Source organism: Sander vitreus, chromosome 2 (assembly GCF_031162955.1).
Source record: "Sander vitreus isolate 19-12246 chromosome 2, sanVit1, whole genome shotgun sequence".
Lineage (NCBI taxonomy): Eukaryota > Metazoa > Chordata > Actinopteri > Perciformes > Percidae > Sander > Sander vitreus.
This window is the reverse complement of record NC_135856.1, coordinates 21,965,058-22,096,645: the sequence shown is the minus strand read 5'-3', so window position 1 is coordinate 22,096,645 and position 131,588 is coordinate 21,965,058. Positions and strand designations below refer to the sequence as shown.

General features: G+C 39.9%; 11 protein-coding genes and 1 non-coding gene across 14 annotated transcripts; 5 read left to right on the top strand and 7 right to left on the bottom strand.

Annotated features, from left to right (window-relative positions):
• The first annotated feature begins 4,002 nt into the window (after positions 1-4,002).
• Positions 4,003-8,337, top strand: LOC144530127 (uncharacterized protein C4orf54 homolog). Its single transcript, XM_078269569.1, has one exon. The coding sequence runs from the start codon at positions 4,003-4,005 to the stop codon at positions 8,335-8,337; it is 4,335 nt and encodes a 1,444-aa protein (XP_078125695.1).
• A 13,991-nt stretch (positions 8,338-22,328) lies between these two features.
• On the bottom strand, positions 22,329-35,586 carry mttp (microsomal triglyceride transfer protein). The gene is made up of 18 exons (XM_078269557.1): positions 35,236-35,586; positions 33,312-33,499; positions 32,973-33,116; positions 30,857-30,964; positions 30,645-30,761; positions 30,416-30,555; positions 30,183-30,333; positions 29,183-29,340; positions 28,894-29,062; positions 28,077-28,184; positions 27,681-27,893; positions 27,349-27,560; positions 27,115-27,212; positions 26,783-26,904; positions 26,305-26,532; positions 25,517-25,641; positions 23,380-23,550; positions 22,329-23,270 (listed from the first exon to the last, which is right to left on the bottom strand). Exons 1-18 carry the CDS (start codon positions 35,435-35,437, stop codon positions 23,123-23,125), a joined length of 2,802 nt encoding a protein of 933 aa, XP_078125683.1. The 5' UTR covers positions 35,438-35,586; the 3' UTR covers positions 22,329-23,122.
• Positions 35,587-39,089: 3,503 nt separating this feature from the next.
• On the bottom strand, positions 39,090-50,727 carry LOC144524656 (tetraspanin-5). The gene is made up of 10 exons (XM_078261066.1): positions 50,294-50,727; positions 48,006-48,056; positions 46,193-46,339; positions 45,935-46,105; positions 45,703-45,828; positions 43,583-43,630; positions 42,766-42,882; positions 42,615-42,676; positions 41,141-41,193; positions 39,090-41,009 (listed from the first exon to the last, which is right to left on the bottom strand). The coding sequence occupies exons 1-9, from the start codon at positions 50,375-50,377 to the stop codon at positions 41,181-41,183; spliced, it is 819 nt and encodes a 272-aa protein (XP_078117192.1). The 5' UTR covers positions 50,378-50,727; the 3' UTR covers positions 39,090-41,009; positions 41,141-41,180.
• Positions 50,728-52,194: 1,467 nt separating this feature from the next.
• Positions 52,195-65,320, bottom strand: acer2 (alkaline ceramidase 2). The gene is made up of 6 exons (XM_078261055.1): positions 64,936-65,320; positions 64,417-64,531; positions 61,618-61,759; positions 60,909-61,046; positions 55,343-55,480; positions 52,195-54,603 (listed from the first exon to the last, which is right to left on the bottom strand). The coding sequence occupies exons 1-6, from the start codon at positions 65,047-65,049 to the stop codon at positions 54,417-54,419; spliced, it is 834 nt and encodes a 277-aa protein (XP_078117181.1). The 5' UTR covers positions 65,050-65,320; the 3' UTR covers positions 52,195-54,416.
• Positions 65,321-67,408: 2,088 nt separating this feature from the next.
• On the top strand, positions 67,409-73,434 carry rps6 (ribosomal protein S6). Its single transcript, XM_078261041.1, has 6 exons — positions 67,409-67,507; positions 68,148-68,279; positions 69,067-69,277; positions 70,725-70,871; positions 72,484-72,641; positions 73,299-73,434. The coding sequence occupies exons 1-6, from the start codon at positions 67,502-67,504 to the stop codon at positions 73,392-73,394; spliced, it is 750 nt and encodes a 249-aa protein (XP_078117167.1). The 5' UTR covers positions 67,409-67,501; the 3' UTR covers positions 73,395-73,434.
• Positions 73,435-74,509: 1,075 nt separating this feature from the next.
• LOC144530104 (perilipin-2-like) lies at positions 74,510-78,882 on the bottom strand. Of its 2 annotated transcripts, none has more exons than XM_078269537.1 (6): positions 78,821-78,882; positions 78,368-78,551; positions 77,473-77,555; positions 76,409-76,658; positions 75,728-75,864; positions 74,510-74,938 (listed from the first exon to the last, which is right to left on the bottom strand). In XM_078269537.1, the coding sequence occupies exons 1-6, from the start codon at positions 78,842-78,844 to the stop codon at positions 74,594-74,596; spliced, it is 1,023 nt and encodes a 340-aa protein (XP_078125663.1). In that variant the 5' UTR covers positions 78,845-78,882; the 3' UTR covers positions 74,510-74,593. The 2 variants fall into 2 exon arrangements, with proteins under 2 accessions (XP_078125663.1, XP_078125671.1); XM_078269545.1 differs by having other exon boundaries at positions 74,689-74,938; positions 75,721-75,864.
• Positions 78,883-81,880: 2,998 nt separating this feature from the next.
• Positions 81,881-89,903, top strand: LOC144530099 (WD40 repeat-containing protein SMU1-like). Its single transcript, XM_078269523.1, has 12 exons — positions 81,881-81,906; positions 83,441-83,651; positions 83,738-83,890; positions 83,979-84,089; positions 85,577-85,699; positions 86,026-86,145; positions 86,516-86,632; positions 86,901-87,028; positions 88,295-88,421; positions 88,528-88,689; positions 89,422-89,574; positions 89,805-89,903. The coding sequence occupies exons 1-12, from the start codon at positions 81,881-81,883 to the stop codon at positions 89,901-89,903; spliced, it is 1,530 nt and encodes a 509-aa protein (XP_078125649.1).
• Positions 89,904-92,331: 2,428 nt separating this feature from the next.
• Positions 92,332-99,595, bottom strand: dnaja1 (DnaJ heat shock protein family (Hsp40) member A1). The gene is made up of 9 exons (XM_078261028.1): positions 99,456-99,595; positions 97,556-97,707; positions 97,008-97,200; positions 96,358-96,462; positions 95,852-96,079; positions 95,632-95,746; positions 95,145-95,260; positions 94,367-94,467; positions 92,332-93,945 (listed from the first exon to the last, which is right to left on the bottom strand). The coding sequence occupies exons 2-9, from the start codon at positions 97,685-97,687 to the stop codon at positions 93,712-93,714; spliced, it is 1,224 nt and encodes a 407-aa protein (XP_078117154.1). The 5' UTR covers positions 97,688-97,707; positions 99,456-99,595; the 3' UTR covers positions 92,332-93,711.
• Positions 99,596-102,299: 2,704 nt separating this feature from the next.
• Positions 102,300-105,537, top strand: aptx (aprataxin). Of its 2 annotated transcripts, XM_078261010.1 has the most exons (7): positions 102,300-103,130; positions 103,635-103,681; positions 103,824-104,102; positions 104,213-104,272; positions 104,383-104,609; positions 104,816-104,919; positions 105,080-105,537. In XM_078261010.1, exons 1-7 carry the CDS (start codon positions 103,001-103,003, stop codon positions 105,232-105,234), a joined length of 1,002 nt encoding a protein of 333 aa, XP_078117136.1. In that variant the 5' UTR covers positions 102,300-103,000; the 3' UTR covers positions 105,235-105,537. The 2 variants fall into 2 exon arrangements, with proteins under 2 accessions (XP_078117136.1, XP_078117144.1); XM_078261018.1 differs by lacking the exon at positions 103,635-103,681 and having other exon boundaries at positions 103,941-104,102.
• A 1,834-nt stretch (positions 105,538-107,371) lies between these two features.
• Positions 107,372-107,445, bottom strand: trnai-aau (transfer RNA isoleucine (anticodon AAU)). Its single transcript has one exon. It is a non-coding gene; the product is annotated as a tRNA-Ile (tRNA).
• An 8,143-nt stretch (positions 107,446-115,588) lies between these two features.
• On the bottom strand, positions 115,589-118,559 carry scpp1 (secretory calcium-binding phosphoprotein 1). Its single transcript, XM_078269509.1, has 9 exons — positions 118,437-118,559; positions 118,029-118,083; positions 117,552-117,599; positions 117,172-117,225; positions 117,032-117,058; positions 116,886-116,939; positions 116,557-116,598; positions 116,382-116,441; positions 115,589-116,297 (listed from the first exon to the last, which is right to left on the bottom strand). The coding sequence occupies exons 2-9, from the start codon at positions 118,080-118,082 to the stop codon at positions 115,815-115,817; spliced, it is 822 nt and encodes a 273-aa protein (XP_078125635.1). The 5' UTR covers position 118,083; positions 118,437-118,559; the 3' UTR covers positions 115,589-115,814.
• Positions 118,560-122,199: 3,640 nt separating this feature from the next.
• sparcl1 (SPARC-like 1) lies at positions 122,200-127,339 on the top strand. The gene is made up of 10 exons (XM_078269497.1): positions 122,200-122,253; positions 122,392-122,457; positions 122,555-123,634; positions 124,845-124,953; positions 125,314-125,435; positions 125,533-125,653; positions 125,759-125,895; positions 126,205-126,353; positions 126,705-126,853; positions 127,311-127,339. The coding sequence occupies exons 1-10, from the start codon at positions 122,200-122,202 to the stop codon at positions 127,337-127,339; spliced, it is 2,016 nt and encodes a 671-aa protein (XP_078125623.1).
• The last annotated feature ends 4,249 nt before the right edge of the window (positions 127,340-131,588 follow it).

Sequence of the window (131,588 nt, the reverse complement as noted above, 5' to 3'; positions counted from 1 at the left end):
TCTACAACTACTTCAGTGGCAGATTCCAGGCTCCTTAAGTACACACCTATCAGTTTTTCAAACGCTTACAAGCAGCCCATAGACCCACGTCTGCTCTGTGAGTGGATAAACAACTGTCTGACCAATGCTTGTCAACTCTCAAAATCTGTCACTGTAAAATCAACACTTGTTAATGCTAGAAGATTTGCTGTGTTACTGTTCAACTTATCCTTCAGACTGAAATGGTTATTTTTAGAGGAGGTATATATTGTGTATTCTGTACCAACATCTGATGGGAGCAAGGGTTCAAAAGGTCTTCACGCGGACAGATCATGGCGTTGATTAATGGTGCTCATGATTTAACACCTGCTGTTTTAATGTAGCCACTGTAAGAAACTGATCTCAACATGCTTGCGTGAGCGGTGTCCCTATTTTAAATAGCTGCCTAAATTTAACAGCTTTGTGGAGGTCAGTTAAACCTGTGTGTTAATATTTTGGCACAGAAAGAGAAAATCAAATTTTTAATAGCTCTGACTTTTATTAAGTATAAGAGAGGTGGTTGTACAATAATTGAATGGATATTTATAGAATTATCGTCAATTTGCATTTCTTTTATCATTATCAAAATTCAAACATTCGACAGAGAAGACTAACTGCAAACTGAATACATGATTTAACAGTATTCAAGCACTGTTATTTCATTTAATAGCTGTCATTGCAAGGCAAAAGATAACAGGCTTAAAGGAGACATATTATGCTCATTTTCAGGTTCATTCTTGTATTTTGGGTTTCTACTAGAACATGTTTACATGTTTAAAAAAAATTTTACTCATACTGTCTGTCTGAATATACATTTTAGCTCTATGTTAGGGCCTGTCTCTTTAAGCCCCCCTCCAGAAAAAGCCCAGTCTGCTCTGATTGGCTTGCAAGAAAAACATGGTGGACCTTTGCAATAGAGCTCAACAGTCCCTCCCACAGCGGAAGTAAAAATACAATGCAATTTCTCCATTGACAAATTGGAGTATAAGCCATAAAATCGTAACCGTCGATGATAGACTTAAAACCAGCATGCCGACATGACTCAGCGATTGTATATGCTCACCACACACCACAAATCATGGGGCACTACCATTGTTTTGAGTTAAATGTCTTTTATTCGCGATGTCTTGGATAAGTACTTCATTACCCACAATCCCACAGTGATGCCGCTGATTGGTGGAACTCATGATGGTGAGGAGGGGGGGGGGTGTCAGTACCCGATCTGTGCTGCCTGCACGATCCGTCACGAGGATTTACGACACTGCACGAATCACGATCGGTTCCACGCTTCTGACGTTAGCCTCTGCCGGGAAGCTAATGCTAACAGCTAATTTGGCTAACCGCTAGCTGACAGCTTGATTCAGTCTAAAATAACGTTAACTCAAACTTAACACTGGGTAAAGCCGTCTACAGCTGACGTAACAGCCGTTATATATGTTAACGGTTATTTTCAGGTTTTATTTTGAGGGTCTGTTAAAGTTATTACATGCTGTCTCAGCTAGCGGTTAGCCGAATTAGCTGTTAGCTAAACTAACGTAGCTTCCTTTATTCAGTGGTGCGCGTGGTTTATGGGATGATTAGTTCCTTTGCTCTGAGATGACGATATGTACACAGTCTTGTACCTTTTACTTTTTTGGTATTTTCTGTTCATTTTTTTTACTCGAAATGATACGTTGTATGCTTATGAGTCACGTACCATCTGGTTAGCCTAAGGCATGGTCTAAAACTCTTTATATACGGATTTTTCCAGACGTCAATGGGAGAAATGAATGGGAAATTTACTTCCGGAACCCAAGGTCTCTCAGAGGAGGGGCGGGACTGCTGAGCTCTATAGTAGTTCTCAAGCCATGGGTGGAAATACTGGCGGTGGTACATTCTAAAAAAGTGAAAAGTGTTTTTTTATATGTCCCCTTTAAGAAGAAGTACCATTACACTAATGGAAGAATACTCCATTACAAGAAAAAAGCCTGGATTAAATTTACACTTAAGTAAAGTATTATCCTTAAAATGTGGTTTCAAAATGAAAGTACCTGTTCTGCAGAAAAATGGCCCTAGAGAGTGATATATTATTCAGTAGATACAGATACAGAAAACTGTATTAATCCCCAAGGGGCAATTCATTTTTCATTTTACATCTATGTCATAAATAAGTACAAGAACATCATATTGCAGATACTAATGCATCAACATGTATGCAGCATTTTACTGTTGTAGCTGGTGGAGGTGGAGCTAGTTGTAACTACTTCATAATGGATACAGTTGAGTATTTTAGTCCTGCGTTTCCCAACCTAGGGGCCAGGCCCCTCCAAAGGCTCACAAGATCATATTGAGAAAAACAAAGTTCTACTACATACATGTACTGTATATTCATTTTTACAAGTACCATACAATTGTACTTAAGCACAGTACTTGAGTAAATGTTCTGGTAAAACAGATTGCTTCTAAGAGGCTGCACCACATTAATGACGCTGAGGGTAAACGTGGGATTTGAGGGTGACAAAGGCTTTATACTGGTGGCCTCTGTCCTTGATATTACTGTCAGTGTGCCCTCCACATGGAGCAACTGTTTGCCCAACCCCTCCCTGCTGCATACCACCGAACTAGGTCCCCATCCAGAAACAACACTTGTGTCTTCAACACTTAGAGCTCTAATAAATAGATCATTACTGTGCAAGATAAAATTATTCAGCATTGTCCCTGATAGCGATCTGACCTAAAATTATTTTTCGCCCAGTCCTTCATTTACATTTGTCTAATCTCCCATGAGTCCCAGTGGTGGGAGTGGATTAGAGTCGACTGACACAAATCTCAAACTAGATCTACAGACGACAGCATGAACTTGTAGTAAATTCTTTTAGCTGACTGGCACCAGCTGGTGGGGAACATTTTTCTCCATCAAGGAAAGGCAGCTGTTTCAGTGAGAGGGGCAGAGCACTAACGGCATTCTCTGGTCCACATATATTATTAGTACTCTTTATGTTTACCTTCATTTTTAATGTATTTAAAAAAAAAAAAAAGCAACAACAATAGGAGCAATCACCACACCATTTTATATACTGTGCAGTACAACACTATGTCCTGCAAAAGGCCGTGACTCACTCAAGAAGTTTAAATTCTGCAGTCAGTGCATCAATGCCACCTCAATCCTATTTCTCTTTATTACTGCTTTTTGGACAATGCGGCCATGTCTAACGAACTGTGACAAAATGACAGTAGTTATGTCAATAGGCTATACTAAACCCAGCTAAATAAACTCATGTCTGTCGCTGTCAATGTCCATTCACAACAAGCACTTTATGTAAATTTATATATACGGGGACAACTGAAATACTATAAACCCATGTGGTGATTTCTTCCTGCAATGTTTAGAGAAATGCTAATCTCTCAGAGAATGTGCTTAAGAAATTCTGAAAGAGAGGGGAGCTGTTCCTCCAGGAAAGGTGCTGAATCTTGGCATTTTTCTTCTTCTTCACAAGGCCTCATGCTTCATGTTCAGGTTTGAAAATGGTACACAACCTCCAACAGGCGTAATTTACAGGGGGGGTGGTGGGTTACAACCTCCCCAATAATCCAAACTGGCCAGTGCAACCCACCCCAAAAACCTATTATAAATTCTTGTACATAAACAAAGACATGTGCGCCATAACTTGATGCAGAAAAGGCACAAATAGTTGCAGAAAAATTGTCCAGAATGCTGAAAATGAAATGTTTGAAGTGGAGATCGCCCCCCGATGTTGAACCCAAAGTTACGCCCTTGCAGCCTCCCCACACTGAGATTCACACCAGAAATCATCGTGGGATTTTCCTTGGGACTCCCCCCATCTCTCTCTCTCTCTCTCTCTCTCTCTCTCTCTCTCTCTCTCTCTCTCTCTCTCTCACCGTCTTCGCTGTCCACCCTCCTCGTCCCTCCAGCATGCAGAGTTTTCCGTCCTGTGTCGGGATAACATCGTAAACGAGGACCACCTGACGGTAAGACCGGTCCAAATGGAAGCAGCGGAGGAAACTCTCACTTACCGAGATGACACCCTACTTCACAGGAAGCTGCTCCCAGAGGACAAGCATAAGGACAACACGCGCAGTAAGGGCCACGCCAAAGAGACAAAAAGCGACGAGTCCAACTATGTGGACCTGGACATGAAACCGGACGGCGCAAAAACAGTGAAAGTTTCTTTCACTGGCGAGGGAAACCAGCTGTCTGTTATCAAATGCGATAGTTCAAAGCAGGGGGAGCATGACGAGGAGGGAAAAATGATTTCAAAGTACTTTGTTGAAGAGCAGTTAGAGGACAAGCAGGCCACCTTCCCCGGGCCTGTTTCGGGTGAGCCTCCTTTGGAAACTCTGACCAGAGGTCCCAACACCGATCAGGACTTGGAGAATGAGAAGCAGCGCCAGGCCGAGCTCGACCCGAGTGACTGCAGTGAACATGTATGCAGTGAGAGTGATGAGCTCCAATACACGGACATGTATCTGAACAGCAAGACGGAGTCTGATGATGGTGCCAGTGCGGTGCTGTCCGACCACTGCGGCTCCGACACCGTGGAGGACGAGTCTCACTATATCACCACGCACGAAATCCAGCTGACCGAGCTCGATCACGACGTAGATTACGACCTGGGGAGAGGAACCTGTTGGGATCTTGAAGACGACAACCTGGTGTATTCCTTTGTGGATTACGCGTCTTTTGAAAGCGATGAAACGCAGGGGGGGACGTTGATACTTGAGGGCAGCAGCCAGGCGAAAGTGCAGGCTAATCTTGGTGGAGCAGTTGTCAGTACCGAGCAGGAGGACAGTGATCTTTGTGACTCGGACAAATGTGCCAGCTCAGATGAAAGCGTGTGCAAAAGCTACAGCGGAGAAGCTAATGCGGGGAAAATTCATTTATCAATAAAAGCATCCTCCAGGGCGGTAAATGAACCTGTCAATTTCTTTGATAACAGCACCTGTGGGTACACAAAACACTTTGGAGACGGGAGCCACGTCTCTTTTGTGAGCTCTGGCTCCAGAGTGGGGCCCTTGTGCGACAGAGCCCAATACTTCATCCCTGCTCCGGGCCGTCAGCACCTTGCATCCAAACTAAGACGGAAAGATATTAATGAGTATTCCAGCGGAGCGTCCAGCTCCATCAGTGAGCTGGACGACGCTGACAAAGAGGTGCGTAATTTAACCGCCAAATCTTTCCGGAGCTTGGCATGTCCATACTTCGATGCCATTAATCTTAGTACCTCTAGTGAGTCCTCTATGTCTGAGTATGGGCTAAATAAGTGGTCAGCTTATGTGGACTGGAATTATGGAAACATATCGCGGGGAAGAGAGCGGAGTGTAATTGCGCACAAGACTTCTAGCGCAACTTGGGAAATGAATAAGACTGTGGAGAGTAAGAGGCATGGTAAGTCAATTACCGGCATGAAAGCTCCACAAACCAAAATGTACGCACTGCACAAGAGAACATCTTCTCAACAATCATCCTCTTCTAGCAAAAAGATCGAACTGAAAGATCCTGTTCAGTCAAAGCAGCATGGAGTCACGCTGAATTTCCGCTATAATGTTGAAGCGCCTGAAGGCGCCAGACGTCCAAAATGCTCCAAGAAAGCACAATCCAATAAGGTTACTGGGGCTGTGTTGGCCAGGTCAGGGTGTGAGATGCAATGTGATCACACAGATAGCATGGAGGATACACACAAAAGAGCAGTTTTTGCATCAAGTCTACTGAAAAATGTGATTTCCAAAAAGATGCAGTTTGAACAGGAGCGCAAAATGGAGAGGGGTGAAATTTGTGACACATACCCAGCTCTCTCCCCGACTTTTCACCTCAAAGATCAAGATGGGATGAAAGAAAGTAGTCAAGGAAGAGGCTTACGAAGACAGACATCAGAATCAGGTTCAGGTTATATTTCTGCTGATGATCAATGCCTAGTGGGCAGCAGATCCAGTTACTGTGAGGCTGCAGAGGAGCAGAAAAGCAACAAAGATGATTCAGAAAAGGGACAACAGGAGCCTCCAAAAGCATCCCTCAGCCACAGTCAAAGTAGTGCATTTAATTTACTAAAACAAGATGAGCCAGAACCTGTAAATGAACCCACATCTGTAACTGACACGCAGACCACAGCAAAAGGATTAGACACCAGCAGCATGCTGACAAGACTGCTTTTTGTTCCAAGCTGCCAGCTCCTATCAAAAGAGAAGGATTTTACCAAAGACTTGCAAAGCTGTGCACCTGTCACAGGCGGACCTGTTGGCCCACAGAAATGCGTAAAAGAGTTTCAGACGGGCAATAATGGAAACATAGTAGGCAAAGAAGAAAACGAGAAGGGGGGAAAAACCCCTGAGATAAAAATATGCCTGAGGAGTGTGAAGGAAGATAAAGGCTGTACACTGAATATTGCCAACCTGTTAACCCCTAAACTAAGTTTCAACACTGTGAACACATTCAGAGCAGCAGGTGAAGCCAAATGCCACGTTTTGTCTGCTTCAGATAAAATCCCAAACTTCACAGTTAGAGACATAAGAGACACCAAATGCAAGTTTCAAACACCAATATATCAGGTCAGAGATGTCCGTAAATTGGTAAAAAGTTCATATCGCTTTGTTTCATTGGAAAGTAGTGAGAGTAAATGTTCCACAGCAGCTGATAAACTTGAGGCCACAAAGGAGCCAGTTAAGCATGTATCACCATCTCCTATTGTGATTAAATGTCACTCTGTAAAAACAAATGTTAAACAACAGACAGCTGAGGTGTTACAGACGCAAGCAGAGGCAGGCATCTCATCTAAAACATCTCAAAGTGAAAATACACCATCACATTGCACAGCCAGTAGGGTGCCAATTGTTGTATCAAAGCAGCTTCCCCCTGACCAGTCAGAAATTCAGCCAAATAGTGAAACCAAACTGACAAAACAGAGGCAGGAAAAGTTTGCATGTGAGACGGCTGAAAAGAGAAATGAGCCCAAAATACCAAAACAGGCCGCGTTAGAGAAGCTTAAAGCTGCAGTCAAAACAATGGAGCAGCTTTATGTTTTTGATAGAAATGAATGGAAGCGTAAAACTCATGCTCCACAACCAATCACAGATAGCCATGTGTTGTCGCTTATTGCCAGTGAGGAGCAGGGGGCAGAGGAGCTTGAGACAGCAAACACTGACAGGATTCCTCAGTCACAGGAAGATAAAGGAGCTCTGAATATCATACATGTTCCATATAACCATGACACGTTTCAAACACAATCACAGCAAAGTAAAACATTTAGTAACAAACATGTCCTTCATTTCGGCAATAAGGCACGTGTCAGCATTCGTTCAGATAGTAACCCTATTCCACAAAGCTCTGTGCTGCAAACATCATTGACTATGAAAAGCTCCAAGACACCAGTGGCTCCACTGTCGGTGAAAATAGAGCCCCCAAAACACGGCCAGGTGGAGCCGGGAAAGGTCAAAATCATTCCCACTAATCCCACTGTCACACAGGCCTGCTCAGACTCTGAGAACTATTTAACCATACCGGGGCTGGGGTACACAAATGAAATCAAACTGCTGAATCAAGAGCCTGTTTTGAGGGAGGTGAGTTCAAACAATAGCCAAATCAAAACAGGTGACAGGAAGACACCTGAGCAAAAAAGATCTCCGTTAATCATTGAGTACCCAGCTTCAAGCATCTACCACTCGGGGCCAACAACAGGGCCTCAAGCACAGCAGCAGGTGCTGTGTTTCTCTCCATCTGTCCCGAGTGTGTCACCTACACCTTCTACTGGAGAGGCAGTCCCACAAACCCAGCGCAAGATGCTTTTGGACCCCACAACAGGCCATTATTACCTGGTTGACACACCCATACAGGCCGCCACAAAGAGACTATTCGACCCTGAGACAGGCCAGTATGTGGATGTACCCATGCCCCATTCTCCTGTGGCACCTGTCACCCCTGTGCCTGTCTCTTTGTCCCCCCTGGCCCTGAGCCCAGGAGCGTACGCCCCCACCTACATGATCTACCCAGGCTTCATCCCCTCTCCCACTCTATTAGCCCAGGCGGTGTTGCCACAGTCACCGTGTCACTCTGAGGATGCAGGTGGAGAAAAGGTAAAAAACGCCAGAAGCCCTAAGCCGGAAACGAATGCAGCAGGCGCAGAGAATGTGTATTACAGTGCAAAAGGTGAGGCTCCACAAGGACCACTGCAGCTTCCTGTAAGTTTGGGACATGTGAGCGCCAGCGGAGGTGCAACGACCTCTGACAGGAAGCCAGTTATCAGCATCACAACGCAACAAGGTCCAAGAATCATCGCACCGCCCTCCTTTGATGGAACAACAATGAGCTTTGTAGTGGAGCATCGGTGACCAAGGCAACATCCCATCATACATGTAAGTTAGCACATATTCACATATGTCCCCTTGACTCCTACTACCATTCTTCTTTGTGTCTGTAAGTGAATGTAAATGTGATTTTATTTATTTAACATTTTAATACATCTGATTGAAACCAGATAAAATATGTATTTTTTTTAAATGTTGCACACACGCTTACTGTCAACTTTACGGAACCCATTAAATCCATATGGTTAAATGCGCAAAAACAGTTGTGTGTGCAATATGGTAATGCAGGTGTGCAATTCAGTCACATTCATCATATAGCACAGAGGGGAGGAGAATGTACTAAGTAAATGCATTATCGCTCAAAGTTGTAATGTTACTCAGTTTAAATATTTCTTATTATTTGTCTCATATTGCTGAAGTAGAAGTATGTTTACTTGTATGCAAAGCTAACAATAACTTAAAAAGTAGTCTCATTTGAAGACATCTCTGACTTAGTTGGTTGCATATAACCATAAAAGACCATAGCCTAGCTTTGGTCTTTTTCCAGAGCTTTCATCTGTGTCTCACTGATCTTCATCAGCGGATAGCGTCTGCTAGCATGTGGAAAGGGAACCTTGAGCTAAGATTATTTTGTCAAATTAAAATAAGATAAAATGCTATTTACAGGGATTGAGGAAATTGGCCATTGTAATAATGAAAAATAAAAAAATAATAATAATAATAATAATGTCATAAAGGTAAAACATTTATCAAAAATGGACATTTTTGAGATCCATAGTTTTTAGGGCTGTGCTCATAAGGTCAAAAAGTGACTCAATTACAGCAATGAGCCTATTCTTGTAATTGGTCACGTTCCGCTCATCTTAATAAGTTATCCATTCACTAATTTGACAGTGAGATTTATATGGTTTGGTGTTTTGAGGTTGAAGCTGAACCAAGGGCTCTCATTGTACACTCACACTACACACTATTGTAACACTCACACAGTCATTACGTGTACTACATGAGTTTTTTCCATTTTTTGGTTGTAAATGTTGCTAAAGCAGTAGTCCAGCTCGGCTGCTTCAGCAGTGGCATGTCTGTGTTAATAGACATGCAGTAGCTTCATGACAGGTAACCTGACTCCACTGGGCATGCTGGGATTTTCAGCCTCAGCCCGGAGCAAGTCGGTTGAGTTCCCTTTTCTCTGCATTACACATCGTCGGGCTATTTGAATAGTGCGAGACAAGTTTGTTTACATGCTTTATTCTCAGGGTTGGAAAGTGTCACAGTAAAGTGTTCAAGTCAGTGACACCTCAGGCTTTTCTTAATCAGTGTTGGAAATGCTTTAATTACTTGGATAATGTTACAGTTCATAAATGTGTTCGTTCCTTTTTTGCATTTTATACTTAGTCCAAAAAGAATAAGCTAAACATGTAGCTTAAAAGTTCAGTTCACACAAATAAGGAACAACTAAAAGGTCCACTTACCTTTATGTAGCAGACAGTTTTAGTTTTTTTGTAAAGGTTTATAGATTGGTATATTCCACAAACTTCAATAGATTTATTTTAGAACTTTGTCTGACTGACTTACATACTTAGCATAGTATAGCGAGGTCTCTCGATTATCTTGAGTGGCCAGGAAATTGTTTCTCGTACCACAATTTGAATACAATTCAACTTTACTTGCACTGACTTAGTAGCATAAGTATTAGTATTAGAAATCTCAAAACCTCAGTAAATAAAACCAAAACTTTCTGCATGTAGAAGAAGTGGTCACTTTGGTACATGTCAGACATGTCAAGCTCATCTATAAGCTTTACCTTTTCAGGGTTAGCTGAATATCCATCAGCTACAGCTTTACCTTTAGCTGCAATGTGTACCTCTGTGTGTGTGTGTGTGCTGCTAATGCAATGCTTACTATTAACAAAACATTTACATATATCACATTTACTAAGCTTGCTTGGAAACAAAAAATCTGTTTTTAAAATCCTTTAGCTGTCTCAAGTAGAGCTAAGTTAAATGCTAACATCCTGTTTAAAAATGTATTACACACACAACACACTTACCACATTTAGTATGTACATAATGTATATAATGTATAGCGAGCCAGTTATTATTCCTTTCTCACAGCAGACATTTCGACTCGTCATAGCAGAAAAGGCACAGGTGTGACAAATAAAAGTTATTGAGTGTGCCAGTAAGCTGTGAACTGCATGCATAGTGCAAGTAACTGAAACACCAATGTGAAATACAACCATTATTATTTTATTACAGAATTACACCTGTGCTTTTCTCACTATGACATGCGTTATTATTAAAATGTGTTCCATAATCAAAACTTTATAAACAATCAAAAAACATGAACACATTTTAAAGACGAGAAGGATAATAGACTTGATTAAAATAGAAGTGGGGTTAAGAAAATAAATTAGTCAAATGGAAATAAGGTATTTAGAGGTTGGCCCTGTTGGTGTGAAGTATTAATAATGTTGCTTTGCCATTGTTTGGTCCTGACTCTAGGCAGTTAAAGACAAGGGAGCATACTTTGCAGCAGTGCAAAGCAGTGTAAAGATTTGAAAATAGTAATAATGTCCTCAATTCTCCTGTTTCCTACTTGCTATCCAGTAGACATTTTAAGGTAAGGTCTGACAGGAGACAACTTCAATAATCCATCCAGCTGGTGATGAAGTTTTTCTAAATGGACAAGCAGGCAGAAATGCAGAAATATAGAAGGATATACAAAAAGACGGACACAAAGAGTAATTCCCTCTCTCTTTACACCGTTAAATGCTGTAGCCCAAAAACATTCATTCTCAGTTTCTCATACACAGTATATATACACACTTACAACAAGTCACAGTCCATTCTCAGCTAATGTGTCAGAGCAACAATACAACTGCAAGAGCATGAAGGATACATGTCAGCTGGATGCGTGGCAGGCAGGGGCCTAGCATGGGGTTGAATAGTGGTGCGAAGAGGAACAGAAGGTGTGTGTGTGTGCGTGCGTGTGTGCGTGCATGCGTGTGTGCGTGCGTGCATGCGTGTGTGCGTGCGTGTGTGCGTGCGGGTGTGGGGGTGTTAGTCGGTGGAGGGACAAGGGGGCATGGCTGGGATAGTGATGCAGGAGGAAAAGGTCAGGCAATGTAAAGTATTTGTTGTGCTGATACAGGAAGAGGACAGCTGCTTGGAGAGATCAGATGCTGCTGCAACTCCAGCTTGGAAGTGAGTCTGCGGGGCTGAGATGGGGTCAACTTTTAATAGCCCCCTCCCCTTCTGCTTTTTCCTAAATGGGGAGAAGGAGGTGGAGAGCACTGTCGACCTCCAGCACTCCTACGTAAACAAATCAAGCAGCGTGCCGCTGGCAGTGATTTGACTGAATCTGGTCAGCTGATTCAGAACCAGGAACTACAGGCTAAAAAGTCACATTACAATGCCTTAGGACAATGACTTCTATCATAAACTGGACAAAAACTAAATCATTTTTTCTCCTCTAAAATCCCAGTTTTTTTCATTGCATCCATCAGAGTTTACCACCCATTTTATGTCTTCTTTTATGTCACCTCCAGACATCTCTACCGAAGAATCGGCCATCATTCACCGTAAGTGCAGTTTTCACCCCACCCACCTGTGATCTACTCCAGAGGACAACTTTCACCAACAACAATATTTGTATCCCCACTCTGTTGTGTTGTTTATACTTGCAGACATTACTGTAATCCCTATGCATTGCAGCACTTTGTAGGGTAAACGCATTAAGCCACGTCCTCTGGCTGATGCTCTGCCATGTTGCTATATGAAGCTGCTTTGTAATACTTTCCATTCAGCTGCTGTCTAGAACTTTTGAAATGCTGTTTGGGCCCTGCGACATGTCTATTCAAAAGGAAACAAAGCAGGCATTTTATTACAGTTCAGTGTTAGTCATTATTTGCTAAGCCACTATTTTATTATTATGAATTTAATGTTACCATGTCTTTAAAGCGAGTCTATGTAACTTTTGAAAGGAAAAACATCTTTATTTTACAAATGAAAAGTTGAATTTATAAGCAATAAAAAATAACCTTGCTGAACTCAATAGACTCAGGGGATTTGATGCCACAACCTCTCTTGTTTTGGTTTGACCATGTTACAGTAGCTAATGTCGGCAAACTTGATAGATATTACTGTGTAACTGACATTACTGAGTCAGTTTACTGACATTATGTCTCCAGTTGTGCTACTGTTACACTCTATTTTAGGATGTCATGGATTAACGTTTCATTGGTTTTACCACAAAGCCTTGCTGCCAGTTTATTCCAGCGGCCCAACAAGGTACTGCAACTAAAATAAAGAAAAAATATTTTCCATATAAACTGCCATTATTAAAGAGACATCGGTAAAACTCCCACTTCCCGAATAATCTTTCCTGCATTCCAGGAAAAGCTTTGGAAATTGAATCAAGAGTGGGCTACTGTATGTTCAAAGCCTCCATTGCAGAAGGGACTGCATGGAGTTGTGGCCAAAAGGTTGCCTGTGCTTGTTGTGCTGGCAACCAAAGAACCTGCCAGTGGCGAAGGAGGCCGTTAAACTCAGAAAAGGGTCTTTTCAGGCTTGTTTGGCAGAAGGGATTCCTGAGGCAGCATACAGGTATCAGGAGGACAGGAGGACTGGAGCTTCTGTGGTCATAGATGCAAAAACTGAGATCACTGAGGTAGTAAAAAAGCTCCACAATGCTCCAGATGCTGAAAGCTCTGGACATTGTGGGGCTGTCTTGATGCCACCAACATGCCTCCTCAATGTCGTTTAACGGTCAGGGTTAGTGGTTGTGGACTGGCAGAAGTGGGGGAGGTTCCCATTTTTTAAAAAGGGGACCAGAGGATGTGCTCCAACTTTTAGGGTATCACAATACTTAACCTTCCTCGGAAAAATTATACCATGGCACCAAAGAGGTTACCTTGCACAGCAGCTGAATTCTTGCGATATCACGAGATATCAAAACAACATTGGCATGCGTTCATCCAATCAACTGCCAGGTATTTTTTGAAAGGGCCTGCCCTTTTCCAAACAGTTTCCATGACGGCTTCTCAGACAGTTCTGTGTAACAAACTATCTGGCTCGTCAGGTTACTGGAAAGGAGGCTCCGACCAAACTTAAGTTTCAAGAAGGAGCAATGCCAATTCCGTCCTGGTTGTAGAACAGTGGATTGACTCTTTAACCTTGCAAAGACACAAGAGAGGTGATGGGAGTTTGCCCATCAAGTCAACTTTCGTCTATTTGGAGAAGGCTTGTTTCCCTTGAGGTACTGTATCTTGTGTTGGGTACTGCGGGAGTATGGGGTACTGGGCCATTGTTACGAGACATTTTTTTTTTTAATTCTAGGAACAATTTCCAAGATGTGGAGTGTTTGTGGATAATGTGGTTCTGCCAGCTTAATCAGACTGTGACTTCCAGCATGCACTGAGATAGTTTGTGGCCAGGTGTACAGTAGCAGACACAAGGGTCAGTACTTCCAAGTCTGATGCCATGTTACTCTGCCAGGAAATGGTGAATTGCTCCTTTGAGTTTTGTGTGCCGCACTGCCCGAAGTAAAGGACTTCAATATATTGGGGTCTTTAACACAAGTAAGGGTAAGATGGAGTCAGAGACTGACAGATTGGTGCCACGCCAGCAGTAATGCAGACGCTGTAACCAACTGTTGTTGGGAAGAGATAGCTGACCCTGATGGCGTTGCTCTCCATCTCATCAGTTGATCTATGTTCCAACCCTCACTTGTAATCATTAGTGTTGGGTAATTACTGAAAGAATGAAATGGCAGCATGAAGCCACCAAAATTAGTTCCCTTTGCAGGTTGGTTGGGCGCACCCTCAGAGAGGGTGACAAGCTTAGACATCTGGAAGACCTTGGAGTAGGACCACTGCTCTTTCATGTTGAAAAGAGTAAGCTAAGGTTCTTCGGGCATCTTATTTAGATTCTTCCTGGATGCCTATAGATGGAAAACAATTTACAGAACACTATCACATCTTGGGAAATGATGGGGAATTAAATATTCCATTATCCTGCTTGCTGTTGTGGCCACAGTGGCCATTGGTATTTAAAAGTTACATAGTCTTGCTTTATTTCACACAATAAGATAATTACTTATGGTGAATACAACCTATAATAACAGTTTTCTGAGGACAGGGACCATTTGTCTGCACTGAATTTAAAAGAAAATGCAGATTAAGGGGTTATGTTGAATCACCCCAAGTTCAATTATTTTATTTCAAAATAATATATTTTTTAAGATATACCAAGTAAATGGTAAATATCTGACATTGTTATGTATCATTGTATTACTCTCCAACACAAATTTTCCACATTCACAATAACATTTCCATGTTTTTAGGAGTCCGTGGCTCATATTCTACTTAATGTATGTGTAACCTCTGTCTCATGACTTACAAAATGCTGCTAATACCTTTACAACTGACATGCTGTATGAAGTGGTGTATGTTTATATTTTAAAAGCACGCTCCTTGTATGTTAGATAGAGAAAAAAAGTGGAACACACCAAGTGTGTTGCTCAGATGAAGCGGAGCTGAGACTCTGGTTTAACAATGTACTTAGGTCAGTATTTCCTAAGTAGTGTTGTGCCTAATGAGTCAGAGCCAGCTGAGACATTTAGGGGTTAACATCCTCTATTGGTGTTGGTATATTTTACACTTTTGTGTAATGTGGTGGGAGTTGGTGTGTGTATATCTGAATGTGTCCGTGTTCGTGGCTGGCAGTTATGTACGACATTTCAGTATTCTGTGAGCATACAACAAGGAGTCATGTTACTTCACTGTAGACAGGAGCGTACAGACTGCACATGTGTTGGGTGTGTCTTTACACTCTACACACAGCAATGTCAGTTTTTCTTTTTTAACCCCCTTGACCTTTTTAGTTTAAATGTGTATGAATTGAGGTTTTCATTAAAAAGACACACCAACTGATGACGTCCTTATTACCGCTTTCTGTATAGTAAAGTTCTTAGGTCATGTTTCCGTGTGTTCTGTTTCCTTTTGAATATGCAGTGGGGCATCATAGATTATTGTGCATCATTTATACCAGCATCCCATGTAGGATTAATGCAAACTGTTGATTGCTATTTTTAATGTTTCAAATCTAAACACACATTGAAGGTATTTGGAGCTGCTGGTCAGTCTATGTACCGTAATTCTGTAAAATACATGTTAAAATTACCATATGAGTTGATTTCATTTTAAGTGATATGAATTCATGCCGTGATTTGAAAGACTTGCTGACTGTGCAGTAGATTGGACATGGTCTACTCTTTGAAACAACTTGATGTAACAACATTTAATGCATTTTGAGGTGAAATGTGACTTAACATTTGTATATTTAATTCATAACCCATTGTACTAAACTTAATATTTGAATTATACTTTTAAATGAATCTGCCTCTAAGGCAGTTGTGAGCAGTGCAAACAGTTATTTATTGAGAAATTATGAATCTTTTGTAAAGAAATTACTTTAAAAAAAAGGTTCAGCCAGAAATTTTGCCAGATATCCAAATATGAGTGAAGTGAAAATTGTGAGATATGATATACTACCTCGTGCCAGTTAAATTATGTTTCATCAGCAAGTTATCCAAAACACACATTTCTCTCATTTCAGATGATTAATTAAAGCACATTTACATATCTTTTTGAAACCCTGTGAAGATTAACATAAATAAAAACTAAATTATAATGTATAAGCTCCAGTAAACAAGCTATTTTAATGGTGTCATAAACATAAAACTGGTCAAAAAAAAACCTTACTCCCATATGCAATTTATTAGTTTCTTTTAAGACCTTTATCTGTGAGTAATAATGTACTTAATGCACTTATCACTCTTTTGTCACCAACACTGACAGCAACAAATGGCTGTGAACATTGGTGATAGCAGGAGTACTATATGGACTTGTTAATTGTAAAATGAAACATTGTTAATTGTTTCTGATGAATTTTGCCCAAAGATGCACTGTAACATAGATAATATAATTTGTTTTAAAACATTCTTCCAGATGTCCCTCAGCAAACTGCTGATTTTGAGGTAACATATATGAAACTGACTGTATCAAAGTTTGCTTTTGTATGAAGAAAGAGAGTTAACCAAAGGTGAGATGGTCTGAGATAAGTGTATTTATGAATGTTCATAGAAAAAGGGCACATATTTGAATGACATGCCTTAATGGCTGTTCTGTTATGTGGCATTGCATATATTATATGCCTGATGTCAACTGTGACTGCCCCAGAAGATGATAGGTCAGGATGACAGCGGGGAGATGCCTTGAAAGGAGAAGTGAGTGCTGCTGTGTTTGCACTTACATCTTGAAAAGTAATAAATATGATGAATGAGTGTAATGTAGACTGACAAGCCTTCATATGTTTGCAATAAATTCAAAATCAAGCTACTCAACATGTTTGTGTCCATGAATTTAGGTCAAGTTTTTGCTGCTGTCTGAACCTAACATGACCACTAAAGAAAATCCCACATGAAGTATTTGCTAGAGAAATTAAAAGTAAACAACATCACTCTTGTTGTCATCACTCATGTTTGTGTTACAGCTCAGAGTGATGTTAAGAATAGTAAAAAAAAAAAAGAGTTATACTTTCTAATGAGACACTCTATTTAAGGGTTTAGGAGTTGTAACTAATGGCTTTAGTAATGATTAGAAAACATGCATTAATGTATTATAAGCCACTGATATGAATATATGATTTATTAATCATTAATAATGCAATTGTAGTTGCAAATTATAAACCCTTTATGAATGGTGATTTATAAGAAAGTAGTACCAAAATAGTATATAAATTTATGGAATTTACCACAAGAAAATAAATTAAAAATCACACCATGTTGTCTCTCAGTAAAGCTAAAAGTTTGGCTGCAATATGCTTACATTTTTAAAATGAACAATCTTCTTCCTTAAACATGTTGTATACTTTGACTTTTTGATAGATTGTTTCTGAGCATGCACACATTTTATTCTGTTTTATTTTGTTGACCATATTTACATTTTATTTCCTTCTATCTCCCTGACCTGATTATCATGGACCTCTGCAGTTTGATACACGGCTGATCAAGTTTCACCAATAAAAACCTACAAAAAGAAAATAAATGACAAGGGTCAAAGGGAATCAAACAGATTTATGCCAACACTTTTGGCATTTGCGGGCGTGCAAGGTTAGCTTTCTGGTAACACTGAAACATCACCCGGGCCGAGGCTTAAGTTTAACCTGACAGTTTGCTGCTGTGTTTACTCGGTTGCCGTGGATGCAGCGAGACTGGCAGACACTGGTTTGCCCCCAGCTGCTCCCTGTGGTTTCTAAAGAATCTACATTAAGGCCCAGTTGTTGTATTTGAATGCCAAGAGGGGCTCTGATGTCACAGCTGTGACACAAGAAAAGTCAAGATTTATTGCCTCACCTGGAAGTGTGTTACATTTAGGTACATTTTGTCTCCTTGGACATAACTATCAACACAAATGAGGGCTATTGGTTTACGTAAAAGAGTACAGCAAACAAAAACACATGCTAATGTGGAAAACCTTACAAAATCCGCTGTAATCTATATAGGTTCAAATTTATGAGTTTGCCATCTTAAAATTCTCTAATCGCCAGATACGTAAATTCTCACTTGAAACCAACAGGCAATGCTAGAACTTCTACACTGGGATCACTGGTTTCTAAGAGGGCTACGCTAGTGGCTCTGTAAGGGCCTTACTCAGGCAAAGCAGTGCCTTTTGCTAAATGTGATGTCAGCATGCTTACAGTGTTATGTTTACCATGTTATTCATCTTAGTTTAGCGTGTTAGCATGCTAACATTTGCTAATTAGCTCAAAGTGTGGGAAAACTGCCTGACTTTTAGAGCCCCCAAAAAACCCCGGTTTTGTGGCAATCTGGCAAGTGCTTTGTGGTGATTTAGCCTACTTAATTACCTCCACCAAGGACATGATGTTTCCGGTTTGGTTTCTTGGTCTGTCTGTCGGTCTGTCGGTCTGTCTGTCAGCAGGATTACGGGAAAACTACTGGCCTGATTTTCATGAAACTTGGTGGAAGGGTGTAGCATGGGCCAAGGAAGAACCCATTACATTTTGGAGCAGATGCAAATCACGGAGCGGATAAACACATTATTTTTACCTTTCATTAACATTCCGAGATAGGGCATGGCCTTGGCAGATGTCTGCAGTCTCGAGAGCATTTCTAGTTTCTAATGCATTAGCAAATATGCGCTACTAAAGTACTCAAATTGAGGCTTTAAGGTAGGTCCTTTATTTCAACCTAATGTTAAGGCCCTGTGTTGTGGTATTATGCTTAATTACATGGTGCAAATACCTAAATACATTTGTGTTTAATCAAATATCCCAAACTTGACACACAGTGAACCAAGGGCCAGATAGAATAAATCCCAGGAGCACCAGTTGGTCTTTGAGGCTTTAGGCAAAATATTATCCAGTTGCCATGAGCACTGTAACTGATGAATACTCTTGCAATTTTGTTAAGTAGGCCTGTGACCAAGTAGGTGATGCACTCACCACTTGTCCCTTGTGCTTATGTACATTTGTCCATATTTATTTTACACATTGCTCTAGTTATTTTAAATGGTATTTATTTCACACACAACTACTGTTTAGTTTCAGTTAGATTTATTAAGTTGCAGGTTTGAACAGTTAATTGTTTCTTCTTCATACTTTACTTTTCTTTGTTCTTTTGTTTGGTCCACTGTGCAGAAATGTTTGGGGAGGAGCCGCCCAGCAGAATGGTGTTGTGCTGCGTTCATAGACATCGGAAAAACATTTTTCCCAGTGAAAACGTCACCATTCACGTCACTTCCTGTGGGAATCAGAGGTGGGAAACTCGGGCTAGATTTTGCTAACCGAGTTTCCCAGTTGGTGACGCGTTGTTGACAACTGACGTTTGATGTAGGCGACTTTGGTTCACTGAACATATTTCAATGACAATAAACTGTTTATTGTGGACAAACGCCTCTGCCAAGAAACATAACATGTTTCAAATTATTCATAAATAGGCCCATGTATAAAAAAACAACACCTTATCCGTGTCCTTTCGTGTCCATGAACGCAGCATATTTATGGTAATGATGATGTCATCAGTGACATCATTAGACAAAACCAATCCAAGGGGGTTTTCTCTGTGTAATTAATTTTGGTGTTTGGTTAAGACATTTAAGGGGTAATTGATATGAATTACAACCCTCGTAGAGTTTTCTACAGTGGGGCAAAAAAGTATTTAGTCAGCCACCAACTGTGCAAGTTCTACAACTTACAAAGATGAGAGAGGCCTGTAATTTTCATCATAGGTATACTTCAACTATGAGAGACAAAATGAGAAAAAAAATCCAGAAAATCACATTGTAGGATTTTTAATGAATTTATTTGCAAATTATGGTGGAAAATAAGTATTTGGTCAATAACAAAAGTTCATCTCAATACTTTGTTATATACCCTTTGTTGGCAATGACAGAGGTCAAACGTTTTCTGTAAGTCTTCACAAGGTTTTCACACACTGTTGCTGGTATTTTGGCCCATTCCTTCATTGCAGATCTACTCTAGAGCAGTGATGTTCTGGGGCTGTCGCTGGGCAACACGGACTTTCAATTCCCTCCAAAGATTTTCTATGGGGTTGAGATCTGGAGACTGGCTAGACCACTCCAGGACCTTGAAATGCTTCTTACAAAGCCACTCCGTTGTCCAGGCGGTGTGTTTGGGATCATTGTCATGCTGAAAGACCCAGCCACGTTTCATCTTCAATGCCCTTGCTGATGGAAGGAGGTTTTCACTCAAAATCTCACGATACATGGCCCCATTCATTCTTTCCTTCACATGGATCAGTCATCCTGGTCCCTTTGCAGAAAAACAGCCCCAAAGCATGATGTTTCCACCCCCACACTTCACAGTAGGTATGGTGTTCTTTGGATGCAACTCAGCATTCTTTCCCCTACAAACACGACGAGTTGAGTTTTTACCAAAAAGTTCTATTTTGGTTTCATCTGACCATATGACATTCTCCCAATCCTGTTCTGGATCATCCAAATGCTCTCTATCAAACTCCAGACGGGCATGGACATGTACTGGCTTAAGCAGGGGGACACGTCTGGCACTGCAGGATTTGAGTCCCTGGCAGCGTAGTGTGTTACTGATGGTAGCCTTTGTTACTTTGGTCCCAGCTCTCTGCAGGTCATTCACTAGGTCCCCCCGTGTGGTTCTGGGATTTTTGCTCACCGTTCTTGTGATCATTTTGACCCCACGGGGTGAGATCTTGCGTGGAGCCCCAGATCGAGGGAGATTATTAGTGGTCTTGTATGTCATCCATTTTCTTATAATTTTTCCCACAGTTGATTTCTTCACACTAAGCTGCTTACCTATTGCAGATTCAGTCTTCCCAGCCTGGTGTAGGTCTACAATTTTGTTTCTGGTGTCCTTTGACAGCTCTTTGGTCTTGGCCATAGTGGAGTTAGGAGTGTGACTGTTTGAGGTTGTGGACAGGTGTCTTTTATACTGGTAACAAGTTCAAACAGGTGCCATTAATACAGGTAACGAGTGGAGGACAGAGGAGCCTCTTAAAGAAGAAGTTACAGGTATGTGAGAGCCAGAAATCTTGCTTGTTTGTAGGTGACCAAATACTTATTTTCCTGAGGAATTTGCAAATAAATTCATTAAAAATCCTAAATGTGATTTTCTGGATTTTTTTTCCTCATTTTGTCTCTCATAGTTGAAGTGTACCTATGATGACAATTACAGGCCTCTCTCATCTTTTTAAGTGGGAGAACTTGCACAACTGGTGGCTGACTAAATACTTTTTTGCCCCACTGTATATTGTGTAAATGAGTGCAAACTGTGTCTAGCTTTGTCCAGATTTTGGTGAAGTTAGAAATGCTTGGTAGACTCACCACTGAAAGATAGTGGTGCAGTCCAGGGATGATTGAGAGACCTATAAAGGCAGTGGCATTTTGCTGCTTAAGGCTGTTTTATGCTTATGCGTCAAATTGACGGTGTACCCCCGCAGACCCCTCTGCGTTGACGTGAACCCCTCTCCGAGCCCTCCACCGTAGCTCGACGCGCACCTCCAAAAATGTGTAATTTCACGTCGAGGCGACGCCGACCACAAGGACTGTGATTGGTCAACTTGTCCTGTGTGCTGATAGTCGGTGTTTCAAGCAGCCTACTGTGGGGAGTAGCAACATGCTAGTTCACTGACATAAGCTTTGCAAATAAACTCAGACATATTTTGTTACAATGACGGGGTTATCCGTTTGTAAAGTGTCTATATGTCAGTAACGTTTTGAAATTAGCACTTCGCCAGCAAGCAGTACTTTGTGGGCAGTTGTGCTAAAGTTTGCTTGCTAACATAACCTGGCTCTCTCTCTTTTGTCGGAAATGGCAGAGTTTCGCGATTGACCCTCTGGACGCAGAACTCCAAAAAGGGTCACAACGCCGTAGGAGCGACGCCGTAGCTACGGCGTGGAGTTGCCGCAGAAGCATAAAACAGCCTTTAGGGAGAGGGAAGCTGTGCTGATACAAACATGTGCTTCAGTGACTTTTTGGTACAGCCTATAGATGAGAAGTTGTTCTGCTAGAATTGCATGCTTGTCTCATTTTGTCAAGTAGATTGTGTTGTTTTGCTCCAGTTTTCTTTTGTTAGTTTCAACTTTTGTATTTTCCATGATCTATACGTGCTGGCACCTGGCACCCTGTAAATAAATAAATCTGCACTGTTTGGAATTCAAGAAATCTCCCTGCCTATCTTTGACGCTATGGCTACGCTACACAACAAGGCCTACTACCATAAATTTGGGGGACTTAGGCCTACATGGGTCAATATCACAGCAGCAGAGACCGAGCTATCCTGACGGTGTCTTTCAAACTTTACAATCCCATTTTTGGAACAGCAGGTTAATCTAGCCCTACATATAATCTAGCCCTACATATTGTACAATTCATACATATTTAGCTGTATCTAAATCCATAAGCCAAGTCAAAAGGTATGTGTGTGTGTGTGTGTGTGTTTCCACTGTACATTTATTGTTAGCCAACAAACAGACTGATCCCGGAATATGGAAACACAAATTCAGAGTAGCTCAAAAGTTAAAACTACCCAAATGTTTTCAGACAAACAGAGCAATTACAGCCAAGTACAAACACATATATTCAAGTGTTGATGGATTCACTTTCGGAGATTCCAGTTTCACCTCAAATCTTCAAAGTACAAAGTAAAGACAACGCACACACATCATCTCTGTAGGAACAATTAAATAAATCACCAACATGATCATAAAAAATGGAATTAATGGATATTATTTAGCTAAATAAGTTATTTCAAGTGTGTGAACAGTGACATAAAACAATAAATTACTCCAAACATTTAATCAAAAAACAAAGGAATGTTAACAGAAAGGAGCGTTTCTATTCATGGGGGACAGTTAATCCACTGTCTCCAGTGTGATATTTACATGTAAATTTTTCCTAAACTGTGTTGGGATAATTACAGTGGTACTATTCATGCTGAGTATTACCCAAATAAGACATACATCCTATGTGTGCCCATCATAAATACATTTTCGTGGAAATCCATAAAAAGACAATGCAAGAATTCCTGATTTTAAACAAAATGTTAAATTAAAATGACTTAAATATTCACAGGAATGTAAACGTTGCATGTGCTGTTAAAAAACAAATACACTCACCATTTTCTCTCTTGGGTACCTTAACTGCATGAGGCTGAGGTGTGATAGCTGTCCCTGAATGTATTAAACCCTCTTTGAGTAATAATATTTGCTCCTGGATAGTTCATGATATCTCTTCTACCAGCTGGAGTCGAAAACCTTCTTGCACATGTTTGAGTTCTCCTGGTGAAGAGGGAATTCAGAGCCGGGGACGAGCTGCTTCCTGCGCTTATGCGACACAGCGCTCTTTCCTGATGGCACGCTCTCATACTTGGTCAGGTATTCACTGAAAGCAGAACATCAAAAATAGAAAATATGTTTTTGTATAAGATGATTCAACAATAAAACCCCAAAGAGTACTGCATTATTTTTTATGTACAGGGGTGTCACAATACCTGAAGGGGAAGGTAGTTTTGTCCATCTGCATGCACACCAGGAAGGGATAATTGGAAAACTGGACAGTGGTGATAAAGTCCAGCGATGCCTCCATTTCGAAGCTGACCTCAACGCCCGCTCTCATAAAGTCCATGTCCACTGTAACATTGCCAGTAAGCACTAACGCTCCCCTGAAACCATAAAGGGAAAACCAAGTGAAAATGTGTTTTTAAACCTTTTTTTTAAACCAGCAGTTACCACTCAACTAGTAAGCATAATGTGAAACAAACCAACTGTTGCAACTGTAGTTTAACATACTAGCTGTGTTCGAAACCCTTCCTTTTCACGGAACTAGTTTGCCGTTTTGTAGTGGTGTTCTGAAATATTCTAACAGACAGCTTCCAGTCAATCAGAAACGATTCTTTTCTTTAGCCTTGTCCCAAATCTTGGTCCTCGTTTGTGAATATGTATTTGTATCATACAGTTTGTATTAGTGGTTTAAAAGTCAGGTAACACTTTACTTGAAGGTATCTACATAAGAGTGACATCACATGGTCATGAACACATGACACTGTCATGACACAGTCATGACACATGAACCCTAACCCTAACTTGTCATGACAAAAACCAAATGACAAAAGAAGCGTTATGTCATTAATGTTTATGCCTTGTTTATGTTATAATGACACGTTCATGACAGTGTCATGTCACTCTTATGTAGATACCTTCAAGTAAAGTGTAACCAAAAGTCCACTATATCTCAGACACTAACACAAGTAGAGTTTAACTACCATGTAAAGCAACAACCTCCCCCCCTCCCCTTATTTTTCATATCAAAGAGTGTCAGTGCCAGTGCCAGTTGAACGTCCAACGTCTGTAACTTTGCCCGTGGAGTGGAGACGTGCAAAGATGCCAGTGTGGTTTGTTCTGTTTCTATAGATAGCCTGCCAGTCTATTATCAGAGTGGAAGAGGTACAACTATGTTGATCCATTCACCTGCCTCTGCCCTTCCGCTGCACACACGGGTCAAATCATCCTGAAGTTCAAATTCAAGATGTGACCTTTAACAGTGGTCGAAAAGTGGGAAGAAATCCCAAAACAGAAATATATTTCTTTTTTCTGTCTTAAACCATATTTTCATTTCTCAGAATGCTGTTCCAAAAGTATCAATCTCACAGCATCAAAATCACCTCATTTTGTAAGTTATTCCGATGGAAACTTATTATCACGAATGCAGGCATAACTATGAAGGCACTAGGGCACAGTGTTGCTTAACATTTGATGCAGTGCCAGTACAAAACCCAAGTTTCATTCTGGATTTGTTTTAAATGTTGCAATATATTTTTTTCTGCAAAGAACTTTGTCCATTTAGCAAAATAATCTTAAAATACATTAAATCAGAGAATATCTGACCATAATACAAGTGAACAGGATGAAGAATCTGACCAAACACTCAAGTTTTGGTTCTTGAGTTTTAGTTTTGAAGACAGTTATGGACAAAATGTGGTCAGTACTTAAAAGTGCTGAGGTGCATATGCAGCTCTGACTCGCACAGGAAAATCACACTGTATTTTAATGTTAAAAATTAGTGGCATTGCATCACCAGATGCCGCAAGCTAACTGACCAGCATGATGATGTGCTTCATTTTCTGCAGCTACTGTTGTGCGTTGACTGTAATGTTTAAAAATAGAGAACCAGACAGAACTGACGTTATATCCACACAAACCTACAGTTGAGACAGACATGAGGCACAATACTGGAGCGTGTCCAACGTGCCAGTGGAACAAATGAATCAGACAACACTTATAGACCATGTAAAGATCACATGAATCCAACATCAACAGAAAACTATTTGCAGTGTGGTGACATTGGCTTGAACCTCTTAAACAACTCTCCTTTCAGCCACAAAGGTTGTTTCTAAGAATTGTCTTGTCTATCACAAAGGCCTTAGCCCTGCAAGTGTATTACATCATACTGTACACACAACACTTCAAACATACTCAGTGAGATAATTTATCAATCTAAGTCTGTACTTGAGGTTGTGACATATAAACACGGTACACAACATCATGAAAAAGCTAAGCTGATGTCCCAATTCGGCTGCAGAACAAAAACATCTACCACAGTTGTTTTATTGGGTTGACTCTGGACTGTACCGGTTGTTGACGCTGGTCTTGGACTCCCTGTACCACAGACTGATCTCCATGCCTCCAGAGATGTCAATAGCTAACCCTGCTTGGAACTCTGCACTCGCCTTCAGACCGGACTGCAGCTGGATCACCTGGAGGGCCGAACATGAGCGGGAAAGAAAAACAACAAAATGGAAGACTCAGTTATGTCTGACTCCCCTGATAATTGAGGTTCTTTTAATCATAGATCATATGTTTAAAAGACTGTAAAAGCACTTTTAAAGTAGCCACAGCATGAGGCATAAGAAATGCCACATACTTGTGTCAGCTGTACACATTTAGACCCTGTTTACACTCACATCACCACGCTTGACAACTGAAGTTATTAACTTGAGCCTGTGTACACATACTGTACACATCTGACCAAGTAAACAAGTCCTGATACCTACATGACAAAATAGGTTGTGGGCCAGTGCCTTCCAAAATGACCCATAAAGACCGTCTTGCTACTTAATGTACATTAATAACTTTAGGAAACTAAAAAGACTTGGTTACAGTTACACCTAAACCTCTGCTGTCATTTTCTCCGAGAGACCGTTTTGAAAGAGAATAAAGATTTCTGAGCATCGTGTAGCTCATCACTGGGCATCAAATACCAGTTGTTAGGTCCTGTTTTCTTTGATAAACTTCATATTTGAATTTACCAAGGACTATTTGTTGCATGCATGACTCATTACTACCAGTTGTCGCTCTGGTTCATAACCATACTGCATGTAAACAAGCACTGATGGGAGGACACGGTAGTAGCTGCTTACCTCAGAATGATCCGTCAGCAGGATGAGACCCTTCACTACATTAATAGGATCCCCGGTCATGGAGAACATTTTGGACATGAGGTCACTGTAACCCTTGAAGAAGGTGACGGGCCGCAGCTGGACGTCGAACAGCAGAGCCGACATCCCAGCAAACGACTCCAGGTCCCCCTCTCCCTCATCAGGTGTGGCAGCAATCAGTGACTCCAGACCCTGGGCCTCAATTGCCACCTGGAAGAGAGGAAGAATATCCACATTATTTTAAATCAGCAATTTGATAATTATCCATACAGATCTTTCATACACACACACACACACACACACACACACACACAATATATTTCATTAAAAGGCAAGGCAAGTTTATTTGTTTTGGTAAAAAAAAAAGTATATATATATATAAAAATAGATCCCTGTTCCTGCTAAGCTTGTTTCGTATATTACTGCAATTCATTTTAGTTTCATTATGTGGTGTTCTTACCTGTAGTCCATGTAGCATTGCTCCTTTACTTGCACCATAAATATTCATGTTGCTTCTCCTCATGATCCCAGAGCCTGAATACAGGATGTCCAAACTGTACGTGGAGGTCACATCAGCAGATTCTGTTGGAGGGGGGGTTTAAAATGCAAATAACTGCCAGACTCAAAATGATGAGTTTTGAGGAGCCAAATAAGCATAAATGTGCAACTACCCTAAAGGTCAATATTTTACTTGGTTGACTAATTTTTTTGTCACTCTTGAATTCTATTAACATTTTTCTTCATTTCATTTCAGATTCTAAATCATCTTAGAGATGAGGATGGATTACTTACGTGCCATGAATCCTGAGAAAGCAGACGATGACCCAACTTTTGCAAAACGGTCGTAGTTACAGGAAACCGTGTCCTTCATAGCCTGTCGTAAAACTTTACTGAAAAGAATGCATATATAATATACAATAAATGGCTGCAATATGTATCGGTAAAATCTTGCTATGTTATGTTTTCACACAAAAAAAAGAAGTTGTATTTTCTTGTTTTTGGTCCATTGGATGTCCCATAACACACCTGGCAGGCATCTGGAAGTGGAGGATGTCCTGGATCTTGGACAGCATGTACTTGTTCATTTCATGAGGCAGGTTTCCAATAGAGAGAAGCAGATTCTTGACCTCCATGTATGAGGGGTTGCTACTGAGGATGACGTCAGCAGCGGCAGCTCTCACGTTTTTCTCATAGACTCGTCGATTTTGGTGGTAAATCCTGTTCACGGTCTGCTTCACCTAAAAATGAGATATATATTTGGTTTTAGTATCTGTTATATGCTGATTAGCTCAACATACTGTAGCAGTAACACACATAAACATCAGTTCAAATGAAGTATTATGTACATTATGGCTTACCGCATCGGTCATGAGATTGACATTATATCTCTGTAGGGCAGTGAGGGCGATGGTGCTGTAAGCTCCCACCTCTGACTCTGCATATTTGGTAAAGATGGGAATGGCCTCGGGAAGCAGAGAGTTCTTTAGAGCCAGAAGATACATCTGGACCTCGGACTCTACCTGCGTGCTGCCAGGACCGTCTAAAATCAGCTTCTTCACCTGTACCACTGCCTGAGAGGTAAAAACACAGCAGATACACTCAGCTCTTAGATTCATTCACATTGGTTTAGATTCCAGAGTATTACACAAAGGACATTTCAGGACTGTAAACAGACAATGTGACACCAGTTTTACTTTAAAATAGGCACTACATTTCTGTTTAACATGTCATTTGTTATCTTCTTGGAAGCTCACCGGTAAGTTGCATCCTCCTTTCTGACACAGCTTATGGACCAGGGCTCCCATAATGATCACCACTGACTCTTTAATGTCTGTGCTGCCAATCTTTCCCTTTGAAATATCCTGAAAAGGAAACAATTCTCATTAAAATAACCGAAAACATTAAATTGGCATTGAATTGTATAAAGACTTATTGATAAAGGAGTAGTGAGGAGAATTAAGTGGCATCTAGCGGTGAGGTTGCAAATTGCAACCAACTGAATACCCCTCCCTTTCCAAGCGTGTAGTAGAACCTACGGCGGTCTTCAGGTAATGTTAAAACGCAAAAGCAAAAGGCCCTCTCTAGAGCCAGTGTTTGGTTTGTCTGTTCTAGGCTACTGTAGAAACATGGCACTGCAATACGGCAAACTCCGCCTATGTAAATGTAAAGAGATCATTCTAAGCTAACGGAAGCACAACAATTCTTTAGTTTTAGGTAATGAAAACATAATTATGAATATTATATTTCATTTCTGCCGATAGATCCCCCTAAATCCTACACACTGGTTCTTTTAAAAATGTGAAGACATATCATTTAATATAGTAGCAGTAAGCAATATATTATATATAAAGCAATTTTTGAAGATAAAATTGCTAGGTAATGTGTTTGTTTCCATTCAGAAAAAAGTCTGTGCTCCACTGGTAAATAAAAAAAAGCAGACGAAATTCCGTGCAGGTGAAGCACACCTTTTCTTCTTCACTAATATGTACTAGATGACAGCAGCAGGTCTTATTCTTTCCTTTCATAAGCAAGAAAAGATTCCATTTCCGTTATTGACAACATGACGCTCACCAGCAGAACCTGGAGCATTCTCTCGTTGGGATGTGAAGCAAAGCCACATGCGTAGAGAAACCTCTCCTGCAGAACCAACCCTTTGGCATCGGTGAAGTTAAGGAATTCGAGTATGGCATCCAGAGATGCATCTGTCTGAGAGGAGGTCACAGCATCCACCACCTGAGGTCTGAGCAGAAAGAAGGCAAAACACAATGATGGTGAATTTATAAAGTTAGACTAACTGAAAGAAACGACAGAGTGATGGAGTCAGTAAGCAAATTAAGATGTAAGAGTAGAGTCTGTTTACAGAGATGTCTTGCTGGCACTCTTCAGCACTGTGAGGATCTCGCCCTTGGATGCCTTCCTAATGCTCTGGAGGAGGGCCAGGAAGCTGCGAGGAGCCGTGGCTTTCGACAGGCTCGCTGGCTCCAGCTGCTTCTGTTGAGTCTGCCAATGTTCAAAAAGCTAAGAGGGAAAACACAGGGCACAGGGGATTAGAAGAGAGACCGTCCTCAGTCTATTTATTACACTACAATAATATACAGTATCTATTTACTATTACTATGTTATTCAGGTCATTTTGTAATAATGGTCATATATGAATCGTACCAGTTACTGATCTTTACAGTAACACATGGTCCATAATAATGGGAACTCCAATAAAGAAGAAAACAACAATTTCAGTTTGTAACAACTTCAGTTTTATCTTGTAGTTTGGGTCATTGTTCCTGTCATTAGTCTCTAATTCCTGATATGTGGAAATGCAGCGACAGCGTCAAAAGAGGTCAAACGGCAGGAAACACAAGCAGTCAGATGATCATACAGATTTTAACAAAACTTATTTGGAAGCAATGCTAGCAGCTCTGTAAGTTTGCAGTACATGCTAAATTCTAATACTAGCATGACAACATGCTTACAATAAGAGTGCTAATATGCTAATGTTTAGCAGGTATAATCATTACCATGTTCACCATCCTAGTGTTTTGCTAAGTTAATTAGGATTCATCATGTGGGTCATGAATGTCGGCACCAAATTTAATGGTAATCCATCCAATAGTTGTTGAGACATTTGACTCAAAACCATACATTTCAACCTCATGGTGGAGCTAGAGGAAAACTTGGGATCAACAAAGTCATTAGGATACACCCTCTGGGGATCATGAATGTCTGTACAAAATTGCAATCTATTAAATACTAATATTTCAGTCTGAATCAAAGTGGGGGACCAACTTTGCCATCCATAGAGGGTGGCTAAAATGTGTTTGTAAAAGTAAAACTGTGTTGCGTGAAAGTCAACAGGTACTCACTGATGGACAGCCCTTGCAATGGGATTTGACCTTCTCCGCAACGATACCAACAGCTGCCAGTTTGGCATCGATTGACTTGACAACCCCAGCCACATCTTTCCCAGCAGCCTCCAGCGGTCCAGCCTCTGTCCCTACAAATGTGAAGGTTTGCCTGGGAAGCAAGAAATTGAAAATTGAATACGTGCCCATATTAGAAATGGCAGCACATGTTAATTCTTTGTTAAGGCATTTACCTGGACACAACAGTAGCTGCAGCAGATCTGCGGGCGTTAACAGCCAGTGAGTGTGTTTCTTCAGCCACGGCCGAGTGGATGAAACCATCTTCAAGTGTGAACGTTGTTACAGAACTGGACTTCCTGCTCACACCCAACACCTGAAGGTTGACACATCGAGGTGTGATTCATTAGTGATTCAGTAATGTTCATATTTTAGTACGGTGAGCTTGTCTGGATACTGACATACCTGACTGTGTGTGGTAAATCCAGTCTCCGCCGTCTTACACGTCTCCAGGATCTTGGTTCTCGTCACTTGACCTTTTACTGCCTTGTACTCGACTGTGCACCTTCCAGACACGTCATTCTGTGCCCAGACATTAGGTTTGTTCACATTAACTACATTTAATTAAATATGAAAAGCATTAATAAATGTAATGGGAGCATTAGCATGCCATTTACCTCTATAACTTTCCCAGTGTTGAGCTGTACTTGCAGTAGGCTGGCCAGCCCTCTTTTTAGGTTCTTGATGGTTGCAGGTTCGGCCCAGTAGGAATAAAATGCTTTTGCCTAGAAAGAAAGCAACATGTCAAACCAAATTTTATGCTTTTGAACAAGGGATACCAAGGCATTTTTTCCAGCACATAAAGAGGGAGGCGACCCACAGTGCTGTACGTGCTGCATCTCACAAGGGCTTTCAAGGTGTCAGTTTGTCTTTGAGTACAGAAATGCATGGTCACGACATCAGATGCTATTTACACTGCATGCAGAAAGAAGATATTCTTTGAAGTGCAGATCAAAAACAAAACCAGAATACACTGGTATTATCACTTTAAATTTAAAAAAAGAGTCTACCTTAACCTCTAATTATAGCTTCAATACACGTAAGTACACATCACTGACCAGTATGAAAGATCAGTCAGTCTTATGTTTACTTATGTTAATGTTTATGTATGTTAAAATAATGGAACCAAAGCTCAGTCAAATGAACTTGGGAAATGTGAATGGGAAAGATCTTATCACACCACACGGTTTGGTTTTCCCAAGAGGTTTCAGTCGGTGCTCAATATTGGACTCTGTGTCCTGCTCATGAGTGGAGAAAGCAGCCTATTACATCATCCAACAGTGTCTCCTATACAGTATGTCATTTATTTGTGGCACTCAACCATGATATCAGCTAGGGCCACCATAAATAGATTGTCCACAGCTACTCTGTAGCTTTCCTGCCGCAGCCTGCCATCAGCATAAAGAACATAAGACCAGGGGAGACACTGATCTATCCTGTTCCACACTGTCCAACCTTCTTCTTCTTCTTCAACCTTCTTTACTCCACACTGAAACATTATTCATCCTAAAACATATACTTTTTTTTTAGCTGCTGTACAACACTTACACAACTGTGTCAGAGTAGGATATAATACACATAGTATATTGTACCGCTATACACCACTGAAGGCCTTGTGTGAAACCAATATGAACAACAAACATTTCTATGTTGACTGTACTTCATACTAGAAATATTGGTACCACTTCTTAATAAATTGTTGATAAGTTGTTACCAACTGTTATTAATGGCAATTAAGCATCTACTAAAGCCTTATAGATTAGTTATAAGCATGAATAAAAATACACTTGATCGCCAGGTTGTACCAAAGTACTTTCTTTTTTGTAATAATGCAATTATAAATGTTCAAATCCATTTGTTAATACATTGATTTTGAGGACAATTAGTCGAAGGGATCTTTTTAGTCATGATCTATAAAGCTTGTAAATGATTAATGAACCATTAATAGAGCCCTTAGTTACTTAACTTATAAACTCTTTATAAAGTAGTACCAAAGCCTTTACTGTATGGACCAACAGGTAATCCAAAGAAACATTAAACATTGTGTCAAGGGATCTGAGATTTTAAAGATAACTATCAATCGGCTTGCTGTTATTCTTCCGATAGCAATTACCAGTATGCTTTATTGAATAGCATACAGTGATTATGACGTGATAACAGCAAATTACTTTGGTTTGAACTCAAACATCTCACAGACAGTAAGACGACAGCATGAACCTTATCCACCGACCCGGAGCCACTCTTTAAGTCAGGCTTATTAAATCATTCATTCATTGACCATCTAAACTGCTGACCTTTGCACACACCACACCACACCACACACACACGCACACGCACATCTGGTATTTCCCCTGCCAGCATCATCACTCCAGCACAATGAAAGTAAACTCACAAATTCTCTGAAGTTAACAATAGTGGAGCGCTGGAAGTACACTTCTGACTTTCTAACATTACCTATGCAAGCATTTCTTACATATAAGATCATAAATCAGCCGAAAACTGAAATTCTTGAATATTATAAGATTTACTGTTTTTGGACAATTTCCGGCTGTTATTATTTAAAGTAATAATAAACTATGTTAATTTTTACCAAACCTCTTACAGTAATAGACTATGAGGTTGTACAGATAATACCAGCAATAAGTGGTGTAGCACATAATGTTTAACCTCAAAGGATCTAAACTTTTGCATGCAAACTGCTAATAAATCACAGACTAAAAAGAATGACCTTACCTTTCCATTTTTCAGATGCAACAAAAAAGGTTTAGTCAGAGCTGCTAGTTTTGTTTTCCCCAAAACACTTTCTGCAGTGGATCCATGGAGGACATTCTTCTTTTCTGATCGGTGGGTCGCATGGTCAATCCTCACATTCGAGATCTATGAATGAGAGATGAATTAATCTGAGCAAAAGGCTGCATTTTTTATGTATTGTCAACACACCACCAGCTACACTGAAGAAAAAGGAAGCATGCAGACTTTACTACCAATTTTATCAGAAGTGTATTTGTAGTAAGAAAAGAAGAAAAGTCTTGAAATGACATCATGTCTCAACATGTGACTGGACAGACATACCGCCAGTTGAATCAGTTGGTTGTCTTTGCTGCTGGGATCTCTCCACACTAGGTTGACGTTCACATCGCTTGAGATCCTGTAGCCAGCACTGCCCTCTTTGGACCCCTTGGCCCGGTCCACCAGCACCTCAGTGGTGTAGCTGAATTTGTACAGCTGGTTGTTGTTCAGCCGGGGTCCAGCAGCACCACCTGAAGAAACACAGGAAACACAGCTGCTGAGCACGAGTGCAGAAAGTGAGAATGATCTGCAATAAGACTGTTATCATATTGCAGTGTGAAGACAGGTCTGCTAGTGTACTGTAGACTTAAAAGAACATGCCACTGGTGTTTTTACATGAAATATGCTTTAAATTTTCCAAAGCTACTATAGTATTTTAGACAGTTTTCATACCTGACCACTGATTTCATTTTAATGTCTGTACCTTATAAATATCAGCTAGTAGAAACCTGAAACTTGACATAGCAATCCATCACCATGGACATTCAGCCATCTTCATTTGTTTGTCACTGTATCCTCATGTAATAACACAAGGTGTGAGCGGTGAGTGACTGTGGCTGTGTGGTCAGAAATTAAAAGTGGGAAACAAACAATGAGCAAACATGGATAAGGTGGGAAGGAAAATGTCATTTTCGTAATTTCTTACATTTTAAAAAATTGCTGTTTTGGGAGCAAACTCTCAAATCTCAGATTTCAGAGCTTCTCACTATCAAACTACCAAATAGGTGCAATACATAGGCTATCAATTTAATATAGAAATCCACACTTTTAATTGCTTTTCCATCAACGGTAATACAAATAAAGATTACTTTTATGAATGAAACTAGAATACTTGAAAGCTCTATGTCTTTAATTAATAATTCAGGTCCTTTTTAATAATAAAGCCTACTAAAACCCTCTCTTAAAAAAGGTATTGTTATATTTAATATCAAACATGCTGTTGCATTGTCTTATCCAGTTAATTCCAGCTATCTTTCACTTGTGGCCGCATAACCTCTGAAGTGCTCTGGTTATAGATTCCCAAATACACTTGTGTTTATAGGAAAGTATTTTTCAAAGAACTTCTCTCTCTTTCATTTTTGGTTTCCATAACAGAAATAATATCTGTGCATAGCGTTGAGGTAATTCAACCAGCGGCCATTTAACAAGGTGTGCTTAACCTGAGAGATATGACATAGATAGGACATTTGGCCTCGAGGGAAGGCAGACTGACGTGTCAGTACTTGATTTCATCACCGGCCACTGAGAAACGTGGAGCTGAAATTCAACAAATAAAACTCTGGGTCTTTTGTCAACAGCTGACGGAGATTCTTAGGGAACTTCAGAAGCAAAACACCAACAGAAATAATGTGTTTTTTGTTCCGTAGTGTTGTGTTTTTATCTTTCTTGACTATACTCTTTCACCTCTTATCAGTCAGTGATGTCACAAAGCAGTAGGCCTACTATGTGAAGAGAGCCTACTCCATTTATAATGAATGGGAGACTGAGCCCATTGTAAGATCACCCAGTGTGATATTTTGCCAGAGTTCATTTTAAATCTCTGTGGCCCAATATAATTAAGCTTTACACCTTTGATCCAAGCCCGCTATTAGGAATTATGGATAGGGGTACAACATTTTCCAAATAGGGCCTCTCACCCAGCACCATAGATCTTTGCATGGGCCTATCTGTGCCCTTTGACCCACCCCTGACAGCGGGCCTGCTTAGATCATGCATAATTTCCAACTTTTCCTCTAAGAAGAAGCCTCCAAAGCACAAAGACTTTTGACACATTTCTACTTAGTGAGCATGAAGTAGGTATTTTCTGGCCCCAAATAAGTTAATTCAACCTTTATTAAATAATCGTCTAAAATGGTCTGTTGGCCCCAAACATCACACTACCACTAACTATCACTACTCACAGAAGAAGAAGAAAACGTCAACTCACCTTTGGCAGAAGTTGAAACAGAGGAGGCTGCACAAAGCAAGAGCACAGCTAGAGTTAACATTGTGTGTCCTCTCTCTGTAGCCGGGAGAATCAAGACCGACACAAAAACCGAGTCAGCGGCTGAAGCTGCACTAGAGGGCCAAAAAGAAAGGCAAAGCAAGTCCGGGCTTCTCCTAATAAGTTTTATCGGAGGGGAGGGCATACTCCAAACTCCACGCGCAAGTACTAAGTACGCGATAACCAGCAAATCATTAACCTGAGGAGCACAGATTTGACAGGAACCCCTTTTAAAACAGCGGGGCAGTATCTGCGGCTGCGCGCGGCCATGCGATTGATTAATCAAATGAAATGGGATTAACTGATTGATTGAATTGATCAAGGGACAAGTAAGAGTCGCCGTATGGATTTGAGGTTTCCGGTAATGTGCATACCCTGACTAGTCAACAATCAATAAAGTTATTTTGATAGGGAAAAAAATAGTACAATTAGCGCAAAAATATCTTAATAAGAGCATTTATATTTACCAAGAGTTAGCAGAGAGACGTCCTCATGTCGGATACCTTTCACCTAATTTCTTCTTGGGATGAACAGCCAGTACTTTGTGTGTCTTGGTTGGGGGAAATGGGCAGTCTGTCAGTGAAACCAGCCCTCTGCTCAAATTACAGCATCTCAGTGGACCCAAAAGTGTGGCAAATTTCAGCAGAGATATCAGTCTGTGTGAAATACTGAATATGTGATATTTTTAGAAATCTGTTTAGATCAGTGAGTTCATTGTTTGAGTAAGGATAGGCCTACTGCTGATTTCTCCAATTAATGCATCCCATACTTCATCAATCTATACTGGGTTACAGCTAAGTATAGCCTAAAAGTTGCAACCTCAGTCTGTAAAGTTAAAATATTAGAAATAGGTGTTTAATGTTTAATCTACATACAGAGAGAGAGAGAGAGAGAGAGAGAGAGAGAGAGTGAGTGTGTGTGTGTGTGTGTGTGTGTGTGTGTGTGTGTGTGTGTGTGTGTGTGTGTGAGTGAGTGAGTGGTTGGATGGAGCATTTCAGGGGCAATTCCACTTGATGGCATCATTCATCACTTTCACCAGCAGCAATATACTTTCTCATGATTTAATTTAGATTAAATGGAATCCCACTCTATTATTACATTGTTTTTGAATTTTACAGTACACCAGCCCCCCCCTTCATTTTAGTTAAAGGTAAAACTTTCTGTCCAAAGTCTCCTCACATTAAAACCTTCATTTATATCCTACACTAAAGTTGAGTAATAACGCTCAAAATCTGAATCTGAATCAACTTTTTTGGGCCAAATAAGTCATTTGGTTCTGGTTCTCAACAGCTCTCAGTATACAGGCATACACATATTATACAGTGAGAAGATCAAATGTTCTTACACCTACAGCCATATTTAGTCAATGATGCAGCACAGGACAGTAAACAAGCAGTTTTACTTCTACTTATGTAATAAATAAGTAAATAAGATACAACACACACAGTTAACACAGCGCTGCATGCGTTTGTAAACTTGTTTAAAATGTCAGATAACTGTAGTGGAGTAAGAAGTGCAATAATGTATTGTGAAATGTACAATGTGCAATAAACTATAAAGTAGCATAAAATGGAAGTTAGTTATCTCAAATGTGTACTTAAGTACAGTACTTGAGTAAATGTACTTAGTAAGTTCCCATCACTGAACTCTGTAACATAAAAAACCTTCAGATTAAAGCACAGCAGCACTGACTACAATAAATGTGAGTTTGACCGAGCAGCCAGTGGGTGTCAGTGTTTGTCGGCTGTTGTTGGATGGTTACCAGTTCAGAGTTTCTGTAGGTGGATCTGAATCCAGATTAAATAATAATAATACATTAGAATATGGATACAGAGTACAAAACTATAACATACAGTACAATACAATAAATTCAAAACGTGTTTTCTTTTCCTTCAGCGACTGTGAAAATAGTGCAAACAGATAAAGCATGAAATACAAAGTACATATAAAGTAGACCATTTAACGACAAGAATGGTTAATTGAAGAGGCATACATTAATTATACAAAAATGAGGTGAAATGATAAAGCACAAAGAATGATTACCTTGTAGAAATCCTTTTTCAATTAAAGTAGGTGTTCCTGACTGCAAAGATCCAGAAAAGGTGCTATTAAAAACTCCAGGTGACAAACAAGAACATATTGGATCAAGATGTCACTGATGCAAGACTATGAATGGATGAGACTTGCTGGAATGGATTGATAAGTTAACAATAACATTTTAAATCAGCTCTTTGAGTAAGTGAGGGGCCAATAATAGGGAGCTAAAATAGAAGTAATGTGTACAAAGTAAACGCTTTCACCGTCTCATAATTTTTGCAATTTTTGGGTTGTAAATCCACATGATTGAATGCCCGTATTGTAAGTCGCTTTGGATAAAAGTGTCAGCTAAATCAATGTACTGTAATGTAAAAATAAAATAAAAGAGACCCTGAATGTCTTAGAGGGGCCAGAGCTCAATAGATAACCTATTTATTATGTGAAAGCTATTATCCCTGTGTCCCTGGCTGTGTGTTAATCAGTGAAATCAACTTTTGTAGTGTTTAGTCAGAAACACACAACAAAGTGTCACTGTCCCATCAAATATCTGGATAATAAAAGGATCCGAAGAAAGGTACTGAGTTGACAGTTAACTTATTGCAGGTGTTATATTAAAATGTTACATATATATATATATATATATATATATATATATATATATATACATATATTTAGCACTGATAAAGCATTTTGGTAGAGTGAGTTGTGAATGTGTTTAAGAGGAAGGTTGATTACGTCAGAAGGAACGAGTCTGCTGCTGTTCTCTGTTGAGTCAGCAAACACTTACGTTATGTAAACTGGGTATCTAAATAGCAAATGATAAGTGTTGTGTTGAAAGAAAGGTGTGTGTGTGTGTGTGTGTGCGTGCGTGCATGCGTGTGTGACCTACTAATCTTTGTCTCTGTGAATGTTTAATTAAAGAGAAAACAGCAATAGGGCCTGATGACTCCACCTCAGTCTAATCCACAGATGACAATTAATGAGCTGAAAACAGTCTGAGAGAACACATGAACTGCAGAGAGACAAAGCCCCGCTCTGACTTGATGGCTGAATTCCATTTCGCTGCTTTGGTTTCCAGGTCCTGGTATTGTGCATGCAGGCTCACTGTCACACTTTCATGACTTACTGGAATACTTGAACCCAACAAAGCCATCGTTATTGTTATTAATGACACCTCTGCTTTACCTTCTATGACAAGTTGAAATGTCCACTGTGAAAAAGGCTTATGCAGCAGAGATGTCATGACTTATTGTCGTGTCATGTTTATGACAAGTTCTTTTTTTTTCACCATGTCAGTGTCCATCTCTTCAGTTAGGATCACTTCTTGATGCAATTTGATTTGCTGTCAAGTGTGCCAGGCAGAAAAACTAAAGAAGAATTAATTTGAAATAATGATCCTTTGCAGAAATCCTTAGTAAATGTAAGTCAAATGTCAAACACACAACATGACAAAAGTGAATTGCTCTCATGTTGAATTATTTTGTTGCCAGTGACGGGGCAATGGATTTTATTTTTCCCTTTGACTTGCAGCGGCTGAAAACTGAGACTGGTCATATTCATTTCAAACACTAGATGGTGGTATGGAGTTTTCTTTTAACCAATAACTGATATTTTCTCATAAATAAGGTAGTCCAATAACTGTAATAATCACTTACTCTGAGAGTAAGCTGTATTTTTTTAAGTTTATAAAGATTTATTAAAAACTGTGGCCAAACTCAATCAAAGATCTATACTATACAGTATGTATACCCAGACAAAAGTTTACAAAGGCCCACATTTATTCAGATATATATTTACAACTTGTCACGATCCAGTTATTTACAAGAATCAGGAGTACACAGGAAACAAAAGTTATAATCAGGAGTATGTATAATTCACAAATATGGCACTGAGTGGTAAGAAAAAGTGTGATTAGTCAACAATCATATGAAGCTTTTAGTGGAAAAAGGGATATTTGACCCCATTATTGTATTACTATAAGATTTAAATATATGTGTGTTTACACTAATATATTTAGTGTATATTTTTATATATATATATATATATATATATATATATATATATATATATATATATATATATATATATATATATATAGTGAAAAGATGTTCAGTTTATTAACCAAGGCTGCAGAATATTTGACTGCAAAGGAAAAGCTGTGTAACATACTGCAGGTTCACACCGCCTTTACATAAATTGGCTGCTTTTACTTTCATGCTGTACAGCTCTATGGGTTGATACAAAATGATACGCTTTCAGATGTCTACAAAGAAAAACATAAGTTGTATCTCAGTTCCAAAGTTTGCATTTAAAATAATGCTGGTGAGAGAGCATGTGTGCTCTACTTTCAAGTAATGTATGTATGTAGGCTATAAATCATTTCTACGTTCAGTTGAGGTCAGTTCCACCAAGCAGCACCAGCATGGGTTCATGTTGTGCTTTGGAAATAGCTTGTATCCTAATTTTCCAGTGAAAACTTACGGATCAAAAATATCTAACACAACAAACAAAATGTATCTAATTAGGCAGCTTCCATTAATGAAACACATCGGCAACAACGAAGACAAAAAAAGAAAATCACTGAAAAACACAGAGTAAGGTAATGTGCAAGGAATGGCACAACACGCATAGTGTGCTAAAATAAATAAAAAATTCTGTCAAACTGCTTCTGGAAAAAGGATCTGACATTATGGAGCCCCATGAAGTTACAGACGCATGCTTTTAAGTGCACCCTCCAGTGGCTGCTGCTTGACTTAAATAATCCACATGACACAAGTCACTCTTATATGAATAATAAAGTGCTTAAGGCTGAGTTTAGATTTGGATGCCACATGTTCTGGTCTCTTTCAGGATATTTAGACATTTTTGTTTAAATGGCACTGCCAAAACTTTTGGCAAACAAACTGAAACTTTGAAAAGCCTACAGCATCAATCATATCCTGTTGTGATACTACATATTACTATATCCACCTTAGCCTCACAAAACTCTGCTTCCAAACTGTATGTACCTGTAGAATATGAGCATCATGTCCCACATGGAAATTAATCTAAAGTAAAATTCTCCGTCGCTTTATGTAGGTTCCATTAAACATTCAACAAAGTGCTAACCAGCCGATTCACGCTAAACTATAGTAAATATTTTACAAATACTTTTAAAATACTTAACATTGTTGAAATACATTTAGGGGAGCCAATGTCCTACCAGTAGACAGTAGGCATGCAGTGCATTTCCAGAATCACTTTTATATCTTTGTACACAACCCTTACATGCAGTGTTAAAAACTGCAGCTGTGAGACATAGAAAACCAATTCTTTTCTGAATGAAGCACTACCTCTGATAAAACATCCAATCTACCATCATCTGTCCCGTTTAAAAGTTATGACCCTATCTCCTCCTCATTTACAGGCTTACAAACTAAAGAAATCTGAACTGGGACTTTGAGCCACTTCACCATCAAAGCTGCTTATACTCTAAAGCATTTACATTGCACTTGTTTATTTTGTACTGTATGAGAGCTACAATACATTTTAGAGGTTGTGCTTCATTCAGAAACAGGGCCACAAATAAGTCTAAAAATAACTCTACATTTGCTATTTACATGTGAAGGAGACTCTTTGTTCTGGATGCATTAGCAGATTAATTTATTTCTCTTAGTTGCTGGGGTCCAAACAGCAGAGTCCTGTAGAAAAAAGAAAAAAAAAACATTTCAGTGCAAAGGCAATCTACGAGGGGGAAATCAATAGAATCAATAAATATAAATACAAATATTTACATGCCGCAACATTAATTATGAAATCCAATAGTGCTTACCTGGTACATCCTTCTTGCCTTTGGAGATTCTGTGGAGGTCTTAGGTAAACAAACTGCACAAAACAAGAGGAAGATTTAGGAACAGATGCAATAAAATGAAGATATAAAACTGACAATTGCATGACAAGGCAGGTCTGTGAGGCTGTGTTTAGGTAGAGAACGTTATCTGGCACAACTACCACCTGCATGCAAGGTGCATGGACCCTGATGAAGGCCACAAGAAATGCATCTGTCTCACAATTAGGAGTTATGAATCCTACAAGTGTCGCTGGAGCTTTGACCCTTAAGGCTGTACTTAAGCCACAATGACTTTGGGCTAAATGCTATAGTCTGCATACTGACATGCTCACATTTTCTTTTTTAATGTTAGCTATGTTCAACCTTTTAGGTTTAGCATGTTAGCATGCTAACATTTGCTAATTAGCAGTAAACACAAAGTGCAGCTGGGGACGGTGGCAGGTATGGCAGGTATTTGGTGATAAACTAAAGGTATTGGACATTGCACTCAAAACCACAAATGCCAACCTCAATGTGGCGCTGTAAGAAAAGTCAGTAGGGCTCATCCTCTAAGAACCATGAATGTATGTAGCAAAATGTGCTAATCCATCCAATAGATGTTACGATATTTCACAACATAAATTAAAACTTTGATATCTGGAGATGATGTACATAAAAAAATAAAAAAAAGTTATCAAAATTCAGAGGTGTCAAGTAAAGTACAAATACTTTGTTACCTTAAGTAGAAATTTTGGGTATCTATACTTCACTGGAGTAATTATTTTACAGCAGACTTTTTACTTCTACTCCTTACATTTTCACACAATTATCTGTACTTTCTACTCCTTACGTTTTAAAAATAGCCTTGTTACTCCTATTTCAGTTCGGCTAGTTTTCATTCCGGCTTGTCATCATTAAAAAACCTATCCAGATAAATCGCACCATGTGATTAGCGATATTACGAATCCCACTATGGCAACGCCAAGACCCACCCCGCCCTTCAATAGCATTTATTGGCCAGGCGTTATGGCCTTTAGAAAAATGTTTTTTTGTGGAGGTGGGGTAGTGCACTATAAGCCCCTGTGGTGCTGCCTAAGCTTTTGTCCTTAATGGCATTTTTTTCCCCTTACATTACTTTTATTTTTATACTTTAAGTAGTTCTGAAACCAGTATTTTTACACTTTTACTTGAGTAAAAAGCTTGAGTTGATACTTCAACTTCTACAGAAGTCTTTTTAAACCATAGTATCTATACTTATACCTGAGTAATGAATGTGAATACTTTTGACACCATCCTGAGGGAAATATTAATGTTGGTACCACATTTATGTACCATCAAGCTATTTTAAGGCTCCTGCACTTCTGCAGCTAAAGTAAAAGTTATTTGATTTACCAATTTCACTCCATTAATTATTGTTACATCATTGTTCCCAGTCCGGGTGAAATTGTGCTTGAATGAACACAAAGGTGCCACCTACCAGCTCTCTCTCACGGCGTCAATGTCGCTCACAAGATTTTGTGCTAAACAGATGCCAAAAATCTAAAACAAAGAACAAATATTTCACATTAGGTATATTAAAAGTTGACAGAGATGAGATAATAAACCAAACCGTTCGCATTGTTTCTCACCTGTAGTAATGCAATCCCTATAAAGATGCCTGCCACCACTGTCAGGTTTTCTTGAAGCCACTTCTCAAACTGAGGAACACATCCTTTGATATAGATGAAGGTCCGCTGCTCAGAGTCCTGACAGAACATATAAAAAAGCAGGTTTATAGCCTAACAATCAAGTGCAGATGAAATGTTTCGGCTTTTACTTTGTTTATCCTCTTACAAGTTTTAAATCTTAGAGTTACTGTCGGCAATGATGTTGGGATTTGCTTTGCAGCACTTGACAACATCGTCATTTTTAATGGAAGCACATAATTCTCCTTTTCATTCTGTGGTCTCCTCAAAAGCCCTTCACAATAAAATCTCTCAGAACTAATTTTGCCTGGTTGTTAACACACGCACACACACACACACACACACACACACACACAGTTTTTCGACTTGTTAAAAACAAAAAAACAATTAGCACACTCTGGCTTTTTCCTCAAATTTAAAGTCAAGAAAACAAACAGCTACGTAGTACGACCACAGCTAAGGATGAGGGAGGGGGTTCAATTCCCAGTGCATTTCTTTAGCATGAGTAATACCACACGGCCCAAAGTGGTGATGGGGAGCCAACTGCTGTATTTGGAAGACTATGGAGTTACATACTGAAAGAGGAATATTGTGCCCAGGGTGGAGTACCTGATGACCTCATGTAGCCAAATAAACCTGCCTGAGGCAAAATAAGCCAGAGCCATTTCTACTCTTCGTACGGATTTATAGCACTGGCTTATACTTTTAGATCAGGGTCTCAATCTCTGTTATAAATGTAAGGTTCTGTTAACCCACTCACCGTTTTTGCTCGGATGTCGTAGCCACACTGAGTGTTGATGACATCCTCCTGGGAAGAGAAGATGGTTCATGATCATATATTTTTTCAAAAAGGTAAAGTCAAGAAATTTAGATCATATGCTGGCAAGATGTCAAAACGGTAACGCTGCTTGATTTCAACCACCTCATTTTTGTCACTGTCGAGGTTAACGTACCATTATATCCCAAGGAACACTGCTGTCCAGCGTAATACAGGAGTGTGTTAGGCAACTAGATGTGTATTGGACAGCAGTGCTCCCATTGAACTAAACCTGCAAAAATCTGCACAGATCAGCACTATAGACTTGAGATTTAAGACTAGGATTAGAGTTGGATTTAGGTCACAGAAATTGGGAATTTGGACTTGAGTGCTGTGAGACAAAACTAATGTTTTGAACCAGTAAAACCCAATGAAACAGGCAAGCAGAAACTTAACTTGCAGAATGGAAAATTGTGACTTGCCTCAAAGCCCTAAAAAGACCTCTGCATAGAACTCTTGCGTTTTCATTTTGAAATGTGTTAAACTCCCATTTAACACGAGGCAACATTCATCTGTTAAATCTTGTCTGTCAGAAATAAAGTGCTGGATGTCCCAAAACCTTTTCAAGCTAAATAAAAACAAATCAGAAAGAATTTATCAGTCAAGCCCTAATTTACAAAAACATCTTGGCTCCCTGTCAACAAATGTTAAACCCGCAGCCAGATACCTGGGTGATGACCTTTCATTTGAAAAAAAAAAAAAGTAGTAATAATTCAATCATGTTTATTTAAGCTGAGAAGCATTCCAAAATCAGGTCTTTTCTTTGTCCGCCTGATCTCGAGAAGGTTCCAGATGCTTTTATTTCATCTCGGTTAGATTATTGCAATGCACTGAATATTCAGAGTTAAGCCAAAAAAAAACATCTCACGCTTTCAGCTGGAACAAAACACAGCTGCTCTGCGTTTAACAAACACTGGAAGACAAGATCATATCAGATCATGAAAGATTTCACTGATTACTTTTAAAGCTGGGTTCGGCTCCCAGTTACATTGCTGAACTGCTGCTCCCCTAGGAGCCAGAGCGCAGCCTCAGATACTCAGGCAGGGCTCTGCTGCCTGTTCCTAAGTCCCGTTTAAAAAACTAAAGGGGACCGGGCCTTTTCAGTCAGGGCCCCGAAGATCTGGAACGAGACATCATATTATTTCCAACATGTGTTATTGCTTTCCATTTGTTACATTACCTTTTAGTATTTTATTTCCATTTTAAATATTTTTAGGCCTTTTTATTAGGACAGCTTAGACTTGAAAGGGGAGAGAGAGAGGGGGAATGACATGCAGCATAGGGTCGCAGGTCGGAGTCAAACCCGTGGCCGCTGCGTCGAGGAGTGAACCTCTATATATGGGCGCATGCATCAGGTGAGCTACCCAGGCGCCTGATTTTATTTCCATTTTAAATTTGTATTGTTGTGATTGTCTGATTTCATGATTTTTGTTCCTGTTTTAACCACCTTTGGAATTTTGTTTTGAAAAGTGCTATATAAATAAAGCTTATTATTATTATTATTATTATTATTATAATAATAATATTATTATTATTATTATATTTTATAGTCATGCCTATTGTTATGAAGTGTTGCTCTCAAAGAGGATGACCTGGGTGGAACAGCATGTCCTGGGTCCTTAATAAAAGAGACTCTTGTGCAACTTTCATTACAGTGAAGCATGCCAGCTTTACACAGAGAGCAGCAGTTTGAGCATTTTTCTGCCAAAAAAAAAAAAAAAAAAGCCTTGGTCAAGATAACCCCTACCAGTCACTTTCAGACTTTGCTGTGCTGGCAGAGTCTGACAGGACTAAACACTGAGGCCTCCATTTAATTTTGGAGACCAGCCATGATAGTTGACAGCGGCTGCCAGCCTTTTGGAGGATGCAGATAACACAGCAATGAGTCACAGGGAGGACCCTCACAAATTTCCCTCAAACTAAAGGTTTCAACATGTTAGAAAGTGACCTACTCAATTTGCTTTCCAACTTTAAGACACATAAACACCAAAGTACACCCATAGGCTTGTTGTGAATTGAATTGGCTGTGGATTAGAAAGTGTTGAGTTTTTGTGGCGACATACCGCTGGATCTTTGGTGCAGCAGGAAAAGGGAACTCCACATTTCTCACGGCTTGGGTTGGAATCAGTACAGTTGAAGTAGATGTTCAAATTCCAGTCGTCAGCTCCAAACGCTCCACAACACTCCCACTACAAGGTTAAAAGAGACACAAAAGAACTCACATATATGTCAACAATGTCCAACAGAAATGGTAAAAACAACACTGGAGTGAAATCAGAACTGTGGAGTGCTCACATATTCCTGGGTAAAGTCTATCAGGTTCTGCAGATCGATGTCATCTCTGTAGGCCCGGATGTTGTTGTTAATGAAAAAATTGAGCTGGTCCTTGATCCAATCTTTGAAGACAAAGGCCAGTACTCCTGCAGTCAGCTCCAGGAAGAAGATGATACCCAGGAACACAGAGAACTGAAATACATTTAGCAAATATTATTATGAGACCAAGAAGAAGATTAAAAAAAGAAAAAGCACAATGTGTTTGATAAGGGAACGTACAAATTTGAGCAAGAAAGAGTTTTCTCGCAGCGCTCCGATGCAACCAGCGAATCCGAGGATGAACATCACACCACCCACCACCAAGAAGAGCCAGACTGGGTCAAAGCCCCCCAGGTCTGTGATGGACGAGATGTTGGAGAGAACACCCTGGAATAACATAGTGAAGGGTTAGAGGCTTGAAGTCATTACAAGTGAAATCACATGAAATCTGTCTCCATGAGCCTGTGGTGTAGTCCTACACCCTCCCAAAGTCCCAACTTCAATGATGTGATGAGCTGAAACAGTTAGTCGATTGACAGAGATCTCATTGCCAACTACTTTGATAATCACTAAAAGGAATAGTCTGACATTTTTAGGAAATGTACGTATTCACATTCTTGCCGAGAGTCAGATGAGAAGACCGAAACCACTCTCACATCTGTACGTAAATATGAATATATGAATATGAAGCTGGAGCCAACAGACGGTTATCTTAGCTTAGCATGAAGACTGAAATCAGAGGGAAAAAGGCTAGCCAGCCTCTATCCAAAAGTCACAAAATCCACCTACCAGCACTTCTAACTCACTAATCAACATGCTATTGTATATTTGTTTGATTCGTACAAATAACAAAGTGTCAAAACAACAAGTTGTGGTTTTATGGGGGTTATGAGCTGGATTATTTCTTGGTGGGAGTAGTGACTTACTTAGTTACCTATAAAACAGCAAATTGTTGTTTTTACCCTTTAGTTTGTCTACAGATTAAACAAATCAAGTATAATGTGTCAATTAGGGAGCTTTATAGGTGATGGTAGGTGGAATTTGTTACCTTTGGACAGAGCCTAGTCTCGCTTTGCCAGACCCTCCTCCACACGCTGCAGAGCTGCAGAGGAGGGTCTGGTGACTCCACACAGCATTCCGGGATGGGAGAAAAATGTGCTCTGGTTTATTGGCATTTCTTTAAACCAATCACAATCGTCATGGGCGGTGCTAAGCTCCACACGGAGCCACTGCAAAATTGCCTCGGGAAGGAACTTGTTTTGGTGGAACATGTGGACGTTCAAAAGTCGTGCAACAGAAAACTCAGATTGGACAGATAGTCTAGCTAGCTGTCTGGATTTACCCTGCTCTGAGGAGCAGTTAACCATAGTCCTCAGAAATCCGCCAGAGTTTAAAATTCCAACACAGAGAAAGCGGAAGGAAGCGAACACCGGCGACAAGACATGCATCCGGCGGAATTTCCTGCGGTATCGGAGCAATCCCGGAAGGGGAAGGTCGAGGATATAGACTAGACAGAGCCAGGCTATCTGTTTCTCCTAGGCTGCAGTGTTTGTGCTAAGCTAATCTAACCGACTGCTGGTTCCAGCACTGCACATGTGGCGATTAGCACATTTCTCTGTTTTATATCATTGTAAATTGAATCCTTGACTAAAAAACAAGACATCACCTTGAGCTTTAGGAAATTGTGAAGGACATTTGCAATCAATGCGATAATCCTCTGATTAATAAATTCTGAATAAAAACTCACTAGACTGTCCGTCCCCTTTTACACCCCCAGTGCTGAGACTACACAATGAATGAATCTGTGAAATGCATCAGATCCCTTCTTCTGTTCATTGTTCAGAGGGGCGTCCCACCGGAAATCATGACATTCCTTCCTGATTCAGTAAAGCCTGCTATTATATCTTGCAGTCAGATGGATGTAAACGACAGGAGATTAATGTAAATGATCAGTTTAGTTCATAGATTATATGCTGATGTCCATAAGTGAAAAGATTTACACAATAAACTGATTCAACTTATTGTTACACGGAGAGATAAGCAGTAAAATCACCTTTTCGCTCCATGCCCACAACCCAATGCCGAGGAACGCCACTCCAAGGAACTAACAGACAGACAAAAAAGAAAGAGACAAGAGAGCATGATCATTTCTGCTGTGACTGCAACATGGAGTCAGAAGTCACACAGAAGTACACAAGAGAAACCACAGAGAGATTTTCCTGGCAGTGATCCATTAACTACATTTTTCTTGTGTTGGTCTGCAGTATCAGCAGGAGACTCCCACATTAGAAAGCATCTTCTATCAGCCTGAACGCATTATGACTATACAAGTCTCCACTTACAAAACCACATTTCAGGATTTTAAAAGTTAGGAATCAAGGCATCGATGGCATTGGAATTATAATAGCCATGAAATTATAATTATTTTAACACAATCTCCATTACTTACTCGTTTTAGTATTCTATTACAACACTAATTTGATGGTTATATTTTCACAAGTGCTAAGACTTGCTTTTGTTTCATATCATTATATAAATATTTTGATCTTATTTTCTGGATACTGGTCAAACTGAGGCAGGCAGCAATGTCAAGACATCACTGTCAAACATTTGTTTATACTGGGATGATTCTCCTTTAAGTTGAGTCAGCAGACCTTTTTCCACAGAAGACATGTTGACAATATTTCAAATCAATGAGCAGGACTGCTGGTTGGCGATATTGGATTTTTATATGATTTTTGCAAAATGTAAAGTGTTGGATATTTAATTTACTGGATTTGCCAAGGAAAAAAATGACAGTTCCATTTGATTATTTCATCCATTCACAATTTCTCATTTTTTTTATATCACAATACATATTGATATCATGATTAGAGCTGCAGCAATTAGGCTAGCTGATTCAATTAATCAATCTCCAGAAAATGAACAGGCAACAATTCTGATAATGTATTAATCATTGCAGTCAATGAAGCAAAAATGCTTTTCTGGTTCCAGCTTTTCAGATGTGAGGATATACTGCTTTTCTTTTGTTTATATTGTAAATTGAACACCTTTGGGTTGTTGGTCAGACAAAATCAATTTGAAGGCATCACCTTGGACTACTTTCTGACGTTTAGACATAATTTATTGAGAAATAATTGATAGATTTATCAATAATTATTTTTAGCTGACACCTAATCAGTTTAAGAGATAAAAAGGTGCTGTAGGTAGGATTGCAAAGATCCAGGACTTAGCCAAAAGACAAAACATCGACAACTTCTCAGTCCCTCCCCCCCTTTCTGCTAAAGCCCAAAACGGTCTCCTAAGCCCCTCCCCCCACAAGGGAGAATGAATGGTGTGCATGAGCAGTGATTGACAAGCAGTTAGACACCCCCCCTGGCCCTGATTGGTGCATCTGAACAGGGAGCGGTGGATTTTTGCAAATCACACTACAGGCTGTAGGTGGGGCCAGAGGAGCTGGATTTTTTTTTTAAATGACCTCGAACATAGAGTCAGTTTCAGCAAATATGACAGAAAGTTAGTTTTATAAGGCTTACCTACTGCACCTTTAACGTTTAGTCTATATAGATCAGAATTTCTCCAAAGCTCAAATTATTATAGGCCTATTTACTATAATGTAAGACCTGGAAAGGTTAATTCTTATTAAATGTTTGGAATTTTTAAACAATTAATCATGTTACTTTTCTGCATATCGACTAAACAATTAGTTAATTAGCCTAATCATGGCAGCTCTAATCAATACCGCCCACCATTTCTTTCAGATTTTTCCATTTGTTATCACCAATAACTCCTTTACAAAGGCATTCCTTACCCTACTTCTCTACAGTAACAGCGTCAGAAAAAGCACCCAACCAACCAGGTTCTGTCTAAAATTGGTAACTGGCCCACAGTGGCACATCCAGAAGTCCTTAATGGGGTTACTGTTGGGTTTCAAAGAACAAGAGGAGATGTTTGCCTGTGATTTCACTCAGGATAATCAGGAATGAAGATACAGTTTGCTCTGCCCAAACATCACTGACACTACAATAAAATGTCCTAAAATGTGAATATATAACAGTCAGGAAAGCCCTTCTTCAGAGCTCACCTCACACTGATGCTGTCTACACAACAACAAAAGCCTAAAGGTGACAGTGCGAGCAAGTGCACAGTCGGTGAGCCTATTGCAGGGGATGAAATCATTATCTCCTATTATAACCAACGGGAAGAAAGAAAACGGCTTCCATACTCACGAAACCAAAGCTTTATTTGATGGAGAAAAAAAAAGCCATGTCATGTCAGTGTGTATTTACTTAGCTGAGGTTACCAGGCCTTAAGTCCGAACACGGCAAACAGGGGACTTACCCAAAATATTATGTTGAATCCGAAGATGAAATACTTGATGCAGCAGCTCACTTCATGAGCCTTGAAATGCTTTCCTGACATCATTTGGATAGATTTTTGTCTTAAACGCCGCCTGCAGTGGGAAATGAATCACATTTATGCTCCTCTCTTCTAGTGTTTGACAGCCTTGTTGTGGAAAAACCTTATTTTAGAAGGCTCGTCAAACGCGCCGTCAATTGTTTCAGCGTCTAATAACAAACATCGTCCTGTATTTCCGCTGACAAAAGGCGCAGGTGAAGCTGCAGAGGAGCGTTCAATCTGTCGGGATCAGTAAAGGTATCAGCTTATTCCTGATATGGAGCTCCAAAGGTATAACGGTGAAATAAATCCACTAAAATCAACCAGATTAAAACCGTTGATCTGACCCATAATCCAAATATGGCTGTTATTTGAGTGACATGTGTGGGAGCCAATGAGAGACTTTAGTGGTCACAGGAGGCGGGACTTCCTTCAGAAGAGGGCGCCACTCTATGGCGCCACTGCTCTGTCCACTAATTTACAGCCTATGGTATGACCGTAGAATACAGTATGCCATGATATAACATAAGTTATAATGTATTCATCCTTGACTAATTCATTTGGCTTACAATCGAAAATACGACTATAAAATTAAACCTTATTAGAACTATTGGGCAATGGGGACCCAACGTGTTCAGTAATAAATACATCAGTAAACATTATGGAAATATAGATACAGACAACACATAATACCTACAATAAAAGCGTTTATTGTAGGTCATTTTATTTTAATTCCAGCTGTTTTTGTTTTTTACAAAGTCTGTTTTTATTTCACAGTGCTATTTCTCAGTGCCACTTTTCATTACAAAGTCTTCTTTATCAAGACTGAAAAAGAGACATTTTGAAATAAAAAAAAAGATCTGCATTCAAGAATTGTGAAAATAAGCAGGATGAAATGACATGTCATAATACTGTCTGCATTAATTCATATAATTTCATAATGTTGGAGTTCTTTGTTTATTATTGAACACTTTTGATCTCAATTGAAAAAAAAGTGAAATTGCTACTATTTAACTTAAGTGGTGCTCAGCAGTGACCTCATTATACTTTTGTTTTACATCCTTACATGTTGTGTAACACATCGGAAGCTGTTTTTATTCATATTTTTTAGGATTTAGATATCTTTCACAACTACGGTTATGTCATGTTTAAGTTCATATTTACACAACTGCAAAGATCTAGTTTAGATCTAGCTTTATTAAAGGTGGTCTTTTGGTTATTTGGTAGTGCCTGTGATGTATCACCGGTGCCCATGTTTAAATTAAATTTCAATATAATTACTAACAGTGTAGTTTATATTTGTGGGGTGTACATTTCTTTTGGAGGGTATTTTTTTCTTGTATTTGTCTTTTATTTTATTCTATTAATTTGTACATGTTTCTTGTTGCTATATGTATTTTACTGGAAAGCACATTGAGTTCACCTGTACTTCAGTGTGCCACACAGTTATACATAAAATGCCTTTGTCCAGCCTTTATGGCGCATACAGGAATCAAGAAGCGTCTTCAAAGGGGCATGTACATAAGCCCACTGTGTATAGTCTAATGTGTCTGCTGTATGCCCACAAATCTGCAGTGGTGGAATGTATCTGAACACATTTACTCAGACTTATACCCCTCCATACTCAGACAGCTTAGTGAAATAAAATAAAGTAGATGTGGAAAAATGTTGCCCCCTGGTGGCAAAACAAATATTTTGCTTCTTCACAAGTCTCAGTCCTCAGCTCAGTTAATGTAATGACATAAAGCTACAAAATATATAATTAATCGTGAATAATATTGTTGATGCATGCGTTACTCCAACATGATATTGTATGTGATCTGTTAAATGAACACCAGCAAACATTTTGAGTATTGGCTTGGTTTATTGCATAAAATAAAACAATTACTGCTTGTTTACAAAACAGGATAAATTATGAAAATAAATATTTCTGTGCAGTTTGTCTGTATTGTCAATGCAGGCAGAGAAGAACTGAGATTTATATACAAATGTAAGTCCATAAAAAAGACTAAACTCATTGTTATGAGATCATATTGACACCACGTGCCAAGACAAATATCACGATCCAGAGGGCAGCATTTAACAGGATCGCCTATTCACACAAACTCCTTTTTCTGAGGGTGATTCATACAAACAATCCACCACTGTGGATCAGATGTGTAGTTCAATATCATTTTGCAGCACAATGAAAGTATTCGTGGGCACTACGACAGCTTTGTTCACATTCTCAATACTGTCTCAATAAAGTTTCTCCTAAAGATAAAATAAAAAATAAAAAAAAAATACAGTTTGGCAATACAAAGGTAATCATGCAATATCAAAAATCATTCACCCTTCAATTTTGACTGCACTTAGAAAAATATATATCGTTTTGGATTTAACAAAATACTTCAGAATCTCACAAAAATAGTTGTTTATTTTCTTTCTATATCATGATCCTTCAAAGTTATTTTAGCGCTTTGAGTTCCCAGAAGCCTCTGCAGGAGGACGGGAGTGAAATCATATTAGTTAGCACAGTCTGAGGCAGTTTTCAAGAACAACATTTAAAACAATGGTTTGTGGTGAAAAAGCTTTGGCGATCCTTGTTTTTTCACCCAACATACTTCCCTTGTATATTCTACATACATACTTTCTATTAATTTCTGTCAAATGAACACATTAGAACAAGTTAGACTAGGTTTTAGTAATACTAACCTCATCTGTCCCACAACTTATACCTACTATAACCTAAAGCTCATTTCTATTTGCTATTTAACACAATCTTTACACTGCATTTCCCTTTTTAGAGCAAACAGATTGGCTACATCACACAAGTACACAATGTACCTTCATTTGCTTTTGTAGTCCATTTTCCTGTTTGATTAAGGCTTTTTGCACACTTTTCATATTATTCAATCATATTTAGCACAACGTCTAAAATACTGAGCATGGCATAAATAACCCTGAAGAGAAGTTTAAGAGTTGAGACTTGATTGATTGAGTTGAAGATGCAAAAAGATCAGCTGTGAAAACTTCAGCATTAAGAGCTGTATATTGGCTAAGTTTTAAATACATAACTATAAGTATCACTGCAGTGTGTGCATTTAGCCAAAAGGCTTTGAGAACCATTCTTTATTTTGTGCAAAATACATAATCATTTCCTTGATCAATCATATTTCAATACATTTTGATTTCACATTCAGTTGTTTTGTTTTTTACTTTGGGTTTTGGCCAATCTCAAAGGGTACCTATTCATTCAGTAATCTGATGAATGATATGATTTTCCTCAGAAAATACCTGCATATTACATTGTTAGTTTACAAAATATACAGGATAACTTGGAACACATTTCTAATATACTATCTTAGATAATCACAATGGCATGTTGGAAGCAAAACATAGTACACACATAACAGAAAAAAGCCTATTGTGTTTCTGGTGCTTTAAATAAAAATGTATGTTCACAAAGAGCGTTGTGTGATAATACTTAAAACACTGCTGTAACATCTTATGAATCAGCTTGTTGATTCATTGGGCATAGTAAGATTGGCCAAGCAATGAATGCATTATGCATTAATCACAGTTACTGAATCCAGTGATTTATTGTTTCTAAATGCTTTCATAATGGCCAGACTGCACCTATGAGATGCTATACTTGTGTTTATAAAGACAATAAAATGCTTTATAATGAGGTTTTCTGAGTTAAAATGTACACAATCTTCTTTTTAAAGAAGGCTGAAATGCATATTCCTAACTTACATGATCTCATATGAAGCCTGAGAATATATTTGGAACACTGTAAATGTTTCTTGGCTTGGATGCTGTGTCTTTTAAAAAGTCACCCTTTCATTGCCATGTTAGACTCATTTGTGACACTTTTTGTTATTTGACAGAGTTGCATAAACACTGCAGTGTAATGAAACCAGACTGGGATAGAAAAAGGAAAAGATAAATCCTCACGGTTAGACACAATGTGCATCACCTCCATCACCCGGTCACAAGAGGCCACAAAGTTGCCATGTTGTGTGGATGCATCCTGGTGAGACGCGTTAAAGCACGGCCAGAACAGCAGCAGGCTCGGGTCACCTTAAGTCACCTTGATAGCAGACTTCTTGTGGACCCAGAGGAAGGAAACGTAGGGCACGCCGATGAAGGCCCATTTCTCGTTGGGCCAGAACATGATGACAGGTCCTCGCTCCGGGGCCTCAGTCGCGACGTCAAAGTAGGCGAAGCAAACGCAACCCAAGTAGGAAGCCAGACAAATGAGGATGTGCCTGTAAGAGCAAGAGAAGTTTGAATGAACCAAACTGCCAGAGAAATGGCTCTCTACATATATCCAGGTGTTTAGAAGATAGCTTCTAGAGGATAGAAGCAATGCAGTCACTAGCAGTGAAAGATTAACAATGTATACAGTAGAGAGGTTATGACGGACTGTCGGACTGGATAATAAAAGAAAGTTCTATGGCATTCATCGTTTGTGTTTGTTCATGTTTCCCAAAAAAGTGCAACCTGAGCCAGGCCTTACAATGATAGTAATTATCCATACAGGGATAGTTGTACACAGCTGTTAAAACATAATAAAATATAAGACACACTGGTATCGGATCGGTACTTGGTAACGGCCGATACGCAAGTTTAGGTATCGGAATTGGTAAGCAAAAAATTGGTATCAGACCATCTCTAGTATACAGTCTATAAGGCCAGTAAAAAAAAATTCTACTTGTTTTCAATGCAAATCATCTTGTCTGATAGTTTGCAATTTTTATTTTTATTCATTCTAAAGCAGCACTCCCTTTTCTTTCATGTTTTAAGATCCAAACCCTCACTTCTGGAAAATTCTTCTTTTTTCACTAGTTTTAGAAAGAAAAAAAGATTTTTAGGGACTTAATTAAAGACAGAAAGGACTTGAAAAGATGGAGTTTTTTGTAGTGTAACAGTATACGTTTTACTAACAATAACTTTTTGTGTCACAAGAGTACATGACTGACTCTTTTGTGTTGTCTTTGAGCTTACCAAGCACAGTGTAAGTAGGGAAAGTTGACAGATGACCACATCTCACAGAATATCCTGTCACTGATCCAGCAAAGCAGAGCCAATGCCCACCAGATCCCTGAGACCAGACCCAACTTGAACACACGTGGGTTTTCACACCTGCAACGACCAAACAGAGCATAACAGTACATACAGTACACTGATTTTCCCATTTGATTTCATTCAGAGCAACAAGAGAGAAGCAGTTCATGCAGAAAAAATTGCATTTAACGTGAAATGAAAAATACATCTAAATTATCTAATATGCATAACACATTGCTATTTAAACCTGCTATAACAGATTTGTTTTGTTTTCTGGGCACTCTTTGGCAGTGGAAACGCACTGTAAACACAACACTGACAATATTATCACCCTATAAAGCTGATATGGTGAACGTATTAGCAAAGAGTTGCCTCTTTACACATTCAGCAGACACTGAGCAACATAGCCTCCACTTAGAGTCATGTTTGTCTGTACCTGATGAATGTAAATCCATTATTCACTCAGCTTTAACATCTGTTTTTGGTCTCCAATGACTCCATTAACTAATATCCTTTAGCTGCTAAATGCTAAAATCCACTATATTCAGCAGCTAGTTGCTAACTTTGTCTGCCATTTGGTGCTGGGCAGGTAGCGTACAGAATGCTGAAAGACGCAGAAACACTTTGTGAGCTGAGGGGAACTGAAAAAATACAGAAACATAAAACATGGAATGTCCTCCACCAGTAGTGCCATCTTATACAAATGAAAATAAACTACAATTTCAGATTAAAAATTTTAGTTGGAGTGGGAATTAAATACTTTTTGAAGATATTCTTTATAGCCTGAGTCACCTTAAGCCACCCAGAGTGCAGGAATTCATAGGTGGAGGGTCTCTTTCAGAGTACACTGGGCTTTGTGTTCAGTTCTGGTGGTGTACAGATTTCTAATGATTTTACTGGCTGTGTCAGTATGTCCAAACCAGGATGTTAAATTGTAGGTTGGCACATGTATCTTCAGATAAGGGGATTATCTTCTCTTTCTTTTTGGGAGCTGACAGAACAATGATCCAAGTACCAAGTATTAGGCTATATTAGCCTGGTCTCTGCACAAATATCGCCAAGTGGACACACAACTGACCTACAGAGACATGTGTTAATCCAGAAGGCCACTGATAAAACTATTCTTAGTCTTGTCCTCCTTAGACATACCAGTTACAGCCCTGCTGCTGCTGCTGGCTGAGGAAAACACTGCCAAAACAGAGACAGGGGCAAGGAAGCCTGACTAAACTGTGTTGATGATGCAACTGTTTAGTCTTAGTTTGTCACCTTCCCTTAAGACAGAGGATTTGATGAAGTCATGCCATTTTACAAGCCTTAAATTTGAGCAAATGAGAGAACATATTAATAGCAATGACAGACTGGCCTATTTGTGAAAAAACTAAACATTTAATTTAGACACTGAAGATAAGCTATACTATTACTACTATATGTAAGGTAGCCATACAGTTAAGCTTAAGGAGTCACTGTATGGTTAACATTAAAACATGATGTATAAATAATATATTAATATCTATTAATTGATAGCCATCTGACCCACTTTAATATGCAACTCAATTGAATACAATACTATAATAATACTGCAGGCTCCCTACTCTGGTTCTCTTTAAGCTAAGGCGTCTTTGGCGTAAAAAACGTTGACCCCTGGTCTAAAGTAAAGGAGCAGCCATGACGTCTCTGTGACAATGGAAAGCTAAATAAAGAGACATTTTGCCAGTCATCTCATATATATATATATATATATATATATATATATGAGATATATATATATATATGAGATATATATATATATATATATATATATATATATATATATATATATATATATATATATATATATATATATATATATATATATATGAGATATATATAAAGTTGTTATTGCGAATGTATTAGCAAACTGTTGCTTAGCATTCATTTCTGGCCACCTGATGAATGAGTCTTACATTCACTCACCTTTAAGCTCTTTGGTTTTGGTCTCCACCAAGCCCTGAGGGAAATATTTGTCTTTTTAGCTCACTAGCCGCTCCGCTATGTTCACTAGCTAGTAGCTAACTTTATCTGTCTGCTGTTTGACACTGGACAGGTAGCATGCAGTGGGTTTATCATAGCCTTTGAGCTAAAAACAGCCGGTTGTTACTGCAGATGGAAACAAGGTCGATGAGACTGGAGTTGAAGAGGCTAAAATGCTCCATAGAGCCCATAATGCTCAGTGACTTGATGAGTGATCTCTTTCACGTTTCATGTTGTCAACTGATCCATTGTTAATGTAGAATATATTGATTAGTATAGCTTTGTTGCTAAGCTGTAGTGCAACAGTAGTACAAATAGAGAAGACGAAAAGTCAGTGAAGCGTCTCAGAAACGTTAGCAACCGTTAGGTAGGTATTTTTGTGTAAATAACATTAACCAACAGCTTCAACCTGAAGCAGCACAACCTTGGAGTATATTGAATTGAGTGCATTTGAATGTTTATGGATTCAACTTCTAAGAGAAAGAGTGTGTTATTTCTACTACATGGTCTTGCTTTAAGGGAATTAAGTCAATTAATGAACCAAACAGGAAAACTGTCTCCATGTTGCATAATTTGACCAGAGAGAGAGCAGAAAAAATGGTGTCACGAGTACTCATCAGCAACAGGAAGTACAAAAATAGAAGCCAACGAAACTTCCCAGAGGGAAACAGGCCATTAAATTGTCATCAATATTCTATTACACTGTTAAGTGTTTAGATTGATGATATTCACATGGGAACAAATCAGACAGTCAGAGACAGTACTAAGCCAGCTATAGGCTCAGTAACTGCCTTTACATACACACAGTACAACTGCCATAAGTAAGCAAACAGCCCTTCCTGCTAACAAACAGACACTGACAGAACCATCACTGCACAGCTGGATATCTTAAATACTGTGCCTATCAGCTTAAACAGAAACTGTAAGATAAGAAACAAGACATGAAACCAGGACTTCTCCTTGGAGACGTGAGCGTTAGTGTTGGAGGCAAAGATAAGTGAAGGAAAGGCCAGTCCGTCTCATGTATCTGGGGTGGAGCACTGCTGATGGGCTTCTCTCACTCAAGGGAAGGAAGAGGCTCCATAGGATCAGTGAAACAAAGCCTGATATTTCCCAAAGATGCTGGAGGTCTTCATGCATTGGTTTTAATGATATAAAGGCATAGTTTGCATATTAGATGTCAATACTCTATTAAACAATATCAAAGTGTGATTAATGTATTTTTGCACATTTGTATGGTAGATGAAGCTGACCCAGGGAGTCTGTCTGTAAACTATGACAGATGTTTACAACAGACAGTTTGGGTAATAATCATATTTCAATCGGACAGTTTGGATAATAATAAGTCATCTTTGTTTTCTTTTCAAGATTTATTTTGGCATTTTGTCTTTGATTGGATAGGGCACAGTAGAGATACAGCCAGAGAAAGAGAGAGAGAGAGAGAGAGAGAGAGAGAGAGAGAGAGAGAGAGAGAGAATAACATGTAACAAAGGTCCCTGGCCGCCAGTATCGAGCCAGGGACGTTGCAATCACAGTATATTTCTGTTTAGCCAACACCCCTATTTTCACTTTCCAAGTCAAATTATGTTATCTTTACTAAATAAAATGTATATTTGCTGATGTGCATATATGACTATATATATATATATGTATGTATTTCTTTGTACTTTGAGGCCATTTCTTTTTAAACTTTAGTTTTTTTAAGACAGCAGAGTTAAATAATGAGTGGGACATGAGTCGAGGTAGGACTATATCTCTTGTTTCAGTTGGAGTTTTAAATAATAAATAGCTGGTATAGTACAGTTTATGGATGGTATCCACCCATTATTTTTGCAACGTGATAATTTACTTTGCTCTCATGTGCACACTCATTTTTCAGACATAATGACTTTTGTTTATGAATAACTCAGCTATTATAGCACAACTATGACTTGTATTGTTGCTTCAACAGGAAGATTGTAACGGTTTTCCTATACACCGGACAAGTTGTTCTTGTACACCAGGAAGTGACTTGAATAGGGGCCAACAGCCGTACTTTAAAGAAAAAAGAGCAAACAACAACAACGTAGTCTGTCTTTTCTGAGGGCAAAAGTCCATCAGCCAGGGCCACAGGAATTCTCTGCCACTTAGCAGAACAAAAACAAGAGGCCTCCATAGATGACTGGCACTTGCACTAATGTCAGGAATAACAGGTTGAACAATGAATGACTTAAGGTTAAAAGACTGACGGTGGTGAGTAAGGGATGTGGGAAACGGAAACAACAGCTCCACATTGCTGTGACGGAGGAAAGCAATACACACACACACACACACACACACACACACACACACACAGGCACAAGTGGCTTGTGTGTTTTCAGGAACATTCTTTCACATCACAATGTCCTATAGTTAACTCGGAACAGACAACATATCATTAGACAACGTAAGTACAAAAGGCCAAAAGTTAACATGTTAATGTACTGTAGACTGCAGAAGCTACATCTTGACATCGATTCCATTTTGTCCAGTTAACTACTTAACATTACAGCAGCTGATTTCACTGACTGGACAACTTTGAACCACTGACATAGGCATTGACATTTACTGCTATATAACTAAGAATTAAAATTAGCCTAGTATTTTTTTAAAGATGATTTATTATATATTTAGATTATTTGGGCTTTAATGCTTTTAATTGATAGGCCAGCTGTAGACAGGAAAGGGGGGAGAGAAAGGGTGGACAACATGCAGCAAAGGGCCACGGGTTGGAATTGAACTTGGCCCACTGCGGTAAGGACTGAGTCTTGGTACATGGGGCGCACGCTCAACCAGGTGAGCTACCAGGGCGCCCCAAAAATTAGCCTAGTTAAAGCATAAGAGGAGATTTGCGCACCGCCTAATTAAAATGGGTTGTATTCTTCTATTCACGTACATTTAGTTAAGAAATATTTACACCTACTAACTGTCAGGTGTAACTGCTGTCTAACACAGCTTGCTATGATAGGACCGGCTTAAAGTACAAGCGGTAATGGAATAAAGTTGACACATCTGAACTGTGTAATAAGTGTAAATTAGGAAGCTTTGAACTCAATCAAATCAAACATCCCCTTACCCTGATCCAGGACTGTCATACTACAAATCACAGTAGATTAAAACATTAGGTGGGTACTAACATGATCACATGAAAACAAAACACATAAAACATTCAAATGACTCTGACTAAGAATAGGCTTTTTCATCAAAGTCAATACAAACAATTCCAAACTAGTGGATTTGTTCAATGCTTTGTACTTCGGTGAGTAAACCTTCCGGACATTTTTTTTTCTTGTCCCCTTTTTAAATCCCTAAGAACATTGCCTACCATCAACTGGGTCTGTATCTTCAACATTCTTCCCATAACAAATACTCTGAGCTACTTATTATCCGAAACGCCCAGATACATAGTATGATGGTCCTGGGCCAGGACTGCACGTTCACCTGCCCACACTCACCTCTGCTGTTTAAGTTCACCAACCTTTTAAGCTCAGTAATGAGCAGCGCGGTGCAGGGGATGCCCAGAGTCATAAGTGACAATGAGTTGACGACAGGTTTAACGAAGGCCAGCCCAGTGGTGATCCCTGACAAGATGCCGATGACCACTTTGAACCTTGACCTAAATTAAAAAGCAAAACAAGTCAGAACAAAAATTGCAGCAATATTGTACTTATGAACAGCATTGTGAAACTCAGACAGACAGTTCTTTCCAGAAAGCACTATAACACACTAACATTCAGACAGTAAACAAGAATCACTCAGCTACAAGAGGGACATTTCTAGGTGACAGCCTGAAATGAAAGAGCAGCCATGACGGCTCTGTGTCAATGGAAAGAGAAGTAAAGAAGCATGGGATGCAGTTTTTACTGGTGTCAGCTACCTTGGATAGGCCTATTATTAAACAGGGTGTCATAGCAGCGGGGACACATCATATGACAAAAAGGCGGCCAACATTGAGCTCCACTAATACTGCAATGACTACCTGACATACGAGCAAAAGTAAAAGTGACATTTTCCTTGTTGTGAAATTGATTTAATGTGAAAATGTGAAACAGTCAGTGTGTTTGTAAAAAAGATATACTATATAATATAGCTCATAATAGCACATGGTTGGAGCAATGCATTTATACACCCACACACCAGTTTTAGGCTACTAAAAGTATATTATTCTGATGCAGTGGCCAACATACCGATCCCTCCTGAACATCCTGGGTAGGTATCTCTTGGGAAACCACATGGCAATGGCACACATAAGCACCCATAAGATGGCCAACTCGTCCAGCATCTGGCCGAGGAAGCTGAGGGTGGCGTGAAAATATGTCGATCCAATACCTGAAAGAAAGAGACACGGAAACAGATAAATGTTTGTCAGAAGAGAGAAGTCATCTGAAGCTGTTCAGTGTGTTAACGAGGCTGGATTAATGAGAGCTGTCTCCTAAAGATAGAGAGATATATCAGCTGAGACTAGTAGAGAGTTGGTTTCAGGAGCTAAAAGGTGTGCATTATATTGTCCACTGTACAGCTTCATTTCCCATTTTCATTTATCAAATAAGAAAAGTAGCAAAAGTGATGAAAAACTGATAGAAATTTGCAAATGGCACCTCTAAATGAGACCACTTCAAACTGATTACATTTGTAAAAAATAAAAATCCTTAGTGACATTAAATGTTTTAGGCTGACTTCAGGGATGTCAGGGACAGAACTGAACACTAGAATAAACAAGCTAATTACAAATAGTTACTTGGGAACCAGTGTTACAATTCTGTGGAAAGATTGATCAGTCAGTGCCCCTTTGTTATCACGATCCAACAGACCTTCTATTATCAGAATAATCTCCAACGAAGTTCTTATCCAAAAAGGGAGTACTACTCTGAGTCAGCGGTTACTAATCATGACAACCTGTCAGTGTACTCGTACATCACTGACAGTCAAAACAAAATACAGACACCGCCTTTACTTTCTCATGGAAATGGAGTTGAAACAATTATTTGATTAATCGATCAATAGAAAATTTATCAGCAGCTATTTCAATAATCAAATGGCATGGTTTAAGCAATTTCTTGTTAAAAAATGCCAAACTTAATTGGTCTCAACTTTTTGTAAATATGTAAATATTAGCTGTCTTCTATGATGATTAACTAAATATTTGGGGGTTTTGGACAGTAAATTAGACAAAACGAGACGTCACATTGGATTGGATGGATTGGAAAAATTGTGACTGGCATTTTTCACTTTTTTTCTGACATTTTATAGACCAAACGATTAATCAAGAAAATAATCAGCAGATTAACTAATAATGAAAATAATCCAATACTGTATATGTATTATCCTAAACTATATGTATGACTTAGTCCAAACACAGCTGAGGCCAAAACCAAAAAAAGGCAGCTGAATTCTGTTTTGGAAGTAGATCCTATAGCGTTGTTGTTCTGCTCGACTCAAAGGTCGTCCCTACTACAGAGACAGAGGTAGAGAGGTGAAACCATGTAACCTCCTTGTCAGCTGTGTATGTTTTAACAGCCTCCAGATTCCAAACAATGGATGCAGTCAGAGCTCCTCCTGGGCCACATATATACAGGAAGCATTTGTGGTATGGAACAAGAAATGTGTGAACGAAACAAGGAGGCTGCTATTATTTTGACCACTGGTTTGGAAGGCAGGTGTGGAACAGGGTTTGGTAGCAGACATGGTACTGCTATGACATGAAAATAAAAAATTAATACAAAGTCTAAATGAGAATAAATGACTTAAGGGTTAAGTTCAGTTATGCAAATCCTTTTCAACAGCTACTCAGTTATCATCCAGTAAGGTCACTTCTCGGGAACATTGGGAGGTCTGTCAGGTTATCTTTGCTGACAGTGCAAACAGCGCGTTTTCATAACAGTTGTAAGGGAACAAGGCACTGTAATCTCTTTTAGGACTGGGCTGTTATTTACATACAGTACCACCATTTACGGCTGAAATACTGTGTCAAATCAAATCAAATCAAATCTAGGCAATAGGCGTATTCACCCCACCAATGAATAAGCCTACTGTAGTTATAATAAAGTGCAAGTCTATGAGGGTAAAATGATTTAGGACAACCTAAAGCTATAACTGAGAACAGTGACAAAGCCACAGCTGAGAAAACCTCCATCCTAACAGTGTTTAAAATGAATGCACAGACTCATTCATAAACTGTATGTTGTACAATGTATACTCATGCACTTAGTATATGTACTCACAATCAAGGGTGTAACTTTGGGTTCAACATTGGGGGGAAATTTTGTGTGTCAAACACTTCATTTTCTGCATTCTGGTGAATTTTTCTGCCACAATTTATGGTGCAAATGTCTATTTATGTAAAGGAAGTTAAAATAGTTTTTTGGGGTGGGCTGCACTAGCCATTTTTGATTATGTAAATTACACCTATGCTTACAATGTTTGTGTATTCTTAGTTAGTTACTGATTCTTTTCATTATCGATTAATGTGCAGATAATTTTCTCAATAAATTGATCCATTTTTATTTTAACAGCTTATGTTGTCAAACTAACTGTCCAAATTTACTCCAGCCCAGTTTACTATCATAGAAGACGAGGAAACCCAGCAAATGTTCCCATTTGAGAATCTGTAACCAGTGACTTTTTGCATTTAAAAAAAATGACAAAGACTTGATTGCCAAAATGTTCTTTCTAACTGATTAATGGGCTAATTGTTTCAGCAGCAGTGTATTTTCTCTTATAAGATTATTACAGGCCACACTCGAATTATCTTTGTCCAATTATGCATTACATATGGCAGATAAAAGCATGCTTTAGTTTTATACCACATGAACTGGCATATAAAGAACACATGAAGTTTTAGCCTGACACTTTACAAAATGTATAAAGTATTAGTTGTGTTAGCTGAGGGAAGTGGAAGTGAAGATGTCCCACAGCGCTGAACAGAAATATGAAAGGTATAAAGGTCATCACACAGTTTAGACACTAATGTCAACCAGCCAACTTACCAACCACAACTAGTAGACTCCATATGAGGTAAATCCCACTGTTGAAATGTGTTGCATATTGGCGGAACAAGCACATTAATATGGGCGGCAGAACAAAAAACAAAATGTTGCTGATCTGAAATAATAAGGAAAGGAAAAGCTATGAGCAAAAATGCATCACAGTTGAACTGATCCTGTAGCTCAATGACAACATGCTTGTCAAAAGTTGATCAGTGCGCGAGCCTTGCTGGCCTAACAAACTTGTCAGCCAGTGGAAATGATGAAGAAAATGAACATTTGTACTCTGATGCTAACAGTACACATCATGATGCTGAAGCTGAAAGGCAGCCAAACTGTTGAAAGTCAGTATAACTTGCAACTAGCTATCTATAGCTAACCTAATATTAAAAGCTATAAGAAAACAATGCAATGCAAAGGGAAACAAAGCCAGAAAAGCTGTTGTCTATACACAAAACTGCGTTATGCAAAAAATAAAAAATAAAAAGCACACATCGTTAGCTAACATTCAAAGCGACCGACCGTGTTGTAAAATTCAGCGATGCCGGGGTATATTAGGTAATTGCCTTCACACCAATCCACATCGGAGCTGCCAGCCAGCAACTGGTCCCAAAAAATCAGATTAACGTTACTCATGTCTGGACTAGTTCTGTCGGATGGACAGGACACAGCAGACAACACTCCGCCGTCAGCTTTGGAGATAAATAAATAAAAGCTCGCGAGGAAAGTCACTCTCTGTCAGATCGTTGTCATACGCTAGATTTGAACGTTTTGAGAGCTGACACGACAATATGATAAACTACAGAAATCGTCGCTGAGCTGCATTTGAAAGTCTCTGTCGTCCCACAAAGCCTCCTGCTTGTCGTAAGCTCAGCGTCGTGCATTGACAGTTGCTCTGTCTGTAGCCAAAGAGTGTTCAAGCGCTGCGAGGGAACGCCCTTCTGTCTGCTTCCTTCTTCGGTGAAATGTGACCACAGCGGCCTTGGGTCTGGTTAACCCCGTTTATTTTCTCATATCAACCGTAATACATCCATGATATCAACCCCTAGACAACCAGTTAAGGGGACGATGAACATGAAACGACTATTAAAAAATAACGTTAAAAAAAAGCATAACCATACTGCATTACAAATATTAGTGTAGGCCTACGTTTTTTATCATCACATCTTTAACCAACGGTTGTTGTTTTTTTCACTTCAGTAGTGCATTTCTCGTTGTGTGATTTGTTAGCAGTGGTATAAAGCAGGCTACACGTACATTTAGGTAGGCCTTCTTTGCTTTTCAATTTTATTAAATGTTACACTTCTACTTAATTAGATTTTTTGCATGTAATTATTAAATTTATTTAGCAGCTACTAGTTAGGCCTACTTTACAGATTAATATCATAAGACCCTACAAACAGGATTGTATAAAATATGATGCTTTTACAGGAAATTAAGCCATCCAACAGTATATAAGGTAGTTACAATAAGCCTCATTTCAACCAGCATCAACATTAAAATGCTCCATACAATGCATCAATAATGATAATCAGGCTACTGTGATACATAGGCCTAATAATGTAGCACATGGGGCACTCTACATAATTTGTACTTCAAAGTACATTTAACTGATAATACATCTGTACTTTTACTTACTTTACTAATTTACTTACTAGGAACAATGTTTTACATAGTGGTTATGGCCTACTTCTTTAAGTTGGAAGTACTTTTTCATGATGTGTGAGTTATAATGTTGATAATATGCCTTTCACAGCAGACATTTAGACTTGTCATAGCAGGAAAAGCAGAGGTAATTTCTCCATTCTATTCAAGTTGCTAAGTGACAGTGTGACAGTGAGCCAGCATGAAAAATGCCAGGACCTGGAGAAGCTAAATGGAATTCAGGCATCATAATTGTATTATCTTCAGATGTGCTTTTCCTACTTTGACATTGACATTTGACACATTCACTGTCTGTTATTGTGTGCACTGGCATGACTTACTGATACATGTGAAACAGAGCCATCGTCATGTTTTTGAAGTGCAAAACAAGTTCTGTTGTTTAGTGCTGATAATCAAGGAAAGAAAAGGCTATAGACTGCATTAGTTCTAAAGTCTAAGGACATTTGGGATATATCACTCAAGAACTTGTAGACAGTGATTTAGGCTAAGTGGAACTGCTGCATTTTCTGTGATGAAAACATCGACAGAACAGATCACTTATTTTACAACTGTAATTATAGTAAAAACCTTTTGGGGTGATGTTCATTATCGGACTGTTATTTTAGAAGTGTGTTGGTGAAACTGAATTTACAGTAGTAAGTCATTTTTGTATCATCATGACAAAGGACATAATTTGATCCGGAAAACTGTTGCCATATTTGGTCAATTATATTTACATGTAAGACAAGATTATCGAAAACTAAACCACCTTTTCTTACCTTTATTTATGTATCATCCAAAGCCTAGAAACTCTGTATTTGTAAGCCCCAGTGTTTACAACTATGTTCATTGGGTTTTTAGTTGGTTTAGTAAGTTTTGTATTTGATTTGAAATATGTATTTATCTATTATATCACAACTGTTGCTCTTACAAAGGAATTTTCTCTGAGTGGGATGGTAACTATCTTTCTATCTTTGCTGTATACTCTCTGGCCGACGCATGCTCAGTGACTCAATAATGCCCTCTTTATGTTGACGTTACTTACATGGTCTTCATAACCAATTCATTATTTAAGTATTTGTTTATCTTGCTTTGAGTTTTAAAAATGACCTTGTACACGCATTCAGCTTACCATCTCTTTTATGTAGTATTTTATAGGCCTATATGCAAGCGAAAAAAACGACAAATACATAAAGAAATAAATAATAATAAAGATAAATAAATCACCAAATAAGGACATTATGTTGTATTAATCAGTTTACTGCAGTTGGGTCAGCATCAGCTTTTTGGTGTGGAATTTGTTTAATAACCTTCAACTTGAGCCAGATAAAAAAAGAATTCAGCGAGCCAGTTATCGCGAGAATATTTCAGGCCTATGTGAGACCACCAAGCGGATATCCTGTCTCTTTTCCGTGGCGGACCGTCGTTGGGCCGGTTTAGCAAAATGAAGGTACATTGTTTCCCAAACTCTAAATCTGTGTGGAAAGCTAGTTTCTTTGAAATACTCCTGTATGGTTGATGCTATGATTCTGAACTTTAAAGCGGACTAGTCAGACGGAGCAGTCGCGACTTTGACACCTAGGATGAGTTTTGATCATGATGAGAGCCAGCGTTGACGATCCGGTTGGCAAGTGAGCTGTAGAAACATGGCGGCACACTGAGCGTAATGTGCACCGAGTTCAAGTCTCAGCTGACTGCAATAAAGAGTTTTCAAACTCTTGTAGCTCACGTTTCTCGAACCTGTCTTGTTTTCCGCGTTGTCAGTTTACAATGTTAGCTCTTAAACCGGTTGCATTAATACTAGCAGTGTCCAGAGCTAATGTTAGCTAGCTAACCTTAGCCGTCAGAGCAGCTAACAGGCCTTCGAGCCATTGATTAGTACTGTAGCTCAGATGCGCTCACGATCATTGTAAGTTATTGTGAAGGTATTTTTAAATGTATGTCCCCACCAGTAACCCCAGTTATGCTAACATTTCATCTTTCCAAGCTTCACATTCATACACCGCTAACGGTACCTAATGAGGACTTTGGTTACCTTCCATGTGGAACCAAGTACATTTACTCACGATTACATTGCAACTCCTTTTCAGCTGAACATCTCATTCCCCGCTACTGGCTGCCAGAAGCTGATTGAAGTCGATGATGAGCGTAAGCTGAGGACTTTCTATGAGAAGCGTATGGCCACCGAGGTGCCTGCTGACCCTCTGGGAGATGAGTGGAAGGTAAATTAATGTTGTGAAATTTGATCTCTTTGGAACTGATGATTGCTTTGTCAGTACATCGTGTTGCGGAGTTCATGTTCCAGTTTGACTTGGTGAAATTGTTGTATAGTTATACATAATGTGGCACACCAGTAGACCCTTTCTGACTGATCCATAGTCATTAAGGGGGGACAGTGTGTTGCCAGAGTAACTGTGGAGCTGCTTACCAGATGCGACCAGGTCCAGGATCAGTGGATGGTTGAACTGAATTGCTCTCTCATTGGGTCTCAAGTACAGTAGTATCGGATTGACACTTAAGCTGCTGCTCCTTTTTATAACTGTGGCTGATTTAATTGGCATCATTCTCTCAATACCCTTGTATCATCAAATAAATTACTAGCTAACTCAGTAAGTTTAGGTCTTAATGCAGGCTAAAAAGTAATGTAAGAGCCACATTAGGAATGATAAATGGGACTGCAGTTATAGTCCTACAAGGTGCTGGCCATTGGATCACCTGATATTCAGTGTCTTGCTCAAGGACACTTTAATATGTGGACCGGAGGCATTTGAAATTAAACGACCAAGCTTGCAATAAATGGACAGCATGTTCTACGTCTAAGCCACTGCTGCCCAGACATTGCTTATTTTGGACACTTTGCAGTCTGACCTCTGGCCAAACATTGGGCAGAATTATAAATGTAAGTGGACAGGTCTCATCTGACTGTTCTGCGAACAATCTTTATTCTTTGAGACATTGCGTATCAGTTGCGCTAAATTGAAAAGTAACTTGGTTTCTCTACTTCTGCAGGGTTATGTGGTGCGCATCAGCGGAGGCAACGACAAACAGGGCTTCCCCATGAAGCAGGGGGTGCTGACCCACGGCCGTGTGCGCCTGCTGCTCAGCAAGGGCCACTCCTGCTACCGTCCCCGCAGGACTGGTGAACGCAAACGCAAGTCTGTCCGTGGTTGCATCGTTGACGCCAATCTCAGCGTGCTCAACTTGGTCATCATCAAGAAAGGTAATGTGTTCTTTCTGGCTTGTCGACAATTACACATCACAGGCTTATTTAAAAATGTCTTAATATCACCTGCAAATTATGTTTATGGCACACCAGTAGACCCTTTCTGACTGATCCATAGTCATTAAGGGGGGACAGTGTGTTGCCAGAGTAACTGTGGAGCTGCTTACCAGATGCGACCAGGTCCAGGATCAGTGGATGGTTGAACTGCATTGCTCTCTCATTGGGTCTCGAGTACACCAGTATCAGAATAACTCTTCTTATAATATGACTTAATGCAGCAGTATGTTTCTTTGCCATTGGTGCAGTTTCCTGTTGATGGGACGGTGAGCATGACACTTGGAGTGATTTCCACTAGAGCTGTCAGTCTTCCTCTATTAAATGCTCAAATGCATTCTGTTATAAAAATGTACTACACTACTCAAGCTTATGCATTGTCAATGCCGCTATAAGCATGTGGTTGTTACACGTTCTGTCCACAAGATGGACTTCCAACATCAGCCTGGCCTTGAAGGGGATCTACATCTGCGCATTGCATTTCTGGCACGCCGCTCTGTTTACATTATTTTCCACCACGCACACAGCGAGAAACCCAAATCAGCAGAGAACTCTGTAATGAAACATTATCTAATAAGTATAGTGAAGCGGCTCTGTTGTAAAGGCTAACGGTGCTCGGTAAGCACAATGACATCATGTTAGAAAGCACAGCCAAAATGATTTGTAATAATCTAAGTAACAATAGTGTTAGCCACGATAACAGCATTGATAACTAAGCCAAACGGTGCTGTCACTATTTCAGTGATTTTATAAGCAACCTGTTTCTTTCAGATACTGAGAATACAGCTGTTTAGAAAGTAATATATGAAGTCGAAGCTAACTCTGACAGCTGTAGGGCAGCTAACATAATCTTTAGCTGTCTCATGAAGCTCCCAGCTAAGCTTCTATAACTCGCGACGCAGTTAGGACACCAGAACGAGCTAACTATTGTTAACCTAAGCATTTTGGCTTGGTGGATGTTTTAAACTCATGCTAAAACCATTTCCCATCCTCCTTCCGATTTCCAGCCGCAGCCTGTCACTCCCCCTGTAAGTTATTCGGTACGTAACGTTAGCTCACAATGCCTTGTGTTTCTCACTCCCGTAACTTATTGTTCCTCAGACGTGAGACCTGGGAGATTAGCCAACTTTTTTTTTTAACTACTACTCAAATTAATTTGGAATTCGTTCCAACACCCCTAATTTCCACAAAGTGTAGATAGTCATGCTGGTTGTTTAGCTGCTTTGGGCTGCAGGCAGCTGCCTCTTTTCACTGGGAAACTAAATGCTATGTACTTTTTATTTTTTACAAATCATGCAAGTACTTCAGCTATAGTAGTGAAACTTGTAAGTGCGATTGGTTTTTAATGATTAACGCTTGGCTCATCTCCTCATGATCTGGTTTTTCTCAGGTGAGAAGGACATTCCCGGCCTGACCGACAGCACCGTCCCTCGCCGTCTTGGTCCCAAGAGGGCCAGCAAGATCCGCAAGCTCTTCAACCTGGCTAAGGAGGATGACGTGAGACAGTATGTTGTGAGGAGACCCCTGACTAAAGAAGGTGAGACTAGAGATGTATTCTGTTATCTTTACTTAAGCCTACAAATGTAAAGATCACTGACTAACGGTTTTTACTGGGTATGGATGTGTCTTTCATTGAAGCCTGAGATCATACGCTACGTGATGTCGGAGTTTTTTTTAAATTGACGCAGCGGGCCGAGTTCGACTCTGACGTGTGGCCCTTTGGTCTCTCTCGCTCTCTCTCTCTCACACACGTACACACTACATTGCAAGTCTTGGTATTTAAGATCGTTGTCTGGACATTTCAAATAGTTGACTGAAACCCTTTTTTTTATATATTTATTGATAAATATAAAGCCTGAAGTGTTTTGAATTTATTGTAAAACAACATGCTGCAATATTAAGGACCACTGGCAATTTTCAGCTTTATTCTTTTTTTATAGTGTAATATTTATACTGGGGCTGTCAAAATAATGTTAATTTCGATTAATTAATCTAAAAAAATAACGCGTTAAAAAAATTAACGCAGATTAATCCATTCCATATTGACGTTTGCATACAGACGAAAATCTGGTACCACTGATATGTCTGCGCTTCTCTCTGCTGCTCTGAAACAGACGTTACAGGAAACACAAACCCCGCTGCATGTGACGCTAGATAACACTATACTCAACAGCAGCTAACGTTAGCCTACCGCTAGCTAGTAGCTGGATTAAACACGGTTACAATGCTGACAGCTAACGCTAAACGGTGTAAAGTTTGACTGTTTTACTGTAGATGATTCAACACCGGGATGTAACAATCTGTAGCTGCCATCGGAGAAACACAGACGGTGCGTTCAATGAAACTGGTAAACTACAGCGTTGTGGTGCATTTGAAGTTATTGTAAATGTCCTTTTCCTATCTGGTTGTTGTTTTTGTCGTTCAACAGCAATTTACTAGTGAAATAAGTTGTTATACATTTATTATTATTAAATCATTTAATTTTGACCATATGGCCTTAGCAATAAACGTCACCGACTGTTTAGTACCCTTTTTTTCTTTTCTTTTTTTACTTAAAGTATCGGTTCAGGCACCGTTATGTATGCGATTAATTAATCAGATTATGTAATTAGATTACATTTTTTAATCGATTGACAGCCCTAATTTATACACGTCAATATTACACTTCCACTATTCAGTATTCTCATCTTGTAATCCTCCATATGGCTGAGGAGCAGCAAGAAAACATTTTCTAGTCCTATGATTTAAGTTTCTTTGCTAGATTAAACTTCCAAAAATCCAGTTCATTAATCTTTATTGCTGCTCTCTGCCTACAAGTGTCTTGGTGGGATTATTTATACAAATTGCATTATGCTATGGGACAAAAAACGGTATTGTAGATGGGCTGATGCCATGTTTGTTGGCCAGTTTACATCATCAAAGTAAGAGCCTTTTCATATTAGGGTTGGGCAATATATTGTGATATGAGGCTAGATATCGTCTTAGATTATGGATATCTTAATATGCGTGCAAGCTGCGTTATTGAATGGTGTTGAGTCAAAGCCTGGCAACAGCTATACTTGACAGTTGGTACTTCGCATTGGCACTGTCTTTACCACACCTGTCAATTATTCGCCGTGTCAATATTAACTGCATCCCCTCTCTGGTAGGCAAGAAGCCCAGAACTAAGGCTCCCAGGATCCAGAGACTGGTGACGCCTCGTGTGCTGCAGCACAAGCGCCGCCGCATCTCCCTCAAGAGACAGCGCACCCTGAAGAACAAGGAGGAGGCCTCTGAGTATGCCAAGCTGCTGGCAAAGAGGATGAAGGTAATATTTTATTTTTATTGTTCCTTATTACAGTCCTTAGGCACTGAAGGGGCTAGTTATTTTCTCTTCAAACAATATTCAACTGAGCTGACCACGAAACATTACTAAGTGGTTTCAGATTAATTAATAAATAGCTCAAATGTGAATTTTTAGATCACTTTGAAATTCAACACTATTTGCTGTGGTATATTCTCCCTAAAAGGTCTAACGAGCAATATTGTGGCTCTTTGTCAGTTGACCTAACTAATTCTGTAAATCTTAATTGTGGGGATCTATTGTACTGAAGTTTAGATATTACTGTACAGGAGTGCTGCCTAACAGTGGTTGTCATATTCTTGTTTGTGTGCTGTCTTGTCTTAAAATTGTTTTGCTTGTCTTACTAATATGGTGGGATCATATTCATCAGATAATCAAATCACATTTGTTGCAATGATTTTTAGTATAGGGACATGTTTTTCATTAAGTTGTCAAATTATTGAACAATTACCCTTAGCAGTTAACAGTTGCTGGCATCAGATTAAGAATAAAGAGTGGGGATTAATTATGAAATTGTGAAACGTGCAAGTTTAAGGAATCCTGTGTGTTATGGGGGTACTAATTTGTATGAAAATTGATGCTTTTTGGATGTGTTAACACTGACACGTTTCCTGCCAACAGGAGGCCAAAGAGAAGCGCCAGGAACAGATCGCCAAGAGGCGCCGCCTTTCTTCTCTGAGAGCATCCACATCCAAGTCAGAGTCCAGCCAAAAGTGAAATCACAAAGTCAAATAAAGTCATGTTTTGCTGAAAAAAAGCGAGTTTTTTTTCAGTACTTTGAGACCATAGACTGAATATGCATTTGTGTAATAGTCGACTGATGCCAACTTTGTGTCCCTAAAGGGTGATTGGGTGTGCAGCAGGTATAAACACATAAGACACGTGCGTATTAGAGATATACATAGTCACGAGTGGGATTGGGGGGGGGGAATAGAGTAGCTTGAACAGTAAAAACTGGAACGCAACTATTAAACTATAAGAACAAATGAATACAAGAGCAAGGTGCATGGGTAGCAGCCATAGACTGTAAAGGTAGCAGTGTCAAAGCAGCCTACACAGGGTAGGTAAGTGCATATCAGCCTTACAAAGTTGACACTAACCATCAGCATCCATAATGTGAACACAATCTTTGAAATTGAGCCAGTCTTAAAGATGAACACAGTAACCAGCTGCCAGTGCCAACCGGCTGCAGTGTAACTCAATGGTAATTGTGCAGCCTCGATTTGTCAATCGAGTGCTTTTTGTTGGCAGTGAGGGTTAGATTGTTTTGTCTCAAAACATTGATTTGTGAGGTGACTTCCTGTCCGAAAACAGTGTGGAACGCGAGTCGGCTGGATGGCGTTAGATACAGAAATCATAGGTTTTTTAATCAATTTTCAGTGCCGTAAACTGGCATTTAAATAAAGGATATCACTAGACTGTTGGGTGCCAAACCCCTAGCTATGGCAGATTAATCGCTGTAGGAAAACCTAAACATGCACACCCTTTACTCATATACCATAAGGAAATGGAAGTGTTCTAAAACCGTGAATTAGTTTTATATCACTGGAATATCAGGCTAAACATATTTAGAAGGTGCCAAAACAGATTTGACAGTCTGCAATTGGTAAGAACTGATGTTTCGTGCTACAAAATACTTCATCTAATGGCTCAACCGTAGGCAGCATCTGTTAAGTTTTTTTTTTTTATAGTTACATGATTAACTGCCAACACCACAAGTTCTGCATTTCTCCAGTATTGACTTAGTGTCCTTAAAGAGATATTACAGGCTGCTGTTGTCTGCCTGAACAGCAACAAGGACAAGTGGAAACAATTCATGAATGCTCAACTTATTTTAATCAGTTGAAGCTCTCTGCAAACAAATTCGGCACACAAACGCATCAACATAGTTACAGGAGTATAAATCAACGAACACATCATTTAACATTACATCCAGTGTCAAAGTCAGGCATCTTGGTTGGCCACCTCGTTCTGCAAGTAGGTTTAGCTTGTGGGTGAACCGGGACCACGCCGTTGTGAGCTGAAGGGGTCTCAGCATCACTGAGACTTCTATCCTGATTAGACGGTTGGGGTTGGGGTGGTGGGCAGCTTAAATCATACATCTGGGAGATAAAGAAGAACATAGACACAAGCTGATGCTGCAAGTACTGAGGCAGCACCTGGATGTGATGCGGCAGCACCTGGAGGCTCCAGGCCAAGGTCAACCAGCTGGTCTGAAGCTCTTGAACCAGACTTGTAGACCTGGACAAACTCTCCATGACCTGTTGAGAAGGACAACACTTGATTTATAGATCTCTTGAGCTCAATTGACTGGAGAGACATTTTGACATGTTGCAGTAAGAAAAGGACAGTATAAATAACGAAATTCATGATGACTAACTTACTGATACTGATTATTACCTGTGCTTCTGCTCTGACATGACAAAATGTCTGCTGTGAAAAAAGCCTGTTATGTTGCCAGCCAATTACAGTATGTGACTTGAAACAATAGCTAACAACCATGCTATTTCATAGATACAACTCCATTATGATGTCAGTATCATTTGGAATAATTTGATGTTCTGCTTGCTGTAACCATGCATGCTCATGTACTACCACCGTTCCACCTCGTTAAAGGAAGACTGACATTTTGGAAACTATGCTTTCTTGCCGAGTTAGATGAGAAGATCGATACCACTGAAGGCAACCGGTGGAAACTCCAAGAGGAAGGAGGAGGAGAAGAAAAAAAACATTACAAAGGTTTACTTCCAATAAACTCACTCAAAAGTCTTAAGTATCTACTCCTTGAGTAGTAGTAGTCCTTTCGTTTGTATGGATGAAACAAATGAAGTATAACATGTTAATTTGTGAGCCTTGTAGGCAGATGTTATCTTTTCACAGAGGCAGGCTAGCTGTCTCTCCCCGTTTCCAGTCTTTATGTTCAACTAAGCTAACGGACTGTTGCTTAATATTTAATGGACAGGCAAAGCCTCTCATCTAACTTTTGGCCAGACAGTGAGAGCATTTCCAAAATGTCAAACAATTCCTTTTAAACTGTACTCACAGCACACCTGAACAGATTGCATCTTGGACCCAAACATGTTGTAGGTCCTCCTACACAGCTTGACAGCCAGTGAAACCAGTCGCACAGGGTATCTTCTGCTGAGAGTGGCCGCCTCAAAACCCTCCACCAAGTGAGCTTCTTCCTCTACAAAGTCAGCAAGGAGATAAAGTCAAGTTAAGTTTTGAATGGGACTTCTAGCCGTTTCACGAGTAGTCTCGCCTTGCCAGACTTTCCTCCACAGAGCTGCGGAGGAGGGTCTGGCTAGTCCACACAACATTCCGGGATGCGGAATCAAAGCATGGGAAAAACATGCTGTGGTTTATTGGCATGTCTTTAAACCAATCACAATCGTCATGGGCGGCGCTAAGCACCACACGGAGCCGCTGCAAAATAGCCTCAGGAAGGAACTCGTTTTGGTGGAACGTGTACGTTCAAAAGAAACAGAAAACTCAGATTGGACAGATAGTCTAGCTAGCTGTCTGGATTTATCCTGCAGAGATCTGAGGAGCAGTTAACCATAGTCCTCAGAAATCCACTGGAGTTTAAAATTCCAACACAAAGAAAGCGGAAGGTGACAGACATCCGGCCGAAAAGAGTGAAATCCGGCGGAATTTCTGGCGGCGATGGAGCAATCCCGGGAAGTGGAACGTCGTGGATATAGACTACACATGAGTAACTCCACCTGTACCTTTATCTTCTTCAGTGGAAGGAAGCACTCGGTCCACCAGAGCCTCTGACGTGATCAGAGCAGAGTCCAGACCCACACTGGCAACACTGATGGCTCTCACCACAAGTGACTGGTCAGCCGGGTCGTCAACCTGCTGTATCCTGCCCATCAGCCATGCGACTGTGAGCGCCACACAGTCCACAGTTCCATTAGCCGCAATGCTCACCACATCCTGGATCTCATACATCTTGTTCTTGGCAGTAGCAACGATCTGGGCGAAACAAACAAAACCAGGAGAGAACGTTACACGTCATACTGTATATGCAGGCAGGAAAAACTCTACGTCACGCACAGAGATGGGGCTCACGTAGTAGAAGCTGAAAAATAGATACAAAGATGAGTGCCGTAATGTAATTTATTTTTGTTAAAATTAATTTGAGGTTATTGGTATCGAAATAAGCATAGTTCAGGAACCGGTATCAAAGTCGCGGTATTGGTACCAAAAATATTTGAACGATACCCAGCCCTACTTTAATTTAAAAAACTGCAAGTTTCTAGCCAAATCAACACCCAATCAGAGTTGAGTCTCTAATGCAGTGTCAATGCCTGCTCGTGAACTGCGCAAACTATAGAACTGGGCAGCACTGATCAAATATAAATGTTTTCAGAAACATTTTGGTGTACCGTTTAGCTCTTACATTCTCATTTCACTGCTAAACATTACGCTAAAAGAATGTGTTTCTGAAAACATTCGAGGTGAGAAATAGGCAATGCGGTAACGGAATCTTGATTCATATTTGATCGGCGCTGCCTAGTTTGACAGTGTGATCTCAGTTCACGAGCAGCGATTGACACTGCGGTAGAGACTCCTCGGCTCCGATTGGTCGTTTTCCTTATGCCATTCGGAGCACCAGGAGGCGGCAAAGGAATTTGATTTTTTTCATAGACAATCCAATTCATGTAGTACTGTCAGGATATAGTGACAGTTTGAGCAAATATGACAAAAACTTTTTTTTTTTTTTTAATGAACGTTACCTAGGGAGAATTGGTGGTGGTCATTAAGATTAGGAAGAGAAAAAGGATACCTGCTCTGTGGGTGTGTGAAGCACAGGGAAGGCAGTCTCCAGCCAGTCGAGACTTCTACAGGCAACATCATTTGCAACAGAAACTGGAAATATTCCAGACAGTGAAGTCATTACTGAAAAGTTCTCTCATTCCCACAATAAAACCTGCAGCCCGCTTCATTCAGAGGAGAGGTTAACCCTATAACTCAAGTATGGTCTGCATCATCTTTTTGTCCAAACAGCAACCTATAGAGGCATTAGCCTACCTATTAACACCTGGTTTTAAATAACTATAAATTAATTATTCTATTGGGTCATGCTGTTAATAAATGAAACATATGTAGCTGTGTGGCTTCCAGTCAATAGGTTATTTATAATTTATAATTATAAAACATTTGTTTATTATTCTGCTATGGCTCTCACATTTTGGAAAGCTTGCCCTACCATAGAGCCCCAATGAACCTTTTATGTACATTAGAACTTAAACAGTAAATCAATTAACTGACTAGGCTATCGTCAATCGACAAAATAATCAATTAAACAATTTTGACGAGTAAATGGCCAAATATTTGCAGGTTCAAACATCTCGAATATGATCATTTGCTACCGTTTTCTCTTTTATAATGATTGTAAATTAAATCTTTGGATTTTGGTGGACAAAACAAGAACTTTAATGACATCGCCTTAGTCTCTCTCTGGGAACTTGTGTTCTTTCACTAGTTTCTGACATTGTAGGTTTATTTTAATTGACTGATTATTCGATAATGGAAAAAAAAAAATCGTCAGTCAGTTGCAACCCAATATAAAAATCACTGGCAGTTTCAGTTAATCCATGGCCCACAACCCCATCCAGAGTATATGATAAATATAAGCCGCAGGGAGTCTACAGCGTTAGCCCTGGCAGTAGGCTACTCACTATGGGGCTCCATTCGAACAAGGACAGGTGAAATTACAGCGGTTACGCTGCTCTCCAGCACCTCACACACAGACCTCAGGTTGGGGTGGCTGCATTTGGTGTCAATGTACAACACCGACAGCTTGGAACAAGCTAAGTGAACCACGGGCAGCTTGCAAAGTCGGGCAGCTGCACTTTGCGTCTTCTGCAAGAAAACAGGACAGAGACATTTTTTGGTATTTTCTAATCTTCCAAGTTTCCGAATCAAATCATCAAAGTGGAAACCCTTCAGTTCCGATTCAATTACCATATTTGGGGGTCTTGTAAATTACGCCATTGTGAACCTAACAAACAATTTACTACAGAAGACACTTTAGGAACTACAAAAATTAGAGCGACTGCATTTATGTATCTGGTGATGCCGTGTAAGTAGGCTTGCAGCAGGTAAGTGGTAAATCTACCGCGATTGCTCACCTGCTGGTTGTTGTTCGTCGGCATATTTCGTCTACTTTGATAGAGAGGTAGAAAGAGGTGAGTTAATGTTGCAAATTTAAACTTCTTTGTAGACTTTATCGGTTGAAGAAAATGCAAAGCTCACCCTGCTGAGTGAAGTGCTACTTCGTAGAAGAAAACTGTCGCTGACATCGCGTGGTCGCGTCGTCAATTAGCGCTCACCTGTGCTGAGCTCGCTGGCTGTTCTCGCGATATGCCAACGGAGCTGTGACGAGATTATAAACCGAAAAATTCCAGTTCAGAGTGCTTTTAAAAAAAAATCAAAACCAGTACAGTGCCCGTTCAAAATGTGCCTGTTTGGAACTATTGGTATTTGGTATTGCTGCTTGAAGCTTTCTCCAGAACCATTGTAGCCTACCCCAAAATGACTTAAAGAAGGACATACAGGACAACAGTGTAGGCTACTACCACATTTACCTGACAGACGTGGCAGATTTAGAATTTACTCACAAAATATCACAATGAAAATGTGGAGTAGGCTAATCACAGACATTTGCCTCATGGACAGATGGCAGTGCGCCATGCGCCACCCAATCCGGCCCATAATAAGAGCAATCAGCAAATACCTGCGTTAATCAACCACCAGAACTGGACCGAGTACAGAGACATTCAGCCGGCTCCGGAAAATGTGTGTATGTGTGTGTGTATGTGTGTGTGTGTGTGTGTGTGTGTGTGTGTGTGTGTGTGTGTGTGTGTGTGTGCGCGCGCGCGCGCATTTTAGGATGGACCTTGGCGCATTGTTCCTCAATCTTTTTTCCGCGATCTTTTAGTTTTATTCACAGTTGTCTCTGTCCAAACTGCTCCTCCTATACTGATATATATATATTTATTTATGTATATTTTATATTATGTATATTTTATTTATGTTTATATTTCACATTTAACATTTACGTTTAGATGTGATATATATATATACACACACACACACACAAAACACACATTTTTGAGCGAGAAGTGATGAGACACAACATAACATTATTAATCCAGCTGATAGCACTACATATTTTCTCAATATTCTGACATTGTTGTGTCATCATTTCCATACAGTGATAACAAGACATAGGCCTATCATTAAATGAGGCTTGTCACAATGATTGGTTGCTTATGTTGGCAAATATGCAGAAATATATAAACTGACAGTATTGTAAGATCCAAACCTTTATTTTGCCATTCTGAGCTCCAGTTGCCAGTAGATCTGTGTCCTGACTGAAGCACATACACAACACAGCATCATCCATCATCATGAAGCTCTCTTGGGCCTGGTACTCAACTTTTTATTTTATTTTTAATTCTAATCTAATCATCATCATCATCATCATCATCATCATCATCATCATCATCAATAGTTAGGCTATGTCAGGAATATTCAAGAGTTTTGGTTCTCTAAATGTATTCTGCAAATTTTCTGATATTATCTATAGACAAATTTCCCATTAATGAACATTTAGCTGCACAGGTTGTACATTGACTTAAACACTAGACCATGCTTAATTGGACTTAATTAATTGAAAATTTCAACAATTAAACACTATTTTCCCTATTTAGTAGGTCACGAAGTTACACAGTTCTTTCCAGGAAACAGCCTAACTCATTACAAAATGCTTCTAAAAAGACAGGTGGTAAATAAACCCCATTGGATTTTGAGTCCAACGCCTTAACCACTCGGCCATCACAGCTACATATTAATTCATAGTAGGGCATTCAATTAACAAAAACATCTAGACCTATGAGTCAGAATTTTGTATATCTGTTTGGATTTAAACAACAAGTCAGTCTGAACTGTGTTCATGGGGTAATTGCTTAAGCGAATGACGATGTCAAGTCCCACAAACTGAGGTCAGCTGCTTGGGAGTCTTTTGGATAATCGTCATGGATTTCAGCAACAAATCAAACATTTTTGTTTTGTTTTTCCACATCAAACAACAGCTGATTTCTGCAGCCCACCACAGAGGTGGACATGCTGTTTTGTTCAAGACCAAATACAAGAATGCTGATTCTGAGATAAAAAGAAATAGAATAAAATGCTAGAGGCCTCAGTGGAACACAAGGGGTCAAATACATCTTCTTTTAGGGCCATTGCTGCTGCTGCTGCTGCTGCCATCAACACTGGTCTGTAAACAGCTGTGAACATCTGCAGGTGGTGTAGCCTATCCACGAAAGAATAACTCACAGTACCTACATGACTCCTGGGAGTCCTGTATAGTTTCAGTGACCAGAAGGCTTTTGAATATAAAGCTGCAGGTCACTAATACCAAATGATCTAGCCTACAGCAGGACGCAAGGCACAACCTGACCTTCTCCCAAGTCAAAGCAAGACATAGGCGGCCTATTACAGTCTTAGGTGTTACTTGTCGTTATTTGTAGCATATTTATTCAGTTGAAATGTACAAGACTGTTGCCTAGATACTATTGTATTACAGTGTAGGCACTAGGCTATATCTTTGGCCTCAATAGACCTATATTAATCTATTTTTATAGGTGTGATTTGGTATCCACCCGCAAGGAAGACATTGTCACAGTGCATGGCTGGTAATGTATGCAGTGATTGAGTCAAGGCGGCACAGACGCACCAAGCTCTGTATTTGCATACTGATGAGCACTGAGGTGATTTTCCCTTTAGAGGACGTTAGGAGCTTTGCTTTTGGCTCCTGTACAATTGTTCCTGAAGGCGAGCGCGCTCTGAGCTCCGAGGTTCTGTCCGTGGTGCTGATCTGCTGCTGACTGCCGCCGCAGCATCTCGAAGCGCAGCCGCGTCTCCTGCACACTACGTGCCCACATAATGTTTCTTCTGTAGGCTACATCGGCATGCGTCAGGGAGGGTGGGGCGGGTGTAGTTCCACGACTTTGTGTGGCAGCGGCAGTCACAAGGTTTCGGGACTGCTGCGCCCGCCGCAAAAAAAATGCGAGACACTTCGAGAAGCACGTGTAGTGGGTGGTCCTCAGCACACTGCTTTCACGTGGCTCTAGCGAGCTCCGAGCCCGGCCGTCAGTCCAGTGGCAACAGCAGGAGACAACATCAGCATGGCTGTGGAGATGGAGCCTGCGGAGTAAGTGCGCTTTCCTTTTGGGGGTTTTGGTAAATAACGAGTTTTCAGTGATAGTTTGGTGCTGACAATAGAAAAGTAATAATGGTAAGACCACCTGTGTGACTATACAAAAAGAAAACATCAGTGTTTCTTAAGGTGCGTGGCTCTTTTATGGATACATAACATAGCATCACTGATATTCATTTGGGGAATTATAATTTTGCTGCGATGTTTACGTCTTTCTAAAAGTTCGGTCTTACAATAAAATGTGACATCATTTCTAAGGATGTGAAACGTGTGCCTAAATGTTTAATTTAAAGACATCAACAACATGAAATAATCATGTTGTGGCCTTTATATCTGTCTTTTTTACGACGCTGATGTTATTGATTGTCTGCGTACGGTTTGTGCACCCATGTGGGTTTGTTCAGTCGGTTGTGGAACCTCCCATACAATCATTGCTACGTGTTCTTTATTAATACTGTTTAGGCTATTGTGTGGTCACTATGTTGCACATGTCGCCTGTGAGGCTGCTCATATGGTCGCTTTAAGCCATTTAATCTGATGGTCTGATGTTCTTGCTGATTATGCTCAGAGGCGGCTCCGGGATGTTTTGCAGTCACTATACAGACGTCCGTTACATCAACGTGCCTGTTGATCTAATATGCTCTCCCCCCCTGGCAAGGATGTGGATGCTTTTTTTGTTGGCTAGATATTTAGTCTTTCTTTGGGAAAACGTGGGATGGAGTACATTATTAAGTGAAACTCTTGTGGGGTGATGTTAATTGGAAGTCCGTTTTGCATAATAACTGGTATGATGTGAATACAGTCACCTGCCACTAATCCATGTCTCCTTGGACTATCAAAGTTAAAGTCCTGCAGCTGGTGCTAATGGGGTGACAACAGAGGGGACATGGGATGCAGCAGAGTTGTGAAAATGCTTAGCGGGTCGCTCTGATGTGGGACAAAAGTCCACAAGCAGCAGGATCCCTGTCTTGTTTTGCCTGGAATGGCTCACTCATGATCTGTTCTTTTGACCGTTGTGTCAGGCAATCTATGGCCACACGTATGACAGCATCTGAGAAAAACAAAAGGATTGCAGTGTCCAGTTGATCACTCAGGATCATTGGAGTGTATGATCCTGAGTGATAACATCAGTGATAAACACTGAGATCCAAACATGGCAAAAAAAAAAAAAAAAAAAACACATCACATACACAGAATTTCTTTCACAGAATTTTTTTTATTGGTGTTCAGGGGCGTAGCACAAATTCTGGACGCTGTACATAGGCATTCTCCATGGGCCCCTCCCCGCATCCACGGCTATTCATTCTAGTATCTTTGTGTATCTTAGTATCTAAATACTCAGTATCTCAGTCCCCCCCCCCAGTCCAACGCCCCTGTTGGTGTTGCTTGTACACAAACTGCTCTCATAGAAACAATTCCAATCCTTGTATGATGACTTCACCAACACTTAAAAGTGTACTCTATAGGCCTACATGCTTTGTAGGTATAGGGTCAGCATGCAGTTGTAACATAAACCCTTCTTGTCTAGTGTGATCCGCCTGATAATGCAGTACCTCAAGGAGAACAACCTCTACAGAACACTGACCACCTTACAGGAGGAAACCACCGTCTCGCTCAACACAGTGGAAAGCATCGACAGCTTCATTGCAGATATAAAGAGCGGCCACTGGGACTCGGTCCTGCTGGCCATCAAGTCCCTCAAGTTGCCCGACAACACACTTATTGACCTTTATGAGCAGGTGAGCTTTTGCATGGATCAGCTAATACCTTTCTTGGCTTGATTTGTTAATCAGCAACATCTGATGAACACTGATCTCTTAACCAGGTTGTAATGGAGCTCATTGAAATGAGGGAGGTGGGAGCAGCACGCTCACTCCTCAGACAAACTGACCCGATGATCATGTTGAAGCAGACGCAGCCAGAGAGGTACATCCATTTGGAAAACCTGCTAACATGCTCCTACTTTGACCCTCGTGAGGTAAGGACAATTGAGTTTTAATTTTTCATTTTAAACAACTGTATCACTAATTGCTTTATAAAGTAACGTCCTCTCCGTCTCACTACAGGCGTACCTGAAAGGTAGCAGCAAGGAGAAGCGCCGCAGGGCCATAGCCGAGGCACTGGTGAGGGAGGTCAGCGTGGTGCCCCCTTCTCGCCTCATGGGGCTCCTGGGACAAGTTGGCGTGAGTATACTGATCAATATCACTCTCAATTCTCACTCTAATAATATATCAAGGGGAGCCACTTTATCAATATCCATATCCATAGCACTCGTTGATTGTGTATCAAAGATCCAACTATCTCCCTTATTTCTCCTCTTGTTCATTTCTTTCTTCAAACTTCTTACTATTAGTGATGGTGTCCTACATGAACACACATTATCCTGCCACAGTTTGAACAACAGTTTGAAGTGAGCAGGGCTCGGTTAGAAAAAGGTGATGTCACTTACTTCTGAAATGCCAGCAATTTGAAAAAAGTCACAATATTGCAAAAAAAAAAAATGCTCAGCTGAGATGGAAAAATTGGTTTATCAATAAAAGCCAAATGCGAAAAAGTGCAATTGAAACAGATTAGTGCATATTTTAATAATGGTCGTTGATGATCACGCACTTTCTATTTTCTATTGGGGATTTTCTAGAAATTTCGTTTAAATTTGCATGGAAACTGGACTAACATCAATCAAATCTGATCAAACCACACCTACACAGTCCTGATGAAGCAGATTAAGGAGTGCTGGAGTGTTAAACGTTTTATAAATAAGTTTTTTGAACAGTAACTTTGAATTTTGCTCATTTAGTCATGAACATTTCATTTTACAGAGAAATGCTTTAGAGTTATAGTGACTATAGCTTCATTGGAAGAAGCAGCACATTCGAAAAAATGCAATAATGAAACAATTCTCAAACCATCAATTTATCTGTTTTTATTTGCAATTCATTGTTATATAGGTCCTTTGGGTATGAAAGCATGGGAGCTCAATTTCTTGTGTAGCAGATGGCCCACCATGCATTTCATATCCTCAGTATTACAGTAACCTGCACTGAAACCGCTTTAACATAAGCTTGTGACTGTCAGTACTTGCAGTGATTCCAAGAACGTCTTAGAAAATACATCCCACTGATTCTTTGCTATTTTTAGTATTTAAACAGAGACAGTGGTACATTTTTTCCAGTGAAAGGTTCCCACGTTCATTATTATTCTGGTGCAGACAGGATTGGCCTGTTTGTCAGAATCTATAATGCAGTATATGAATACTAAAAAGTATAAATTATCTACTATGATTGATATTGTTCTGGCTGTAGTATACAATACATAATTGTACTTAATTATAAAGCTGACATTCAAACTGCAACAGGACTGTTAATTTAAAAACATATACAGAAATGAGTAAAAGTAAATTCCCCAATAAATTATGACTTTATCTCTTTGTTTTGGGAGCTGTTGCATCCACCTTCGCAATTAGTTTTTTTTTTTTAAGTTTTCAAGCTTCAAGTAGTTCCTTTACTTCCATCAGACAGAAACACTACATTTAAAAAAAAAAAGAAACAATCAATTTGAATATTCAAGTTGACATTTCTCAGTATTCTTGATTTTGTCAAGATCTTGACATTGACGGAGTGAAATAATCACAAATACTTGATGTTTTCTGTTGACTGTTCCACAGTCTATGAGAATACAGCAGTATGCAGGTCATGTCTTCCCTGACACGACCATCGAAACATCTGGCAACAAGGACAAACATGTGGAGAAGGAGAGCTTTCCAACACAGCTGTACCGCCACATCAAGGTAGACCAGCAACGGTTCTGATTAACACAGAATTACAAATTCTTCTTCATTCTTTATACTACAGTCTAACTCATTGCTTTACTCATCTGAAGGCACATGACTTAGTCTCTGGCTGTGCTCTCATCAATTGCATCCTGATGGAGCTGTCTGAGTTGTGTGGTTGAATTAAATGATCAGCCTACACAACTACAGACTGCAGCATGGTGGAAAACGTAATGTTTCCCTGAGGTTGCTTGATATAAGTTTGTATTTTATATCTTTTGGGTTTGGATCACACTCAGCAAACCAAATGGTGATCATATTTTCTGTGTCGTTTTAACCTACAGTTCGGGCGGCGGTCTCATGTGGAGTGTGCCCGTTTCTCTCCTGATGGCAAGTACTTAATCACTGGATCGGTGGACGGGTTCATCGAGGTCTGGAACTTTAACACTGGAAAAATTAGTAAGGTTGGTTATGTTTCATGTCATTCAGACATGACACTGAATAATGCTGATAATAGTTATATTACTTATATTTCTAATGTATTGTTTTTTCTTTATCTTAGATAAAGTTTTGGAAACTAATACCTGTTACTGTAACCGGTGTCTGTTTATGTTGTTTGTATTTATTATTTTAACAATCTTTTAATGCTGTTCTCTTAGTCAAAATACATTTTAATCCAAAAAAATGTTTTACCTGGTTAAATAATAGAAGAAAATATATATCACAGCAAGTATATATATATATATGACAAAATATGATGGAAATATGTTATTCCTCCATTTGTTTTTGTTAAATAATTGTTTGTGTGTGTGTGTGTGTGCATGGATGGATTAGGATTTAAAGTACCAGGCCCAAGAGAGCTTCATGATGATGGATGATGCTGTGTTGTGTATGTGCTTCAGTCAGGACACAGATCTACTGGCAACTGGAGCTCAGAATGGCAAAATAAAGGTTTGGATCTTACAATACTGTCAGTTTATATATTTCTGCATATTTGCCAACATAAGCAACCAATCATTGTGACAAGCCTCATTTAATGATACGTCTTGTTGTCACTGTATGGAAATGATGACACTGTCAACAATGTCAAAATATTGAGAAAATAGTGCTATCAGCTGGATTAACAATGTTATGTTAAGTGTCTCATCACTTCTTCTCTCTCAAAAATGTGTGTGTGTGTGTGTGTGTGTGCGTGTGCGTGCGTGTGTTGTTGGCAAAGGTGTGGAATATCCAGAGTGGCTTGTGCCTGTGGAGGTTCGATCATGCCCACAACAAAGGTGTGACTTGTCTAAGCTTCTCCAAGGACAACAACCAGATCCTCAGTGCCTCCTTTAACAAGACCATCAGGTCAGTTTTAACACAATTCATATTGGCAAAGCTGAAACACTGAAAGTGACTGATATGCACAGTGATAACATCTCTCATATAAGTTAAACTTGACATGTAGACTAACTGGAGACACATTGTGGACACATACTGTACATTCAAAAGGGAAATAAATACCTGAATTCACAAATGATAGAATGATGCATATGAACAGTTCTAAAAGAGAAACAAAACAAAAAACATGGTGGGAACCTTTTTAAATGTCTGAAGCCTTGTTGTTGCTAAACCTTGCTCGTCTACTGTTGGAGGAAGTGAGCGCTCTCACTGACCTCAGATATGATTCACAAGATTTCTAAAGGCGTACACATGAAAATTGCTTTAGCTAGAAGGCAGTGAGCTCTTTTTACAGCCCATGGTGGATTAGCAAAATGTTGCCACAAAAAGCCATATAAATGATAACGTACCTGGCAAACAGAAAAGGAGTTGGCAAAAAAACTATGAATTTATATCTCTTTTTAAGCCTTGAATAGTTTTCTCAACAGTTTGCTATAGCGCATTTTGAGTTGTGGTTATTTTGTTGCAAAATTAGTTGAATGTAAATTTATTGAGCATCTCTAGCACTCCCAGGGTGCACTGCCGTGTTCAGATCCAGACTTTTCAGGTGATTTCCTTTCAGGAAGTTATCAACAGAGAGATTGCAGCCCCTTTAAAAAATGAAAATCCTGTGATCAATTTGGGGTGATTCTTTTTTATCAACCATTTGGTAGAGGCTCATAATAAAAAAAATAAAAAAAAACACATTTTGGTCAGTTAAAATAGAATAGATTTTAGATAGAACACACACACACACACACACACACACACTCTGAATCCCCTTGTTGAGTATCTATTTCTGACTCCTGGGGTGTGGGGGCTGAGCCTCGCTGCTGTGTTAGAAGCACATGTTCTGTGTGGGTATAGCTGACAGAGACCATGTGCTCAGGCACAAAGCTGCAACGTGTATTGCAAACTCCACGAGCTGGGAGTTTGAATTGTTTACATACTCAAAATCAGAGTCCCAGGGACGGAGTGAATCAGTGATCATTAGGCGTCTTGCCATGGTTTAGCTGATCTGCACCCAGTCACTCCAGCTAAAAATATCAGACTCAGCAACACATTTTGTCTGCAAGGAAAATCCCTCTTGAGTTGAATAAACATGGATTTTTAATGAGTCAGAGCTGCTGTTTTATTTGAATTCATGTTTTTTTTTAACAGCTTTTATTACAACATAGTCCATGTCCTTTTCAGAATCCATGAATTGAGGTCAGGCAAGTTGCTAAAGGAGTTAAACGGCCATTCATCGTTTGTAAATGATGCATCTTTCACTCAAGATGGATTTCACATCATCAGTGCCTCCTCTGATGGCACAGTTAAGGTACAATGAGCAAACTATAGGACTATAATTCATGTCTGTGCTGCATCTGTATTACTGAGAGAGTGTCACTCAATACATTCTTTTCATATTTATGTGCATATTTTAGATCTGGAATACAAAATCCTGCGAGTGCATCCACACTTTCAAATCTCTGTCCCGGACACCAGAAGTCCCTGTCAACAACGTGATTCCTCTACCCCAAAATCCAGAGCACTTTGTGATTTGCAACCACTCCAACACAGTGGTCATCATGAGTATGCACGGTCAGGTGAGAGCTCTCTCACAGGTGCCTTCACGACCTGTATCTACCAGACCGAATAGCAACGCGGATTTCGGCGCCTCATTTCGGTGCCACTGATATGTCTGCGCTTCTTTCTGCTGCTCTGAAACAGACGTTGCAGGCAACAGAAACCCCGCTGCACGTGATGCTAGTTAATACTCGACAGCAGCTAACGTTAGCCTACCGCTAGCTAGTAGCTGGATTAAACACGGTTAAAATGCTGACAGCTAACGCTAAACGGTGTAAAGTTTGACTGTGTGTTACTGTAGAGGATTCAATGTGCAGCTGCCGTTGTTGGAAAAACACAGACGGTGCGTTCAATGAAACTGGTAACCTACAGCCTCGTGGTGCATTCAAAGTTGTTGTTAAAGGCCCTTTTCCCATCTGGTGGTTGTTTTTCTCATTCAACAGCAATTTACTAGTGAAATAAGTTATTGTTATAGTTAATTTTGACCATATGACCTAGCAATAAACAAGCCGTTCTTTAATGTCGCTGACTGTTGTTTAGTAGCCTACCCTTCTTTTTCTTTCTTAAAAAGTATCGGTTAAGGCACCGGGCAAAAATTATATAAATGCGATTAATTTAGATTAATTAATCACAGAGTATGTAATTAATTAGATACATTTTTTTAATCGATTGACAGCCCTAGTTATTAGTTATGCTAATACCAACACCTGAACATCTTTGTAGAAGCCAAATATCTTGTCCTCTCCCCTCAGACTGTGAAGACCTTCAGCTCAGACAGAAAGGAAAGGGCCGACTTTGTGTGCTGCACCCTGTCGCCCCACGGGGAGTGGATTTACTGTGTAGGAGAGGACTTGGTGCTGTACTGCTTCAACTATACGACAGGAAGGCTGCAGAAAACGCTGACCGTAAGCTCTGCTGATAATATTCACTCATTCTCAAAGTCTGTGAGAAGAGGCAGTTCATCCACACTGGGCTCCCAATGTATTTTTTTTTATCTTGTTATTTTCTGTCCCACTTGATGCTCTGACTGTGTCACTGCTGCTGTGTAGCAGCCCTACAGGGCGCTAGCGAGGTAAAAGTGAGGCTGATCGGAAACGGAGAATGTGTGGTGATCTGTGTTGCTCTGCACCAACAGGTACACGAGAAAGATGTAATTGGCATTGCTCACCACCCACATGAGAATCTGATTGCCACATACAGCGAGGATGGCCTCCTAAGGTTATGGAAACCTTGAACTGTCCCCTGCATCGTGAAATGGAGGACCCAGAGAACCTTACAAGTGGTTAGAAAGCAATTTATTCATTTCTATGTAATGAAAAAAGATGGATCATCATCAGTAATTATTCACTATAAGGTCCATTTAGTATCTGGTCTGGAGCTTTAGGTCATGATCTTGATGATTTTTCCCAGTTGTCATGGGAAGTTCAGGTTACAGCCAATGAGAGTGTTTGTTACGTCTGATGGTAGATTAGAAAGATTTTGCTAAATAGTAGGGAAGTGGAAAATTAATAAAGTTGGCAAATGAAAAACAGGAGACAAGTTGGTAAAGCAAAATGGAAATTGAGAAAATAATCTTTTCAACCTCTCTTTTAAAGATAAAAGGATAAGGAAGTCAATGTTCTGTAATTTCAAATAATAATAAGAATATTATATAATGATATTGTTAGTGGTTTCCATGAAAAGACCACAACCAACTTTCCAACTTCCACTTAGCCCAAAGTAGTTTCAGCTGCAGACGAATGCACATTTGGTGTTCTAGTGAGTGTATGTGATGTTGACTAAATAAAGTACAGTACATGTCGCCCAGTTCAACACTGTGGCTCATTGATGTGTTTTATATCTGGCTTTGGACCCACAGTACTTGTTAGTGGGATCAATTCAGTGTTGGTTTTGGGTCTTTGCATTTGACAATAAGAAAAAATATCAAATCCAATACCAAAAGAATATCAAAAAGTATCCTTTAAGCATATTGTTAAACTCATTTATAAACTCTAAGTGGGTCTTAATGAACACATTTCTTTTTATTTGTAACACATCGTCATTTTTTTAATACATTTTTTTATCGATTTAATAAATTTGTAAGGTTTTTACTTTATAAACGTTTGCAGTACTGTCTACGCCCTCCATGCTGTGTACACACACACAGACACACACACACACACACACACACACACACACCCCCCCTCATGGATCTAACATCACCAGTGCAGTTTGAATCCCCATCTCTTCTGTCTTTATTAGACATGAAAATGCATGATGTTTAACTGTCGTGGAAATATTTATATTTATATTTTAAAAAGCGCTTCTTGTTTGGGCATAAACAAACGATATCAGGTATATTATTTGACAGCTTTGGTTTATAATGATACTTTTGTAACTTTGATTCAATGATTCAGGTGTAATGATTTGTTTTGTCTTCCGTGTTCCCCGCATGCTACCTCAGTACACTGTCTAAATGTGGCTCTACAATAATTTTAGTACTCCTTAAAAATATGCATGACTAATGATAAACCTCAATGGAGCTCTGGTGACACATTCTGTAACCTGTGTGTATATAATAAATGTATTTAACGTGGTCACATCATTGTCAGTTTGTTAAACCAACTGTAATCTGTGTTCCTGTGCATCAGTATGCCTGCAAGAAACAGAGCTACTGCCTTGACCAGTATTTATTTGTACTATAGTATTTGGTACTTTCTATCATCTGTCTCTGCACTATTATCCATATATCATTGTTGCAAATTGTTTAGTCATTACTCTATTTTATATTTATTGTTGTATATAATACTGCAAGCCAAAAATGATTATAAATAAAATTTAAAAACCCTTCACAGTTGCCAGTGTGCCATTTCTTTTTTTTTCTTTTTACAAACTCCCACTGAAGTATCAGATTTGTTTCCTAAATGACAAAATACATTTTTCAGTTGTTGTCAAAAAATTATTCATTAGAATTATTTTTAATCGAAAGATATTTGGTTTGCTGACCCTAAGAAAACCAGTAAATATTCACATTTAGAAGCTGGAACCGGGGATACATTTGGTAGTTTTGCTTAGAAAATGACTTGAAGTGATTAACAAATCAAAAAAATGATTATCAAAATAGTCTGCAATTCATTTTCTACTAATAGATTAATGGTTTCAGCCCTAGTCGAGATTGTTTGTCTAATGTCTTGTGGCATGGCCGACAGCTAACTTACTCCACACTGATGTGAAGACAGGTCTGGCAATGCGAAAACCATTTTTGGTCCAATATTTCAGAATTGTAGCAATAATTCTTTAAGAAAATCAATAGTATCTTTGTACAAAATAAAATGCAGTTTAACTATAAAATGCAGACAAATGATTTTTGGAGCAACTCTACAAATGTTTTAAGTATCCGTGAATCTTTCTCCTAGCAACAAAAGTGAAATATCACTCACAGTAATACCACAATTTAGAGAGACCATCAAACTGCATTTAATTAGAAAACATGAGCATAAACAAGTAGATCATTGGTCCTAACACACATTATCAGTCAAATTACAAACTTGATACTTGAGTTGAGTTCCCCTGACATTATGAGTCCTCATTAATTTTGCTTCAACAAAGAATTTAAGGGATCTCACTTCTGGCGAGCAAAGTCGTGTTTTAAAACATCCAGGGCAAAGTCAGCACTGAAAAAAAAAAAGTCAAGTAGCTTTAAATTAAGTTATGATAAGGCTTTAAAACAGGCAGACACTACAACAAGGTACCAGGTGTCCCTCTATAACCTCCCACCGACCCATTCGGCATTTACAATTAGGACTATGAATATGAAGAAGACTTATAGGCCTACACCAGCAAAGACCCATCAATAGGTTTCTTTGAATAAAAGTTGTAATTTAAAGTCCAGATTTAGGTTTAATAAACCGATTTTAAAAATACACAATCTTTTAAACAACAACCTAGACATGAATCACTTTTGTGCAACTTGGCACACTTTTTAAGAGAGGGAATACATTTGCTACCAAGGCATTATGGGCCCGTTATAAGAAGCAAGCTATCTGGATAACTTTCTGCTAAGTAAAACCCCCAAACCACATAAAATCCATTGAAATATGTTAAAATACCCTTTCTGAATTTGAGTTGTGTAATCCAGACAACCTGCTTCTTGGAAAACTCCCTGATCGGTTTATTGTTTTGTAATTAAGTGACTTTTACTAATGTTTAACCTTTTTGTTTCTGAACACCATTAGTATGCAGTCATATTTGGCTCATATCAAACTGTGTTGTTCAAACACATGAGATGTTCTACTTTCCAAAACAAAAGCAATTGTGCTGCTTCACCACAGATAACGGATTGCAGCTCTATAATATTAAACTAAACTTAGTTTGAATAAATCTACATTAGTGGCATTAATCTAAATACTGCCGGGACTGAATCATTATCACCATTACTCCCAACGTCTTCTTGCCACATTGTCAAGGTTGTTATGAAATGTCTAGAAAATAGCCCTTGAAAGGGTCAAACAGCATGAATGTTTCAACACAAGTGTCAATGCACATCCCCTCTCCACCACAAGAGAGGGTCTTTACACACACAATGGACTGAACAAGTCATCAACAAGTGGTTCACAACAACTGATTCAGTAACACTATATAAAAAAAAAAAAAAAAGGGTATTTTCATATTAATATTGGCATCCGTTTTAGTGTAAATGCATAAAAAGCAGGCAGTCTTTGTTCAGTGAAAAGTTTTTCTGAAGGCTCTGCGATACCCTCGTCTCTAATCACAGTGTGATTGGGAGAAAAAAAAAAGTCTAAATAATGACAGAGAAATCCCATTCACCCACAGTTTATTCCTGGAACTATGGGATACTCATATCCATCAAAAAAGTCATAATAATAAATGAAGATGGCGTTGTGGAAACACCATCTTCTGATTCAGTTGGAAGAAAACTGCAAAAAACTGTTACGACTTTGAGAGAAGTATTTAAATAAAAAGTGCACAAAATTCCCAAAAAAGGTGCTTTGCTTTAGAAATGAAGGTATGAGCTTCTGGAATATGAACAGGCCAGTTGTTATTTAAGACGTCTGGCACTGAACCCCACCAGTGCTGGCATAGTCGTCTTCATCCATGTAGTAGTACTGATGGCTGTGTCTTTTTCTGTTCTCGAGGTCACAGTCCTCCAGGTCGGCGTAGATGTACAGGTCATCGTCCATACGCTCCGGCTGCTCTGCATCCAGCTTTTCAGGGAGGTAACGCTCCAGCACCTTTAGCTTGTCCTCGGAAAGGAAGTTGGCTTGTGGGAACACCACCTAAAAAGCAAACAGGCAATTTGATTACGACAACCACATAATTGTTCAGCCTCGTCAGCTTAATAATGTTCGTGCGTTTTGATATTTTATTGGTGAAGCAAGCCAAAGCATAACAGATACAGATGTGATAGAACATACATGAACCGAGACAAGCTTTACACTGCAGAGACTCAGACAGAATACAAGCATAAATGCAAGGTGGGGGATGCTATGATGCCAATGTTAATGTATGGGTGTGGCACGTGTGTGGTTTGTTACTGTAGGAGACGAGATGGGCATTTTGTGCATGTTGGTGTGTCTGTGTAGGAGGCTGATGTATATGCATTTTATTTTACAGCAAGGAAAGCATGGTTTAAATAATAATACAACATAAGTAAAAGAGAAAACAAGAAAACGCATAACAGATGGAAAAACTACTTACCGAGAAGTGAATAATAAGGCGTCCCTTCTCAAACGGTCTGCGATACATGGGCATCCCTTCATTCAAGATGCATTTCGTGTCTCCAGGCTTGATCAATTCCCCTGTGATTAAGAAAACATAGGACACATTAGTCGTAAAAACTGAAAACAGAACATTTTGCATTCTCTCGTCATTTGAAACAATCTTGCCAAAACCTGCTGGCAAACGCACAGTTTTAATTATATATATTTTTCTTCTACACATTTTCGAAAAATCAAATTCATATAAATAATACTTTTGGGGAAAAAAAAGGGAGAGCGAGAGGCATTGTTGGGTGTATTCGGTCACCATAACACACCAGACCTCCACTCTAAAAAATTGTTTAGGTTTTCCAGCACATCAGTTTGACTGATTTAAAAAGACCATAAACATAAAAGGGGTGTAATTCATACATTCAATCAACATCTCAGTGGATCAACAATACAGTGAGTGTCTTGGGAAGTGCCGTGTGGAGTGCACAGTAATGAGTACTTTTGAAACCAAACAACTCTCAAACACAAGTGCACTCAGGGCTCAGCAGTTTTCATTCAGCTGCATTTTTGTGTGTGAAAGGTAATGGGTAAATGACTGCAACTGAATTATAAAACAAGTCTCGTCCAATCTGTGTCGCATTTTTTTTTTTTTTTTTTTTAACATGTTAAACGAATGCTTTCTCCCTTTAAAAACTGGTATATTCCAATTCTACTTAACTGAGTGGCATTCAGTAAGGGGTAGCTGTGCATTTCATTATTTGGTTCACCTGGATGTGAGGTGATGAGGAGAGTCCTGTTGTCCAGTGTCTGAACAGGCTTCTTGAAACCACACAAAGCCTCAACCAGCTGTAACTCCATTGACATCATCAGGTCCTCTCCTTTCCTGTTGACAGCAGCAAGTTGTGAAAAAAAAGCAGAGTTGATTTACTGGGTAAAGTCAAGTGTGCTGCTATGCGGCAACAGGGTAGCATGCAAACTCACAATACGTGTAGATTTAATAAAAAGTTTATGGAATTTAATAATCTACTACTTTAAACAGGGTGCAAAGTCAAACAGGACTTTGAGTAATAATATAGATTAGATTAGAATTGGTGCTTCTACTTTGGCCCATGTACCACTTTAGTATTTTGATAACAGGCTGTAGATCCCCCATACATACCGTATATATCATCTATACAAGATTCATATAATCACTACATCTGTCGGAACGGATTACATCAGAAAACAAAGACATCTGATAACAATAAATATTACCTGGTGAAACATGAATGTTCTCGCTGGTCCAAGACAATGATGATATCACCTGGCTCGATTCCTGGCTCCTGGTCTCCCTCTCCATGGAAAACGATCTTCTGGCCATCTCTCATTCCTGTGGCAGTTAAGTGACCAGGTGATGCATGTACAATATTTGTTTTTCTAGTTTGCTCTTCAGACAATCACACATGCATTTAGAGAACTCTACTTTCACACTCACCTTTATCAATGTGGACCGCCAAAATCTTCTTCTGGCGCAAGATTTTTCGACCCCCGCATGCTTTGCAGCGGTCCTTGTGGCTGATTCTCTGTCCTTGGCCCTGACAGCTGTGGCACACCGTGGACACTTGCTGGACCATACCTGGTACTAGTTGGTGCATGCGGACCTGCATGCCTGTGCCATGGCAAGACATGCACATCTGTGCAGCTCCTTTCCGACTCCCACGACCTGCCAAGAAAAACAAACTGTAAGCACACAGGATAACAAAGATGAAGGCTATTTTTGTTTTAGGTTTGGCATATTATATAAACTGTGGTGAACTGGTGAGCGAGGACTGGATTACATTTACATGACTGATGCATTTTGTTATTGGGCAAGAGCTTTTTCATGGCCTCCAGCTGCTTGGGTCTGCTTGTGCTGAAAAGCCTGCTTGAATTACTATAAGTGACAGGCACTTAAAAAGAGCACGTAAAAAATAATTTGCAATCGCACAGCAAAAGACGTACCTTCACATCTCTCACAAATAGTATTTTTTTGGAGAGCCAGTTTTCTTGTAGCTCCATTATAAAGATCTTCCAGCGTCACTGTAATCTGATGAACAATGTTCTTCCCTGGGGAGAGACATATTACAGATGTTAGCAAAACTGTTTCTTGGAATAATGATTTTAATCAACATTCCTTGTATCAGTTTCCTTTCATTTTACATGATATATATGTTTATATAAACAAGCCTATTTCTGCTACCAACCTAAATTATAAGCAGTCTTTTGAATGGGAACAGGGGGAAACTGTGATGGAAGACGACACTGGGCTATAGATGGAGAGCAGCTACGTTTTTACTTCTCTATTTGAGGCTCTGAATAGTTTTCAGCCAAACTGCATAGTCACAAAGATAATAAGATCAAGAGAAAAAGGCACACAAGACTGATTAACCTAATAATGAATAATAATGAAATAAGCATTAGTTTCAGCCAACAACTAACTAAGTGTTCAATACTGAAACTTTCTCCTTCTCAATACAACTGACTGAGAAGATGTATGGTATTGCTTTATAGAAGTCAATCAGACATCAAAACGTTCAAACCAGAAAGACAGACACTTTACAAACTCCACACACAATCTCAGTTTAGTGATTATTTCTGGAATATTTCCGTACCTTTTCGCTCTCTGTGCATCCGACTACCCCCACCAAAAAACAAGTCAAAGATGTCCATGGGCGATGCAAAGCTCCCACCACCACCACCACAACCAGTCCCTCCTTCCTTTATAGCCTTTTCACCTCCACGGTCGTATACCTCTCTCTTCTTGGCATCTGACAAAACCTCATATGCCTGTGAGATCTGCTTGAACTACAAAGCAAAGAAACAAAATGACATACTTCTTTGAAGAGGGTTAGAGAACATTTTTGGCAATATACAGCTATCTTAAAAAGATATTCAACTCTTTGACACCGTGTGCAAAATAAGAACTGATGTGTGATATTGACTGAGCTCTTCAAATATTACTTTAATATGGCCTCTACAAATGCTGCAAGAAAGCACATTATTCAATGTTTTAATATCTAATACCCTGATAGATTTGAACTGTTTTCAGTTTGTCAATTTCCATTAAAAAAAAAAAAAGAATCTATGCAAGGAAAAGTATATACACAAAAAATTAAATATGGCTGCAAATGCTTATGAGCTTAATAAAAAAGGTACTAACCTTCTCTCCTTCCGTGGGATTTTTGTCAGGGTGATATTTTAAGGCTAGTTTGCGATAGGCCCTTTTCAGTTCATCAGGAGTAGCATTAGGCTTCACACCCAATGTGTCATAGAAGCCCGTTTCCTTGACCATGTTTGTCTTTAATGGATAACCTTGGAAAAGAAAGGTAAAACACAAGCAGTAATTAAATATTCATTTCTAGGTTAGCTCTTGAACACCCTAAAAAATGCCTACCAATATTGAGTCTCTAAAAGTGAAACAACATGGTAAGAGAGTAAGAATCTGAACCATGTAATTGTGTAAAGGGAAAAGGGAGTCCTTTAATAATCGCAAAAACGAAGCATATCATCATCATCATGTGGCCAAACTGTGAGAGAGACATGGGACGTTGTACTCAGCTTGTACTCCGCAGGCAAGATTTGGATTTGCTCTTTCGGTTATTAAACAAATAAAGAGTAGACATTTCCAAATAGTCTGTCTCCCTCAATCATGTACGTAAATAGTGGTGGACAAAAACTTTTGAATGAAATGCAAATTGCATTCAGTTGAATCAACATCTCTCAGACTGATTTCAAGCTTATAAGCTTGTACAAATGTATGATTTGTTGCAAGACTATAGTAGTAGATTGCATTACACTGCACATATGTAATTAATAAACTAGCAACTCAGTGTGTAGCAACAATGAAGTATGCTTACGGTATGCTTGTACAAACATTTCTAATGCACTAGCCTAAAAGTCTCACTGTTTAGGGTTTACAGTATGCGCTGGCTCACCTGTGGTATATGTATGAAAGCACACCATGAGAATGTTGCTGTGCTTGTCAAGTGCTACTCATTATTCATCAGCATAAATGTACCCAGGCAGAGATCAGGCTGTGATGAGGGTCAAGTGGTATGTATACATGCATGTGTAGATTTACACTGTCATTTAGGTAAACCCAGCTAAAACTAATGCAGTTTAATCTAACAGCCCTGTGATTAAAGCCAACCTTCATGAAAGGTTTTAGTAAATAGGGTTTAGAGAGGTGCTTTTTCAACCCTGTGGTCATTTTCAAGGATGTAATGTTAAGTTTGTTGTGCTGCTGAATTGTATTGCAATTCTACTATACCCTAATTGATATAAAAAAAAAAATCTCCAAGTATAACACAAAACAACTCCAAAAACTGCAGTCTCTAAAATGACCATTACATTGCAATTACAGTATGAGAGTGTAGGCTGTACACCATGTATGAATGCAATGACTGTTGTAAATTGAGAGATCTATGTTCTGTTAATGTCCATCTTGGCTGGATCCTGGAGAGCCGGTGCCATTCAACCGGGTGAATATTTCTCTGTGTACCGATCTGACGGCATAATTCTGCTCTATGATGAATCATGCACAAGTGGAATGAGCTGATGGGATAATATTTCACTGGAATTGTACCCCATACGATTTCACGTGACACATACATTGATTGAAATATAAGGCACTTTCTACACGTCATGCTGGTTTTGGTTAACTTTATTTATCTTAAATATTTCCTCAAAATCAGGAGGGTAGAGGCTAAACACCATGAACTAGCTAACGCTACCGTTATCTGACCACCACAGGTTTATTTTTGGTTGACACGAGTATTACTTGATGCTAATTAGTTACTTATGAGTAAACAGCTACCTGTTACCCTGCTTAAGATGAAGACAGTGACACGGTTTCATAACCATCAGGCCTACTTTAGAAAGCGTTAACGTTACTTAACCTAGCTAGCTAGCTAGCTAACGTTAGCCCAACCATGAGCCAAATGATAGCCTAGCTAATGCTAAACACGCCAGCTCTATGCTGTTTTTCTAACAATAAGCTACACAATTAAATGTGACACTGGTATAAACACAATCTGTGGTTACAGTTAATATTTCCCAACCTTGTATGAAGACAGTAGCTAGCTAGTTTGAATCCTCACAAGTTCAAAGAACACCTCAGACTCTTCCAGAAGCTTTTTCTTCTTCTTTGGGTATTAACGGCAGCTTGCAGCTTGCAAACTCCTCCTTCTTCTTCTTCTTCTTCTTCTTCTTCTTCTTCTTGGCAGATTACTACTTTTGTATTATACCGCCACCAACTGTACAGGAGTGTGTAATACCATGAACTCCATAGAGTCTAGGCTTGTATTGAAGGGGAACTATGCAGTTGTTTTTTTTTAGCTTAATTTACCTTAACTGAACAGCTTCGGAGTCATTGGAATGGTTATATGACTTTTTCCGGGTTGAGTGGTGGTCGTCTCGCTCCCCCCTAGCGCCTGTGAGCTGAAAAACTTCCCTTGCAACTTTCGGCCGGCAAGCTGCCGGCCTCAGCGTCAGGAAGTATCGCGTGATATCAGGTCTCGCGATGTAACGAATTGCTTCACGGCACTGCGCACGTACGCCCCTTCAGGAACCGGCTGGCAAGGTAGCGATGGAGTTTTTCATACTATCGTCATGGCTGAGCCGGCTAAAAAGAAGCAGAAAGCTAGGAAAGCATTGTCGGAGGAACAGAGAAAGAGGAAACGGTAGACTGACCGAGTGAGGAGTCAGACACAAGTAAACATATAACAAACAAATATCTATTCCGAAGCTGTAGGGGGGAGCTCTATAGAGAAACATCTGCACAAAAAGTGAGAAAACAGCGAAGAAATGGCCAAAACTGCATAGCGCCTCTTTAATTCAAAACAAACAACCATTCCTCCTGTCACTACCCGATGTGAGTCGAGTGCAGATGTGAGTTGCGCATGCGTCACTTTGCGACAATGACCAGATTTCGCGCAGATCTGTTTTGCGGTTAGCCACAGAATAATGAAATAGGTACATTACATAGCAGTCTATTATTATTTAGCGTAAGGCATCACATTTTCATGGCATGATCACTGCTGTCAGTTCTAGATTAGAGGCTGAAGTAGCCGACAAGAACCAGCTAACGAGAGACTTCTGTAACGTCAATACAATAAAAATGGACCTACGTAACGAAGTTCGTTCACTGCTGGCTACAAGTTAGCAATCAAACACAACAAAGGCTGTCACTTGAATGGCGTTTTGAGCTAACGTTAGCAACCAAACAATCATAGATAGCTAAAACGTTTGCCGGATCCGGATCCCTTGGCGTTATGCCGTAAACCGTTTAAATCTGAGCATGCGCAACTCACATCTGCACTCGACTCACACAAGGGGGTAAGCTTCGCTTCAGAGCTCGAATCTCCTATGGCGCCATTTTGATGCTACAAAGCGATCACCCGACGTTAGCATTCCATTGACTGCCATTCATTTTGACGTCACTTTGACAGCAAATAACTTTACATCTGAAGCGTTTAAAGACTTTATTCGTCCATTGTTTATTTCTAAAGAAACACGACAATGTATAAAAGGCTCCATTACCTTGTATCTCACGTTATGGCTCCGTAGTACACGTTTTTGTAAAAATAGGCTAACGATTGTGTCATAACCACGCGACTTACTGTCGCATAGTAGAGGAATTACCGTACAGTACAGGAGAAGCTCGCTGGAAGTTTCGACTTACATTAGCTGTTTAAGTTTAATTACTAATGTTAACTAGCATTTTAGTTAGCAATAATTAGCCTGTGTCCATGTTATCTCCTTACATATACCTACGCTCTCCGTCTCTGCAAGATTGGGAATGATTGAGATTTCTCTTGGCACAGCTACCAGAAGACTTACAACTTTCAGACAGGTTGCTCACGTCACATTTACATCGTCTCTCTCAGTTGGAGGCTGCGCAGTACCGGAAAAGTGCTTCTAATATCCTTCACTGGTCTCCGTCCAGAGCAACAGGATCTGTTGGTCCATTCTTATATACTGTCTATGGACTCAAATCGGGTAGTGACACCTCCTCCCATCCTCCTTCTTCTTCTTTAGTTTTATTGGCGGGCTACAAACCAACGTTTTACCATCAATCTGCATCCATAGACTATAGGTGCATCCCTCCACCTACTGTACCAATGTGTGTCCATCATGACTTTAAACAACCACAAATAATAAATAATTATAACTTTATAAAGAATTTATCTTCTGATATTTAAACAGTTTTAGATTAGATTCAACTTTATTGTCATTGTGCAGAATACAAGTATAAAGACAACGAAATGCAGTTTGCGTCCAACCAGAAGTGCAAAAAAAGCTGAAAAGTGCAATGCGATATACAAAGTATAGACAGGTAGCCTATAGACAGGACAAGAATTTCATTTAAATATTAAAACCCCTTTCCTGAACTTGTTTTCCCTTATTGCTTACAGTCCTTTGAGGCTCCACTCCCTATTCTATTCCTGGTCTTACAACACATCCATGGTTCTATTATACATCCATGCCCTCTTTCTAATAGCTGCCTGAATGTCGGGGACCCTACATCTGTCCTCATCAGTCCCAGGAAGTTGATCAAACATCTTCTGCCTTGTCCACTTCCACCACACTCCAGTATGTTTTTTACTCCTGCTCCTGTTAGCCCTTTTCATTTATTCCATCATATAATAATCAGATCATAGGCCTACATAATTCCTGCAAATACATGTTCTACTTCTGGAGCCTGACTAAGAATACGAAAAAAACGAACAAAAGCACTCCCAGCTATATGCATATAATTTCAGATGATTACATTCCCTGAGAGGGGATAACTTTTATTAGGCTCGTTCGAGATGAGCCAGATCTGCGCAGAATCGATCACCGGCGATCGCCGCCCAATGCATGCCGGTTAGATTTGTGTCCGACTTGATCCCGACTTGCTCTGACGTCATGCACACGTGGGCAACGATGACCTCACGACATCAAGGCGGCCGCAGTTTTTAGAGCCAGGCGCCGCAGTTGCTCTCCACCGACTGCAAGACCCAGGCGGACCCATATAAACTTTTATTGATTTTGATTTGGAGGGATTTTAACAGATATTTGTCTGATTTAAAGGCTTATTCTGTACAGAACACATGTTGTGATGCTGATAGTGACGTTTAGAAGTCAGAGAGACTATATCTGTTCAGATTACGGATCATCTAGTGTGTTGTTAATTAAAATCAGCAACAGATCGCATGTAGAGCATTTTAACAGCTAATTAACACAACTGGAGACTGTGTAGGAGCTGATATATGGGTCAGATAACATTGTATTAAATCGGAATCGGACCACAGTATTTCTGTCACGTCCTGTTCAGCCTGAAGGCTGCTGGAATCGGCTGGAAACTGTCCGACTTGACAGCGGATTTTTGTCACCGCCCCCGGCTGCTGCCGCCTGCTCTCGTCCACTTTACGGGCGAGGCGCAGTTCATCTCGAACGAGCCTATTTTCTCCTCACCAGTCTGACAAATCTGATTTAGTGACGTCAGTTTCCTGCGACGAGACACCAAAACAAAGCGTGTGGTGGGCTGCAACCGCTCTCTTAATACATTCATGGCTGCAACAGTGTAACTCTGCTGAAATAACTAGCTACATAAGATGATAAAATGCCAATTTGCTGGCTTATCAGCGAGGAGGGCAACCATAAACCCATTCGGCTGCCTCACCTACAGACAGTTGTTCTGGGTCGAGGTCCAGAGACGACTATTAAAGACAAAAAATGCTCTCGGCAGCAAGGTAAAATAGTTTTCTATATTTAAGCCTCGCTTCTTTTTTTATTAATAATTTTAACATTAGGCTACTTTAAATCCTCAAAAAAATGGCTAAATACCTTATGTTTGTAACAATTCTAATTTTAATTGGTCTAAATGACTAATTCCCCTCGTAGTTTATTGTATTGTGTGCAGTGGTCTTTAACCCTGCTCGAGCTACTGTCCTGCTTGTTTTAGGTATCTGCATACACTCCTGATTTAAATGATCTGCTCATTATTCGAATCAGGTGTGTTAGAGTAGCTCTTGAGGATCAGGGTTGGAGAATGTTGTTTCAATAATTAGCATGGACCTGTTCCTTTTTTTTCTATTATTTGTTTGGACCTGTTCCTTTTTTTATATTATTTGTTTGGACCTGTTCCTTTTTTATGTCGTTTGTTTTACACATGTTCCTGTTTCATATGTTTTGTTAAAATCTCTTGTGTTAATAACAAACTTTAACCTGTTCAAATGTTATCCCTTCTCAACCAGTTGAATTAAAAGCAGAATGCAACAAAGGTTATGTCAAAGTTAAACAGGTAAGAAACATAAGGAACATTGATTTTATCAGAGTGAAACTCATAAGACATTACACTTGTTATGTTGAGTTTTGTTAAATACTTGTAATCTCCCACTGTTTATTTACCACTCTGTGTCTCATCTACCATCTTTATTTTAAAGCTGGGTGTGAACCCGACCTCCATAGACTCTGTGGTGGTGGGTAAGGACAGTGAGGTGAAAATGAAGCCTGGACAGCAGCTTCATATTGTCAATCAGCTCTACCCATACACTGTACAGTTCAAGGAGGATCCCACTGGGCACCACGGCGGCACCAAAAGACCCAGAGAGCTGGCTTCAGAGGACAAAGAGAGCTGCAGAGAGGCTTCCAGCATGAAAACAGCCAAACAAACAGACAAGGTCTCTGTGTCAGTCAGCCATGAAGAAGCCACAAAAAAAGAGGTGTGTGTGTGTAATATTGTTTTCATGATGTCCACATGTTTCTCTTGTATGGATTTTCTATAAAGCTGGTATGTTTTACAAAAAAACACATTACCTTGAACTTGTTGCAGGAAGGTTTTGGACATTGGAGCCAAGGTCTGAAGACCTCAATGCAAGACCCAAAGATGCAGGTATGTCAAAATGTTTTACAGTTATTGTGATGCTAACTGATCTGGATCCCAGCTAGATTTGTGACTGCGTGACTTTGTCATTGAGAATGTTTAAAACTTCTTTTCTCTAGGTGTACAAGGATGATAAAGTAGTGGTAATCAAAGATAAATACCCCAAAGCTCGCTACCACTGGCTGGTTCTCCCATGGCAGACCATTTCCAGCCTAAAGGCCTTACGTGGGGAGCACTGTGACCTGGTGAAACACATGCAGAAAGTTGCTGACCAGATGGTTCAGCAGTGCCCAGATGCTAGCTTGCTACGTTTCCGCACAGGGTACCATGCCATTCCAAGTATGAGGTAAGTAAAGTAATCACTGTTTGAATGGTGCCATTACATTGAAAGACCATATGGGGTTTTCAGCATTTAATAAAAGTACTGTATATTTTACACTATACTATTGCTTTTTTAAAACACACTAGGTTTTTGAATCAATTAACACATTTTCCTTACTTAAAGATACTTGAAAAAACTTAAACGTATTCTCTTTATATTCTCTTTTACAGTCATGTACACCTCCATGTGATCAGCCAAGACTTTGACTCTCCTTGTTTAAAGAACAAAAAGCACTGGAACTCATTCACAACTGACTATTTCATGGAGTCTCACAGTGAGAGCAAATTACCTTTCTGTTTTTGTTATGATGTTGGTGTTTTGAGTTGTTCACTTGAAGTACTACATATGTATATGATATACATACTATATATTCCATACTGCATATATGTCCGTTCCAGAAAACCTTTTTTTAAAACCCTTTTTGTTATCTGTAGGTGTAATTCAGATGCTTGAAACAAATGGAAGGGTCACCGTCAAAGAAGGAACCGGCGAGTTGTTGAAACTACCTCTCTGCTGTCACATGTGTCACAAAGAGCTTTCTACTATACCAGCTCTAAAGGAACACCTGAAGTCTCACTTTCCCAGCTAAGAAAGTGACCTCAAAGGGAATACATGCTTCAGATGTGTATGGGTTCAATATAGGACTGTAGTGTGTTGGGCATTTTTTCCCCTGTTAATTCTGATTTATGGTTTTATAAAAAAAAATGTCTATGTGGCCGTAACACAATGTTGTAACTATAGTTATTTGTCAGTAGGTTTAAGAAGAGGGTCACTGTGAAGATGCATGTCCCTTAGGTCACTTAGGTTTTGCCAAATCTCCAGATTGGGATGTTGTTCCCACATTTTCAAACATGTTAAAATAGGTTGTATTAAATGTTTTCAAAGAACTTAATGCTGATTTTATTTTTTTTTCTTCTCCATTACAGCATGTTATTATCCCTGATGGTACAGCACCTGTGTTTGTTCAATTTTATTTACATATTCCCAATGTTGGCCTACCTTTAACCAACTCATAATTTGTATATTTTAATTTTATAGAGCTTCTTTTGGGAAAACTCTTTGGGGACTCTGTCCTGTAGCTACAACACTGCAAACCAAACACATGTCTGAAGAGAAGATGATGAAAAAACCTTCAAGTAGCACACACCAGACTAGTTAGTATCTTGGTTACACAAGCATAGCCTTTAAAAGCAGTAGTGGCAGGAGGCAACTACAAAACTTGTGTAATTAGATTTTGAACGTGAATCAGCAGATGTTGGCCTGAAAACGTGTAATTATTGAGTGGAAAGCTTTGGAGATCCCGTATCCTGTTCTGTTATGAACTTAACTGGCTTTGGAGGAGCATTAAGTTTGATGTTTGATGAAGCTTTGAAAACAAAATAAGTATTTAAGACATTTAGAAAAGTTGAAGCATTACCTCACAGTTAATAATACCAGTGGTTAGAAAAATACAGTTTTGTGCCAAAGAAAGGTGCCTGGTGTGTGATCTCATTGCTTAAAATGGAGCGCTTTGTGCATTCATTTAATTGTTATCAGACTGTACAACAGCAATGGAAACCACATCCTCACCACGTACGGACCAATTTCTCCGCAGTGTCTGGTTCACTCAAGACACTCACCTCTCCATTGTCTCTCTGCTGGACTGATTTTATGCTTTGCCCTACTGTTGATATATTGTTATTTTATATTTATATATATATATATATATATATATGGCAAAGTATAAAATCGTATTGTTACATTTGATGTTATACTATATATATATAATATATATATATGTGTGTGTGTGTATATATATATATATAATGTATATATATATATATATATATAATGTATATGTGTGTATGTGTGTGTATATATATATATGTGTATATATGTTCTATACTATATGTTATACTATACCACATTACTACACTATCATACTAAATTATGTTAATATGTTACAATGACTCATAAATTATATTAATACAGACAAAAACTGAGTACCATTACTTAATCATATATATTGGTCTGGTGTATACTGTTTACATGGACTTATTGACTCTGCTGCTATTAATCCCACCACTGGCCCTTTATAATGTCATTTTGTCTCCCAATACTCTGTGAAGTTTCTATTGTTATTCTATTCTAAATTGTATTTCAGTTGATGTACCTCTTGTTAATTTATGTTACTTTCTATACTTAAATGTATTTTTTGTCTTTGTAATGCTGCATCAACTGAATTCAATTCTTCTTTGATCAACAAAGGTTTATCTTATCTTAAGACAGTTACCTAATGATGACTGAAGCTGTCTGAACAACTGCTAAAGCTTGACGAAGCTTGAATATGTCTAAAATATTACAAGGAGGAAAAATAGCCCCTGCACACCCATAGTCCACCCACTTATTATTAGGCTCTTAGTTTTGTGTTGTGGCTGATTAGACTTTTCGGGACTGTGTAGGTGTTCACACAGATAGTGCTTGATTGATTGTTAGTTTTGTTATACCGGTTGCATGGGACAAGAACAAGAAAACATCAGAGAGGGTTTGCAGGGTTCATGCAGCGGGGCTTTGACATCGCAGCATGAACTATTTACTTTGTCGCCCTCTAGTGCAAGGTTTTTAAATAGGAAGTGCTGCTGCAACAACAAAGCCCCGGGTTTGAACTTTAACATCCTTCTCCTGTGTAAAAAAGAAAGAAAGAATGAAACGTTAAGTAGAGGGAGTAGAACGTTCAAAAACGTTAGTGGCCCGTACGGGGATCGAACCCGCGACCTTGGCGTTATTAGCACCACGCTCTAACCAACTGAGCTAACCGGCCCGTTTTGGGACGTTCCAGATATGTAGTAATAAGAGTCAGCATGATGTAACTTCCATTTTTTTTATGCGATTGTCACACTTTACTGTCCTGAGTTGGGGGGGCTTGGGTTCATGGAGCCTGCCGAAATGTGACTGCCCCCCCCTAACTCAGGACAGCACAGTCTGACAATCACCCAATTGGCTTCTGTATTTCTTTTCGCCTATCTATTCTCCTGTAGATCAATTCATGTCGTTTATTGTTATCTCTGCTGAGTCAACAGTGAAAAAATATTGTCAAATATCTAAATAGCTGTTCTGCAAGAATTTTAATATTGTTATTGTAATATTGTAACATTTTGAGAAAAAGAAAGTTATAGCCTAATATTACAAGAATAAAATCACAATACTTTAAGAAAAAAACACCTGCCATATAGTAGCCTGCTGTGCCGTATAGGCTACGTTATTGCTCTGCTGATATGGTAGTATGAGTCTGACAGACACAGACATCCCCTTGTGGGTCTCTGGTCTCTGAATGAGACATATTAACTGAAGCTGCTACTGTACAGCCGGGCTGCTCATCTTTATTTTTACAGAACGGACACAAAGCGACGCACGGGTCTGCTCTGAACCATATAGACTGTTAACGTCACGTCACGGGAACACAGGAACTTAAACTTTGTGTTGCCTACAACAACTAGCTATATGACATTCGGGGCTACAATAAAAACATTCGGGGATGAAGCCATTCAAAAACGACCTGGTTAATATTGGTGCACATAACACTTTAGACTGACCAACATTGCCCTCTAGCGGTGCAGTCGTCTTTCGGCAGTGGTTTTGGCACCGGTTTGATGGACATCTGTCTGGGAAATGTGAGAGGAAATGGAACCAAAACCACCGAACGTGACTTCTAGAGATGTGGGGAAACCAATTAAACCACCAGCGAGAACGAGAAGTGGTCGTGTGTGTGTGCGTGTGTGTGCGCGCGCGCGAGAGATTTGGCTAATGTGCGTATCTACGTCTGTGATGGCGGAAAGAGAGAGATGAGCATTAATAAATATGAAAAATGAAAAAGTAGCCTACGACTTTAGTGTGAAGCATAGACTACTGGGTTTTCATATTACAATTGAATTAAAGTAGGGGGACTTGCACAAGACAGATACAAAAAAAAGAGTTGAAGAAACAGATGCAATAAGCTACATCCTTTTAGTCCCTCAAGCTTCTGTTTAAACAATACTTTATTAAATAAATTTAAACCAAATTAGACCAAATTAACTATATACAGAATGGGATGTGGAAATCAGTGGAGTCAGTGGTGTAGAGTGTGCATGAGTGAAAGAGATGAGTGCGTGTTGGTGTTGGAAAGCGTAAACTCAGCAAAAGGCAAACCTAGGACAACGTAACGTAACCAAACCTTGGTGTGCCTGAGGAGACAGCGGGGAGAGACAGAGGATACTGCAGCTTAAGAAGCCTCAGCACACCAGACCCAGGTGAGCTTACTTACTCTAATTAGTAACCTGCAAAGAGGAGGCACAAGTTAGAACACACCTCCACAATGTAGACAGCAAAACACTCAAATGACACCCAAGGGGCATCACACAAGTGCAATTATAGTTCTATTTTGTATAGGCTTCGCCCTCTAAGCTACGCTATTGGGTTTATCCTTTCGCGCATGCGCAGTCGTGAAGATTTCTTTCCCGCCCTTGCGTCCAGCACGGGCTTCCAACTACATCCGCAGAAACTGTATATAAACAGAGTGGACCCGTTGTTCATCTCCCACTTTTTCTTCAAGCTAGCAGTATAAAGACAAGCTCGACTTCCAGCGGTGTTTGCCTCTGCCCCACCTGCCGGACCGGGTATATCCTGCCGCCGGACCTCCATCTTCGCTGCAAGACCTGCCTTGGCGCCGCTCACCCCCGACGCCTCCTGCCAGTTCTGCGCCCGCCTGCTTAACCGGCGGGCGGAAGCTTTTCTGGAGTGTCAGACTAGCGGGGAAGGGGATGGCAGCTGGGCAGACAGACGGGAAACCGTCAGCACCCTGGATCCGCTGGAGGAAGGCTTTGTCGACGAGCACAAGTCCGATGGCTCGATTCCCTCGGAATAACGCCTCCGTCACCGGCTGTCCCTCCTCCCCCCTGGGAGGACTAGACCTCGAAACGTCCTCCCATTGCGGCTCTCCCCATCTCCGGAATGGCCAAGGGCACCACTCCGGCGGCCTTCCCCTCTGCCTCAGGCGGCTCCACCCTCCACCGCTAAGACTCTCTTCTTGGATCTGCTGGAGATCATCAAAAAGGCGGCAGACCAGAGAGGCATAGCGCGCCCGGCTGAGCTTCCAGCCCCAGGCGGCCTCTTGAGCGGGGATGTTTACGCTCAGGAGCCGCCATTCTCACAGGCTCCACTCTGGCCGCGCTCATTCGCTATGAACGGTGCCGCTCAGTCATCCCTCTCCCCCCGGCCATGCCAGCGGGACAAGGAAGATAATGACCCGGTGGCCGCTTCCGCCCCTCATGGCGGTGACCGGCCGCTGCCCTTTCGACATAGTCCTACCATGGGCTGGGCGTCACGATCTCACGTCTCGCCCAGCAGCGGAATGGGCTCTGCGCTCCTTGCTGGCCATGTCTATAAACAACAAACAGACCTGCGCGTGCCAGCTCTCAGAGCACAGCGCAGCATGGATGAGCCTGACACACATGATGTCAAAGCTGATAACACGGGGCTACACACTCCAGTTCGCCTCCCCCCTACCTCGCTTTGCGGGCGTATTGGAGACAACCGTGTCATCACAGGCAGAGTCAGATGCCATGATGACAGAGCTAGGGGAGCTACTGTCAAAAGGGGCAATTTCCCGCATTCCTCCGGGGGAGGAGAACGAGGGATTTTACTTCTGCTACTTTCTCACTCCAAAAAAGTCAGGCGGGTTGCGCCCCATTCTCGACCTGTCCCAATTCAACCGATGCATCATGGAGCGCCCATTCCACATGCTGACTGTCAGAGATGTGTTGGAATGTATCCGCCACCACGAGTGGTTTACGTCTGTGGATCTGAAAGACGCATACTTTCACATCCAAATTATTCCCAGACACAGGAAATTCCTGCGCTTCTTTTTCCAAGGTGCCCATTTCCAGTACAACCGGCTGCCTGTCGGGAAGAGGCAGCACTGCAAACTATGGAAGTTTTGCAACATCTGCAGACACTGGGCTTCGCCATAAACTGGCAGAAAAGTTCACTGGTCCCCGCACAATCGATAGTTTATCTGGGTGTGGACATAAACTCGATTGTCATGAGGGCCAGGCTGTCAGCGCCAAGACGAGACGCGCTGATCTCTCTGTTGTCGCGCACCACGCCACACGCGACAGTGTCAGTGCTGTCTGTGATGCGTCTCCTGGGCATAATGTCTGCGGGTCACGTAGTTGTCCCACTGGGTCTCCTCCACATGAGGAAAATCCAGAGGTGGTTTCATCGCCAGCGCCTCGACCCCATACACCACAAGTGGCGACTGATGACCATCCCTCCTTCTCTACAGTCAGACCTGGCATATTGGGGAAACCCTCGGACCCTGTCAACTGGAGTTCCCCTGGGCAAGGTGACGTCATACGTGACAGTGTACACAGACGCGTCTCTTCCTGGCTGGGGAGGGATGTGCGAGTCACAGGGTGGTGGTGGGAGGAGAATGGCCACCTCCCCCTCTCCCACACATAAACTGCCTGGAGCTGTCCACGGTAATGAAGGTTTTAAAACACTTCACCCCAGTGGTAGCGGGGACACATGTTGTCGTGCGGACAGACAACGTTACAGCAGCAGCGTTCATAAACCGTCAAGGCGCCGTGCGCTTGGCCCGGCTATTGGAAATAGCCAGGAGCCTCCTGCTGTGGGCCCACAGTCATCTGTTGTCCCTCAAAGCAGTCTACATCCCCGGGGTCCTGAACCGGGCGGCGGACCTAATGTCGAGGGGAGGGCTCTCTCACAACGAGTGGAAATTGAATCTACTCTATTGTTCAGAAGCTGTGGAGCAGGTTTGGGAAAGCGGAGGTGGTTCTCCTTGAGCACACGGGACGATCCACCCCTCGGCGTAGACGCCTTCTTCCACCATCCCTGGCCCAGAACCCTCCTATACGCTTTTCCCCCGGTCCCTCTGATCCCTCGCCTCCTGGAACGCATCCAGGAGGAGAATCTGTCATTTTAGTGGCACCAGAGCGCACGAGCACATCCTGTTTCCCGACTCTGGTTCAGATGCTGGCGGGCCCTCCCTGGCAACTACCGTGGCGCGAGGACGCTCTGTCACAGCTGAACGGCACGATATTTCACCCCCCGGTGATAACCCAGCGGCTGTGGGGTTGGCTACTGAGCGGGAACGCTTGCAGAGATTAGGCTTGCTCCCTGCCGTGGTGCGCACCATCCAGAACGCCAGAGCCCCCTCTACTACAGTGTGTTACGCAGGACGTCCAGCGCTGGTGCACGGAGAAGGGTGCGGACCCCATATCGTGTCCCTGCCTCTCATGTTAACTTATCTCCAAACATTGGTGGATAATGATTTAGCTCCATCTACAGTCAAAGCCTACGCGGCAGCTATCTCGTCCTGCCACGAAGGCTATGGAGAGAGGATGTTTTTTGCGTACCCCCTGGTGAAGCGTTTTCTGAAAGGGGTCAGGTGTCAGAAACCCGCAGTGCGCTCTCACACCCCAATGGGATCTGGCCCTGGTGCTTCAAGCTTTGGGGAAGCCTCCTTTCGAGCCTCTGGCACAAGCCTCTCTCAGGTTGCTATCACTAAAAACGGCGCTTCTCCTTGCCCTGACGTCAGCCAAGAGAGTGAGCGACTTATGTGCGCTGTCAGTCTCACCGCCCTGCCTCTCCCTTAGAGGGGACGGGAGTGCAGCCACCTTACAGCCTAACCCCTCATTCACACCGAAAGTTCTGACAAATTCCTTTCGGTCGAGAGTGTTTTCCCTCAAAGGGTTCCCCCCCCCCCCGCCTCATAACAACGATGCGGAGGAAGCTTTTCACCGTTTGTGTCTGGTGCGTGCGCTATCACAGTACGTTTTACACACGGGGGACATAAGGCAGACACAGCAGCTGTTTGTACATTATAGGGAACACTCCCAAGGAGCGGCCCTTTCAAACCTGGGGGCATCCGAGCACACTCTACGAGGGCATTATCGGCATCTGCCGCCTTATTCAGAGGCATGACAGTAGCCGACATCTGCGCAGCGGCCTCCTGGGCCTCCCCATACCCATTCATCCGTTTCTATCTGCGTGATATGTCTGAGCCCTCCATGACCCACTCGATCCTGTCCACACTCAACGACGAATGATGCGCCGTTGCATGTGTGTTTTTCCCTGCTGTCCTCACCCCGTCTGCACTGGGTGCTGGGTGGAACGCGGGTGTCCCCATAATTATCAATCATGATTAGGGCTGTCAATCGATTAAAAAATGTAATCTAATTAATTACATACTCTGTGATTAATTAATCTAAATTAATTGCATACATAATTAACGGTGCCTGAACCGATACTTTTTAAGAAAGTAAAAAAAGAAAAGAAAAAAAAGGGTACTAAACAACAGTCGGTGACATTAAAGAACGGCTTGTTTATTGCTAAGGCCATATGGTCAAAATTAAATGATTTAATAATAATGTATAACAATAACAATAACTTATTTCACTAGTAAATTGCTGTTGAACGACAAAAACAACCACCAGATGGGAAAAGGACATTTACAATAACTTCAAATGCACTACGAGGCTGTAGTTTACCAGTTTCAATGAACGCACCGTCTGTGTTGTTTCTCCGACGGCAGCTGCAGATTGTTACATCCCGGTGTTGAATCCTCTACAGTAAAACAGTCAAACTTTACACCGTTTAGCGTTAGCTGTCAGCATTTTAACCGTGTTTAATCCAGCTACTAGCTAGCGGTAGGCTAACGTTAGCTGCTGTTGAGTATAGTGTTATCTAGCGTCACGTGCAGCGGTGTATGTGTTGCAGCGGTGTATGTGTTGCCTGTATCGTCTCAGAGAGAAGCGCAGACATATCAGTGGCACCAGATTTCGGGAGCCAGGGTTGGCAGGAAGAAGATTTTAGTACATGTTCCAATCAATGATCCAGGCAGAACATTCTCGTCTCCCTCCTTCATTTTACAGTTGAATGGTGGCTAGAACGGCTTCGGGTCAAACGTCAATATGGAATGGATTAATCTGCGTTATTTTTTTTTAACGTGTTATTTTTTCTCAGATTAATTAATCGAAATTAACGAGTTATTTTGACAGCCCTAATCATGATACAATTCTCACTAACCATGCACGCCTTCAATCATGGAATGATGTGCCGCTGCATGTGTACTCGTCTGAGGTCCTCCTGGAGTAAACACATTGGTTTGAACTTTGTATAGTTGGTGGTAAGGTTTCTGTCACTGACCATAACTGTAGTAGAAAGATGAAGTTTAAGTAGTGCGATCTATGTATATATGGATAACATTAACTGTACATAGCACTGTGTGTTTTTAATATGACAATAACACATTTTAAGTAGCTCTACTGTCTGGTATATGGCACGTTTGTTTACACTGGTGTTTGAAATAGTTACAAAATATCAATACATTCAAGTTCATGAAGATAGTCAAAACAACAACATACTTAGGAGGACCAGTTATTATATCAATATAATGTTGATAGAGATATAAAATGGTATTTTGTTTATCACAATGTAACATAGCTTTAAACATGCAATAACTTATTTATTTGGCCACTTGGGGACAGCAGCTTCAGCTGATAATTCTCTGTATGTTTATAGCTATAAGAGACACTTTTCACATCGACTTTTTAATTTTATGAAATGACTGTGAAAACTTATTTTTATAAAAGGTTATATGATACCAAGCAACTAAACAACATGGTCCGTGTCATTGATTAAAATGACAGATTTCTCTGGGTTTAAATATTGTCGGAAATATTTGGCATAATGTAAGTACACAACTAAAAATAAAAATATATAGTATATATATTATTTATATATATATAGTTTTTAGACATTTGAATGCAGAAATATTACATATATCTTTCAGTAAGATTTTAAAAGCAGGACTTTTAGTAGTGACTAGTTTACACTGTGCTTGTGCATATTAAGGGATCTGAGTACTTATTTCCCAAATGCCAGCCATTGATATAAAACTATTAAATCAAAAATACTATGATATTTAAGTTATAATAACAATAATATTTAATAATAATGATGTTGCCCAGCCCTGTGGTTGATTCACACTTGCTTGCCCAGGCTTTGACTAAAGGCCCATTTTGATAGTTAAAGGGGCGCTATGCAGTTTTGGCCATTTCTTCGCTGTTTTCTCGCACCCAAGGGTGATTTTTCAGCTCACAGGCGCTCAACCACCACTCAACCCAAAAAAAGTCATATAACCATTCCAATGACTCCAAAGCTGTTCAGTTAAGGTAAATTAAGCTAAAAAAAAAACCTGCATAGTTCCCCTTTAACCAAGAGGCAAGATACAGTATTAAATTGATTTATGCTGACTGAAAGAGGGATTGATTACTGTACTATTTTGTGCTCCTTCACCCTTTGAATGAGTCGCTCAACATCGATTTTCAGTCTTGCGATAGACTGTGTCTCCTTGACCTCTGACTGGCACAGACAGTGCTCTCTTGTACAGGAAGCCAGGTATGTAGACCTTACAGGGCACACAGTCCTCCACAAGAACCCCCCTTCATTTTTTGATGTGTTATTACGTCAATTCAAACATATTGAAGTCTATGCATTAGAGTAGGGTGTTCCTAAAGTATCAAAGGTAAAGTTAAAGTGGCCACATTTAGAGCTATAACAGGTATTATATATGCCTACTGCAGACAAAGCTCATTTGAACTAGGCTACTTACTGTATATTAGGCACTGTTTGTCTATGGCAAATCATATTTTAGAGCCTGATTTGTATGGACAATCTTAACCCGCAAAGCAGTGGTGGAAGCAGTAATGGACACAGTGTACTACTGTGGTACTTCAAGTTAAAGTACAAAAAAGTAAAAATAGTTATGCAGAATAGCCCATTTCAGAGTAATATTATATTATTGGATTCTGGATTATGTCTTCATCAGTTTAATGTTACATAAGTATTATAATTGTAGTTGATTATATAACAACATTCAGGTACCCAATGCCATGGTTATATTATTTGTTTATTATTATCAAAACAAAAGAAAATGCTTAGGCTACATCATCATCACAATAATAATCACACACACAAAATCAATCAGCTGCAGGTAACATTATAATGCCAAAATCAACATTCAGAAGCGATGGGCAAGAGCAAAATGTATCATCCCTTTCAGGCAGATGGTTTAATGGTGCTTTAGTTCATAGTGGGAAAACCTAGAGCTGCACCAAGTACATGTCATCATCTCCTTAGACTTAACTCTCTTTCATCCTCATCTGGCACCATCAGATTGTCCACTGAGTAATGAGCATCGTCTCCTATATCCTGGAAGAGATACTCTTCACTTTCACAGCTCTGAGTTCCATTCACACAGTCTTGGGTTTTGATTTGTTTCAGCTCGGCGCTGTCACTGGCATTACTGTCCTCTGCGCTCATGCTAGCATCACTGCTGTCACTGGTCTCACTGGTCTCGTTGCTTTCACTGCTGGTGCTCTCACTGCTGGTGCTGTCACTGCTGTCACTGGCGGTTACACCAGCAATTTCACTAGTGTCTGCACTGTCTGTGGGATTCTCCACCAGCGGCAGGTTTGTGTTGGTCCTGCTGGTAGAGGTATCAGTGGGCTGTTTCTCAGTCAGGTGGTCTGATTGACCCTTGACCTCTGTGCTGCTGTTGTCCTCGGCGCTCAGGACTTTGACGACACTTGCAAACACTCGAACCCAACTCTGATGCAGAGAATAAGCAGAGCATAGTGTTACTCAACTTAAATCTCTGCAGGGCATAGTTCAAAACCAAATTGTTTATCCCACCTTTCGAACGTTCTCCTCACTGCCCATGCTGTCATCTCTGGTTTCAGTTATAGTGTCTGTCTGTGGAAATACAGGGAATAATATGAGCTGAGAGGAGACCAGAAGGATGAAGTGACATACATTAACAATTGGCACACAGAGCTGGTTTGACAACACTTGATTTAATTAGTCTTACCCCATCATACTCATCTGATTGACTGTTACTCTCCTCTGAAGTCTGTTTGTGGAAAAGAAACAGAGCATTTTAGAAAATAATAGTTTTTTTTTTCACAGTGGAGAGTGCAGTACAGTATTTCTTTTGTTTTGTTAATGTAAATGCTTACTGGGCTTTTCTGCATGGAGGACACAATTCTATTGTATTACAATTATCTCTATTTTTAATATAAGAGTTGGAACTATTACATCCACAGCCTTTAAAATATGATGAATTTAAGGTTATGAACCCAGCGATAATGAATTTTAGTGATACCAATAAAGAAAAAGAAGCGTGATGTTACAACCCACCTTGTCCTCTGATGTGGATTCTAATGATTCTGATTCTGACTGTGAACTCTGACTCTGAAAAGTATTATATGAGGTGAATTTAGACACATTTACAGCACATTGTTAGATTTATTTGAGCAGGAGATTGATGAATCAAAACAACTTACTTGACTTGAGGCACTTTCTTCAGAGCTCTGAAACAGAAATAGGAATGCATACCCATTTAGACAAAAATCAGCAATCAAAAGTGATGCAAAAAAGTCGGCTGAAAATAATAATTTCCTTTTGATTGAAATAAATGCATTACCTGAAGCTCTGAGGTGTCATTTTCCGATGATTGTGAAACAGACAAACTTTCCGTCTGGGAAAAAAAAACAAAGTAAGCACAAACCACAATATATTTAATTATAGTTTATAACTGCAACACCAATAATCATCACATTCAAGCTATTGCTGCATGTATAATAAACAATAGTGTCTGAAATGGTAATTGTCTTGAGGTCTGGAGAATCTTTGAATAACGGCACCTATTGTTAGGTTTTCTGCTGACTTTGTCAGAGGAGCAATAACTGCCTGCAAATGATTTATGTGTAAACAGTAGTCGACAATAGCTGAGTTTCTTTGCTGAAACACCAAAGTTAAAATGTGATATAGCTTTAAGAAGGACTGATTTTAGATAGCACTTACCGAGTTTGAGTCAAGCTCATTTGATTCCAAAACGGCATTGTATGAAATCTGTCAGAAAGAAATCGCAGGTCATATGGTGGTTTCTTGATGTGCAGAAAATCAACGTGGATCCATATTAAGTGATTAAGTTCCTCTAACATGCTTCTTTAACTTCTGAATCTTCCTGCTTTGCTGACATAAAGGCTAGCAGATATTATAAATGTGGGAGGCACTGCTCATATTTACATTTATGCTATTGCGGTTGCAACTGACAAACTGGCAAATGACATTTATAATTACATGTATGAAAATGCACAACACAGAACCTGATGCCTTTTTGGTTGGAGACTTTACTTTCTAATTCACGTTAAACAACAAACATAATATGTAAATGGATCATCAGAATCAAGCAGATATTAGCTAAATGTGAATTAAATTTCATAATATTTACATTGAAAAGTCTGTGTTGATTGTTTTTTTTCTAATTCTTGTACTTACTGGGTTGGCAAACACAGCTCCAATCAGGCACAACATAATTATGGTAACCTTCATTCTGTAACAGACATACAATATGTGATTATTATTGTTACAAATTTGATTCAATTCAATTTAAAATAGTCTTAGTGTATACATTCATCAATAAAATATCTAACAAAAAAAAAGCAAAACATGTTAGTGTAAAGAGCATCTCTCTTTACAAAGTAGTTATTCTTGCACTTAAACTGCTACAAAGGAAAAGAAAACGTTAACAGAAAATTGAACTAACAACACAACTTAAAGGCTCTTAACAGCAAAGAAAGTTTGGAATAATGTTAACCAATAGTAACAAATCAGCAACAGTTACCATGTAGCAAGATCACTTGCAAGAAAAAATACAAGTTATAAAGGCAATATATGATCAATTACCTTCTTGTCCTTTAGATTCAGAGCTGGTTAGAAATGTCGTCAGTGGTCCTTGTTCAGTGTATGTAGCAGCAAACAGGAGAACCCAGTGCTTTTTCTGAGCCACTTATGGAAAGCTGGCGGTTGAGGCAGTAGAAGCACGATGTGTGGATATGCTGTAGGAAACTCCAAGGACAACTGCATATAAGTAACCTTAATTAAAACGATTGCATCACTTCCTTCCGGATGTCTCTCCACTGTCGACACGCAAAGGTGTATTTGTTCCGGAGAGCAAGCTCAAAACAAACACACACACTGGCATGATAATGATTGCACATACACACCACAAATACACGAGTATACACTCACACACAGTTGTTTCATTCAGTCCCTACACGTCCTCCACCCCCTCTCAAGTCTTCAGTGAAATATAGTGTAGCATACTAAACCATAGGGTTTGTGGCCTGTTAAGAAAACAAACTCTCCCTCTCAGAGAGGGATGGAGGGCCAGATGGGGTCATTCTAGCTTCCGGTGAATTGGATTCATTTTTTTCTTACTACTTCTTACTAGTATACCAAGGGGCGTCCTCTAGCTCAACCAGTAAAAGCGTTCGCCCCATGTAGGCTGAATCCTGCGGCAGTGTGGGTTCAAATCCAACCTGCTGCCCTTTGCTGCGTGTCATCCCCCATCTCTTTCCCCTTTTCATGTCTGTCCACTGTTACTACATAATAAAGGGAAAAAATAAATAAAAAATAATCTTTCAAAATTAATTACAAGGGGCAGAAGAGAGGCAGTGCTTTGCTCAAGGTAAGATTCAAAATACATTACAATTTACATTCTAATAAGGAAGCTGTAACTTGTGACACGCACACATTAAATACACAAATGATACACTTTATTAATTAACACAAATATGTTTTGTAATTCCTAGTCCTCAGTGTTATATGATGTTATTGGAAATTGGATTTCTTCTTGGAAATACGGCATGTACAGTAGAAAGCCTAAATAAAGACTTCTATATTTCCCCCCTAAAGCTTATAATTGTTTCCTGGATATCCATATATGGTCAGGCCTAAAATAAGATTACAGAATTCCTTGTTTAACCTCACTTTGGATTTCAACCGTTCAAAAGAAACATGTAATTAGACTGGATGTTCACCAGTCTGGAGCTGTTTGCCAAAAACCACAGCTACCAGTTGTTATAAGGTCCTGCTTTAGAAAAAGGGAGGAGAGAGGATGATGATTGATGCTTGTTGTGGCACACAGGCCGACAGTCAACAGTGTCTGCTCTTTTATTTGCTTTAGTTAATCAGTTGCTTTGTAGATATACATGATTGATACAAAATAAAATCAACAGATACATACAGATGCATTCTTATAGATTAAGCAACCCAGCAGTATATGACGTAGTTCAAATTCACCTCAGCTTTACCAGCTGTAAAATTAAAGTTATGCTTACACATTAATGTAAGAATAATAAAAAACATATAATGTCGTTGATACATGAATAATAGTTAAGCTTCAAAGTTGACAGTTGTTGACAAACAATCTCACCTCAACATTCATTAAGTAACTGTTCTGGAGCTCTTGATCTTCATCAGCACAGTTTGCCCTGTTGTCACAGAACTGTGAGTGCTCAAAATAAAAAGAAAATGTGAACATACACATTTCCATTACATTATTTTCATTGATGGGAAACGGCTTTGTCAAATGAAAAGTAGTGTGTTATAATGAGAAAAAGTAAAAAGACAAATTTTGCAATAGTGAACTAATATAACTATTACAACTCTTCCTGCTGTCCTGAGCAGTGGTTGAAAATACTTGAAGTTAATAGTGACAAGTATTTGTCATATTGTTCATCATGTCACTCATATATATCAAAATATTCTCATTTGTCATATCAGTGGCCTCAGGAACAAAGACCTGTGGCAGAGTGACATCTAGTGGCCAAAAGTATGTATTATTTCTGTCCTAAAACTTTTCATGTGACAAGTTTCCCACACAATTCACCCAAAAGATCAACATATGGGGTGATACTTTTGCTGTTTTTGACCTCTGGAGTGTGGCATTTTCCTCCATGTTTTTTTTTTGTGTGGAAAAATAGACATTGCTGATTTTTTTAAGGCAGCGCACCCAACTGAAGTTAAGTCCACAATCACTTTCTCTTCCTCTCTCTGTATCTCTGTTGCCCAAAGACCCTCCCAAAAAAGTGTTGGCACCATAGACCCAAAAAAAAACTGTGTGTGTGCAGCATGCCAGTTTGTGTGGACAGTGTGAGTGCTGTCTTGAATACAAAAGGACACCTTCACTGGTTCAACACAGGCAAGGATTCTCTTTTCTCTTGCTACTGCCAACCTCAGGTAAAATCCTAATTTCTGAGCTTTTCCATTGTTTTGAAGGGTCGTTTGTTAATGATCGACTAGAGATGTGTGTGACATTGTGTTGACTAACCAGTTTGCAATTAAAATTTGTTGTGTGTTGCTTACAGCGACTACTGACTTGGTTATATTGTGGCTTCTTTTGTGATGGCCAAAACTTTACTTTGATGTTGACATTGATGCCTTAATTATTTTTGTACATATCAAGAGACAGCGACTATTAATATACTGTCTATACTGTGATGAAGTAATATACTGTACAAAATACAGACACATTTAAATGTTGCTTCCTGTGCACGATCTATATACCAACATATATTTTATAGTTGTAAAAAAAAATATCAATTTAATTTGTATTAAATAGTGTGAGAGACACATTCACGACAATCATGTATTATGGGTGTTATAATAAAGATGAAAAGTTAATATTTGTATTTTGTAACATTGCCTCGATATTATAAAAATCAAATAAAATTGTGTAATATATCGCTTTGGGTGACTTTACACACAGAGACAAACACACACACACACACACACACACACACACACCCACACACTATCTTTGTGGGGACCCGTCATTGACATAATGCATTCCGTAGCCCCTTACCCTAACCTTAACCATCACAACTAAATGCCTAACTTTAAACCTTACCCTAACCATAACCTAATTCTAACCCTAATCCTACAACCAAGTCTTAACCCTCAAACAGCCCTTTAAACTTGTGGGGTCCAGCATTTTGGCCCCACAGAGCTGTCGGGACCCCACAAGTATACTGGACTCCCGGTTTTTGGACCCCATGAATATAGTTAAACAAGCACAAACACACACACACACACACACACACACACACACACACACACACACACACACACACACACACACACACACACACACACACACACACACACACACACACACACACCTCCTGTCTACACCTATTTGGGGTTTAGTGGGCCAAACCAGAGAGCTATTGTTCCTCTGCACAGGCCCAGTCGTGTCTGTTTTGTTTCCGTCCAGAGAGACAAAAAGTTTGTGGACTTAGTCTACTTTTCCAGTCTGGTAGCTTCTGATGTTTACTTTAGCTCTGAATGTGACTTTTGAGAGAGAGGCGCATCTCAGAGGCCTGTAACCTTGACAACGGTGGAGGCCAATCCTGCAGTTCTGCTTGTCATGAAAGTGTTGGCAGCATACAGATGCACTCATACGTTTCACTTTGAAAGATTTGCCATGTTCATGTCTATGTTGTGACCAGTTAGAAGTCAGACTGTAATGTATTGATTGTTTATAATGTGTTCTCTTAAATCTTCAGCTCTGATCTGATTCACAATAAAATAAATAAGCACATGTAATTCAACTTTGTTTAGATTTATGTCCAATGTTTAAAGTATTTATTTCAATGTTTCAGGTATGAGGACCTGCTTGGTATTCATTTGCTTACTGGCAGCAACATTTTCCCTGTCTGTGAGTAATGTTTTTCTTAATTTGACACTAAACTTAGTAATGAGAGACAGACAAACAAAATATGTTAAACATTTGTTTAGTGCAGTTTTGGCATTATTTGAATGGATGTTCATTATTAACCATCCCCATTAAATATAGGTAAACAGTAAACCTCATGGAAAACATCATGGATTGCACAAGACTTCACATACAGCCAAAGAAAAGGTAGAGCAGGACTCTAAACTGATGTTTAAATAATGTATGTGACACATAAGATGATTTCATGTTGTAAAATGTATATTTGTCTTTTCTCCTGAATAAGGACATTATCACAGTGGAGGCCAACGAGCCACAGCCCTTACCCACTTTAGTCACGTTTGAGGCCAGCAGCCAGGAGCAGGAAGACGAGGACCTGAGCTCCCAAGACAATGCTAATGCCAACAAGGAGGAGGGAGAGTTTGAGGTGACTGAAAGGAGCGACAAAACTACTGCAGTCCTGCTGAGTGAGGAGGAGTTGGTCGACCTCCTAAAGAAAGAAGCAGAAGAAGAGCAGGAAGCAGAAGAAAGAATATTAGAGGAAGAAGAAGCTGAGACGGACAAAGGCAGGCTGGAGTCTGGTGAGGCTGTGGAGACCATTGATGATGAGGAGGAGGACAACTTGCACGACAAACGAGAAATGCGAGAAGACAATAAAGACGTGACAGATGAGGAAGAAGAAGTAAAGGAAGAGAGTGTGGGAGATGCTGAAATGCTGGAGAAAGAAGAGGTGGAAATGGAAAATATGTCACGCGAGGAAAAAGACGAAAAGTCTGAGCAAGCTGAATTGGTGGAGGAAACAGATGGTAGCACAGAGTCAGAGATCCCAGTTGATCTGGACTATGCTGCTGATAGTGGCATCTTACAACCTCTACAGATTGTATCCGCTAAATTAAAACCCCACACTGATGACACCCAACTTTCTTCAAACACAGATGTTAAAGAGAAGGAAACCAGTGAGAAAGGACTGCCCACCATTGATGCTGTCTACATACAAGACGTACAAAACACTGAGGCGGTGGACAGTGGGGAAGTATCTGATCAGGACAAAGATCTCAGATCAAAAGACGTCGATGAGAAAGAACCTGTAGCAAATGCGGAGCCTGAAGAACCAAAGAGCAATACAGCGTTTGAATCACGGCCCCAACTGGCTGGAAAGGAGGAAGAAAAAAATAAGAACGACAGCGGAGGTCACACCAAGGGAAAGACAAGGAAGCAAAAGAAGAACAAGAGGGCAAGGAAGCACTCTCCACTGAGTGAGGAAACACAGTCTGGACAGGAAGAAAGCCAACAGGATCCTCAGGCATCTGACAGCAGCATTGACAATACAGCCCAAAAGGCAAAGAGGAGAAGGGCAGGAAAATGGGTAATGCATACATGAACTGTACATTTACTTTCTTTAAAATGGTAATAACAATATTTTTAAATTAACAATGGATCACATAATTACTGTGAAAGAGGTTGCTCATAGTGACCAATCTATCACTCGACTGTGCAGTTCCTCTCACCTCTACATATACTGTAGGTCCTCTATACTGCTCTCATTGTGATTTTGGCAGCAGCAGACAGCTGTTTCCAGTGAAACAGCACTCTAATAATCCACTGTACACTACCCACAGCACCAAATGGCAGACCAAGTCCAGCGTCTCGCTGGTAAACATAGTGGAGCATTTAGCTGCTAAAGAGTCAGATTAAATTACCTCAGGAGTTGGTGAAGACCAATAACAGAGCTAAAAGAACAATGAATACTGGACTTACAATTACCAGGTGACCATGACCTCGATGTTCTGTATCTGATGGTTGTGTTAATAGGCAATTGTTGCTAACAAGTCACATCAGCATTAGTCTGGATCAACGGAAGTACATTTCACGCGCCGAATGTCCCTCACCTTCCGCTCTCTCAATCTTGCCGTTCTCAAACTCTGTTTGCTTCGGGAAACAACAACAAACTTCGAGCTAGCAAGCTACACATTGAAAAAGGCAAGTTTTGAAGGAAATTTGGACCGTGCAACAAGGCGGGCCTGCTTGGTTCTTTCGGGGAATGATTGATAATGATTGTGTTTACAGCATTTACTATATAACTGGGACGTGTTGGGGCCCATATGAGAGGATTGCTATGAACAAAATACACACGGCGATACACTGGTAAGAGCAAATTACATTTAACCATGTACCCAGCTAATTTAAATAGCTCACATTACTGTATTGTGTGCTGCATCCGCATCTGTATTAGCGCCGCCCAGGATGATTGTGATTGGTTTAAAAAATTGCAAACAACCCAGAGTGTTTTTTCTCCTATCCCATAATGTATGTGTGGTGTAGCCAGATCATAATCAGAAGATAGGTCTGACAATGCAAGACTACATCAACATCAAAAGTTATAATAGTGACTGTTGTGTCTACAGCGTGTTTCTGTTGCCACCGGCCAAAATGTGTTGTTGCAGGTTTTAATTGTGGAAACCTGACATTTACTTTTGCTGTGGTGCTGCAATCTGATCAGTAAATTGTTCAAACTAATTTATTTTATTACCCCAAGAAGTATCTCCTGACATTGCATTTTCATGTTTACTTTCCAGGGTCCTTTAGTGGGAATGAATCCAGTGCAGATAAGAGCCACAGTGGATCTCTACCCCAGTTCCAGGCCCTCTCTTAGTGGAGGCATGCATCGCCCAGAAGCCCCTGTTGGTTGGTTAATTCAGCATTCACCATACTGACTAATGCACTATCCCAACAGCCTCACATGGGAATCTGCTGACTGGATCATTTAGCTAAAACTTCCGCATGAATAGTGTCACTCTGCTTCACGGTCACTACCAAAACACAGCTCTGGAAAGAATAATAGAGATCAAGTTTAATCGCTGTACAAACTCAAATGGCAGAGGAATGTAGGGGATGGTGTGTAGTGGTTATAGCTCATTGGTTTCCAGTCATCACACTGTAAAATAAAACAAAACCAGTCCTGAAAATGATTCTTGATACCATTTGTTTTAATAATTCGGGAAAGTATAGGTCAAAGGTCATTGCGGTGCTTGTCTTTTCTTCTAGATCCATGTGACAACTTTCCGTGCAAACGTGGAAAGACGTGTAAACTTGATGCGGACAATAAGCCAGGCTGTGTGTGTCAAGAACCGTCAGAATGTCCTCCTAGTGTGAATGAGTTTGATCATGTAAGTATGGATGATCTGCTGAAAGTTTAACTGGAGTGGTGTTTAACAGCTGCTGCATTGCATTTGATTGTTGCTTGTTGTTAATTCATTTCTGTAGGTTTGTGGGACAAACAACAAAACATATGATACGTCATGTGAACTCTTTGCTACGAAATGCAACCTGGAGGGAACTAAGAGAGGACACAGACTTCATCTGGACTACACTGGGCCATGCAAATGTGAGTTTACCACAGAGTATATGGTTTAAACAACAACAATTTAATTGAAGTATGGTGCAGGAAACATTTTTTTGACCCCGATCTTTCTCTCTGTTTCTCTCTCAGTAATACCTCCATGTGTGGACACTGAGCTGGTCCAGTTCCCTCTACGAATGAGGGATTGGCTGAAAAATGTGCTGCTGCAGCTCTATGAACATGACTCCATGTCTCCTGGCTTCCTCACTCCTAAACAGCGTTTTAGAGTAAGATGTGCTGCTAAAATGAATACGTATTGATAAAACTGAGATTGTCAAGTTTCTTGAAAAATGTATCTATTTTTCTCTCAATCTTAAAAACTAGTACGAAGTACTAGTATTTCTCTGCAATTTGTTGTGTTAGCTAATCAATCAGTCAGTTAGAGAGTCAGTCACTTAGTGAGTGAGTGAGTGAGTGAGTGAGTCAGTCAGTCAGTCAGTCAGAAAGTCACATAGCCTTAGAAAACATAAACAAAATGTATATTTTTAGCAGTCTATGTTTAAGTCTATAAAACTGCGGTGTTCTGTATTCTGTAGGTGAAGAAAATCTTTGAGAGTGAGCGGCGTCTTCATGCTGGTGATCACTCCGTTGAGCTGCTCGCGCAGGACTTTGAGAAGAACTACAACATGTACATCTACCCAGTGCACTGGCAGTTCGCACAACTGGACCAACACCCTTCTGACAGGTACATTTCATTCCTCTGTGCTTACAGTAAACTTGGATTTTTCTCAACCTTTATATTACATTTAAAAAAGTTATACTCACTAGCATGTGTTTGGAAGCAAATATTACATTAAAGTCACTGAAGCCAATATGTTTTGCTTATAGTGTTCATTTCTCACCATTTTCATGCCAAAAATGTAAAGTATCCAAAGGCAGGATTGGCGAATATGACATATTTAACAAAACCCCTGCCAGACTGCAGTGTATATCATAAAACCCATTCACGAGTCTAATTGTATTGCAAACATACTGTACTGTATATGAATAAGACGCTCACATTGATCAAAATTGGATGTTAATCCGTCCTGTGCAGAGTTTTGTCCCACTCAGAGCTGGCCCCACTTCGAGTCCCTCTTGTGCCGATGGAGCACTGCACCTCCCGCTTTTTCCAAGAGTGCGACGCTGATAAGGACAAGCAGGTGTCCTTTAAAGAGTGGACTTCCTGTTTTGGTATCAATAATGGTAAGAGCAACACTATGTCACCAACATACCGTGGTACACTTTTCTAATCAGTGATAATGGCTTTAACATTTGCGTTTTGGTTTCAAATCTGTGACACTACAGACTCTGTCTATGTTCACATAAAATATCTGTGATGAATTTGAAGATTTTTCACAAGAAGTTAGATAACTATTGAGGCACATTTTATATTTCTGTGTCTCATTATTTTAACCAAATTATATTAATTGATCATTTATTTGTCTTTTATGTTATTTTTTACATAACAATAGCATATCCAATTCCAGTTATAATGTAACATCACATACTGTACATAGCAATTTGTTTCTGTAATAAGTGTTCAGTAAAAATGCTGCCAATTTATCCACAATTTCTTTATATTTGTCTGCTATAATTCTCATGCATTTCTAAAGCATATGGGTTTCATCCTATTAATGCCTGCTATCTATTCTCTCCACAGATGATATGGATGTCAACCTGCTATTCTGAGCTTCACTTTGTCATTCTTCTAAGCTTGTGAAGCTGCTCCGATAGTGCAGCTTGAGATCGAAGCCTCCATGAACCTGTGTAACCTACAGAACTCTGACACGTACAGATGAAAGAAACTTATTTTTACCTCCTGCTATAGAGGGCAAGTGTTGGTGGTCATTGCTGTTATTTTGTGTCAGGCTAAGCTTGGGCATTTTGGATCTTTGTTCTGTAATTTAGACTAAGCTGCTAGAAACATTTTGTTAGAAAATAAGAATGTGTCATTTAGCTGGGTTTGTTTTTATCCAGATCCAGATTTTCAGTTTTCTAATGCATTCCAAACTGGGGAAAAGTTTATGTCAGCTCATTGGTATAAAAAGGTGTTGTATTGTACCAGACTTCAAAAGAACTGTGGTTTGTATGTTGAGTGATTTAGTGCATAATTACTCTTTAAATCAAGGTAAAGTATGCTTTTGTTACAGTAGGAAATGTAAAACAATAACTGTGTTTCTTATCTGTTTGTCTTTGCATGCTATGTTTCATTTTCATTGTAGCTCTAATTAAAGCTTTATGGACAGCAGTGGACTTTACAATATGTTACAATGTTTACATTAATGATGACTTTCTTTTTCAGTCCTGAAATAAAATTATTGCATCATATTGGTGGAACCCAGAGGGGAAACATCAGTTTGTGCTCTAATCACATTTTATTCGTTATTCGCATTGCTTGATGCCACCATGAAAAAACAAACATAACCTTTTGAGAATGCAAGTCACTGACATCTGGTTAAGGTTTGCCACATAATCCTGAATAATGGCCCTCTGTAAGGTAACAAAGCAGAAAATAGCCTGCAGCATGGTCATGATGATTACAGTGACTTGTTGTTTTGAGATGAAGCACTGAACTCTGATTGGACCTTTCTTGGTGATCATTGAATCTGACACTCTCTATATAAGCAAAGAAAGAAGCAGCTCTTCACCTGTCGACTGTCTGCTGTGACTGAGAGTAAACATGTTCTGCGTGCTGTGGGTTATCTTCCAGACCTTGACTGTTGTGGTGGAGGGTGGTGTGTCTTCAGGGAGTGCTGAGGCACTTGCCAATGGGGGAGTGAATAATAATGGAGCAGCAGCTGGCAACAATGCCAACCCTGGTGCTCAAAACGGGGTCCCAATAAATGGTGAACCCCTTGTGGCACACTTGGTCCAACTTGGTGGCTCATTTTTTATCCAGCCAGTCAGGAACCAAGTAGGTCAGGCTCCCCTGCAGCAGCTAATTCCTATCGGAACTCTGCCACAAGGTGGGGCATTTCTTGTGGGGCAGGCAGGCACAGCCAGTGTGAATCCACAGGGGCAGATGAATCAGGGTGCCATGGGTGGGCCTGTCACACTTTTTGCTCTGCTGCCACAGGGAAATGCTGGAGGAAACCCACAGGGTGCCATGTTGACTCCCGGCCAAGTGCAGCTGATCTCGGTGGCCGGGCTGAACAACCAGAAACAACCCGGCGCTGCTGGTGGGAGGACAGCTGGCAGAGTGAGGTTTCAGCGTTCAGTGGCAGCTCGCCTCAGGAGGACTCAGTCTCCAGTGATGAAGGTGATGGCAGCTGAAGACGAGGAAGAATGCTCTGGGATGGTGATGGAGGAGCAGCAAGCAAAATGAGACCACACAGCTCGCACAGATATCTCATGATTCATTCTCCACACTCTGATCCTGTCTCACTACTTTCTGTTCATGCTTAAATGTTATAAAGCATAACTAATGACCAATAAATTATGAAAGTCAATTGTTGAATCTTTGTTGAGTTTTTATTCCAATGTGGCAATTAGGGTTGGGTACAGAAACGCGGTGCCAATAGGGCACTGGTTCCAACATAAACGGTAGTAACGAGACCGAATAAGAATGAAAATGTTCCTCATTTCGGTGCCTAACTTTTTTTTATTTTTTTTCAGAAGCATTGCTGCACGGGATGCTACGTTACCGTTAGCTAGTAGCTGGATTTAACACAATGGTTAAAATGCTGACAGTTTACGTTAAGCGGTGTAAAGTGTGACTGTATTTTCCTGTAGACGTCGGAAAAACAACACACAGACGGGTGCATTTTAAGTTATTGTAAAATACCCTTTTCCCATCTGGTGCTTGTTTTTGTCATTTACCAGCAATTTACTGGTGAAATAAGTTATTGTTATAAGTTATTGTTATTACATTATTAATCAATCATTTAATTTTGACCATATGGCCTTAGCAATAAACAAGCCGTTCTTTAATGTCGCCAACTGTCATTTTGTGCTCCTTTTTTTTATATTTTATTATATACATTATAAATATATTATATATATTTCGGTTCAGGAACCGGTTCAGACACCGGCACTGTTTTAAAAGTATCAATTTAGCACCGGTATCAGAAAAAACCCAAATGATACCCAACTGTAGTAGCAATACAAAACTCATCATCTGGAGTCAAAAATTTGTCTGCCAAAGTGTACTTGAGCAAAACACTGTACAACATCAACCAGCTTCCTGGGTGTGGCTCTGATGTTATTTTTGTGTACGAGGTACAAATATGCACACATTTCTATTAACAGTACACTGCTTGCAACTCCTTGCAACATGGTGATTTGGGTTTCTAAATATGAAAGACATCCTAAACACATTACTCACATCACGGTAACAGATTCTTGTTTATAAAGGCTGTGACATAATGAGAAATACATCCTCTATAAATCCATGAACCATACATATAAAAACACATTCTACACAATCACATTAGGAAATACCATTTGTCGCCACATTAAACTGCAAACAGGAAGAACATGTTACTTAATTTGAACGGCATGACAGTGTGTAATTAGTATAAAACTCCAGACCAGACTTCTATAGCGGGTGTTTACCTGGTCTGCTGTGGGCTGCTCAGTCAGCAGCACCTTCCCCAGACAGCCTCAGTATGTGACAACATACCCAGCCAACCACACTGGGAAATGCTTGTAATGGCTCTAAACATCTTGAGAATGAGCTGATGAAACCTGACAGACAACCTGGTTGGTTGGTGCAACCTGCGCCAGCATATCAGCAACATTATAGGCTTTTACAAATTAAAAGCGGTCTGACATTTTGTGGTCATCACTGTTTGTTTTTTTTTGTTTTTTTTTAACCTTTTTTTTTCGATTGAGAACACCTTCTCATTTGCAACGATGACCTGTCACATTCACACAGTTACACATTCATACCTAGAAGCTGCCCAGTACAACCACAGTCTGATCTGCTGGCCACTGAGCAGCTCCATTGGAGCGGTTGGGGTTAAGGGCCTTGCTCAAGGGCACCTCAGTGGTGGTAATGAGGGAGGGACAATTTCCCACCCAGATTTTTATCCTGCCGGTCTGGGGTCTGTTGAGTTGTTGTGCAATATGAGAAGCTATTTTAGGACTGGTATGAGTAAAAGTCTGCTTGAGACAAATATAAAACACAAACTACAGTGAGGCCTCCTTCTAGACATGCCTGGGGCACGTATTTAACTTTGCATTATAACAGAGCAGCAGGAAACATGACATTTGCTGAGATGTCATTCTTGCATAGCTGTTTTGCTGAAGTCACAACTATCGTCTCATAAACAGTGTGCTGCTTGCTAGGTAGATCTTTAATTACATTTAAGTGTACACTCGTGTTTTTCATGGTTTCTTTATAAAAGCACTTGATGATGATATCAGTTGTTTGCTTCCTGTGACCACAACCCGCAACACTTAGATGGTTTGTGCTGGTTTTTAGTCAGTAGCTTCCAGAAACCTCCAGAAACCCTTCCCAAGACACTGAATCACTCTGTTATTGTTTGTGGTCGCTCAGCTGCTATCGAGAACAATGTTAGATGGTTGAATAGGGTTAAGTGTCTTTAAGTGTCTTTGAATATAGGCAGCTCACGGTTCCATCTCTTTAAATCTTCCGTAGAAAAAGAACATGTCATATAACACACAGGTTCCCATGACACACAGGTGAACAAGTGTTCTCCACTCTAATTGGCTCATAATAATCTCTGGGACTGATAAAAGGTGCTCTAAATTCAGAAAGCAACTGTAGTCCACCTTGGCACATGACATTTGAAAGCAAAAATAACTGAGGTATGTATTGTGCAATTGAGATTTTATAATAATGTGATCAGAATGAATGTGTAATTCAGTATGAAAATACAGAAATCATGTTCTAAGTAATATCATGCATATATTACCAACAACTATTTTGATTTTATGAGTTAAATGTATCTATTCTGGCCTCTTTGTTTTTACA

Excerpts from the sequence above, each read along its gene's own strand:
- acer2 (XM_078261055.1), bottom strand. The coding sequence starts at position 65,049 with ATGAGTAACGTTAATCTGATTTTTTGGGACCAGTTGCTGGCTGGCAGC. Across the intron at positions 61,760-64,416 it reads GAGTCTACTAGTTGTGGTTG|GTATTGGATCGACATATTTT; the intron begins GTAAGTTGGCTG and ends TCTTTCTTTCAG. Across the intron at positions 54,604-55,342 it reads CCCTACTTACACTGTGCTTG|GCACATCCTCATTTGTCTGG; the intron begins GTAAGCTCAAAG and ends TTGCTCTTACAG.
- LOC144530104 (XM_078269537.1), bottom strand. The coding sequence starts at position 78,844 with ATGCCGACGAACAACAACCAGCAG. Across the intron at positions 78,552-78,820 it reads CGACGAACAACAACCAGCAG|AAGACGCAAAGTGCAGCTGC; the intron begins GTGAGCAATCGC and ends GTTTTCTTGCAG. Across the intron at positions 74,939-75,727 it reads CCAAGATGCAATCTGTTCAG|GTCATGGAGAGTTTGTCCAG; the intron begins GTGTGCTGTGAG and ends CCTTCTCAACAG.
- aptx (XM_078261010.1), top strand. The coding sequence starts at position 103,001 with ATGCCAATTTGCTGGCTTATCAGCGAGGAGGGCAACCATAAACCCATT. Across the intron at positions 104,103-104,212 it reads AAGAAGCCACAAAAAAAGAG|GAAGGTTTTGGACATTGGAG; the intron begins GTGTGTGTGTGT and ends AACTTGTTGCAG. Across the intron at positions 104,273-104,382 it reads TGCAAGACCCAAAGATGCAG|GTGTACAAGGATGATAAAGT; the intron begins GTATGTCAAAAT and ends TCTTTTCTCTAG.
- scpp1 (XM_078269509.1), bottom strand. The coding sequence starts at position 118,082 with ATGAAGGTTACCATAATTATGTTGTGCCTGATTGGAGCTGTGTTTGCC. Across the intron at positions 117,059-117,171 it reads ATGACACCTCAGAGCTTCAG|AGCTCTGAAGAAAGTGCCTC; the intron begins GTAATGCATTTA and ends TTTCTGTTTCAG. Across the intron at positions 116,442-116,556 it reads AATCAGATGAGTATGATGGG|ACAGACACTATAACTGAAAC; the intron begins GTAAGACTAATT and ends GTATTTCCACAG.
- sparcl1 (XM_078269497.1), top strand. The coding sequence starts at position 122,200 with ATGAGGACCTGCTTGGTATTCATTTGCTTACTGGCAGCAACATTTTCC. Across the intron at positions 122,458-122,554 it reads CACATACAGCCAAAGAAAAG|GACATTATCACAGTGGAGGC; the intron begins GTAGAGCAGGAC and ends CTCCTGAATAAG. Across the intron at positions 126,354-126,704 it reads GACCAACACCCTTCTGACAG|AGTTTTGTCCCACTCAGAGC; the intron begins GTACATTTCATT and ends CGTCCTGTGCAG.
- LOC144530127 (XM_078269569.1), top strand. The coding sequence starts at position 4,003 with ATGGAAGCAGCGGAGGAAACTCTCACTTACCGAGATGACACCCTACTT.
- LOC144530099 (XM_078269523.1), top strand. The coding sequence starts at position 81,881 with ATGGCTGTGGAGATGGAGCCTGCGGA. Across the intron at positions 83,891-83,978 it reads CCTACTTTGACCCTCGTGAG|GCGTACCTGAAAGGTAGCAG; the intron begins GTAAGGACAATT and ends GTCTCACTACAG. Across the intron at positions 89,575-89,804 it reads GGCTGCAGAAAACGCTGACC|GTACACGAGAAAGATGTAAT; the intron begins GTAAGCTCTGCT and ends CTGCACCAACAG.
- rps6 (XM_078261041.1), top strand. Across the intron at positions 68,280-69,066 it reads CTCTGGGAGATGAGTGGAAG|GGTTATGTGGTGCGCATCAG; the intron begins GTAAATTAATGT and ends CTACTTCTGCAG. Across the intron at positions 69,278-70,724 it reads CTTGGTCATCATCAAGAAAG|GTGAGAAGGACATTCCCGGC; the intron begins GTAATGTGTTCT and ends GGTTTTTCTCAG.
- mttp (XM_078269557.1), bottom strand. The coding sequence starts at position 35,437 with ATGCCCTCCCCTCCGATAAAACTTATTAGGAGAAGCCCGGACTTGCTT. Across the intron at positions 30,762-30,856 it reads ACACTGGGAAAGTTATAGAG|AATGACGTGTCTGGAAGGTG; the intron begins GTAAATGGCATG and ends GTCTGGGCACAG. Across the intron at positions 28,185-28,893 it reads GAATGCTCCAGGTTCTGCTG|GATATTTCAAAGGGAAAGAT; the intron begins GTGAGCGTCATG and ends TTTCCTTTTCAG.
- dnaja1 (XM_078261028.1), bottom strand. The coding sequence starts at position 97,687 with ATGGTCAAGGAAACGGGCTTCTATGACACATTGGGTGTGAAGCCTAAT. Across the intron at positions 95,261-95,631 it reads GAACATTCATGTTTCACCAG|GAAAGGAGAGGACCTGATGA; the intron begins GTAATATTTATT and ends TGCTGTCAACAG. Across the intron at positions 94,468-95,144 it reads CCTCATCACCTCACATCCAG|GGGAATTGATCAAGCCTGGA; the intron begins GTGAACCAAATA and ends TCTTAATCACAG.
- LOC144524656 (XM_078261066.1), bottom strand. The coding sequence starts at position 50,377 with ATGATGTCAGGAAAGCATTTCAAGGCTCATGAAGTGAGCTGCTGCATC. Across the intron at positions 46,106-46,192 it reads ACTCTTTCTTGCTCAAATTT|TTCTCTGTGTTCCTGGGTAT; the intron begins GTACGTTCCCTT and ends AATGTATTTCAG. Across the intron at positions 45,829-45,934 it reads TAGACTTTACCCAGGAATAT|TGGGAGTGTTGTGGAGCGTT; the intron begins GTGAGCACTCCA and ends TTAACCTTGTAG.